The sequence below is a fragment of the Macaca fascicularis genome, chromosome X (genome assembly GCF_037993035.2).
Source record: "Macaca fascicularis isolate 582-1 chromosome X, T2T-MFA8v1.1".
NCBI lineage: Eukaryota > Metazoa > Chordata > Mammalia > Primates > Cercopithecidae > Macaca > Macaca fascicularis.
The window spans coordinates 6,254,129-6,398,307 of record NC_088395.1 but is presented as its reverse complement, the minus strand read 5'-3'; positions in this window follow the sequence as shown (position 1 = coordinate 6,398,307).

The following is a 144,179-nucleotide window of genomic DNA, read 5'->3' as shown; positions in this document are numbered from 1 at the left end:
GTTCCTATGTTACTTCACTTAGGATAATGGCCTCCAGCTCCATCCATGTTGGTGCAATGGACATGATCTCATTCTTTTTTATGGTCGCATAGTATTCCAGGGTGCATATGAACCATGCTTTCTTTATCTGGTCTACCAGTGATGGATATTTAGGTTGATTCCATGTCTTTGCTATTGTGAACTGTGCTGCAATGAACATATGTGTGCATATGTCTTTACGGCAGAGTGATTTATTTTATTTGGATATATGTGCAATAATATCTACTTTTTTCTTATAAGGATACACATAATTATATTTATGGCCCACCTGGATAATCCCATTACCTCAAAATCCTTAATTGCATTTTCAAAGAGCCTGTTTTCATATAAAGTAACCTTTCCTGGTTCCAGGTATTAGGACCTGATATCTTTGGGGATAGGAGGGCATTATTCAGTCTACTAGACCACTTATTTATTTTTCATATTGATTGTTCATTGTATCTTCCCTCACTATAATATAAAATTCACTGAGGATACAGGTTTAAATTTTTTCTTCTTCTTTTGCTGTATTTCTTATCTAGAATATACCAAAAGCTCAATAGAGTTTTCAATGTTTTTTTCTTGAATGAAGGAATAAACATTTACAAATGAAATGTGTCATTATTGGTTTAGAAATACCTTAATGGAGTAGATTTTTTTTCTTTTTCTTGCTTTTTTTTTTTTTTTTCCTTTTTTTGAGACAAAGTCTTGATCAGTTGCCCAAGCTTCAGTACAGTGGCATGATCATGGCTTACTGCAGCCTCAATCTCCCAGGCTCAAGTCATCCTCCCACCTCAACCCCCTGAGTATCTGCAAATACAGGTGCATGACACCCTGCCCAACTAATTTTTTTTTTTATTATTTTTAATAGAGATGAGGTCCTATTATGTTGCCAAGGCTGGTCTCAAATTCCTAAGCTCAAGCAATCCTCCCGATTTGGCCTCCCCAAGTGCTGAGATTACAAGTGCGTGCCACTGTGCCATGCCTGGAGTAGATATTAATTAAATAAAAACCTCAATGGATTTGACTGAGGTCAAAGATTGGTGGTACTTCTGAAAAGATTACTCAGAAGGTAGCACCAGGAGAAAAACAGTTGCCAAAGAAGAAAGAGAGATGAAGACATATCACATAGATGCCTACTGTGAGCTCACTGGATTTACAGAAGCAAAAATTCAAGAGAATAGGAGAGAGGAATAATTAATCTTTGATAATTTAATAGAATTTAGAAAAGACTGAGATACACATCCCACCTGGATCACTACAAAGAAATTTTCTTATTTTTATGTAATTTTTTGAGACACGGTCTCACTCACTCTGTTGCTCAGGCTAGAGTGCAGTGGTGCGATCTCGGCTCACTACAGCCTCAACCTTCTGTGTTCAAGCGATTGTTCCATCTCAGCCTTCTGAGTAGCTGGGACTATAGGTGTACATCACCACACCCAGCTGGTTCTTTGTTTGGTTGTTTTAAGAGATGGGGTTTTGCCATGTTGTCCAGGCTGGTCTCAAACTCCTGACCTCAGGCAATCTTCCCCCCTCAGCCTCCCAAAGTACTGGGATTACAGGTGTGAACAGTCACACCCAGCCACAGAGAAATTTTCATCAGATTTACACATTCAAGCCGTAACACAATAAAGACAAGAGACCCAGACAGAAAGAAGGGAAACAGAATGAATTATTTCTCACCAGTTAAGGAAAACACAGTAAAGAAATTTCAATCAATCTAAAAAGCAAACCAGAAAGTTGGAAAAATAGTCATTTATTATTTTTTAAAAAATCAAGTGCTGGGTAGAACGTGAAGCAAGAGAAACTCAGAGGCAGTAAGAGTTTTCATGGCTGTAGAGATTTTGAAGAGCAGTGGGAGCTATCTGGTAAAGTCGAGGGCGTGAACACTCTTCCACTCTGAAATTCTGTTTTTTGCATATTTTCAAATGCATACATGCAAAAGAATGTTTATTGCAGAATTGAATGCAAAAGCAAATTATATTAAATATTCAACCTAAAATGGGTGAATGAAAGAGTCATGCATGAATTATAATCCAGCAGTGAAAAGTGAATGAATGAGAGCTCAATAATCAACTTGGGTGAGCTTCAAAAACATGGTGTGGATCAAGGCATTCTGGAGCACATAGAAGAGAATACAGTGTAAAGTTTAAGGCATGCAAAAGATGCTAAATACATGTGCAGATGCAAGCTGTATAAATCAAGTGTATAAGTGGAGTGTGAACACCACTATTATTATAAAAGTATAAAGCAGTGCATGGAGCAGATTAAAAGATTAATTCAAGAGAGGGATGAATTACTACAAGGTGGAGGGGAGTGAAGGTTGATTGCAAAAGTATACACAGGAGACTGCAGTTGTTAGTAATATTTTATTTCTTCACTTAAGTGGGTAGATCATTATGTGAAACATTGTAGCTTCTATGTCTGAGTTTATTTTTATGTGATACTTAGGTAAAATAAGTAAATACACAAAGGGAGAAAGGTATGCAAAAATAAGTATATTTTGCTTCTATGGAGGTTTTATCTTTTCTGCTTTCCTCAGCATTTTTAATGACCTCATAACATTTTTTTTTATGTTGAGGTAAAACGTTTTCCTTCACTTTGCAGTGTCCGGGGTGGTGGGTCACTGAAAACACCTGGAGAAGAGGGTAGTGTGGACAGATCTGTGTCCCATGTGTGGATGGTCTCAGCCCAACACTACCTGAACCATGAAAACATATTTTTATCTCTTTAACAGGGTGCAATCTTAACTTGGCTAAAAAGAAACCAGCCTGCCCTGAGTAAAACTGGCCCTCTGAAAACCATCAAGTGATGTGAGGAGTACAGGAAAAGTTCATGATATGCACCCCCTTCCTGAATATCACTGGCTCACATAGCAAAGTCATTGATAAGCAAGAGGTTAAATGAATTATTTTGATGTAGAACAGATTGCGGTTGGGAGCACTTGAATACTATGTAACCAATTGGATCCAGCAGGCATTCTGTATTAATATGATTCATTCATTTGTAAATTGTTTGCAATGCATATTCCAGCTTTGTATTGATAAACTGCAAGCATCAGGCCTCCTATATGTAATTCCTCTGTGCACCTGATTCTCATAAATCCAAGAGAAGCCCCCACGACATGGCCTTTGCTAGCACTCCACTGCTGCAAAATCTAAGGCAACATTCTTTAATGTTTGTTTAATTATCATTATTATTAATATTATTATTATTAGAGACAGGGTCTCACTGTGTAGCCCAGGATGGTCTCACTGTGTAGCAGGGTGTGATCATGGCTCACTGCAGCTTCGAAATCCTGGGCTCAAGCAGTCCTCCCAACTCACCCTCCTGAGTAGCTGGGACTGCAGGTGTACACCACTAAATTTTTTTATTTTGCAGAAATAGTGTCTCGCTACATTGCCCAGACTCGTCGTCAACTCCTGGGCTCAAGTGATCCTTCTTCCTCGGCCTCCCAAAGCACTGGGATTGCAGACATGAGCCAGCCCACCAGGCCTAATAATATATTTAATAGACAAATCATAATTGTGTACATTTATGAGGCACAATGTGATGTTTTGCTATATGTATGCGTTGTAGAATGATTAAACTATTAACATATCCATCATCTCATTTACTTATCATTTTTTGTGATAAGAGGTTTGAAATTTAATCTCTTACCTATTTTGAAATATGCAATAAATTTTTATTAACTATTGCCACCTTGCTGCATAAGAGATCTTATGTCAAGGCAGAAACAGCTATCACAGAAATGATCTTTGCTTGGCCAGGCGTAGTGGCTCATGCCTGTAATCCCAACATTTTGGGAGGCCAAGGTGGGCAGATCATTTGAGGTCAGGAGTTCGAGACCAGACTGGCCAATATGGTGAAACCCTGTCTCTAGCAAAAATATGAAAATTAGCTGGGCATGGTGGCAGATGCCTGTAATCCCAGCCACTCCAGAGGTTGAGGCAGGAGAATCACTTGAATCCAGGAGGTGGAGGCTACAGTGAGCAGAGATCCTGTCACTGCACTCCAGCCTGGGCAACAAAGTGAGATTCCATCTCAAAAAAAAAAAAAAAAAAAAAAAGGCTTTGCTTTAGGACAGATCCGAGTTTAAACTGTGGATCCCACTTCTCATCATGAGTTTGGCCCAATCTCTCACCTTTCTAAATCTCAGTGTGTTCAAATTAGATCCGCAGCCCAACCTCTCCTTCACCCTTCTGGTCTGAGCCGCAATCGACCATCTTTCTCCAGATTCCTGCAGAAGCCTCCCCCAAACCAAATACCCTCAGCACAGCAGCTGAAGGGAGGCTTTGACTGGGAAACCCAGTTCATCTGATGATGTCAGCCCTCGACTCAAAACACTGCAGTGGCTACCATTTCTCTAGAGTCAAGGCCAGAGTCCCCATGAGGTTCTGAGGCGCTGCCCCCATCAGGCCTCCTCCACCTCTACTTCACCTCTGTGACTTTATTTTCTCCTGCCGATGCCCCTAGCTCCTCCTCCCCATTCCTGGAAGGACTGGCTGCTCTGGTCTGGTCTTCACTGGGACAGAAGCGCGCCTCTCCCAAGCAGCCTGGCTGGCTCCCTCCTCTGCCTCAAGTCTTGCTCCTTTACCCCATGCCATCTCCCTTAAAAACCCTGCTTAATCCTGTCACCTGGTGTCCATCCCCCTATACCCAGCATTCCTGTTCCTTCTCCCTGTGGAAGACAAGGCTTCAAGCGTAAGTGGATGAGCTCCATGCAAAGGCTGGAGTCAGCACAGGCCCAATGGCTCAATCCATGCTCCTTCTCATCACCCTGCAGTCTTTTACCTGGTGTTGGCTCCACATGTCACCTTTGGGCATGCAATTTGAGAGACAGTTACTGAATGCACCATTGCTCCTTTGAAATGTTTATTTATGGTCCATGCAGGCCGCTGACACTAGCATCCTTTCCTGGCTGTGAACCACTAATGTTTCTTTAAAATCAACCTACAGTGCAGGAAAGAAAAATGGTACTCAGTGGTTACACTGGTTTCATAAAAAATATATGAAAATAAAATGGAAGAAATTTATCAGAGACCTCAAAGCACATACAACTTTATTAATTCATTTATCCAGTTATAGTCTCAACCATCTTATTTACAGTTACTCCCTCACTGATTTCTCTCCTCTCCTTTTCTTTTCCTTCCTTTCTCCCTTCCTTTTACCTTCCTTCCTCCCCTCCTTCCTTCCTTCCTTCCTTCCTTCCTTCCTTCCTTCCTTCCTTCCTTCCTTCCTTCCTCCTTCCTTCCTCCCTCTCTCCCTCCCTCCCTCCTTCCCTTCCCTTCTCCTTCCTTCCTTCCTTCCTTCCTTCCTTCCTTCCTTCCTTCCTTCCTTCCTTCCTCCTTCCTTCCTCCCTCTCTCCCTCCCTCCCTCCTTCCCTTCCCTTCTCCTTCCTTCCTTCCTTCCTTCCTTCCTTCCTTCCTTCCTTCCTTCCTTCCTTCCTCCTTCCTTCCTCCCTCTCTCCCTCCCTCCCTCCTTCCCTTCCCTTCTCCTTCCTTCCTTCCTTCTTTCCTTCCTTCCTTCCTTCCTTCCTTCCTTCCTTCCTTCCTTCCTTTCTTCCTTCCTTCCTGTGTCCCTCGCACCTTCTTTTCATTTTCCCCCTTTCCTTTCTTTCTTCCTTCTGTCCTTCCTCCCCCCTCCCTCTCTCCCTCCCTACCTCCATCCCTCTTTCTCTCTCTTTCTTTCACTTACCTCATGTGTGCCTCTAATTTAAGCTAAAAAGAAAATATAAATTAATGAGTTTTTATTTTGTTCAAAAGCTTTTGGTGAGATTTTACATTTTAATAAAGAATGTGTGTGTGTGTGTGTGTGTGTGTGTGTGTGTCTGTGTGTGTGTGTATGAGATTATGCATATATAAGACCACACAAGTTTGTCAGGGAAAACAGTGGTTTTCCTGTGGTTGATAAAGGAAAACAGTCCTAAATCTACAGACACATGAGGCCTCCTCAGTAAACCGACCAACTCCAGGACACGAAAATGCAAAGCAGAGAGGGCAAATCTATCTTTGGGAGCCCAGAATACTAATTTTCAAGCTGACAGTCTACTGAAAGGTGCCTTTGATCTAATGATACAAAATACTGGGGAGGAGAGATGCCTGGAACAGCCTGCTACAATTTCCCACAAAAATTACTGTCATAAACTGAACTGTTGAGAAAGAGATTTTTAAATAAAATAATATAAAAGGATCAAACTATTCCCATCCTGCTTTCCAGAAATAACTTTTAACAATTAGTTGTGTGTCTCTTCAAAAGTGTTCTGGGTTTTGCATATATGTATTTATATATGAAATATGATGGAGTACAAACGGGACCTGTCTACAGTTGTTATTTTGTAACTTCTCCTTTATTTAACATTATCTGTTGACATTTTAAATTATCATCACACTGAAATGTACAGGAACTCAGTATGAAGTACTGGAGGCTTTAACATCCTTCCTTCCTTCCTTTTTCCCTTCCTCCCTCCCTTCCTTCCTTCCCTCCTTCTTTTCTTCTTTCCTTTGGTAGACATTAACTTTGTTTCCAGCTTCTGCTACTAGAAACAAAAACGCTGTGAAATATAATTGTATGAACCTGTTTGTACATTTTGGTTGAGTGCAGCTGTAGCTTATTTTACAGGTTATACTATGAAAATGACATGGTTATTTCAAAGGGCATATACATTTTGAATGTTGAACAGGAACAGCCAAGAACGATATTTTCAAGGGTATTTGAAGTGTGTTAATCTTTGCTAATGTGATGAGTGACAATGGGTATCCCATTATTTTATTTGGTTTTTCACCAGTTTTTAGTCCACTGAGATTTTGTTAAGACTCAGACAACTCGTAGCTTAAGACTGTATCCCCTGGGCTGGATGCAGTGGCTCATGCCTATAATCCCAGTGCTTTGGGAGGCTGGGGTGAGAGGATTGTTCGAGGCAATTAGGTCAAGACCAACCTGGGCAACATAGCGAGACCTCTACAAAAAGTTAAAAGAAATTAGCTGGGTATGGTGGCACACACCTGCATCCTTAGCTACTCAGGAGGCTGAGGCAGGAGGATAGTTTGAGCCCAGGAAGTTCAAGACTGCAGTGAAATATGATAGCATCACTGCACTCCAGCTTGGGCAACAGTGTGAGACTCTGTGTCTAAAAAAAAAAAGAAAATAAAAATAAAAAGACTACATCTCTTGGCAAGGGTCTGGACTATAGATGTTTTACAGTTGAGTAAGCCATGGCTTTAGAAACCAAGTGAGTTGGTACTCTGATATATTGATGTTCTCTATTAGAAATTAAAGATCCAATGTCAGCTCTCAAACCCCACTAGTTGCCACACATTTCTGTTCAAGTCTTGAGTCTTGAACTTCAAAGTTCTTTGAGATGTGCTTTGTGAGTTTCTTTTCAGGTGTGTCACTTGGTGCCTCACTTCTAGCACTCTGGGCTCCAAGAATAGTGAACTTAGGTCTCTACTCAAGTCTCCAGCTCTTAGCATGGATGGTTTCTTAGTTGGCAATAATTTACCTTTATGTTGGATAACTGTTACTTATTCAACAAGATTCAGCAGAAAAGACACCCCCTCAGCCAGACCTTCTCTGAACACCCAGCAGCGATATCCATTGCTATTTCTATTCATAACCTCATACGATAACCTTTGTTCTATTGACTTGTGAGTCTTGCTCCTAGACCAAAGGTTTCCCATGAGGGAGTGTGTTTCTTAGAAGCACACAAAACCAACTAAAGGAGGACGGGAAGACAGGATTGGAACTCAATTTGTTTTTCCCATCATTTAGTGATTCCCAGTTTTGTGATTATGTAATGGCTAAGAACACACATCTTGTGTGAAAATCCATGCTTCACTCCACCCTTGAGTGTAGGCTGTGCTTCGAGACTTATTTCCAAAGAGTACAATGTGCAAAGGAGAGGAAGAAGTCATTTTACAGTGAAAACCTGACAGTCATGACCTTGGCCAGGTGATCACGTCCACATCATCAGTGGGAGATCAGGGATTCTCTGGAGTGGGTGCTTCCAGGCCTCACCAAATTGTCCTATTGGTTTCAGCCATAAAGTTACCTCATACTGTTACCAAGCACCGATAGGAGATTTGTCAAAGGTCAGGGGCACCTCCACTCATATTGGTAATAACACTCAAAATTCTAAAGAAACTGAACGCTGAAAAAAAGGATTCTTAGCAAAGCAATTTTACTTCTGCGCAGAGGGGTGCTTCTCCTTGGCCAGTCACCATGAGAGCACACCTGAACAAAGGGGCATGAAAGCCTTTATTCCTGATGCAAGTCTTGCCCCGGTGTCCTTTTCCCATTGGCTGGGGTCAGGTTGCACATTCTGAACTAATCCTGGTTAGCTAAACATTTGAACCTTCTTTAGATAAGGTGGGCACATAAGGGAGAGAGGGGAAAAGGGGAAGGGCTCTCTGCAATGAGCTAGAGAGCTAGTCTTGCTTCCAAATAAGGAAAGGAATGTGAGCTGGTACTGATATGCCTGGTACTGTGGCATGTCCGGGCGTGTAACAAAGGCAGAAAAGAAAAAAGAGAAAAAGGAAAAAGGGGTGTGTGGGGGGGTGGGAGGGTACTACAAATTAAAGAATACAGGATTCATCAGGCTATTGGAAGAGAAACCTCATCATATCCCACAACTCAGAATCCTTCCACGGTTACGAAAATGTGAACCCCGGATATTTGAGATAGGTCTGAGTTAATTTAGAAAGTTTATTTTGCCAATGTTGAGGATGGGTGCCGGTGACACAGCCTCAGGAGGTCCTAACAGCATGTGCCCAAGGTGGTCAGAGCACAGCTTGGTTTTATACATTTTAGGGAGACATGAGACATCAATCAATGTATGTAAGATGAACATTGGTTTGGTTCAGAAAGACGGGACAACTCGAAGTGGGGAGAGGGCTCCCATGTCATAGGTAGATAAAAGACAAATGGTTACATTCTTTTGAGTTTCTGATTAGCCTCTCCAAAGGAGGCAATCAGATATGCATTATCTCAGTGAGCAGAGGGATGACTTTGAATAGAACGGGTGGCAGCTTTGGTCTAAGCGGTTCCCAGCTGGACTTTTCTCTTTAGCTTAGTCATTTTAAGGGCCCAAGACATTTTCTTTTCACATAAGTCGTGTTGAGAGTCGTACCCTTAATGTGATGTGAGGAACACGGCACTTTGCCTCTGTGGTCTTCCTCCCCCAAACATCTAACCTTAGTCTAATCATGAGAAAGGCACCAGACAAGCCCAAATTGCAGGGCATTCTAAAAAATACCTAAGCAGTGCTCCTCAGAACCATCAAGGTCATAAAAAGCAAGGAAAGTCTGAGAAACTGTCACAGCCAGAGGAGTCCAAGGAGACTTGATGACTCACTGCAATGTGGTGTCTGCGGTGAGATCCTGGAATACAAAAGGGACATCAGGGAAAATCTAAAGACATTGGAATAATGTCTGGAGTTTACTAAAAGTAATGGGTGACTTCGTTGCAACAAATGTGCTGTGGAAGTCCAAGATGCTAACGGAGGGAACGGGATGTGGGCTAAACAAGAGCTCTCTTTAATAGCATTTTCAATATTTTGTAAACATAAAAGTATTCCAGAATTAAAAGTTTAAGCCTGTATCTCACTGCCTACGTGACTTTGGGCAAGTCACATAATCCCTTTGTGCCCTGGTTTTCTCACCTGCGAAATGGGGATAGTATTAACATCATAAAGGGCTTAGAACAGTTTCTGGAAAATTGTCCAGTAAGATAAAGTAAATAAGCATAAACATGTTGCTGTAAATAAGCATAAACATGATGTGATTTCTTCCTATATTAGGATTGTGCAATTCTAATGTCTAAGAGTGTGTGTATATGTGTGTGTGTGTGTGTGTGTGTTGTATGTGTGTGTGATGTTTCACTATGTTGCCGAGGCTGGTCTCAAACACCTGGCCTCAAGTGATCCTCCTGCCTCGGCCTCCCAAAGTGCTGGAACTACAGACATGAGCCACCTGGTGGGAGATAATTGAATCATGGGGGCGGCTTCCCCCATGTTGTTCTTGTGGTAGTGAATAAGTGTCATGAGATCTGATGGTTTCATAAGGGGAAACCCCTTTTCCTTGGTTCTCATTCTCTCTTGTCTGCCACCATGTAAGATGTGCCTTTTGCCTTCTGCCATGATTGTGAGGCCTCCTCAGCCACGTGGAACTGTGCATCCATTAAGCCTCTTTTTCTTTATAAATTCCAGTCTTAAGTATGTCTTTATTAGCAGCATGAAAATGGACTAACACAGCAAATAAACCTCCTAATAAATAAACCTCCTAATAAGCCTCAACCTCCTGATTGAGACTTGGCTCAGTCATTTTCTTTGATTTACAGGCATTCAGTCTCAGGTTTCACAGTGGCATCGATAGCTTGAATCTGTTTGTTCAGCTGAAGAACACCTGTGTCATCCTGTGCCACCTGTACTGTCGCACCACCTCTCTGCGGTCGCCTAGCTCTGGGAAGCCTGATTCTGTAGCTAGTGTGCATGCTGGCATGACAGCCACACCCACTGGCCACAGGGATATAAAAATAGGTTGGCCATCTGACTAAGAGAGCTCGTTTTAAAATTATTTCTTCTCCATCTACGACCATGTTCCTCCTTCTCAAATATGATTGGTCAACTCATTAAGCCACGTGGATCCAACAAGACAAGGGTGCACACCCAGTGGGAAAAAGTGCTGAGAAATAAATTCTCCAAAATTCTTCGAAGGGGAAATTTGCCTTCTGTCAAGTCAAGATCCTTAACAACATGTTAGATTTCTTCCATGGTAAATGATCTTTTTAGTTAGTCTAAATTTTTTTAATTTATAAATTTATATTTTAAGCATGGATTTCATACAGATTTTAAAACTTAATAGGATAGTGTTCTATTAAGTACTTTTAAGATTCTGTTATGTCATCCTTATCTATAATTATAGCCCATTTATCAATTCTATGGTTTTCTACTTTAGCAATCTCTCTCTCTCCATCTCTATTTTTATCTTTTTTTCCTCTTGAACATTTTTAAGTGAGAGTCAGAGATTTATACTTGAATCTGTTGATCAGTTTTATGATTTTTTCATTTTGTCATCCATTAAATTTTACCTGTGTGTTAGCATTATTTCTTCAGCTTTCCCAAGAAAAAAATTTCAAATATATATACCTTTAAAAAATTACATAATCATAATTTATCCCACTGGTATAAGTTCTTTCAAGAATATAGTATTTACATTCCATTTTACAATGGTGTTTCTCAGAATTATTTAGACTTAATAACATAGTTTAAGAGATCCTTTATTTATCACTTCTCCTCTCAAGTCTTACTGCCTTTCATAGTGAATTGTAAAAAAATTGAAATTGATTTTAATTGATTGGTCTCTTATTTAATATAATTTAATTGATTAAATGAATCGACTTCAATTGATTGGGCTCTCATTTTATTGGAGCACATCTCCAAGTGTTTATATATTTCCAGGAAGACTTCCTGAGTAATATGTTTTCAGCGTCCTTACACATTAAAAAAATCTCACTTGGCTGGTTTCAGATGTGTGTGACATTTCTGTAACTGTGTGGTTTATGACCATCTCAACTTGAGAAGAAGAAAATGTTAAATCATATCAGGATTTGCTTTAGAATATGTATGTTTTCCTTTTATTTTTACTTGACAGATAATAATTGTACATATTTATAGGGTACGGAGGAATATTTTGATACATGTATACAATGTGTCATGATCAAATCAGGTTAATTAGCACATCTATCACCTCAAGCGTTTATCATTTCTTCGTGTTGGGAACATTAAAAATCCTCTCTCCTAGCTTTCTGAAAATACACCCTAAATTATTGATAATCACAGTTCCCCCTACAATGCTACAGCACACAGAAACTTATTCCTCCCATTTAGTAGTAAGTTCATATCCATTAACCAACCTCTCCTTAGTCTCCCCTGCTCTCTATGCTTCCCAGCCTTTAGTAACCACAGTAGAATGTATATTGTTAACGTATGTACCAGAGGCCATCTTGGGACACATGGCCATACCTATTTTAATTCCTAAGTGTTGTTATAATGTGTCATCGTCAACATGATCAAGAAGAAGGGCCATTGGTGTTCAAACCTGCTACTTCTCTAAAGTAGGAGAAGTAAGTCAATGAGAGATAAACCATCCTCTGAAAGGTGAGAGATTTGAGAAGGGAGGAAAAGGGGACATGTTCCTGCTTGCTTTGTGTGTTCACGAGCTACAGGGAGGATTATAAAATACCTTCAAACAAGTGCAGGAGTCTTTTTGATACCATGATTTCCTTTCCTTTGGGTGGATGCCCAGTAGTGGGATTGCTGGATCGAATGGTAGTTCTATTTTTAGTTCTTTGGGAGATCTCCATACTGTTTTCCATAGAAGTTGTATTAATTTACATTCCCACTAACAGTGTTTAAGAGTTCCCTTTTCTCTACATCATCACCAACATTTGTAATATTTTCGGCTTTTTAATAATGGCCGTTCTTGCAGGAGTAAGATGCTATCTCATCATTGTTTTAATTTGCCGGTCTCTGATGATTAGTGATGTTGAGCATTTTTTCATATGCTTGTTTGGCCATTTTTATGTCTTCTTTTGAACAATGCACTATTCACAATAACAAAGATATGGAATCAACCTAAGTGTCCATCAGTGGATGATTGATTGGAGAAAGAAAATGTGGTATATATACACCATGGAATACTACTCAGTCAGAAAAAAATGAATAAAATCATGTCTTTTGCAGCAACAAAGCTGGAACTGGAGGACATTATCTTAAGAGAAAGAACTCAGAAACAGGAAGTCAAATACCACATATTCTCATTTACAAGAGGGAGCTAAATAATGTGTACAGCTGGACATAGAGTGTGAAATAATATATTTTAGAGACTGGGAAGGTGAGAAGGGGGTGAAGGATGAGAAATAATGTAATGGGTATAATGTACATTTTTCAGGTGATGGATACACTAAAAACCCAGACTTCACCACTATACAATGTGCCCATGCAACATAACTGCACTTGTATCCACTAAATATATACAAGACAAGACAAGACAAGACAAGACAAGACAAGACAAGACAAGACAAGACAAGACAATATATGCCTCCACTTTATCATAACCTTGGGAATTCCCCATCCATCCTGTAGGGATGATATTCTGAGAATCAGTTCCATTCTCTCAGCCCTCCCCCGGTGGCATCCTTGGGGAGGAAACACACCTGTGCCAGTTCTATCACCATCCATGGTCATGTCATTGGGGACCAACCAAGATCAACCCAAGAGGAAGCGTTTACAGACCATGGGCATGCGATGAAAATTAGGGAGAAGGGCGGTTAGCAGTTGCCTCTTTTTCCATTGCCAGTTTGTTTATTTAAAAAGAACTCCTTCTTTTTCTTTCAAGTACCTGGTATTAAGAGTGCTCCATGCTGCCAGACTACAGAATTGGGTTGATTAGAATAGACTTGTGAAAAGATCCTCTAACTCCTTCAGCCCATATTGATAAGCTGCAGTTTTTCTGCAACTCATGGTGGATGGGGGGTGGGAACCCTCACTCTTACAAATGCTTCTCCAAGATTCAACCGAGTGAGATCCAAAAACCATCTGGTTAAACGATCCTGCATACCAGAGCAGTTCTTACTTTAATTTAGAACACTGCTTAATGCACAAATTATTAAAATATAAAAAGTGGGAGATCAAATGGAGCTCATTTAAGGTAAGTCCTGACATCACAAATTTCACCTGACCTTGCAACGAACATATTCTAGCAGGATTTTCCTACTTCCGTTGTTCCCTCCACCCTTTCCTCGTTCCTTTTTTTTTTTTTTTTTAAGAGAATGAGTGGTTTCTAATTCACGTTTTCATATTTTTCTTTTCAAATATCATGAAAATGTCATGAAGAATAGAAAAGAGAACTGAAAACTGTACAGCATACATTTGCAAACAGCAGCAATTCATAAGTTTTATGAAGTATAAGTTTGCTCATTTTAGTAAATGCATAATGAGATGGTTTTATTATTCCTTGACCTTTCAAGGTTTGAATTTATTCACTTTATTGTTTGAGATATTGTAACTCAAGCAATGTCTTTTTGTAAGAAATTCTGAAATTGTGCTTTTTTCCGTCTCTGCCATGGGGTATGACTTTTGACATTATTGCACATTAAATTACATTATACATGAGGTTGCTTTTATTTGGAATTGTTATATTTTAGGCAGTGTAGTTTAACAGAAATAAAATGTAAGGGAAAAAGATTAAAATGCAAGACAAAATAAGGCTAATCTTGGAATAAAACAGTAACAGATTTCTTTCCAATTTTGAATTAAATCTGCCATCGACATATTTTGCTGAACCCAATCAACTGAGCTTCTTAAATTAAAAAAAAAACTTTTTGAATAATATAGGGAACATTCATAAATCCAACACTCGTGTTTAACAAATACTAGCATTTTTGCCATATTTACCGAAGTTCCAATTTTCCCCAGAAATAAAATATAACATGTACAGTTGAAGCCATACTTACATTTTACTTTTTCATCCTCCCTAGAAATACCTACTGTCCTCAAGTAGTGGAGAATCTATCTTTCCAAATCAATCAGGCTTTTTTTTTTTTTAGTGGGGTTTTATTATGTTGCCCAAGATGGACTCAAACTCCTGGGCTCAAGTGATCCTCTCTCCTCTCGCATTAGTCTCCTGAGCCAATCACATTTTTATGTAATATGCATACATCTCTAAAAACAATCTGTAATATAGCTTTCTAACAAAAATGCATAAATAATATCAAACTATATATTTATGCCACTTGTTTTTTTTCTTCTCAATTTTTTTTTTTTTTTTTTTTTTGACAGAGTCTCTCTCTGTCACCCAGGATGGAGTGCAGTGACATGGTCATAGTTTATTGCAATCTCAACCTCCTGGGCTCAAACAATCCTCCAACCTCTGCCTCCTGAGTAACTGGGAATACAGGCATGTGCCACCATGCCGGGCTATTTTTTTTTAAATTGTTTTTTGTTTGGTTTTAGAGAGACGGAGGTCTCACTGTGTTGCCCAGGCTGTCATGTATGCTTTTTGAGGTGGATCCAGGTTCACATATGTACATCTGTTCATTTATTTTTCACTGTTGTACATATGCCCTGACATTAAGGTTATTGTGGTTTCGTTTTAACTGCAAACAATACTTTGTGTATCCTTGGTTGTTTATGAGCTTTTTTCCTAGGAATGTATGTGTTTGTGTGTATGAAATTACTAGTTTGTCATATCACAATGAGGTACATTTGCAACTTGACTACGTATTTCCAAAATAGTTAAACAGATTTACAGAATTATCAAAAGAGTGTGAAAAATTTCATTTTCCACCGTCTTGAAAATACTTGGTACTACCCTGTCTTGTAATTCTTTTAACTATTCTAATGGTATCAAATGTTGTTTAAAGGCATACCTTCTTAATTTTTAGGGTTTGAACAAATTTTCATATTTTTAGTTGTTCAATCTCCTTTACTCTGAATCACCTTCTTATATTACTTGATCACTTTGTTCTAAGTCTTCTATTTCCTTATTGATTTGTAGGACTTCTTTGCTGGAGAAAGAAATAATCCATTTAGGGTTTGATTCCTTTTAAACATCTGTTCGTCTATGGCTTATCTTTTAGTGTGGTTTTCATCTTCTCTTATACAGAAACTTTTGACTTTCATCCAATTTGGTACTCCAATATTTTCCTTTAAAATTTATGCATTTACTGTCTTCAGGAAACTTTCCCCAGTCCAAGATCATAAAAATATTTTAATATACTTTCTTATAGTTGTGTGGGCATTTTCTTTTTACATTTAGTTTTTTTTTTTTTTTTTTTTTTTGTTTGTTTGTTTTTGAGACAGTCTCACTCTGTGGCCCAGGCTGGAGTTCAGTGGTGTAATCTTGGCTCACTGTAACCTCTGCCTCCCGGGTTCAAGTGATTCTCGTGCCTCAGCCTCCTTAGTAGGTGGGATTACAGGTGCGCCACCACCTCTGGCTATTTTTTGTATTTCTAGTAGAAATGGGGTTTCATCATGTTGCCAGGCTAGTTTTGAACTGCTGACCTCAAGTAGTCTGCCCGCCTTGGCCTCCCAAAGTGCTGGGATCACAGGCGTGAGCCACCACACCCAGCCCAAATATAGATTTGTAATTCACCAGATTTTTAATTTTTTTTTTTTTTTGGTAGTGCGATGAAGGGATCTGCCACCCTCTCCACCCTGTTTCTACACACAATTACTTGTTGACTAGCCTGTTCCTTTCCCACCGCTGTACAACAAATTTCTGCCATATTGTCAATGTCTTTTTATATATTCCTCTGTTTCCTGTCTCCTTATTCTGCTAAGTGTAGTCAATTTGTCTATCCAGTGTTCCACCAATCTTTCTAACGTCTTGCTATTTACTAGGACATTTCCCCATCTTTATTAGTATTCTTCAATATATTATCAGCAATTCTTGGCCACTTACATTCCATATGAAATAAGAATCAACTTGTCCAGTTTAAGGATATGCTGTATTGTGATTTGATAGGTGATTTCCATGGAATATAGAGTTTAATTTAAGGATGACAAACATCGTAAAGATATTGAATCTTCCCTTTAGTGAACACGATGCATCTGTCCATTTGTTACATCTTCTGTTATGTCTTATAACACATAAAATTATTTCTTCTCATAATGGGCTCTTATGTCTTATAGTAAGTATATTTTAGATACTTTATATCTGAAATGTTTTGTAGTTTTCCACTGCCCTCTGTTCTTTTAGAACCACAACATTTGGGGATTACCAGCATGGTTTTCAGCCCTTAGCTTTGGTGAGACTTCTTCCTTTTCATTCTTTTCTGGGCAAATCTAAACCTTTGGAGAAGTAGATGAGTGAAGTCAATTGCAAAGGTAAGAGGGATGTTCTGGGCTCTCCTTTAACCTCTTTTAGGACAGAAATGGTTGGCAGGGACGTCTATCAATCATAACACCTTCACCTCACTTGGGGTGGGTTCCATGAGCAGATTGCTTTCTGCTGTGTTGCAATTGCTTTCCATGAAAAGCTGGCATAATTTCTAAAGGAGGATTTCTCACGGAAACTTTGCAAGCCTAACTTGTGTTTTTCTTCATTTTTTTTCATTAAATCATGTTAAATTTATCAGCCTGAAGAAAATCTCTCAGTTGTTGCTGTCACTTACCTGAGGACTGTAGTTAAAGGTTATATGGATTATTTGCGTCTTTTCTTTCAAAAATAAAATTAAATAAAGATTGTAAATTTAAACTAATGAAAAGGAATTTGACCCAGGGTATCATGAAATAATAATGTACCTCAAAGTGTGACACAAAGCTATACCTAAACAGTTCATTCTTGTGCCATTTTCCGTAGCATGTTTTTCTTCTGATGGGCAAGGGAAGGTCTCTTAGGTTGGATTCCGGAAGCAGACACTGAGGGAATCAGATAATACAGGGTCATAGAATAGAAATATGAGTTTTTATTCCCCCACCTTTATTGAGATACAATTGGCAAGTAAAAATAGAATATACTTACTGTGTACCATGTGAGGTTTTGATAAATGAGCACGTTATGAAATTTTTCCTATGCACTAGGTAAATAACTTATCTATCACTGTACATAGTTATTATTATTATTACTATTTGGGGATAGTGTGAATATTTGAGATCTACTCTCTTAAAAAATTTCGAGTAAACAATACTGTATTGGTAACTATAGTCACCATACTGTAGATTACATCCCCAGAACTTATTTATAACTGAAACTTTGTACCCTTTGACCAATGTCTCTCCAGTGTCTCCCACTCCCCAGCCCCTCATAACCACCTTTCTACTTTCTGCTTCTGTGAATTCAACTTCTTTAGATTCCACATCTAAGTGAGATCATATGGTATTTGTCTTTCTCTGTCTGGCTTAATTTGCTTAACATAATGCCCTCCAGGTTCATTCATGTTGTCCCAAATGGCAGGAATTACTTCTGATTTATGGCCAAATACTGTTTCTGTATACACACACACACACACACATATATATGAATAAATGTATATATGTATATATAAACATTTTCTTTATCTATTCATCCATTGGTGGACGCTTAGGTTGGTTCCATATTTTGGCTATTGTGAGTAGTGCGGCAATAAACATGGGGGTGCAGATATCTCTTTGAGAAGCTGATCTTGTTTCCCTGTGATATATATGCAAAGGTGGGATTGCTGGATCATCAGCTAGTTCTATTTTTAACTTTTTGAGGAACTTCTGTACTGTCATCCACAGTGGCTGTGCCAGTTTATTAATGTGACTTATTTGAAGCTTACTATGTTGTGAAACATCCACTTCAAAATTCATCTTAAAGAATATTAATTGAGAAAATTATTGACCGTGGATTGGGCATGCACTTAATACACTAGCCAACTCATGCACCAGTGATTTGCTAAGCATATTTCTTTCTCCCAGAAAATCTGGACTTTTGGATAGGTGGACATAGAGATCAATGGGACAGGGGAGTGAGATGTTCTAGGTTCTTTTGTAACCTCCTCTGTAGCAGAAATGATTGACAGGGATATCCACCAATCTTAACGCCTTCACCTCATTTGAAGCAGATTTGATTGATTTTCAATTACTGCATAACAAGTTACTACAAATTAGCAACTTAAAACAACATACATTTGCTATCTCACAGTTTCTGTGGATCACAAATCCCCAGGCATAGCTTACCTGTTGCTATGGACTGAACTGTGTTTCCCCAAAATTCATATGTTGAAGCCCTACCCCACAATGTGGCTGTATTTGGAGATGGGGCTTTGGACCTTAAAGAGGCAATTAGGTTCAAATGAGTTTGTAAGGTGGGACCTAATCCAATCTGGTGTCCACATAAGAAGAGGATTTTGGGACACAGACTTGCACAGAGGAACGACCATGTGAAGACACAGGGAGAAGACGGCGTCTACAAGCCAAGGAGAGAGGACTCAGGAGGAACCAGCCCTGCCCACACCTTGGTCTTGGACTTCCAGCCTCCAGAGCATGAGAGAATAAATTTCTGTTGTTTAAGTCACCTAGTCTGTGGTAGTTTGTCATGGCAGCCTCAGCAAACAAGAGAGCTGGTTTCCCCGCTTCAAGGTCTCACATGCTCCAATCCGGGTGTCAGCCAGGGTCGAGGTCTCCACATAGGCCTCTCTGGGGGAAGATCTCCTCTCGTGCTTCTGCAAGTTGTTGGCAGAATTCATCTCCTTGCAGCTGTAGCACAGAAACCGCCCTTTTGGCTGTCAGCTAGCGGTTGCTCTCAGCTCCAAGAAACCACCTACGGTTTGTTCTTTGCCCTGTAGCTGTCTTCATAAGCCCCCTCACAGCATGGGAGTTTGTCTCTTCTAGTCCAGAAATAGGGAGAAAGTCTTTGTTTTTTAAGGCATTTTTTTGATTTTTAAAGTTTTTATGGGTTTACAGGGTCCAAGTGCAGTTTTTTTACATGGATAAATTCCATGGAGAAGTCTGGGCTTTTAGTGTAGCCATTGCTTGAATAGTGTACATTGTACCCTTTAAGTAATTTCTCATCCCTCACTCTCCTCCCACCCTTCCACCTTCCTAGTCTCCAGTGTCTGTTATTCCACTGTCTATGTCCAAGTGCACATATTATTTAGCTCCCACTTATAAGTGACTTAGTGCAATATTTGACTTTCTGTTTCTGAATTGTTTCACTAAAGATAATGGCCCCCAGTTCCATCTATCTTGCTGCAAAATACATAATTTCATTCTTCTTGATGCCTAAGTAGTAAATATTCCATGGAATATGTATACCAGATTTTCTTTATTCAGTCCTCTGTTGATGGACACTTAAGGTGATTCCATATCTTTGCTATTGTGAATAGTGCGCAATGAAGATACGAGTGCAAGCATCTTTTTGATGCAATTATTTTTATTCCTTTGGGTATATACCCTGTAGCAGGATTGTTGGATGAAAGGTAGTTTTAATTTTAGTTCTTTGAGAAATCTCCATATTGTTTTCCATACAATCAACAGAGTAACCACACGGCCTACAAGGCGGGAGAAAGTATTTGCAAAACTATATATCTGACCCAGTGCTAATATCCAGAATCTACAAGAAACTCAAATAACTCAACAAAAAAAAATTAAAAAGTAGGCAAAAGAAATGAAAAGACATTTATCAAAAGAAGGCATACAAATGGACAATAAACATGTAAAAAAAAATACTCAACATCACTAATCATATCAGAGAAATGCAAATTAAAACCACAATGAGATACCATCTCACATCAGTCAGAATGGCTATTACTAAAAAGTCAAAAAACAATAGATGTTGGTGAGGAAGCTGAGAAAAGGGAATGACTTTATGCTGTTGGTGAGAATGTAAATTAATTAGAAAGAAAATCTTTGACCTCAGGGAAGACCATATCTGCATTTTACTGCTCGTCACCTAATCAAGTCAAGCCCACCGAAGATGATCCCCCTTTTAGAGAACTCGCAGTAAAAAAATTTGGAACCTTACTGACATCTGCAAAAGTTCTTTGCCGTGGCCATGTTCTGTTGGCCAGAAACAAGTCACAGGTCTTGTCCTTGCTCAAGGGGAGGGGATTATGTAGGCTGTGAGCACAAGGATGCAGGGACCACAGGTGTTCACCACAAAATGCTTCCAGGGGGAGTCTGGTAGGAAGTGCAGGAAGGAGGACAGAAGGAAAAGAAACCAAGAATATATGTGAGGCCAGGTATTGGGTACTGACAGCAGTGAGGAGCCTCATCCTTTCAATACACTCAGTATTGTTCCAACCCAGGGCAGCAAGCTTTGATGCCCCATAGCTGTCAGCCACTGGTGAAGGGAAGGGAGATGCAAAATCCCAGACACTTACAGCTCACTGTGCATAAAGGGGCAATCGCTCCAGCAACCTAAGGGTATCATTCTGGAAAAGTGCCCCAGATGCTAGCCATCAAAGGTGGAAACATATTAAAGCCAGGATGGGAGTCCTAAAAATGGTTAAAAATGAGCCGATAACACAATACTAACATTCTCTCCTACCGAAGATGAGGATGAATCAGTCACTCCTCTTCTGGAAGTAACATAAACTTCCTCTGATTGTAAGACTTAGTACATTCTGGTCAGGCACATTGGCTCATGCCCATGGTCCCAGTACTTTGGGAGGCCAAGATAGAAGGATTACTTGAGTCCAGGGTTCAAGACACACTTGGGCAACATGACAAGATGCTGTCTCTACAAAAAATTTAAAAATTAGCTGGGCATGGTGGTTTGCGCCTGTGGTCCCAGCTACTCGGGAGGCTGAAGTGGGAGGATCACTTGAGACCAGAAATTCAAGACCAGCCTGGGCAACATAGCAACACTCCAGCTCTGCAAATATTTTTTAAAAATAGCTAGGCATGGTAGTGTCTTCTTCTAGTCTCAGTTATTCAGAAGACTGAGGCACAGTGGTCACTTGAACCCAGGAGTCTGAGGTTGCAGTGAGCTGTGATTACACCACTGCACTCCAGCCTGGGCAACAGAGCAAGACCTTGTCTCAAAAAAAGAAAAAAAATATATATATATATATATAGAAATATATTTAAAGGAAAAGTAAATTTCAGAAATTCAGAGACTTGGTAAAGAAGGGAGCAAAGATCATGTGTAATCCCATCAGCACATGGTTCACATCTCAGTTTATCTACTTCTGGACTTTCCTCTCGACAGGCATATTTATTATTTTCAGAGTGTCTAATTAGAGAGTTGGATAGTAATTGCATTTACTATCAGGGTCCACCAAGCCATTCATTGTAGCAGTCAGTTCCAGCCTCTGCACGCTGCTGTCTACCATGAATATTTTTTCTTCAAGCAGTTCATTTCACTTTTTATCAGCTTATTTAAGTAAATAATAAGCACAAATATGAATTCTGCTGACACAGTATCTTCACAAGTATGATGATAATTTACCATTCTGGGTAAGTTCAGCCATGAACCATTCCACCAGCTTATATATAATGCTTCCCCTGAAATAATCGGCATCTTCTCAAAAACGGTGAAGACGGCTATGGAAGCGAATTGGAGACTGTTTTTTTTTTTGTTGTTGTTGTTGTTGTTTTTTAAGCTAACATATTTGTTTAGGCTCACAAGTATGTATTTATTGTTTTGGAAGAACCTCTAAGCCTGTCCTTTATTTTGGTGATTAATAGATATTAGATAGAATCAAGAATATGATCTAGTCTCGTGGGAGCCCTTCTCAGACATGCCTTGGGTTTCTGTTGGAAGAAGATATTTCCCTGGTCCCTGCCCCCTGACCTCTCACCTGGGTTCCCTGCCTTGGGCAGCTCAGCCTGTCTTGTCCCACACCACACTTGAGATCTGCTGTTAGCCATGAAAGATAGGGCAGTGGGTGGCTCTGTGCTTCTTGCAGTTCTGAGGGTAAGCCTGCCCACCTCTGGATCTCTATCCAGGGAACCCCAGGGCTGCTACATACCTAATCATGGCCTCCAGTATTCAACTTGCCAGCGATAATACCAACATTTTGAACTCCTTCGTCATGAGTCCTCTGTCTACCTCAACTGATGCATAACTCATGTTGTGTAAGAGAGCTATTTATTCAGCCTCTTACAAATGTTTGCTTGTTTAGCCTTTTTAAAAAAGTCTAGTTATCTGCAATTACATAGTTTCACTGATTAAGGCATTAATTGAATACATTCGATGAGTAAGGCAATATACAGGCATGTATCGTTAGCCATGACTTTACAGTGTCTGAGCTTAGTCTAACTACTGAATGTTACATTTCTTCTACGCATCTCTTTCTCTATCAGGGAGAAAATCTTTACCTGTTACTTGACAGCATTTTGGGAGTGAGATCAGGTGCACAGTTTTATTAGATTAAGGCCATTTAGCAAAACTAAGAAGTATCCAGAGAATGGATGATTAAATAATAAAAGTATAGCCACACAATGGAATGCCACAGGGTCCACAAAATGATGCACAAATATTTATTGGGATGGAAAAATGATCATGATCTGTCATTAAATGAAAAAATAATATGGGTCAAGGATGTCACTTTATAAAATGAAAATAAAACATGATCAATATGAACTACTTTTTGGTAAAAAACATTTTTATAAAAATATGTGTGTGTATATATTCATGTTCTTATGTATTTTATGTGTATATATACATTTTTATTTATAAGGATATATGTCCTTATAAAAGATACACACACACACACACATATATATACACACACACACGCATATGTCTATATCTACATATTTCCTGCTGAATATATATGCATATTCTATTGGGTCTAGATTAACTGGAACAGGCAGCCAATTTAGGACACATAAGTTCTGAGTGGTGACAATGATGTGTTAAAGGAGGAATAAATGAAGGTTGGTTTGAAGAATCACTTGCAATACATTAGTCAACAAAATATATCCAATAGACAAGACACATCTTTATCTATATATCTACATATATATCTCTACGTCTATCTATCTATCTATCTATCATCTATTAATCATCTATCTCCATTTATCTGTTATATCTATCTATTTATCTATCATATCTATCAATCATCTCCATCTCTCTATCATGCTATCATCTCCATTTATCTATGTATCTTTGTATCCATGTATCTATCATATCTGTCATCTCCATCTATCATATCTATCTATCATACCTATCTATCATCTGTCATCTCCATTTATCTATCATCATCATATCTGTCTGTAGATCAAAAGACATATAGACTGATCTATCTATGCATCTATCCATTAATTTACACACATGTATATCCTGTATCATTTGTGTGTATCTATCATACCTTTTTAGCTATCTACCTTTCTAGCTGTCTGTCTATCCACCCATCACCTATTCATCCATGTAGCTATCTATCATCTAGCTACTGATTTATATCCCTACCTAAATTTTCCCATGATTATTTCCTGATGGTTGAATCTAGATGAATGACCTAAACTTTTGCATTTTCTATAATAAATACATACTACGGTTCATGTAAAATGGATAAACCAGTTGAGGCTGGGCATGATGGCTCACACCTGTAATCCCAGCGCTTTGGGAGGATGAGGCGAGATGATCACTTGAAGCAAGAAGTTGGAGACTAGCCTGGGAAACATAGTAAAACCCTGTTTCTACAAAAAACACAAAAATTAGCCGCCTATGGTGGTGTGTGCCTGGAGTCCCAGCTACTTGAGAAGCTGAGGTGAGAGGATTGCTTGAGCACAGGAGGTTGAGGCTGCAGTGAGTTAAAATCATTGCATTCCACCCTGGGTGACAGAGCAAGACCCTTTCTCAGTAATAATAATAACAATAATGATAATTCTAAACCATTGGAGACTCTGTTGTTAACATTATTACTTTGAAATGAGACCTGCTCCCTCTTGAGCTGTGCTCTTCACTTTTCCATCTGGAGATGGCTTCAATCCATGGATCCATAGTGCCCGACAGTCCCTTCCCGGGCTCCCAGACTACACCCTATGCCTTGGCCTGGTTGTGTCAGCTGAGAAAGAAAGGTATGTCCCAACAGAAAAATGTTCACTGTGTCTCTCCTGGGAGAGACACAGATGTTCCTCCACTTACGACGGGATTACATCCTGATAAGCCCATAATAAATACAGTCAGTTGGAAATGTAATTAATACATGTCGCCTATCAAATATCACACCTTTGCCCAGCCTACCTTAAACATGTTCAGAACACGTACATTAGCCTATGCTTGAGCTAAATCATCTAACACAAAGCCTATTTTACAATAAAGTGTTGAATATCTCATGAAATTCATTTTAATGTTATACTGAAAGTGAAAAACAAAATTGTTGTATGATTACTCAAAGTATGAGTTCTACTCAATGCATATCACTGTTGCACCATCATAACGTCCAAAAATTGTAACTCAAACTCTCATAAGACAGGGACTATCTGTAAATAAATGTAAAGTTTTTGAAATGACATCTTGTTTCTAGACACTGTGCTTCAAATGGAAAAAAGCAAAGTTAATCAATTAGTAATCCTTTCCATCAAGTTGTGAATCTCCGTGGACTCGCCATTGTGCAAATTGTGGGGGATGTGAAGATGAAAAGACAGGATTCCTGGCTCAGAGGAGGAGGAGCCAGGAATTGTTTTCTGAGCCCCAACATTAAGCCTTTTGGTGTTTCTTTTTGTTTGTTTGTTTGTTTTTAGAGACAGAGTCTGACTTTGTCTCCCAAGCTAGAGTGCAGTGGCACGATCTTGGCTCACAGAAACTTCCACTTCCTGGGTTCAAGCAATTCTCCTGCCTCAGCCTCCCGAGTGACTGGGGCCACAGGGTGTGCCATCATGCCCAGGTAATTTTTGTGTATTTAATAGAGACGGGGTCACACCATATTGGCCAGGCTCGTCTGGAACTCCTGGCCTCAAATGATCCACCCACCTCAGCCTCCTAAAGTGCTGGGATTACAGGTATGAGCCACTGCGCCCGCCCCTTTTGGTGTTTTTTACACAGAATTGCAAGGACCCAGGGAAGACTTAGTAGCGTGGGGCTTTTGCCTTTCTTGAGTCTTGGAGTCCTGATCCTGTGAAGGCTGCTTCCACAGTATATGGCTCCCCAGAATCTCCAAAAAGCTCTCATGCTTTATATATTCCAAAGCACTGTTTCCAAAATTCCCACTAAAATTTGACTCATAGGCCGGGTGCAGTGGTTCATGCCTGTAATCCCAGCATTTTGGGAGACCGAGGTAGGCAGATCACTTGAGGTCCAGAGTTGGAGACCATTCTGGCCAACATGGTAAAAACCCATCTCTACTACAAATACAAAAATTAGCCAGGCATGGTGGCATGTGCCTGTAATTCCAGCTGCTCCAGAGGCTGAGGCTAGAGAATCGCTTGAACTTGGCAGGCAGAGGTTGCAGTGAGCTGACATTACGCCACTGCATTACAGCCTGGGCAACAGAGTGAGATTCTGTCACACACACACACACAAAATAAATAAATAGATAAATATTAAAATAAAATTAAATTTGGTTCCTTGAGGGCATTGCATCCTTTGGTTCCCTAGCCCTGCACCAATAGGTGGCATGCAGTTATTTTGTGGATGTGGAGAGCAGTTTAGAGATGAGTCAACTCCAGCCAGAGAGCCCGAGTGTGCTGACTCCAGGAAAGAAACATTGAATGCTGCACACGCTGTAGATTGACAGTCTGAGGATGCGACAATAGGTGATCAGATGTAAAAGCAGAATATTGGCTGTGCCTGAGGCACCCAGGCCCCGTGAGCCGGACACAGTGGAGAAGCAGTGCTTCCCGGTTTTGACAGCACAGCAGGGAAGGCCCCATAAGCTGCGGCGAATTGGACACAATGAAGGCTTTGTGCAGCCCCATATGGACCAGCATTTACTGCGGAGACAAAGCGTAAGTGTCTTCCTTAGTTAATGTTGCGCTCAGAGAACACCACCCAGAAATGAAGGCCTCAGAAGAAGCCTAAGAAGCAAAAGTTTCTTTCTCACCTTCTCCTGCCCTCCTGTCTCTCAGTCCCATTCTCCCTCCAGGCCTCATAAAAACTAGAATTTCTCCTCTCCAAGGTGATTCATAGAAACCAGAGCCCCTTTCCTCCCAAATCCAGACATAAAACCCAAAATAGGACTCTAGCTTACCCTCCATCACCTTTCAGTGGCAAAACTGGCCGTAAAGAAATCCACTGACCTACCTGGTTTGACTGTGGATCCTAAGACCCACATTCCAGAGAGGGTCCCGCCGCACACCCAGAAGGAGGGAACGCTGCTCAGAGAGGCCAGAAGAATCTACACAGACAGGCCTGGCTGGATTTCCACACTCAGTCCATTTGCTTTAGATCAGTCCCTTTTCCTCTAATGCTATTTCTACACGGATTTTGTTCATACTTGTTTGAACCTAAGCATAACAATGGACTGTTTCCCCTGTATCTTTGGGTCTTCAGCCTAAAGGCTCCCGTGTCACCTAAAAATATTATGAAATAAATGTTTGTGCCTTTTCTCCTATGAATCTGCCTCTTGTCAGTGATTTTCAGTGAACCTTCAGAGGGCGAAGGGAATGTTTTCCCTTGGCCCCGACATTCTCCAAGCGATATTTCCTCGCAGTTGGGACATTTCCAAAAGAAGGGAATTTACTTATCTGATCAGTGCAACTTCAAACATTTTTTTTCTCTTTCTCCATGGGACCCAGTCTTCAATTGATGAGCTGTGTACTTTGAAGAGATTTACAACAATGAGGCTTTGGGTGTGTCACAACCTCCAGCTATGGAGGAAAACTGGGATGTATACAGTGTTTCTTATTGGCTTCGGAGGAAATCGAATAATCAGAAATAATTATAAATGAAACAAACACACAGAAAAACCCCAGACCTTTGGCACACAGTTATGTGCTCCTACTGTTTGGTTGAGTGAGCAGAAGGTGATTTTATTCTGTGAAATCCAGCGTCAGCAGCTCCTGCACTATTTGGAACGGCACGTCTGACATCCACCACAATGAACAGATGGTGTTAATAGTTCATTTTGTTGTACTTAATAATAATGACACTGCCAAAGTGTTGCTCCTTGAACATTTGACGCCAACCATTTCTGCTGGGTCTAGACTGATGGGAACAGGTGGCTGACTTAGGGGATGTGAGTCCTGAGAGGTCACAGCAATGAAGTCCATGAAGAATGAGTGAGGCTTGCTTTCAAGACTCACCTCTATTTAACTCTGGGAATGGTGGAGTGGAAGGGTGGCAAGGTCTTCCACTTAGCTACAGTTTTATAGTTTACATTGCATTTCCAAGCAGTGGTTTAATGCGTGGGTCAAAGTCAACTGCCCTGTTTCGAGGTGTTACCTGCTTCCAGCTGCAGCTGAGTCTGTGTTGAATTGGTCAGATGATATGAACGATTATATCATTAATGTGGACGGAAGATTGAGAATGATTAGAAAATTTTGTGCTTAGTATGTGCTAGGCTCCCAAATTCAGCTTTCGTTTGTTTGTTTTGGTTTGTTTGTTTTTGTTGTTGTTGTTTTTGGACAGGGTCTTGCTCTATCGCCCAGGTTAGAGCACAGTGGCACTATCTCGGCTCACTGCAGCCTCCACCTCCCAGGTTCAAGTGATTATCCTGCTTCAGCCTCACAAGTAGCTGAGATTACAGGTGCCCACCACCACGCCCGGCTAATTTTTGTGTTTTTAGTAAAGATGGGGTTTCACTATGCTGGCCAGGCTGGTCTTGAACTCCTGACCTCAAGTGATCCACTTGCCTTGGCCTTCCACAGTGCTGGGATCACAGGTGTGAGCCACCACACCTGGCCCAAATTTAGCTTTTAAAATGTCCGGTTTCTCTGGTTGTGCCTTAGGTTTGAGAAAATAAGGAAACTTTACAAATAAAATGTATCTAAGTCCCTGATTTAAAAGCGAATTGTCCAACAGATGATGGAAATACGTCACCCTATAGTCTGAGCATAAAATTACATCATTTTAAGAACATCAGTCAGAAATACTCAATTCCACTCAAGCAACTGTTGTCGAATGCCCAATGAAGGAGGGGGCTGAGACTTCTCACCAATGTCACTTTGAATTCAGAGAATGTCAATGACTCTCGTGCTAAACCCGTAATAAACCCTTCAGGTGATGGAAGCACCATTATTGAGTGAGGGATTCCTTTTGTCTGGGAGATCAAGAAAGATTTTCCAAAGCAGATGGACTAAAAGCTGGACTTTAACGGATAAGTGGACTTGAGGATAGAAGGGGAGTGGAGTGGGAGGACATTTGGGACTGGAGGATGGGTATAAGGGCCTGAGAATGTGTGATTTATCAAGAGAATCATTAATTAAACAGAAGTGTGATCAGGGCACAGGGCAGACTAACACCAAGTGCTGGGAGGTAAGATTAAACAGCAAGTGAGAGACTAGACCCTGGAAGATCCTGTGTGCTATGCTAAATACCTTGGGTTTTATTTCACAGGCAATGCAATCTCAATGGGGATTTGAAGGGGGGGAGTGACATTTCCTAATCTAAATCTTCTAAGAGGATGATTCTAGCAGCTTTACCATAAAGCCTTGGAGTAAAGTGCTCTTTTTCAGATCTTCCAATTCCCTGAGCCATGCTCATCTGTCAGTGTTCTGAGAGAACAAACTCTACGTGCACTGTCTTGCTTACAAGTGTGTTCAATATCTATACTTGTGAACACAGGTGGCTTCATCTAGGGCAGCTCTTGCCTTGAGGTCTCTGCTGTATTTTAAACTGAGTAAACTAGTCACTACCACTAGTTTCTGCACAGTTTAGAGGGTGTGGCAGGAAGACAGCAGTAGGCTGGTCATACCTTCAGACATTTAAGGGACATTTCTTCCTGAAGAAATGAGGATTTCTGGGACCTCGGCCAGAGCTTGTTCCTTGATGCTATTCATCCTCAGAGGGTTGTCCTGGGACCTTGGTCATGGAGATCCTGGTAATAAATGGACCACAATGAAAACAATGGCAGCCAAAGAAACTGATACATTATTTATTTGCAAAAGTCATTTTCATTTGATGAAATGGTAAAGAACCAAGAGAAGGAGTTACATTTTCTGTCATTGCTAAATAATCTAGTTGATGTGAGCAGTATTAGCATACAGGCTAATGTCAAAATGCATCTAATTTTTTATGCAATACATTTTCCCAGAGCCCCCAAGGATTCCACAGATACAATCTCATTAATCTCCTCAGCATTTTTTTGGAGCTACCGGACAGCCATGGGTCATGGTTTATAGATTAAGGAAGCAAAAGGGAGACACCAAGTGTCCTACCTCAGACTGCAGAGGCTTTTTCTACCCTGGCAGAGAGACAAGTCTTATTTTGGAAAATTCTCTCAACACAGCCCTTCTCACACTGCTTGGGGGATCCTTGCTTCCCAAATGCTACCAGAGGTTGTTGGCATTTCAGAAGAATTCTTTCTATGAGGGTGACAAAAAGATGACTCCCCCATTCAGGAATGTGGAAACAGACAGGCCATTCTTTCTTTAGGGCGTCTCTCCTTGGTTGGTCCTTGTTTTGAGTTACTAAAAGTATTTTAAGAATTCAACTTGTTTTTTTGAGGGGGGTAGGGTGGGAAGTGCATTTTCTGGGTAATCCAGCCAGGATTGCAGGAAATCCCACCCAAGTTTCCTGCTTTAAAGGAGCTTCGCCAAAAATTAACAGTGACATGGTGAAACAGGGCTCAACTGTGGAAAATAATATGGATTATCATGATAGGTGCTTCTCCAGAGTTGCTACAAGGTTATAAAAGAAAGTACCAACTTCATAGGCTGCCATTAAATTGTGTTTCCAACCATGTTTCTTGTTACTCTGTTGCAATCCATCTTGTGCTCTAGAACAGGGATCCCCAAGCCCCAGCCACTGACCAGTCTGTGGCCTGTTAGGAACCGGGCCGCACAGCAGGAGATGAGTGGCGGGCTAGTGAGGGAAGTTTGCTGTGCACTTACAGCTGCTCCCCATCACTCACATTACCACCTGACCTCTGTCTCCTGTCAGATCAGCGATGGCATTAGAGTCTCATAGGAGTGCGAACCCTATTGTGAACTGCACATCCGAGGGATCTAGTTTGTGTGCTCCTTATGAGAATCTAATGCCTGATGATCTGTCACTTTCTGCCATCACCCCCAGACGGGATTGTCTAGTTGCAGGAAAGCAAGCTTAGGGCTCCCACTGACTCTACATGATGAGAAGTTGTATTTCATTTTATATTACAATGTAATAATAATATAAAGAAAGTATACAATAAATACAATGCACTTGAATCATCCTGAAATCATCCCCTTGTATCCCCACTGCAGTCCATGGAAAAATTGTCTTCCACAAAACCAGTCTCTGGTGGCATAAAGGTTGGGAACCGCTGCTGTAAAATGATGCACCCAGCCATGGGTCTGAGTGTGGTACACTGCTTGGAATCCTCTAGTAGAATTTTTTACTAGTAAAGAACCCTCTAGTAAGATTTCTTCCTCTTTGTATGGGAGAAAAAAATTCCTCTACTTTCTTAGGTTGTATGAATGAGCTTGCAACACAAACTGGCAAAAGAGAAATTAGCAGGAGAAAAGCATACACATTTTACTTGATGCTAAGCTTTATGTGACATTGGTGGGTGGTGGTGGTGGGGGGTGCTTCACAAAGAAAAGATCTCTCCTCATCCCCCAAGAAGCACCGAGACTTGGAGGCTTTTATACCATTCGAAGAATGGTACACTTGTAGACAAGTGACACAACAAAGGACAAGGGTTTTTGGACTTTCTAGGGGCTGTAAATGGTGGGAAGGTGAATATAAAGGCTATGCTGATGGTTGATGAGGGTTATTTGATAAGGTGTGTTTATTAGATTCTTTTTGGTGCCATCTTGCCCCTGGTCAGGAAGAGGGGGAAGCAAGGCAAAATTTGTTTTGCTTTTAGGCAGCTGGGAAAGGGCAGAGAGCCTCATTGTGTGTCTGCCTTTTCTCAAAATAATCCTGACACCACAGTGACATATTTTGTGTGGCATATTCTGATCTCCTGCACCTTCACGGCACCTCACTTTTCTTTTGTGTATTGAATTCCACCCATCCTTTAAAAAATTATCATATATGATGACTGATGTTTACTGTGGTAATCTTTTAGAAGTTGTGGTAAAATATGCATAACATAAACTTTATCATTTTAACCTATTTATTTACTTATTTTAGAGACTGGGTATCTCTCTATCACCCAGACTATAGTGCAGTGGCACAATCGTGGCTCACTGCAGCCTCGAACTCCTGGCCTCAAGAGATCCTCCTGCCTCAACCTCCTGAGTGGTTGTGACTACAGGTGTGAGCCTGGCTCATTTTAACCTTTTTAAAGTGCATGGTTCAGTGGCATTAAGTACATTCCCCTTGTGCAATTGATAGTCCCATTCACTTCCAGAACTTCTTTCTCTTCCCCAAAGTGAAGCTCCATAACTATTCAGCAATAACTCCTCATCACTCCTTTCCCACTTCCCCAGTCCTTGGTAACCACGAATCTACTTTTTGTTTCTATGAACTTGACTATTCTGGGTAACACATGCAAGTGGAATCATACAATATTTGTCCTTTTGTGTCCAGCTTGTTTCACTTGGCATGATGCTTATTTCACATGGCGTGATGTCCTCTAGGTTCATCCATGTTGTAGCATGTGTCAGAATTTCATTCCCCTTTTAAGACTGTATTATATTACATTGTGTACATATACCACATTTTGTTTATTATTTAAGTAATCTTGAATTCGTTTGTTTGTTTTGTTTTAAACGTTCTATGCTGATATTGTATTCCTCTGACAATTAAAATAATGGAATTGCAGAAGGTACTCATCCTGTTTTGCCAATATTTCATGTGTGAATATACAGTTAACCTTGGAATAGTAATTGGTGCTTTCTAACTGAATGTTTCTTAATTTCTTTCATAGGGGCACAATTCTATTTAAGTGAATTTAAGGGAATAACAGAACAAACCAAAGTCCTTTGTGATGGTTAATTTTAGGTGTCGACTGAATTAAGAGACACCTACATGACTGGTTAAGCATTGTTTTTGGGTGTGTCTGTGAGGGTGTTTCCCTCACAGAGGAGATTGGCATAGGAGTTGGTGGACTGAGTGGGGGAAATTCTCCCTCAGTGTGCATGGCCACTGTCCAATTGGCTGGGGCCCTGAGTGGAAAACAGTGAGAAGACGGGTGAATTCTTCTCTCTTTCAGAGCTGGGACACCTTTCTGATTCTGACTTCGGACCTCAGAACTCCAGGTTCTCCAGCTTTTTAACTCCGGGATGTGTATTAATGCTCCACCGGTCTCTCAGGCCCTCAGCCTGGGACTGAGAATTACACCATTAGCTTGCTTTGCTCTGAGGCTTTCAGACTTAGACTGAGCCACACTGTAGGTTCCTATGGGTCTACAGGTTGGAAAAGACCTGTCATGAGACTTGTCAGCCTCCTTCATCATGTGAACCCATTCCCATAATAAATCCCCTTCTACATTTCTGCCTCTGTTTGTCTATCTATCTATCTATCTATCTATCTATCTATCTATCTATCTACCTACCTACCTATCTCATGTATCTATCTTATCTATTTCATCTATGTATCTCATCTCTCTCTCATGTATCTAATCTATTTTATCTATTTCATCTATCATTTATCTGTCCCATCTACCTTATCAATCTACCTATCTCATCTCTCTCTATATATCTCTCTTTATCTCCTCTATCTATCGTATCTATCTACCATCTATCTAACCACATAGGTACCTACCTATCTAATCTATCTATGTATCTATCTATCAATCTAATCTATCTATCTGTCTATCTAATCTATCTTATCTATCTCATCTCCTTCTATTTCATCTATCATCTATTTATCTAATTTATCTAACCAATCTTATCAATCTACCTATCTCATCTATCTATCTATCCTATCTATCTTGTCTATTTCATCTATGTACCTCATCTCTCATATAGCTATCTCTCTTTCATCTATTTCATGTATCTCATCTCTCTATCTTTATCTGTCTCATCTCTCTAGTTAATGTATCTAATCTATCTATTTATGTATTGATCTAATCTGTCTACTTGTCTCATCTATCTCATTTATCTATCTCTCTAATCTATTTCATCTGTGTGCCTCATCTCTCATATATCTTTCTCTCATTTACTTCGTCTATCTATCTCATCTATCTCTAGCCATCTCATCTATTTAATGTATCGAATCTATCTATCTATCTATCTATCTATCTATCTATCTATCTATCTATCTATCATTCTCTCTCTCTCTCTCCACCTCCATCCATCCATCCTAGTGGTTCTACCTCTCTGGAAACCCCTGACTAATCCACCCTTCCCTTTATACCTTCATCATCCTGTAACCCAGTTGTCACACATGCTTCTAGTTTGGAAAATAGTCAAGGGCACACTTGCTAATATAGGCAGAGCATGGTTTAGATTAAACCTCTCTCTGCAGGTTCAAACTGCCTCCCACATGAAAGGTTCAGTGAGAGCCTCTGGGGCTCCCTATGTTGTATTTGTCAATAATTTTCCAATAACTGAGCATACATTGCTTAATGAAGTAACTTTCAGAAAAATGAAGCAGAAAACTAAATTACTGAATGGCTAGTTAAGTAAGAAAGCAAGCAGATACAAGCCATGTAGTGATGTTTTAAGGGTGAATGCCCATATTATTGAGAGAGGAAAACAATCTTGTCAACCAACAAGTCAAACTGAAACATCAGTGATAGCATTCCAAAATGTGGGAATGACCCTGGCCATATTTTTAAAAGCTCCTCAAGTAATTCTGATGTGCTCTAGGTCGAGAATCACTGGTTAGACAAGCAATGTGTTCTGAATTCTAATTGTAGAATAAATGAAAACCATTTGATTAGTCTTCATATCCACCAAGAAATAAACTAATGCTATTTAAAACAAAGGGGCCAGGCACAGTGGCTCACGTCTATAATCCCGACTCTCTGGGAGGCCGAAGTAGGAGGACTGCTTGAGCCCAGGAGTACGAGACCAGCCTGGGCAACATGGTGGGACCCCATCTCCACGAAAAAATACAAAAGTTGGCCAGACATAGTGTCATGCACCTGTGGTCCCAGCTACTCAGGGAACTGAGGCAGAAGGATCACTTGAGCCCCGAAGACTGAGAGTGTGGTAAGTCGTGATGGCCTGGGTGACAGAGTGTGACCCTGTCTCAAAAAATAAATAAATTAAAGAGAAATCTGTAAATCCAAACGAAATCCAAATGTGACCAATTGCTAAATATTAATGGAAACTTTTTTTTCAGTGATTTATAGAGGATTGACTTTATAAAGCATTTGTTAAGGGAGGAGGAATGATGGGCATGAGAGTTTCCACTTCTTGATCTAAATCAATTAAGTATGGAATATATTTTATTTTAGTAGGCTTACTGCAGAAATGTTCTCAAATTAGATTAGTCACAAAAATTATATTTATTTACAAAAATGGCAGGCCCCTTCTGACTAATGCATAATATCTACTCTATGGAATTTGGAACATCTGTAGAGTTGAATGCATCATGATCAGAGCTAAGCAGTCAATATATTTCTAATGAGCACTCATTTCTCTGTTGAAGGTTTTTGGTATGTGGGTGATTTTAGAGAACATCTCAGAGACTGGCAAAGTAAAAAACAGATAAAAAGAACAAGAGACAATTATGTAACTGTTGTTCATTTCTAGTTATAATGTAGAGGCACAGAAGCAATGATTCTCTGAAGAAGCAGGTGAATAAAAAATTATTGGAATTCATTAATTTGGCATTATATTTTTCTCGTTAATTATGTTCTGTTTGTGCAGAAGAAAAAGTAATTGTATACTCTGAGTACTTTTCAAATGTTTTTTTTTTTTTTTTTTTTTTGGATACAGCATAAGAATTTGGTGGAAGCTATTCCAAATGTTAGACTCGCTTCTATGGAAAAAAAGAATCAAGTGATTTGTTTAAAGTTCCCAATTTCATTGCTAGATAATCTTGCAACATAGTGGTTTCTATGCAATTAAGAGCAAAGTTATATAACTGCATAGTTATATACTTGCACATAACAAGTTTATACCTCTATACATGATACATATTTTTAAAGAATGGGATTATCCTATACTTGTAATTTATTTCATTAAGAATATAGCACAGGTATTTACACAGATTCACACTTTGAAATCTTATTCTTTGTGGGTCCATCTTGAGATGAAAGAAAAAGTAAGCACACAAATCAAGACAATTTCAGAAAAGATACTTGGAAAATCACCTTAGGTTTTTGACAGTTAACTATATTGGACACAAAATAACATGTACAATTTCAGTTGAATAAAGAAGAAAAATAATTCACCTCTTTGGAGAGATGTTTGTATTACAAAGGAGTGACTTTTCTGATCATCAATTTGCAGTTTCAACAAACAAACTTAGAAAGAAAATATTGTAAGATCTCACAGGAGAGACTGTGCTTTATGCATGGTTTTTACTCTTCAGTTCCAGTCCTGCAGCAGACGACTAATAAGTGAAGATACTTTCTTTTTATTTTTTCGAGATGGAGTCTCTCTCTGTCACCCAGGCTGGAGTGCAGTGGCAGGATCTTGGCTCACTGCAACCTCCGCCTCCTGGGTTCAGGCAATTCTCCTGCTTCAGCCTCCTGAGTAGCTGGAACTACAGGCATGCACCATCACGCCTGCCTAATTTTTGTATTTTTAGTAGAGATGAGTTTCACCATGTTGGCCAAGTTGGTCTGAAACTCCTGACCTTAAGTGATATGCCTACCTGGGCCTCCCAAAGTACTGGAATTACAGGTGTGAGCCACCGTGCCTGGCCAATAATTGAAGATACTTTAATAATAAACATGAATGGAGAGGTGATAGGCTGCAAAGCAGACAGCTCTACTTAAACCACTAAATTCAGGTGTAGGGCAGATCTCAGAAAAGTTTGCTTCAATAACTCAGCCGTCCCCTCACATTGCCTTTTATAGCATCAGCGTCATCATAGCCATAGGCAGTTGCTGACAGCAACCAGGCCTTCCTCATCTGCATTTTGACAGAAGGAGAGTTGACTGGCCTGTTTCCCAGGAGCCCCATCCCGTAAATGTCTTTTTGCCACTCACTGGCCCAATTTAGCATGGGTGAACCCATTCTTGCAGTGAGCCATGCATGGCAGAAGAGATGGGATTACCAGAGTTGGTGCATAATGGTATCCTGGGATAGAACATAGTCAGGCAGCCAGGAATAGGGAGCCACTATATATCTCTAGGCCAATGTTCATCTCTCTTGCTTTTAGAAAACATAAGATGCTGTAATTTAATCTCACGACGTTTATTCTGTCTCCATTAGCAGTAGAGGCAAGGTAACAAGATTTGGTATAGAGAAGACTGAGATATAAACAATGTAAAGAGATTTTCCCAAAGTAATTGCTAGTCGATGGTGGGCCCAAAACAGAACTACAGCCTAGAGCCCAGATATTTTAACATCTGGTCCAAGGACTCATTTCCCTCCTGACTCCACCCCCAATTTTTTTTTTTTTTCTGACAGGGTCTCACTCTGTCACCCAGGCTGGAGCACAGTGGTGTGATCATAACTTGCTGCAACTTTGACCTCCTGAGCTCATGTGATCCTCCCACCTCAGCCTCCCTAGTAACTGGGACTACAGGTCCATCCATCCATCCATCCATCCATCCATCCATCCATCCTTACATCTATCCATCCTTCTTTGTTTCTACCTTGTCTGCTTGTCCATTTATCTGTCTATCTGTCTAATTATCTATCTATCTATCAATCAATCATCTATCTGTCTATCTACATATTAATGGTAAGGAAGGCAAAAAACTTTTCTTCTATCTCTTTGGTTCTGTGACTGGGGCCTGTGAAATAAATAGACAAAATATAAATTTTTAAAAGGCATCTGTTTATTAATGTTATTTTTTATGTGTGTGAGGACCCCACAGAAAAGAGGTTACAAACTGAAAGAGGCAGTTAGACCCCAGGGCTTATCTACCACTTTCACAAGAGGTGATGAATTGTGAAGAAATGACTAGACAAAAACAAAAGGTGGGCGGGTGGGGAGGGGATTTGGGCTTCTTGGGACAATAAATTGTGGGAAGGTGATTAGGAAATATATGGTAGTTAAAAATTGTTTAGTAAGGTTTGTTACACCTTACTAAACCACTTATGGGAAAGGGGAACCCCTTTACAAATAGAAATTTACATCAACTTTAAAAAGTGAGATTTTTAGAGGGAGAGCAGAGAGTTCTTTCCGTATCTATTGCTTATCAGGTACATTTAGCTAAAAAATAATCCTTATGCCAAAATGGCACATTTGGGGTAGCATATTCTAATCCCCTTCACTATCTATGTATCTATCTATCATCTATTATTACTTATCATTTATGTCAGTCATCTATATCTATCATATATTATCTGTGTATCATCTATTATGTATCAACTATATCTCTATCAATATCTATATCTACTTATCATCTGTTTCCATCAATCATCGATCTCTATCATCTATTGTGTATCTCTATCATCTATCTATCATCTATCTCTATCATCTATCTATCAATCATGTCTCTCTATCTCTCTATCTCTATCACCTATCTCTACCATTCATCTATCATCTATTATCTAACATCTCTATCAATCATGTATCTATCTCTGCATCCTATCAATCATCTATCTCTCTAATTCCAAAACTTCAGCTCTCCACAATATACTTTCATATCTATATATGTAAAAATATTTTCAGGCCGGGTGTGGTGGCTCACACTTGTAATCCCAGCACTTTGGGAGGCCGAGGTGAGTGGATCACCAGGTCAGGAGATCAAGACCATCCTGGCTAACACATTGAAACCCAGTCTCTACTAAAAATACAAAAAATTAGCCAGGAGTGGTGGCTGACACCTGTAATCCCAGCTACTCGGAGGCTGATGCAGGAGAATGGCATGAACCTGGGAGGTGGAGCTTTCAGTGAGCGGAGATCGCGCCACTGCAATCCAACCCAGGCAAAAGAGCGAGACTCCATCTCAAAAAAAAAAAAAAAAAAAAAAAAAAAAAATATATATATATATATATATATATTTTCAGAATGCTTGCAACATGACTCTCAATAAATGCGGTGAGACTTATTATCATGAGTGTCTGCAGAGTTAAGAACTTACCCAATAGCAAATAGAGTTTAAAAACATAAAAGCAAGCAAAACCCCAAATTTTTATTCTCTAATTTCCAGTGCAATGTGTTTTTATTATACCTGTATCTTGAATTTTTAGAGTTGTAAAAAATGCTTTCTCAGGTTTAATTGAACTTTATAGAAACAATCCATTTAGACTTTGTATCTTTAATTTGTTTCCAGGCCAAAATCTCCCCTCTCCGAAGGAGAAAAGAACAGAGAGATATAGAGAAAAAGAAAGTGATGCACACTTTTTACATACAGAAAACATCATTTGTTCTGTAACTGTGTAGACCAAGGAAATGACAGAATTTGCAAACACTTTCTAACAAGGTTAGAAGTAGCATAGAACTCAAAGAAGATCTGAGTGCTGATATGTTAAACCTCCTGAATCCTGGAAGCCTCCTTATTCAAGGTTGCCTCCACTTGCTCGCTGTACCTCCTGCCGAGTTTGCTTTTGGTGGATTATGTAAGTCAAGAGGGTGCAGGGGCTCATTGTTATTGCTTTTTCTTCTTAGCATCACTCGACCCTTTTCTCCTAACTGAAGTTGAAAAAGCTATTCTTTTTGGTGCAGAAGAAATAAGTTGTAGATAGTCCTGAACAGGGGAACATGTTTATGCTGATTCCATAAAGGGAATCTTTGCAGTCTTTCTCCATCAGTCCCTCTATGCAGTCCAAGGGAACACTGGTTAAATGATAACTCCATATTTTACATCTACAACCTACAACTACTCTGATAATACTTCTTTTATAGCGTGCATGACTCACTGATACCCTTAAACAAAAATAATCATCGCTCTTCAATGGGAAAACTGCATTTTTTTTTTGTCTGGAGGGAAATTTCTAGATAAATTCATATTCCTGGTTTTGAATAAACAAGTTGGTCAGCTTCATCATTGTCAATCATGTTTTTTCAATCATAATATATTTATAGATGGGGGATTTTTTTTTCTTTTTGTAGAGATAGAGTCTCAGGCTGGTTTTAAACTCCTGGGCTCAGGTGATCCTCCTGCCTCAGCCTCTCAAAATGCTGGGATTACAGGCTTGAGCCACCAGGCCTGGCCTAGTTGGAGAAAAATTTTGTTTTGGGATAAAATGGCAAAATGATGTCAAATAATAATGATGATAATGAATATCTTGTTTTGCTCTTGACTTTTTAGCCCTTTAATTACTTGAGGAATTTTGAAACAAAACATAAGTACATTTTGTTCTTTATTCTTAAAATAGTTAATAATCTTAATGAGATAATTAGCTTTCATGCATTTGAGAAATTTGTTTATTTTATATAAGAAATAAGTTTATTTTATATGTTTTCCTCACATTTCACATTTCTTTTGTGTCTAAATATATTAAAATTTACATTCTATGAAATGCACAAATCTTAAGTGTACAATTTGATGCGTTTTGATAAATGCTTACTTTCATTTAACCAGCATTTTAATTAAAATGTAGAACATTTCCATGACCATAAGAAAGTTCCCTTATGGTTACTTACAGTGTATCTCTACCACCCAATATAGGTATCAAGTTTTCTCATTTTCATCACCATAGATTAGATTCTTTTCCTTGAAGTTCATATGCACCCAATAGGACCATATTTCACCTTCTATATTGTTCCACACATCAGTGGTTTCCTCTTTTTCAGTGCTGAGTAATATTCCATTGTATGAGTATACCACCATTCTTCTGTTGATGGCATTTGCATTATTTACAGTCTTTGGTTATTAGAAATAACGTTTTTATGAATAATCGTGTTGACGTATTTTTGTGGACATAAAAATATCATTTCTCTTGGGTCAATACTAAGCATGGAAGTATAGATTATGGGGTCAATATGTGTGGTTTTATAAGAAAATGCTGGTTTCCATCAGCAATACGGGAAAGTACCAATCTATGCAACTGCCATTTTTTAAAATTTCAATTCTTGCAGTTGGTGGGAAGTGATGTTTTCATGGTTTTAATTTGTACACTCTGATGACTCATCATGTTGAGCATCTTTTTTTGTATTTATTGGCCATTTCTATATTTTCTTTACTAAACATTTTCTCATTTTTCAGTGGATTGCTTTTCTTTTTGTTATCGATGTTTTAGTTTCTTAAATATTCTACATTGAAGTTTTTTATCATAGATACGTATTGCAGCTATTTGCCTCTCAGTCTTTGGCTTACTTTTATAAGTTTTTATAATACATTGTTTATAACTGTTTACTAACTATGCTTTGATAAGTAAAGAATTTACCTTTGACAAAGTCTAATATGTCTTTTTTTCTTTTATGTTTAATTCTGCTTTGGGGTAGCAATTTTATTGCCTGACTATATAGAATTTAGATGAACAATTTATAATTAAGGGTTCAAGGACGATGCTATATTCTAGATAAGACAATCATAGAATAAGAAAGTTTGCCCATTATGAAAACATGTGAAACCAAACAATATAGCATCAAACCATATCAAGTATGACTGACAAAGCTTCAGGAAAAGTTTTGTCTATAAGGAATTTAAGTTTGGAAATTGAAGAGACAAAACTGGCAAATAATAATAAATAAAGAAGTTCAACCACACAATGGGTTCACCTTGCCCGCTGCCTAGACAGAGCCGATTTATCAAGACAGTGGAAATGCAATGGAGAAAGAGTAATTCACGCAGAGCTGGCTGTGTGGGAGACCAGAGTTCTATTATTACTCAAATCAGTCTCCCTGAGCATTCGGGGAGCAGAGCACCGATCTTAAGTTTTACAAGAGTGATGTTATTCCCAGGAGCAATTTGGGGAGGTTCAGACTCTTAGAGCCACAGGCTGCATGATCCCTAAACTGTAATTTCTAATCTCGTAGCTAATTTGTTAGTTCTGCAAAGGCAGACTGGTCCCCAGACAAGAAGGGGGTCTTTTTGGGAAAGGGCTATTGTCAATTTTGTTTCAGAATCAAACCATGAACTGAATTCCTTCCCAAAGTTAAATCGGCCTATGCCCAGGAATAAACGAGGACAACTTAAAGGTTAGAAGCAAGATGGAGTCTGTTAGGTGTGATTTCTTTTAGTGTCATAATTTCCTCAGTTATAATTTTGCAAAGGCGGTTTCAGAAGTAGAGATGTTACATTTTGAACAATACGATTAATAAGGATGAAATATACACTGAATTTTCCATCCACAATCTTTTTAAGATATACATTTTAGAAGAATTAACGATATCCTAGGCATAAAAGAAGTGTCAACATTTTCCAAAGAATCAGAATTGTACAACCTATGCTCTCTAGTCTTAAAGAAAAATGTAAAGTAACATTAAAAATGAGTTTCAATGTAATAAATTCAGCCAAACAACTGCTTTGTTCTTGCCATCTCAGGCTCAAATTACCAAGGCGATTTTTTTGCATGCTAAATTGAGCACTTGGGTTAGTTTCTTCTAAAACTTATCCAAACAGGAAACGCTGGGTAAGCATGAAATGAGTTGGTTGAACACTTCAGGGCAAATCTGACAGGAGAACATGTTCAGGAAAAACTGCAAAGCATCTTTCAATGCACCAAGAGAAAAAAACAAAACAAAACAATGTAGCGTTTTCACTGAAGGCCTTTGGGTTTTGTGATGCAGTAAAATGTCTGGCCTATGTTAACCAAGGTTTAGAGTAAACGACAGTTACTTTCAGTATTTATATATGTGTTCAGAGCAAAAATTTTAACTTTCCTTTTAAAAAGATAGTGTTTTTTATTCTCTAAAAATATAGCATTATTATATACTACTTAGACATTGTGAATTTGATTAAGTATATTTTTCCCCACTTCAGTCTGTTTGAATTTTAAAAATCTTTGTTTTCAGCACTTCTGAGCCATTGCGCTAATAATACTTTACCCACCAAGAATCCATTTGCAATCATTTATTGCCACTTCTAAGTCCATCCACAGCCCTGAAAACTGAAGAGAGAACTTATGCTTTCCATATAGACAAACAAAAGTCCCTCCAAAGATTAAATAAAAGAGAAATTACATTTAAATCACAGAACGAGCATGGACAAGGTTCTTCATTTAACCAGCAGAGAAAAAGACAATCATTTCCATTCCTGGTCTCTACTGGCTTTTCCTTTTATTTTAAATGTTAACGGTGTCATTCACATTTATCTCCTTCTGCATCTCCTCAAAGCAGTTTCCTGTTCTTTTACAGACAAACATGGCAGGTCGGAGTGTAGTTAACAATGCCAGGATTTCTGGAAAAAATTCCTAGGTCTTTTGATCTGTCAACTCAGTGAAGAGATTGAGCTCCCACAATGTGGTCAAAGTCAGGACTCTACTTTAAAGGGGCAAAAGGTACTCAAAAAGAAAAGAAAAAAAAGAAAAGTTTCATACAAATTAAAATGTTCTTTTTAGATATAAACTATACTGGAAAATACAGCAAATGTGAATTCAGCACTTCAGTTTTCTTCCGGATAATAATCTTAGCGTTAAAGTGTTCATAGACAGGATTTTCTCTTTTTGTTTCTAATCCAAATAACAGTTGTTTCGGGTTAAAAGGCTTTTCTGCAGGTTTTGGTGCGTTCGCTGCACACAATAGCTGCAAAACTGCTGACTATGCCTTAGAGGGGCGACATCATTGTGCATTTACTGAGCATGCAAGGAGCACAGAGTACATTCAAGGGGCTGGGATCAATACTGGAGGGGCAACAATGAACATCCTATGGCCACAACTCTGTGTAACTCTGAATCTTGTGGGAAAACCGCTGAAAGGGTTCCAGAGAAATAGTGCACATGCGCACACAAACACACACGCACACACATACACACATACACTGTGCGATCACAGAATGGAAAAATATAGCTCTTGAAAATTAATTAAATAACTGAACGTAGAGTAACATCCAGGGATCATGGTTCTCATAATCAGTACGAGTTGTGATAAGAATGTCTTACATGTGTGAAATACATATATATATATATATTTATACACACACATATGTATATATATAATATAAAATATCTATTTAGATACCAATACATTTTTATATTATGTATATTTATATATTGTATGCATATTGTAGATTAAAATTGAATACCTGATCTGTGTGATCTGGTATTCTATTGTCTTTCCTACATAGGAGCTGTGTAATTTTAGGCAATTTATTTAACCTTTGTAATTCTCCTTTTGTGCCTAGAAAATGGAGGTAGCAAATATACTAGGGTCTTCATGTGCTACCCTAAATTCACACGTTGAAAACAATTGTGAACAATTGTGGTTTACATCAAAATTAAGCCCCCTCTCCCCAACCATGGCATGAACTTCCTCCTCTGGGCCAGAGCACTCCAAAATTTAACCTGAAAGACTGGTTCCTGTTAAATGACCGGAAGTGGGGGTCAAACATCCTTCATTATGCCTTTCTCCCTTTTGGAATTCAGGAAAAGCCGACCAGCATTTAACATCCAAGAGACCTTAAGTCTGATAAGAAACATTTACAGTCTATTCTCTCTGAAGCCTGCTACCTGGAGGCTTCATCTGCATAATGAAACTTTGTTCTCCACAATCTCTTATCCTAACCCAGACATTCCTTCCTTTCTATTGATAATAAAACTTTTAAATCTACCTATAACCTGGAGGGCGTCCCCCTTCCCCCCCCCACCGCCCCCCCCCCGCAACTTTGAGTTGTCCCACCTTTGTGGACCAAGCGAATGTATATCTTAAATGTATTTGATTGATGTCTCACGTCCCCCTGAAATGTAAAACCAAGATGTGCCCCGACAATTTTGGGCACATCTTCTCATGTCCTCCTGAAGGCTGTGTCACAGGCCACATCATTCATATTTGGCTCAGAATAAATCTCTTCAAATATTTTACAGAGTTTGACTCTCTTCATCAACAGTTTAAATTCATATGTCATAAAAATAGATCTTAAATGTACTCTTTGTTTTATGTATATATACATATAAATATAAATATACAGTCATGCAGCATATAATATTTCAGTCAACAATAGACTGTATAGATGATCATGGCCCCATAAGGTTATAATACCATGTTTTCACTATACCTTTTCTGGGTTTAGATATGTTTAGATACATAAATATCATTGTGTTACAATTGCCTACAATATTCAGTACAGTAATATGCTGTGAAGGTTTGTAGTCTAGGAGCAGTAGGCTATACCGTACAGTCTAGTTGTGTAGTAACTACACCTTCTGGGTTTGTGTAAGGACATTGTGATGGGCACAATGAGGAAATCTAATGACCCATTTCTCAGAATGTAGTCCCATTGTTGATGCATGACTGTATATACATATATAGTTACTGTATACATATATATTTACTTACACAATATATATTTATACCATATATAGTAACTGTATATATGTACTCATTTTTACGTATACTTACATTTATATATATTTATATGTACTACAAAGAGCATGCTTTAGATACACTTTTATAACATTGTATGGATTAAAAAATAAGTTTTAATATATATCACAAGTTTTAATATATATTTTATATATTAATATATAAAATTATAATATAAATATATAAATACAATATTTAATATACAAATTATAGCAGTATTATTTTATATTTCATAAAATATATTAGTTTATATACTTACAAAAACTTCCCCAGCATATATTGCTTTGTCATCTATATATATTGCAATGTAGTGCATGCTATGTGTACTTTTATAACATCACGTAGATTAAAACAACTGTTAATCATGCTGATTTTTCCATAAATATATAATATTGCTGAAGTTTATAAATTTCTGAAGTGGTTTTGACATATAACCTTTGAACCAGTCCCCCATGGCAATTCCAAATAGCATAGCCAGTCTTTAACAACAACATCAATTCTGATTCTCCTACTCAAGACGTAGCTTGTTTTTTGAAGACCCAAATCAGAAATATTTTAAATAAATATTGTGTGCTGAAGAATAAAAAATAAAACTGATTGGTATGCAATTATGTGTTGGGGAATAAAATATTATGCAAGGTTTGCAATGGAAAGCATTTTTTAAGAAAAGCTACTGCTGCATTTTAAAAAAGCCATGAAACTATAAGTGATACAAAATTTATAAAATTTGATATTCATTTCTGGTAAGCAACCTGCTGCCACATATTTTATTGCACATCTACAAAGCAAACTTTTCATGTTTTGATTTAGCAGTTGCTGTAGGAGATATTTCTTTTGCTCTGTGCTTGAGAGGTGAGAGGCTTAATATGTAGAGAAGAGGCCATGCAATGTAGAGTAACACAGATCTGGCATTCAGTTGTCTTTCTTACATGTGAACTGTGTAATCTTAGGCAATTTATTTAACATTGTAATTCTCTTTTTGTACCTAGAAAGTGGAAGTAGCAAATGTACGAGGGTCTTCATGTGTTCCTCCAAATTCACATGTTGAAACATAATTGGTCATGTGATAGTATTAAGGGGTGGAGCCTTAGGTCATGAGGGTGGAGCATCACTGATTGGACCATGACCCTTATAAAATGGCTTGAGGGAGTGAGTTTGTTCTGTCTTGCTATGAGAGGACACAGCAAGAAGGCTGTTAGTAGACACCACATCCAGGTGCCTCGACCTTGGACTGCACAGCTTCCAGAACTATATGTAATAAGTTACTGTTCTTTATACATTACCCAACCTAAGGTATTTTGTTATAGTGGCAGGAACAGACTAAGACACTATGCCTACACAGCTGGCCAATGTGTAAATGAATACAATTATATACAACTGACCCATGAACAATGCAAGTGTTAGGGGTGCTGACCTTCTGCACAGTTGAAAATCTGCATATAACTTCTGACTTCCCCCAAAAACTTAACTACTTACAGCCTCCTGTTGCCCAGAAGTCTCACTGATAACATACCCATATGTGTTAACCGACTGTTTATCATATGTATGTTTATAACTAAACTGTTGGTTAATACATACATATGTGTTAACTGTTTATATTATACACACATGTATGTGTTAGCCAACTGTTCATCATATGTACGTGTTATGCATATGTGTTAACAAATGTTTGTGTTTTATGCATTCATGACATGAATATATTTTATGCATTAATGACAGGTCTTTTTCCTATTTTTTTCAATATTTCTAGCCATGCAATTTATCTGTGAGTTTTTAAAAATTGTCACAAATCTCCAAAAAAAATTCCAACATATTTATTGAAAAAAATCTGTGTATAAGTGGACCCATGTAGCTCAAACCTACATTGTTCTAGGGTCATCTGTATATATCTGTATGATATATGACTCCATGCCTGGCACAAATGATGTGTTATTTAATAAGTTCTCTGATGTACGGTAGAGTGTTCCTTCTCTATTAGTGTACTTTAGGAATGGTGAAGGAAAACCACAGAGGTCAGATAAATAAAGGACGAGAATGACTGATATGGTTTGGCTCTGTGTCCCCAACCAAATCTCATGTTGAATTGTAATCCCTAGTATTGGGGGAGGGACCTGCTGGGAGGTGATTGGATCACGAGGCTGGATTTCCCCCTTGCTGTTCTCATAATAGTGAGTTCTCACAAGGTCTGGTTGTTTAAAATTGTGTCACACTGACTCGCTTCGCTCTCTCCCCTCCTGTGCCATGGTGAGATGTGCTTGCTTTTCCTTTGCCTCTGCCATTACTGTAAGTTTCCTGAGGCCTACCGGCTATGCTTCCTGCTCAACCTGCAGAACTGTGAGTCAATCAAACCTCTTTTCTTCAAAATTACCCTGTCTCAGGTAAGTTCTTTTTAGCAGTATAAGAATGAAGTAATACAATGACCAACTAGGAAAAGACCATGGCTCTTCATATGGGGCATCAGCTCTTCCTGAGTGGAGCAAGGATTACCAGGCAGGAATGCAGCTTTTATATTGCTTGTTCTCTGTATTTTTCAAGAAAAATCCAAAAACTTCAGATTTTATGTAAATATCTAAATTTTCAAATGTTGACAACTGATTTGATTAAAGAAGAAAGTATGTGTAGCACAAGCACATTTGAAAATAATATGAAAATAATAGAAATATCAGCACTTTATTGAAGAAGACCTGGCCCATAAGCTACTGATTTTTGACCTGTTTTCTTCATCAACCATGTAGATGAATGGTTCTCACATGGGGACCAAACCTGAACTGTTGCAGTAAAGAAGGCCGCCAAAACCCACCAAAACCAAGATGGTGACAAAAGTGATCTCTCGTCTTCCTCACTGCTCATTATATGCTAATTATAATGCATTAGTATGCTAAAATACACTACCACAAGTGCCACGACAGTTCACAGATGCCATGGAAACATCAGGAAGTTACCCTATATGGTCTAAATAGGGGAGGAACCCTCAGTTCCAGGAATTGCCCACCCCTTTCCTGGAAAACTCATGAATAATCCAAACCTTGTTTAGCATACAATCAAGAAATAACTATAAGTATACTCAGTCCAGCAGCTCAAGCCACTGCTCTGCCTATGGATTATCCATTCTTTATTCCTTTACTTTCTTAAAAACTTGTTTTCACTTTACTCTATGGACTCACCTCAAATTCTTTCTTATATGAGGTCCAAAAGCCCTGTCTTGGGGTCTGGATCCGGACCCCTTTCTGGTAGCAGAACCACCACTTGCTTTTTCATGCCTCTGAACTAAGAATAATTTTCACAGTTTTAAATGATTGGGGAAAATTACAAAGAAGAAGAATAATTCATAACACATGGAAATTATACGAAATTCAAATTTCATGTCCATGAATAAAGGTTTGTTGGAATACAATCACTCATTCACTTTGTATTAGCTGTGACTGCTCTAGTGCTACAAGAGCACAGTTGAATAATTGTGATAGAGACTACATGAACTGCAAAATGAGAAACACTTATTGTCTGGCTTTTTACAGAAAAAGCTTGTGGACTCCCATTCTCACTGTTTCTGATGCATGTTCAAATTTGAGAACCATTGTTTTAAATCATGCCTTCTCTCCTATCATTGCAATATAATGTCATGACTGTGTTGAAAAGGAAAAGGGAAGAAGAAAATTTGTTTTCAGTCTTCCTTGGTGTATTTGTCTGTTCTCACACTGCTGTGAAGAACTTCCAAGGCTGGGTAATTTATAAAGGAAAGAGGTTTCACTGACTCACAGTTCCCCAAGTTGGGAGGCCTGAGGAAACTTACAATCATGTCAGAAAGGGAAGCAAACATGTCCTCTTCACTTGGTGGCAGGAAGAAGTGCGGAGTGAAGTGGAGAAAAGCCCCTTATAAAACCATCAGATCTCATGAGAACTCACTCACTATCACAGGAAGAGCATGGGGAAACTGCCCCCATGATCTAATCACCTCTTGCAAGGTCCCTCTCCCAACAGGTGGGGATTACAATTCAGATTGCAATTCAAGATGAAATTTGAGTGGGAACACAGAGCCAGGTCATATCACTGGGTACCTGATTGTGAATCCATTAGAGGCAGACAAGTTAAAAGAGCTTCAGTTTTGCCTAAGATAGACTGAGTTCAGATTCTTTAGTCCTTTCTTGGAAGTTTAGATACATTAAATTATTTTCCATTCAGATTCCCCTTCTGTAAAGACACAATAAATGATCCATACCATGCAGGATGATTTTAAAGGTTATCTGAATAAAACAGGTTTTACATAAAGTCCATAACACATTTCCTGGCATAGAGTAGGTGTTTTAGAAACAAGGTCATCATTTCAGTTTTAAAAGATTATTTTCATTATTTGGAGACTCTAGGAGAGTGTGAGATACCAGGAACTGACCTACTGGAACGGAGTCTAGACTTGAAAAAAATATTCATGGCAGCATTATATATGTAGAAAAGTACTCAGACATGGAGGGAAATGCTGTATTTCCTTTTCAACTTCTAACATCACAAAAACTCTTTTAACAGGACTCAAGGAAAAGAGTTTGTAGGAATACAGGTCTTAACTGATCATTTTCCAGGTGTCTCCTACCATACAAGGCACCTGTTTCAAGTAAGCATTTAATTATTCTTTACTGAGTAAACAACGTGTCTATGTTTAATTATTTTTGTGTTGTATGGTGCATTGTTTTATTAGTCTATTCTTCCGTTGTCCTATTGCACATCCTTCTCATTTTACCACCAGGAATTATTATCTTTTCCATCTCTCAGGACTAAACATGGTCTCTGAAAGAGACTACTTGATTGGTTGAAGATGAAAATGTCAGACATCTTTCATTTATTTAATCTGCAAAACTCATTTAAAAACTTGGTATTCACCACTCCTCCCTGATGGCCATGGTTCTGTGGCTCCAACAAGATAGCCTTATACAGTTTTTCATAAGAATACTGTAGGGCATTCTGCAGACATCCAGCGATCTTCCTGGCCACAGCTGGAAGTTAACTCTTTAGAAATGGACTTTGCCTCATTCCTGTTAATCTTTTCTAAAGTGTGAACACTTTTCTTCATGTCTGCCAATGCCTCCCTTCCTTGTTCTTTGCCCAAATGTATTTCTGTCTTTCTCTATTTCCAATGAGAGGTCTTAAAAATAGCCATTGGGTTAAAAAATCCTGAAGTAAAAAATAGAATGGCGACTAGAGTTTCCAGACAGGGGACTTTGTAAATCAGAGAGATCACTCCATCACCAACTTGAGCAAGACATAATAGATTTCAAGTATTTCTGTTTTCTCCTTTAGGTGAAATTGGGAAATTCCAACTTATTGCCTGGAAAATTGCCTCAGCATGCCAGCTCCCTTGAAAGCAATTTTGAACTGGGTGGATGCACAAAAGCCCCCTGTCTTCGGAAATTTAAGTCTGCAAGATTATTTTACAACAACATGTATTGATAAGAAAGGAATTTCTCCAGAGTGGGATACAGCAAATAAGATGGTGGTTGTATATTTCCTCACATGACTATTTTCTGTTTATTTAAAGCCCATTCTGTCACTGGAATTAATCTCTGTCACCCCTGCTATTCCTCCTCTGCCAATATCCATTTTTAAAAATTCACTGGTGGAGTTGAGAGTGAAATGCATTTTAGGCTTAATTTAAAAAATAGATAAAAGTCTCCAGGTGCAAATGCAAGCCCTAAATGGGAAATTCTTGGCAATCATATATAATTCATATATAATCTAGCACCTGTAAACATAACACTAATGAACCTCACTCAACTTTCACATAAAGGGTAGATTTGAATATAGATGAAGAAAGAAAAAACATCTCTTATTTCATCTCTACATTCATTGTCTGTAACAGTCACCACAAATCAATCTTTTAGCCTTGCTACAGATTTTATTATTTTCCAGAGCAAAAGCTGATCAATTTTTAATCTGGTCAAAAAATTATTCAAAAAACCAAAGAGTTTATTTTTTAACAGAACAATAAAAATATTTTTTGAAAGACTTTATGTATTAGTGAATGTAGCCCTGAAAACTATGTGTAACCTTGAATTAATAATTTATGCTTTCTTTGCCAATGCTTATTCATTTCATTCATATAAAAATATAATAGTTTACTCAGATTTTCTTCATTAAGGAATCATATTTTATTTAAATGAAGCATTTATGAAAATAATTGGGCTAAGAAAATGTAATGTAATAGAGGTCCAAACTGAATATTGTCAGGAAGTTTACACAAAATCATGATTCATTTTTCATAAGAATCATACAAACTGGTGAAGACATACAGTTTAAAATAAATCCAACTAATTACTCCTATATTACCCCTATACCCCACTTTATAATGCCATTCTTATTTTATATATGACAATCTATGCTAGTGTGAAAAGTTGTGTGAGATTTTTGTTCCTCTGTGGAAGCAAAGTTATGAGCTATAGTCAGATGAGTTCTGAAGGCAATGAATTCTCACCTGTCAGTATTTAACAATGAACAGTGCTTATTGAATTGTTATCTTCATTATTCTAATAGTTCTTACTCATATTATTTGAACTGCTATAGAATGAATGATTTAATCTCTTTTACCCATTATTGAAGTAGGCTGAAATTATCTTTTATTTTCTCCAACTTGCCTTTTGGTCTGCTTTTCTTCCGTTAATAGGTACACAGTAAATTTTTGGTATTCCTAACATCATATAAATGAGATGAATTTTATAGCTTAATCGTACTAAGTTATAAGTGACTGATACTGGTTCTGTTTAAAAAGTATTAGTGTATTTTATTAGAGGGAAAGCCTTAAGAGAAAGGAATTAATTAAGTCAGATGCAGTGGCTCACACCTGTAATGCCAGTATTTTGGGAGGCTGAAGTGGGAGGATCACTTGAGTCCAGGATTTTGAGAGCAGCCTGGACAACATAGAAAGAACTTGCCTCCACAAAAAGAATACAAAATTTAGCTGGATGTGGTGGCACACGCCTGTGGTCCTAGTTACTTACTCTAGAGATGGGGGAATCGCTTAAGCCCAGAACATCAAGGCGGCAGTGACTTTACCCAGTCTCAGGTACTTCTTTACAGCAATGCAAGAATGGTCTAATACAACACGTGAAAATGGTACTGAAACTCATCAAGTATTGGAGAAATTTGCATTAAAACCACAAGGAGGGAGACATCTACACCACCACCAAAATGACTAAAATGAGAAAGATTGACATCATCAAGTATTAGCGAAGATACAGAAAAATCGGACTTCACATACATTGCTGGAGGGATGGGAGTTACCAGAAAGGGAGCACACCCTTTGGAAAATTATTTGGCTGTGTCTTAAAAAGCTGACCATAGAAGAAGCTTGAAGAAGCTGACCATTCTTCAAAGATTCCACTCCTTAGTATATACCAGATAGAAATGTGTGTTTATGTGTGCCAAAAGATTGGTTCAAAATGTTCATAGCATCAGTGCTATGGTTTGGATCTGTGTCCCTGCCCAAATCCCATGTCAAATTGTAATCCTAATGTTGGAGAAGGGGCCAGGAGGGAGGTGATTGGATTATGGGGGCAGATTTCTCATGAATGGTTTAGCACCATCCTCTTGGTGCTGCTCTCATGATAGTGAGTGAGTTCTCAGGAGATTTGACTGTTTAAAAATGTGTAGCACCTCCCCTCTCTCTCTTTATTGTTACTTCAGCCATGCAACATGCCAGCTTCCCCTTCATCTTCTGCCATGATTGTAAGTTTCCTGAGGCCTCCCCAGAAGCCGAGCAGATGCCGGCACCATGCGTCCTGTACAACCTGAAGAACTGTGAGCCAATTAAACCTCTTTCCTTTATAAATTACCAGTCTTTATAAATTACTTCTTAATATTTCATATTTCTTTGTAGATTATCCAGTCTTTATAAATTACTTTTTAATATTTCTTCATAGCAATGCAAGAATGGCCTAATATAATCACTATACATAAAAGCCAAGAACAGGAAAAAAACTTAGAGATTTGTCAACGGTAGAACGAATAAATAAATTGAGGTGTCATCATACAACAGAATAGTATATAGAGATAAAAATGAATAAACTTCCCAGTCTATACAACAATGTGGCTAGGTCTCACTAACATAATGTTAAGTGAAAGAAACTAGACACAATAATAAATACTGTGTTATTCCATTTATATAGAGTTTGAAAACAAACAAACCAGGATGTAATTATTTTGGCATGGGGAGTGGTAATTATTGGAAGGGACTATGGGAGTGTGCTTTGAGATGCACGCAGTGCTTCCTTTTTTTGACTTTGGTGGTGGTTCTGTCGGTGTGTTTACCTTGTGATCACTCACTTACCTGTGTAGGTACGCTGCGTGCACTTTTCTTCAATGTCACACATCAACAAAAACATAACTTTTTAATGCCACTTGATTAAACCAATCACCTGTCACCATATACATTATGGACCTAAGGGCTGATTTTTGTAGGAAATAAAATCTTACTTGCATTTCAGACCTAAGGTAAACCAGAAGTTTTACGAGTTTTTTAGGAAATTTATTTTCTCCCTCTCTTCCCCTTTCTGGCCTGAATGGAATGTTCTTTTCCCTTTTAGCTTTAGGCAATACTGCAAAGGTACAACAATGTACTTTTTAATTTTTTTCCAGAAACTGCAGCTTTACACGTGGCCTGATTTTCAACTCATTCCTATTCATATGGAGAGTTCTGAAACTTGATGTGCTCAGTGATTTGAAACTAGGTGGGGCAAGAGGCTAAGGAGGATATAAATTCGATCTGTTTTCTCTAATCAGATTTCCATAATGGAGATGTTTGTTTGTTTATAATGTGGTACAGTTTTTTGGATGGTTAATTGAATAGAATCACTGACACTCAACTAACTCTTTTCTTAGTCTGACCACTAAAGGGAAAAAGCAAATAAGAAAGGCTAGTATTTGTGTCTATTCACAGTGACTAATGCAATTATTTCCCTCTGAAGAGCCAATATAATGCTGACGTTGACAGTTATCACTAAATCGACTGAGTCAGTTCTCTGTAAGGCCGCATTCTTCATACAAAAGAATAGTATACAGAGGTAAAAAATGAATAAACTACCCAGTTTATACAACAATGTGGCTACATCTCAGAAACATAAGGTTAAGTAAAAGAAGACATTTATAATAATAAATATTGCATCATTCCATTTATATAGAGTTTGAAACAGACAAACCCAATCTATGGTATTAAAATGTAATTATTTTGGCATTGGGTAGTGGTAATTATTGGAAGGAAATATGGAGGTGGGTTGACATGGTTTGGCTGTGTCCCCACCCAAATCTCATTTTCAATTCTAGTCCCCATAACCCCCATATGTTGTGGAAGGGACCCAGTGGGAGGTAATTTAATCATGGGAGCAGTTATCTCCACACTTTTCTCGTGATAGTGAATGAGTTTTCACAAGATCTTATGGTTTTATAAGGGGATTAACCTCCCTTCAAACTGCACTTCTCGTTGCTGCTGCCATGTGAAGAAGGATGTGTTTGCTTCCTTTTCTGCCATGATTGTAAGTTTCCTGAGGCCTTCTCAGCCCTATAGAACTCTGAGTCCATTAAGCCTCTTTGCTTTATAAATTACCTAGTCTCGGATAAGTACTTATAGCATTGTGAGAATGGACAAATACATGGGTGCTTGGAGATGCATGCAGTGCTTAATTTTTGGACTTTGGTGGTGGTTCTTTGGGTGTGTTTGCCTGTGATCACTCACTTATTTGGGCAGGTATGCGGTATTCACTTTTCTGATACACATAGCTGATGTGAACATCACTAAATGGACTGAGCCAGTTCTGTCTATGGCCGCATTCTGATCTCTCTCTTTTAGTTCATCAGACTATTTCTTACTGAAATGGTTGTTCACATACACAGTAAAAACCACGTCTCCCATTCTCGTTATCTCACCAGATAGAGCTTAGAATTAACCTTAATTTTCACAGTGGATTAGAAACCATGCAGGAGAAAAGACTAAAAAATGGTCTTAAAAGATGAATTAGTTATTTTTTTAAAAAAAGACAAAAAACAGGAAATCAAACACTTTCACTTTTCTATAACCTGAATTCTATCTTTACATTTCTGTTGACTTATTCAAACCTCCAAAGTGACATGTATAATGCCATTTTTCAATAAGAAGGTCAATAATGAGCTTTATAACTTTCACCATTATGGGGGAAATATTTTAGACAATTTTGTAAAACATATTGAGAGACCACCTCAGAAAGGCTATTTTGTTAGACATAGCCAGCAAGGATTTAGGAGGCAGAGGTTTTTGTTAAAGCACCATTACAAGGGATGTTAAAAGATACCGTTGCCACTGGAGACAATGGCAGTTCACTGGATGCTATATGACAAGATTTTCTAACAGCTTTGGATAATGCTTTACGAGTTAAGGTATTGTTAAATCAAAGTGCCAAGAATCACTTGATAAGAAAAAAAAAATTGGTCAACACTTTAAACCAGCAGAACTCAGTCATCTGCAGGAAATGACAGCTGTCTTCTCACTTAGGCTAGGAATGAAGGTATGGAACTTAGGCTAGGAACAAAGCTACTGTGTATCTTTTGAAAAAGTTACATGTCCTTTGAGGCTTCATTTCTTTATCTGGAAAGCAGAAGCTATAACATTTACAGGCATGGGAAGTAATTGCTATACATTAACCAAAATAACCCCCATAGATTACCTCTGTCTAGCTGTTAGGGGGAGATGGAGGTTTCTCTTATGCCCATCACAATCCTGTCCACTCTACCATTGCTTCCTATATGTAGTGTCTATTTTTATTTTTATTTTTATTTTTTTTCTGGGTCTTGCTATGTCACCCAGACTAGAGTGCAGTGGTGCAATGACAGCTCATTGCACCTTTAACCTCCTGGGCTCAAGTAATCCTCCCGCTTCAGCTTCAGAAGTAGCTGGAACAGCAGGTATACACCACTACTTCTGGCTAACTTCTCCTTTTTTTTTTTTTTTTTTTTGTAGAGACAGAGTCTCACTATGTTGCCCAGGATGTAAATATAATGTTTATGTTGTTTCTTCTAGCTCTGGCTTTGATCATTCATAGCTTGCCTTGTTGCTAATCGTTACCTAAACTCCCTGGTTCCTAGCACCCCTGGAGAAGATATTCTCCTTCCACATAAGCAACAGAAACATGTGGACTATGAGAGGTCAGTGCCAACCCGATAGTTTGTACTCCTCACTGTCAAGGTCAAACTGGTGTATGCAAATAATTATGATCGTGCATAGCAAGGCTATCTTTGCAAGCAGTTTACTTACCTGCCAGTCGCTAATCATTAACAGTATTTGTTGAATTGTTGCTATATGCATGATTAAATTTGTTCTTACTAATAATTTGAGGTTGTTGCTTATGTTACAGTTAACTACAGGGAACTATAACAATAGGAGAATGTTTTCAAACTTCAAGGTTCCTATTTTTTTTCTTTAATTCAAAAAGCAAACAAACAAACCAAAATCAAGCCAAAACAAAACCCTTACTGCTTCTTCTATCTTTAGATTCAGATCTCTCAGGAGAGCATTTCCTCTTTTACTTGTTCCCACAAAAATCCCAACCTCCTTTTAGGAAAAAACCTCAGAGCTATGGATCTGGCTCTAGGATCATTCTTCCCTCATCCCCTCTCTCCTTCTTCAGGGAGCATGGGAGAAAAGAGAGTTTGGATAGGGGAGTCCAGGCTGGGTTTTCTCATTCTCAGTTACTGTCCCTGGCAAACCTCCCTCTCTGTGCATCATTTTGAGATTCAGCTTTTCTTCTTCTTCCAACTGGACCAGCCAGTGGGTGACCAAGGAAACCCAGAGACAATTCATTCTCAATTCATACTGAAAGAGAGAGAGAGAGAGAGAGAGAGAACAATTTTCTAAGCACCCTCCTTGCAGCTGATAACTTAGAGATGACGGGTCTTTGTCATCTGCCACACACTGTACCCTTTCACTCTGAACAGGTAGTGTGCAAGGAAGATCCCTGTGTGTCCCCCAGTGCAGCTCTGTGAGTAGTTTACCCAACCTAAGCAGACGGCATCCTCACCGCCAGCAGTAAACACCCTTCTCGACTGCACGCCACTTTGGCAAAACACTCAAGTGAGCAGATAGGAGCCGCAATGCAAACAGTGCTTCGAGGCTCAGCGTAATATGTGAGTTTTATCAAGGGATTTGTAAGAGGAGTAGGCAGCCGTTGCTGGCATTGCTATCACAGGGATAAAGGAAGTAAGTGAAGAGTGCCAAAGCAGAGCATTTAGGAAGTTATTATAATAATAATAATAGTAATAACAATGTGTGGAGTTCAAGGAGCTACAATAAAGGAAAAGAACTTCATTCTTAAACCTGGGGCTCCCCGATTCATGAAAATGACAAATGCAAGGTGGAAAACGCACATGGTGCCACAGTTTAGTTGGCTGCCTCTCCCAATATCAGTTCTGTTTACTTTCTTTGCATAAATGGATAGGCGAGTTGATAGAATATGGCCCATTTACCAGACTCACATCCTAATGTAAATATCAGTCCCTTGCAGTTGTTTTCCATGACCTATTTTTTAAATTTCTTTCTTTTTTTGGCGTGGAGAACTGCTTGCACTTTGTACACATTCATTTTGTTGGTGGACGGATTTACAGTCGCTTTTCCATGCAGATAAGCTGTTGATGTTGGCCAGATGTCTTAATAAGATTCTGTTTACCTTGCTAGTAAGGAGGAGGTGTGATTCAAGGGAGAGAATAAAGAGAGTGGGATGGATTTGCGAGGTCGCAGCTGGGGATTTGTCCAGAAGGCTAGGTTAGCTAAAATGTTCAGCCAAGTCCCCATACTAGGCAGACTAGAAAGACACAGAATTCGTTGTTGTCAGTAACCCCTCTGCTTCCTTAATTCTCACCGGTCCTCTGTTGTAACGTTCTTTGCTTGCCTACCCCACAGCTTTAAAATTGCCTGTTGCTCTCATAATTTCTTCTCATCCCACCCCAAGTAAAAACAACACAAAACAGAGCAACACTTTACAATCCTCTTCCTAGTAGCTATGGCTAGTGGACAAATTTGTCCTTAAGTGCAGAGAGTCGTGTAAGTGTGAGGGTAGATTTGATGGATTAATCTTGCAAGACAGCAAGTGAAAAAGAGACGATCTCAGTTCATTCGAGCTGCTATTAGACACGACCCTAGATCAAGTGGCTTATAAACAAGACACTTATTTTTTTTTTTTAAGTTTTAGATGCTGGAAGTTCAAGATCTAGGTGTGACAGATTCAGTGTCTGGTGAGGACCCATTCCTGGTTCATAGACAGCTCCTTCTTGCTGTATCCTCACTTGTGAAAGGGGCAAGGGAGCTCTCTGGGGTCCCTTTTATAAGAGTACTAATCCCATTCATGAGTCTCCACTCTTATAACCTGTATTAGTCAGGGTTCTGTAGGGGAGCAGAATGAATAGGATAGATGTATACATAAAGGGGAGTTTACTAAGGAATATTGACCTACCTGATCACAAGGTGAGGTCCCACAATAGGCCATCTGCAAGTTGAGGAGTAAAGAAGCCAGTCTGAGTCCCAAAGCTGAAGAACTTGGCGTCTGATGTTCTAGGGCAGAAAGCACCCAACACAGGAGAAAGATGAAGGCCAGAAGACTAAACCAGTCTAGTCTTTCCACGTTCGTCCACCTGCTTTTATTCTGGTCATGCTGGCAGCTGATTAGTTGGTGCCCACCCAGACTGAGGGTGGGTCTGCCTCTCCTAGTCCACTGGCTCAAATGTTAATCTCTTTTGGCAACACCCTCACAGACACACCCAGAAACAATACTTTGCATCCTTCAATCAAGTTGACACTCGCTATTAACTATCACATGACCTCATCACCTCCAAAAGGCCCCACCTCCTAACAGCATCGCCCTGGGGGTTAGAGTTCAACATAAGAATTTTGGAGCAACGCAGACTTTCTGATCATAGCAGAAATCATGTTGTGCAGGGTGGTACAAGAGCTACAGAATGCCCATTTCTCATGAAAAACATTACAATTTCTGTCATTGTGGTAAATTTTTCTTTCTATGTGTTCTCCTAAGATCCTATAGTTTTCCTTTGACTAGCCTTAATTGTGTACATAACCCATGCTTTTCATTTCTAGTTTCCTGAAGGCAGGAGCCACATCTATCCTGTTGAGTGCAATCTCTCCAATGACTGATCCATGTGGTGGATACTGCATGGATACTTTTGGTTTCAGAGGAGAAAAAAAAAGCCTCCCTGCTGTGAAAAAGATGCAATTCAGTCACCCTCAGTATGGAAGCCTCTTGTGTTAGGTAGGTTGTGCACACTGGCTTCCCTATGTACTGTTGATGACTCTCTCAATGCCATTTCACCTCCTTTGGTCCATAACCCCTACTGAGAATTGACAAGCTTAAGAGACATCTGTCTTATCTATTCTATCTTTTCAATTTTAACTTTTTTTTTTTGAGACAGGATCTTCCTCTATTGCCCATGCTGGAGTGAAGTGGTGCAATCACGTCTCACTGCTTGAATTCCGGGGCTCAAGCAATTCCACCTGCTAAGCCTCCAGAGTAGCTGGGACTACAGCCACTTGCTACCACACCCAAGAACAATACTTTGCATCCTTCAATCAAGTTGACACTCAGTATTAACCATCACATGACCTCATCACCTCCAAAAGGCCCCACCTCCTAACAGCATCACCCTGGGGGTTAGAGTTCAACATAAGAATTTTGGGGAAACGCAGACTTTGTTTTAAAATTGTTCTGCAGAGATGGGGGCGGGGGCTCTTCACTATATTGCCCAGGCTGGCCTCAAACTCCTGCTCTCAAACAATCCTCTGGCCTTGGCCTCCCAAAGTGCCTGGCTATATTCTGTCTTGGTATTGCTAAAGAGGCGTCAGCACTGGTGAAGTTGGAGCAAAAAGAGATAATTGAACATGTCTTCAGAGATCACTAATAGAGAGACAGAGGGGTTCTTCTATCCCCAGTGGAAAATGGCATGCTCATTCAGCACTCTCTACTTGGGGAGCAGAGGCAAGGTGCCCCTTTGGGGCCAGATGTTGACGTTGCTGGTGAGGCTGGCCCTTTCTTTGCCAGAGCCCTTCTATACTCATAGTTCTGCCTGAATCTCCTTGACTCTACTTTACACCTGAGTTGCCATGTGTTCTCATACAACAGATGGTTGATCTTCTAGGGCCGAAGGCAATGAGAAAGTTGTTCATTCTCTTTACAGATTAACAGCAAAGCAGTGTTCTCAGTGTGAGTAAAGTTCGTGATGACCTGCCTTTCCTTCCTCTTTCCTATGGAGACAGATCATCAGAGACAATGGTCTGAAAGGTACCCGCTCATGCCCTACCTTTAGAGGCCAAGGAGATAGAGAGTAACTATCCACCGACTATCAGCATGCTAGCTAATTTCAAAATGAGCAAGAGAAGAATTTGTGAATGTTTTGCTCCAGGGCCCATTACTCAAACATATGTCTCTGCAAATGGACCATATGTTATGGTCTTTACAGAGGCAAAATTCCTGTGGAATCATGGGAGTTTCCCTAAGTAAAGATTAAAGTTCAGCACATGCTCTCAAAGCTGCTCCACAGGCGTTTGCAGCTGGCCAGCCCTTGAGTATATCATGCAATTAGCTTCAGATAAACTTATTGAGCTCCATTTCTCCTTTTTGTTGCCTACTGGGTTTCCCTGGGAGTTTACATTCATGGGAGAATGGTTAGTCTGTTTCACACATGCAATTTATTATGTACATCCCATGTCAGAAGAGATTAGAATAAAAGGCGTGGCTATCTGATTCTACCACATAGTGGTTCTGTGTCATTTATAGCTACTAAGAAGCGTGCCTCAGCCAGGTGCAGTGACCTGTAATCCCAGCACTTTGGGAAGCCGAGGTGGGAGGATTGCTTGACCCCAGGAGTTTGAGATCAGCCTGGGCAAGATAGTGAGACTTCATCTCTATAAAAAAACAATTAGCTGGGCAAGGTGGTCTATGCCTGTGTTCCTAGCTACTTGGGAGGCTGAGGTGGGAGTCAGGAGGTTGAGGCTGCAGTGAGATGATGGTGCCACCACCCATCATCCTGGGAAACAGCGAGACACTGTTTCAAAAAAAGAAAAAGAAAAAGAAGAAGCACTCCTCTCCTATTTTTGTGGTCATAAAACTTTCCAGGATCCTCAGAATTATAATAACAATGAGATAAAATATATAGAAAGAATATTTGGCTGGCAAAATTGTAGGTGACTTTTGTTTGACACAGGAGGTCCAATATCCAATATGCAATGTGAAATAGGCAATGTCCTTTTTGAAACACCACCAAGAGATAGAACATTTTCAGAAATCTTATATAAAACAAGGTTAGCGAACATATTAGAGATAACACCTCCAGTTTCCACTGTCTCTATTTCCCTTTGACTCTTATGTTTTCCCTTGGCAAGGCACACAACTTGTGCAAGAGAAATTTCTATCTTATCCTCACCAAGAACTGTCTTCTACTTTGATAATTCAATGGTTGTAGCATTTCTGAAAAGTTTAGCATTGAGACTTGAAAAGCAAATTCAAAACAAGTGACTCTTATCATCAGAACTTATTGTTGCCATAGGGATACAGGGAAGAATGTTATTCTAAAGCAGTTATGTAGGGCTACAGAATGGAGGCAATCAAACTAAGGTAAGGCTATTTCTTTCTCTGCTTTGAGTATCTTCGGCGGGTAATGGAGGAGGGCAGTCACATTGCAAATTTTCTGTCTTTTTATTAGATCTTCTAATACTTAATGCTCCTATGAATTCTCTAAATGATTAATAAGATTTCTCAAAGTGTGCCATAAGTTTCCATCTCTAGTGTGTAGAATCTATCTTTCTTCCATACACCCAGATTGGATACACAGGTTAGCAGGGCAGCTCAGACTAAGTGTGGGAATGGAAAGCTCACTAGACTATTTTAGATTCCAATAACCTAGAATAAGCTCTCTTTTGTACAAATGTAGGTAAACTCATTAATCTATGCCTCCAAACCTCAATTTCCTTATCTTGATATTGGGTATATTAATACCTGCTCTACCTCACAAACTCTTTTTCTGGATTTAGGAAGACAAAAAGATGAAAGAGCCTTATGAGACCACAGAGCCCTGTATGACAGTAAGCCAGCATCGGTTCAGAGATTGAACACTTGAGACTTTGTGCCCAGGTCTTCATGAATAAAACAGTTCTTTGCAGTGGGCATTTAAACCATCCTTTGATATTAGTTACTATTAACATTGAATTGCTTTGTCTTAAATATTAAGTTCCACAATGGTGGAAAAAAGCCTACAGATTCCAGTGTGTATTATGGTAGTTCCTATGCATGTGTGGGGGAGAAGGAAAAGTATGCACTCTATCCACCAAACTGAGACATTCTGGGGAGCAAAAGGAAACACTCTTGATAATTCCATTGGGAGAGCAACGTGTACATCAAGACTTTCCTAGGCAAACCAGGACATGCATTAACCTTATCTATCTATAAGGACAGAACTTGGAAACTGATAGTATGATGATGACTGCATCCAGGTTGGGGGACTCTAAGTCCTGACTCCTCTCTCCATTCTATTCTTGTGTTTATCTTCGTATCTCAAGGGTGATGTATTAGTCCATTTTCATGTTGCTGATAAAGACATACCCAACAGTGGGTAATTTGTTAAAAACAAAAAAAAAGAGGTTTAATGGACTCACAGTTCCATATGGCTGGGGAGGCCTCACAGTCATGGTGGAAGGTGAGTGAAAAGTACATCTTCTATGGCAGCAGGCAAGAGAGAGCTTGTGCAGGGGATTTCCCCTTTATAAAACCATCAGATCTCATGAGACTTCACTATCATGAGAACAGCATGGCCAAGGCCTGCTCCCACGACTCAATTACCTCCCACCATGTCCCTCCCATGACATGCGAGAATTATGGGAGCTACAATTCAAGATGAGATTTGGGTGGGAACACAGCCAAACCATATCAGGTGATGCTATGAATCCTTCAAAATGGGTGAAACCCTCCCGCCTCAGTCAAGCTAGACCAATACTTGATCATTTCAGTCTTTTCCTGATCAACCATATCGTATGTATTCTGTCTTAACAATCATTTGCATATACTCTATCACTAAGTAACAACTGTAATGAAGGATCTGAATCTGTTCTTTTCTTATTTAGAGACTGGGTCTTGCTCTGTCACCCAGGCTGGAGTGCAGTAGTGTGATCATACCTCCCTGCAGCCCCGACCTTCTGAGCTTGAGCAGTCCTCTCTCCTCAATCCCCCAAGTAGCTGGGACTACAGGCATGCACCACCATGGTTGGCTAATCAAAAATTTTTTTTAGAGATATGGTCTCACTATGTTGCCCATGCTGGTCTCGATCTCCTGGTCTCAAGTGAACCTTTTGCCTCAGACTTCCAAAGTGCTGGGATTACAGGCATGAGCCATAGCGCCCAGCCTGAATTAATTTTTTTTAATGGCTGACCACTGATAGTTTACAAATTCTATGCCCTAATCTTTCCTTTTTGTCCCACAGCTGGACAAGCCGATGAAAAAGCCTGGGAGCTACCCACTTGGGAGGCAATGGGGGACATTTAAGCCGTGCACATCCTAATGCATGTTCAGGCAGGAGGCTTCACCCTGGCCCTATCTCCCAACAACAAGAAAACTCAGAGCCACTGCCCTCAACCCCTTGCTCTAATTCCACTCTAGAGTGAACCTGAGCCCTTCTCTTTGGGAAATCCTCTTGCCATTTACTGTGTGTGTAATCAACTATTTCCTATCCATTGGTACCTGCTAGTCACCTGTCTGTACATCCATAAATCTCTGGGCAGGGGACTGACCAGAGTCCAGCAGGGGATGCTGGGCACCCACATAAAACATCAACCTTGCCAGCCAACTAGCTAACCATCATTAAATAAATTTATTACGGAGTTTTCCACACATCTGTGCATAAACAAATCAGCTCAATCATTGCCTCTAGCTGTTCTGGGGAATGATTTTAAGGTGTACAGTTCCAACCCCTCAACCAGTAAAAAAGTTGGTGACCTCCCTATACTTTGAAGTCAAGAAATCTGCAAACATAAATTTTAAGTCTGGCTAAACTTTATTTAGCTGATCTCATGTGATGTGAAAGCAAACCAACACACAGAATCCACACTTTACATAGCTGCCTTGGGTTTTTCTCATGGGTCTAAATTAAGGATTTTAAACTCCTTGAATTCATGACCTATTGCTGTGTAACACATAACTGCAACATTCTCAGCTTGAGCAATACATATTTGTTATTTGACAGTTTCTTTGAGTGAGGACTCCAGGGGCAGCTTAGATGGGTCTTGTGCTTCAGGGTCTCCCAAGGCTGTAGTCAAAGTGTTGACCACAAGTGGGTTTCCCTGAAGTCTTGACTGGGGCGGGATATTCTTCCAGGGTCTTGTGAATGTTGGCAGGATTCAGTTCCCTGCAGATTGTTGGAGAGAATGGCTCATTTCCTTGCTGGCTATTGGCAAGAGGTCAGCCTCATTTTCTTGTCTTGTAGATCTCTCCATATGACAGCTTATTTTAGCCAAAGCCAGCAAAAGAAACTCTACTAGAAAGACAGAAGCCATTGTTTTATGTAACTCATTGTGGAAGTGACATCCTGCCATCTTTGATGTATTCTATGTGTTTGAATCAAGTCACTATGGCAGTTCACACACCAGATTGAGGTTATTTGAGTGCCATCTTAGTGTCTGTTCACCATATTTCTTAAGCACCAGAACAAATACCAGAAGTTGTATTCTTCTGTGCATCCATTTATCCATCTCTTCATCTTCTAATGACAGACTGTATGCTATAGCACCTGAGAGTAAATGGTGTTACTCAATGTTCTTCAACCTTTCTTCATCATTGCCCACTAAGAAATATTTTACACATTTTTTTTCTAACCCACCCTCCCCATGCAAATTTAACAGATATACTCCTTATCTGTGTATGTCTGTATCTCTGAGCGTCATACATGAATGGCCTTTTCACCTTCCAAGAACCAACTTTCATCCCCTTTGGGAAGATATTATCCCCATTAAAAAATGCTCAAGGAGCATGCTATAGACTCAGACTGCCTTTGTTTCTTTCTGTCCCACCACTTATCAGCTTTGTGATAGGCAAGTCGCTGAACACCTCTGAACCTCAGCTTTCTTAACTGCAAAATGAGAATCACAATAGAACCTACAACTTATGACTATTATGACGATTAAAGGACACAAGATACCAGAAGTACATATAACAGACACAGTGGATTGTAGGAACACCGTAAATGCAAGCTTCTATTACTGCAGTGTGCAAAACACTATGTCTAGCATCAGGAATTTTAAGATAATACCAAAACAAGGAGTCTTGAAGAGGCCCACTGTTTGTTAAAGGAGATTGAAATATTACAAAAGGTGTGAGATGTGCTATCATACAGTTATATTCAAGATGATTTGGCTATAGATGAAAGGGAGTGTCTAAATTCTGAAAAAGAGAGGAGGGCAAAAGAAAGAAGGGTTTCTCAGAGGAAGGACACTTGAAGGAAGAGAAATAATTTGAGCTGAGGAATGAAGAACCAAACTAAAGCAACAGCAATGTTGATGATGACAGAAAGGAGGAGAAGGCCTGGAAATAAATGATCATGTGGTAGAATGCTATGGTTATTCAAAAGATTCACTTATGTAAGTAGGCATTTCTCCACTTGCTTGTCTATTCATCCATTCATTCATCCATCTCCACAATCATCCACCCACTTTCCATCCATCCGTCATCTAGCCACACCTGTTTCCTCTGTCAATCCATCTACCTATTTATTCACCCATGTCTTCATTGAGTCTTACATTTCACTCTTCTATACATCTGTCCATCCATTCATTCATCAATTCCCTCATTCATCCACTCACTCTCCATCCATCCATCCATCCATCCATCCATCCATCTATCCTTCCATCCATTTATTCACACATTCATCTACTTGCTTCCCTCCATTAATCTATTTATTTGTCCATCTCTTCATCAATTAATCCATCTCACTCTTCTATCTATCCATCCATCCGTTCATCCATCCACACATTAATCTGTTTCCTTCTGTCAATCCAACTACCTATTTATTTGTTGTCTCTTCATCGATTAATCCATCCCACTTTTCCATCCATCCATCCATTAATCCATTCATCCACTAGTCTATTCCTAGATTCATCCACCCACTCTCCATCCATTCATTCATCTGTCTGTCCTTCCTTCCATCCATTTATTCTCACATCCATCTACCTGCTTCCCTCTATAGATCAATCTACCTATTTATTTGTCCATCTCTTCATCAATTCTCCCATCCATCCCAACCTTACATACATTCATCCATTGATTCACACATGTGTCTACCTGTTTACTTCCATCTATCCATCTATACACTCATTACTTCATCCATTGCTTCATCAATTCATCTATCCCACTCTTCTATACACCTATCTTTCCATTCATACATCCATCCACACATCAATCTATCCATTCATCTATCCATTCACCACTCATCCATTAATCCATCCATCTATCCACCCATCCTTTCATCCATCCATCTATCCTCTATCTTTTTCCACAAAGGATTTAACATAAGACACATAAAATAAATATAGAAAATGAATAATAAATGAATAAAATAATGAACAAATGAAACACTAAACTAAAATAAATATAGAAAATGAATAATAAATGAATAAAATAATGAACAAATGAAACACTAAACTCAGGTAAGAATGGAAAGGAGAGAACTAGAATAAGGACATAAAGTAGGAGCAGGGGTTTGATTTAGGCAAGTATGCATTCCATATGCCTGCCCTGTGAGGGCCAGACATTCAGTTTGTTAGGATGTTGAGTTGAGTTGTTTGTGCTCCCAAGGTAGCCTGTATCTATACCAAACTTTCTACTGCTTAAAGTCTAAATGGAGGAATCTTTTAAGTTATTTACTGTACTCCACATCAAATGTTTGATGGCATTTGGATAGACTTTGGCAAATGTAGTCCATCTTCTAATTTCTTCTTTATCTGCATTTAAAGGGCTTTGAGCTACAGAGATGAGATGATACTGATTAAAGGCAAGTCAGGTTTCAAATACTTTCTCCTGAAAATCCATTTTACTCCTTTGCTGTTAGCAGCATTTACTACAGGAAAATGTATACTTAACATTTAACCAAAAATAAAAACCTCTGCAAAATGCCTAAATATAGATTGCTTCATTGCCTTCAAATCAGCCTGGAAAGAACGCAGAGACTGGTGCTCAGAAGAAACCGAGTGGTTGGAGACTGCAATGCAGTCTGCAATCAGAAGAAATTACAATTATGGCACCGAGCACTAATCCCAGAAAATCAAAACACAGTTAGGCAACCACTAAATCCCATTATAAAATATAATAATCATTATTAGAGCTTTTTTTTTTTCTCCCAGAAAATGAAGAGTTTGAGACATTATGCCATTGCTTAACCGTTTTCCATAGCAGGGTCATTATTCTTTATGGTGCTACTAAATATACTCATCATCTTACAAATCCCAAGTTCACCTTCCAAATACATGATCTCGTCCTTCTGTGTAAAGTTAATCAAAGTTGTAAAAGTGCTTTATTCCGTATCTTTATTTTTCCCCACAGGGACAGGGGAATAAAAATGTGATGCATTGGAGGAGAATCACGGGACTCAACAAATAAACCTTGAGATGTCATTGTCACCTGTGGGTACTTTATGAGAATACATGTAGAGATTAACCCTTTCCTGGAAAATGAACGTCTAATGCTTCTTTTGGGGACAGCATGCTTTATAGTTCTTCTTTATATCCAGCCTGACTTCTTCATGCTGTACTAACCTTACAATCCTTAACTAAAAAATTTTTTTAAATGAATAAATACTGGGCAATGTGTTCCATGGGCTCTTTAAAATACTATAAGATTGTAGTAAAAACTTCACAGCACAAGTGGCAAAGTAGTGAAGAATGGTGCTGATATGTTTTGGCTGTGTCTCCACCCAAATCTCATCTTGAATTCCCATAATCCCCACGTATCCTGGGAGGAACCCAGTGGGAGGTAATTGAGTCATGGGGGTGGTTACCCTCATGCTGCTGTTCTCATGATAGTGAGTGAGTTCTCATGAGCTCTCATGGTTTTATAAGGGGATTTTCACCCTGTTGTTCGGCATTTCTCCTTGCTGCAACCACGTGAAAAAGGATGTGCTTGCTTCCCCTTCTGCCATGATTGCAGGTTTCCTGAGGTCTCGGCCATCTGAACCGTGAGTTAATTAAACCTCTTTCCTTTATAAATTACCCAGTCTCAGATAACCTCTTCATTAGCAGTGTGAGAATGGACTAATACAGATGCTGTGCTAAGTTTTCTGATTTTACCACCTCTTCTAGAACATGCTAGAACCAGTCCGCATCAAATTTTTCCTTAAGGCACAAACTGTTTCCTTCTGTTTCGTAGCCACACAATACAGTACATTTGTGGACCCACAATGAATATCCATAAATCCTCATAGAATGAGTGAGTCAGCAAATCAATGAACCATTACTTCCTGAATTCAATACAAAGCACTTCAGACAATGAAACCAAAATCTCCAACTTTCATCTCTTTCAATTGCCATTCTAATAAGGAAAGAAAACATAAACACACAGTGAGTTCTCAGTTAATGAATTATTTCTAGATTGAACTACAAGAAATTGGCACTTCGGTTTATAGGTCAAAAACAGTTGAATATCAGCTGTATGCTAATATTTGCAGTCTTTGACTGATATTTGGGAGTTTTTTTCTTTTCTTTAGCAACATCAGAAAAAAATGCCTTAAGATGAGTTAGAGATATGTAAATAGCATCTCATTTTGGGAAAATAGCTAAGCAAAAATCAGAAAGGATGACAAAATACTCAGTTCGGGTGTGCACTCTTTTGACTACACAACACGTTTTGGTCACTGTTAAATGTTTCTTTTAATGTTCACTCAGCAAGATGAGGCATTTGGGACACCAAAGCAGTGGGTTCCCTCTTCTGATGACTTAACTTGAAGAGCTAATGCATCAGTTAAGAACGAGTGTTGTCTTTGATAGAGGATCCTTGAAGGAGATGGGTCTGTTTTAAGAGTAGAAGCAAGCCTGGGCAACATAGCAAGACCCCATCTCTAAAAAAAAAAATAGCTGAGTATGGTGACAGACGCCTGTAGTCCCAGCTACTTGGGATGCTGAGGGGCGAGAATGGCTTGAGCATGGGAGTTCGAAGATGCAATGAGCCGTGGTTGTGCAACTGTACTCCAGCCTGGGTGACAGAGTGAGACCTTGTCTCAAAAAACAATAACAAAAGAACTCTTGTGAGTACATCAGCACCAGATAATCCAGGATATCTCCATATCCCGAGATTCTTAATCACATCTGCATAGTCCTTTTTGCCAGGTTATGTCACACGTTCACACCACCTAGGATTCGGATGTGGACGTTTTGGGGGGCCACTATTCGACTGACCATAGATTCCCCTGGCCCTTCATTTAACCAAGACTGAGTCCAAATGGTTCAGTGTTTTGCTCATTGCGGAATCCAGCACTCATGTTGCGTGGCAAAGCATCATCTGATCAAGTAAAGTATGCACAACAGAGTTAGACCTTGGTCAGGGTTTGCCTCCACGCTTTTTAAAAAGTTGTTTAAAGAGAGTCTCACTCTGTCACCCAGGCTGAAGTGCAGTGGTGAGATCACAGCTCACTTCAGCCTTAAACTCTTGGAATCAAGTGATCTTCCTGTGTCAGCCTCCCAAGTAGCTAAGACTATAGGTGAGTGCCATCATGCCCAACTAACTTAAAAAAATTGCAGAGACTGGGTCTTACTGTGTTTTCCAGGCTGGTCTTGAACTCCTGGACTCAAGGGATTCTCCAAGTCAGCCTCACAAAGCACTGGGATTACAGGCATGAGCCACTGCATTCAGCCTTAGAGTCCCTGTAAGAAAGTAAGGGGATCTGAGAAAAAGATGTGATGATGGAAGCAAAGAGTAATTTGAAATACTACACTGCTGCCTTTAAACAATTGAAGAAAGGACCACAAACCAAGAAACACAAGTGGCCGCTAGAAGCTGGAAAAGACATGGGGACAAAATCTCCCCTAGAGCCCTGCTGAGATCTCAATTCTAACCCAGTGAGACCCATTCCTGACTTCTGACCTCCAAAACTGTAAAATAATAAGTTAGTGTTGTTCTAAGCCATTGAATTTGTGGGAATTTTTAACAGCATCAGGAGACCCATAGAGAATCTTTCTCAGGGTCTATCACTAGGCATGTACATCTTCAGAGAGGATGTTACATGACAAGTTTAAAATGAAAAGTGACTGGGCGGCAAGGTGACTTCCACCTGTAATCCCAACACTTTGGGAGGCTGAGGCAGAAAGATCAGTTGAGTCCAGGAGTTTGAGACCAGCCTGTGCAATATAGTGAGATCCTGTCTCTATTTTTAAAAAAAAATTTAAAAATTAATTAAAAAAAAACTTAGGAAGATGAAATACCTTAGGGTACCCAATAACTATGGGTCTGTTTAATGCTTTAAAGTAAACTTTATTTGTCAGTGAGGACTGGGGTAGTCTATCTTTTCCTCCCCTTATTCCTTGAATTAACTAACACACAGTTATTTAAAGTAGGCTGTGGAGAAATAGCTTAGACACTGCGCCATTAGTGGTGGCTTTTGTTCAGTTAGAGAAACATATGGCTCATTTCTGGAGCAGGGACAAATTGGAAACATGTAAAGATGAAAGGATGAAGTTACATAGGGAGCAACACACTAGCAAGAATGGACAATAAAGAATGCAAAAAGAAGTGAAAGTATAATCTCTCCAAATAGGGTGACTAACCATTCCTGGTCTGTCTAAAGCTGGGTCTCTCCCAGGATGCCAGACTTTCAGTACCCCCAAATCCCAAAAATCAGTACTTGCAAAACCTGAAAAATCCTCAGTAAACTACTGATTTCCAAATGGAGATAACCTTGTTTATGGAGACAGAGGAAAATATTTCAATTAATAACTCAATAGGGCTATTAAATCATTCATTCATTCAACAAATTCTATTAAATACCTGTGATTTTCAAATAATGTATTAAGGTGCTTAGGATAAAATAACTGTGATCAAGTCTTACTTTCTGAAAAGGAAGAAATAGAATACAAAACTTAAGTGTGATACAAACACTAATCTCAGGAAACATATTCTTTACTGGACGTAAGATACATATATATGCGTGTGTGTGTATACATAGGTATAAATATCACATACATGTGAGAAGTCCACTGTGCTATCAAAGCCTAATAAAAATGTTACCAAAATATCTTGCTTTAAAAAACAACTTCAGACACTTTTTTCTTATTCTTTTCTCTCTACATTATATATATATATATAATATTATCAATTATATTACATTATATCTGTATTATATATAATACATATATTATATATAATATAATTGAGAGAGTGGGTCTTGCTGTGTTGTCCAGGGTGGTCTCGAACTCCTGGACTCAAAGAATTCTCCAAGTCAGCCTTCCAAAGCACTGGGATGACAGGCATGAGCCACTGTGTTCAGCCTCAGAGTCCCTATAAGAAAGTAAGGTAATATATATATTATATTATATATAATACATTATATACATTATATATAATGTAATAATACATTATATATGTATTATATATAATGTAATATAGTATATAATACATTATATATGTGTATATATAGTGTATAATACATTATGTATTATCTATAATGTAATATAGTGTATATAATGTTTAAATATAGTGTGTATATATAGTGTGTATGTATATAATGTATGTCATATTTATGTATAGTGTGTGTTAAATATACTGTGTATATACACACTATATAAAAATATTGCATACAAATATGAATTAAAAATATTTCTACTTTACAAATATAAATATTATATATTATATTACTAGTAGTACAGTAATATATGACTATATATTATATAGTCATATACTATATTATACAAATTACATTTTATAGTAATATAACATATGTTACTGTATATATTACTATATGTATACAGAGAGAGAGAAGCTATGATAAACATTAAACCAAAAAAAAAAAGATTCTGAAGTTTTTAGTTTTTTTAATGCAAGATAGTTGGGTAACATTTTTATTAGGCTTCGATAGCTCAGTTGGCTCTCATGACACAATGAGGATACTGCTAAAATAGATCAAATGTAGGAAATTGAAACAGATGTGCTACCCTACTTAGATAGGACATTTTGCTCGAACAACTTATTGGGTTCATTCAGGGGGAAAAATACCCACAGCAGGGCATTGGAAAATGGCAAAGTGCCGTATTTTGTTGAATGAGATATGTGGTTTGTGTGACCTTTTCCAGCTAGGTCCAGTTTCTAGAAGGATAAAATTAAGTTTAAAAAGACCATTTTCGGTTTCTCTCTCTGGTCATTTTTTCCCCTTATCATTTTAGGAGCACCAACCAGTTTGAAATTCTTTTTTTCTGTTTTGTTTTTTGTATTTTTGAGTGGATGGATGGGGAGTTCGGGTGAGGATTGCTATGTTGGCCTTTGCATTACCTCATTCACAGAGTTCCAGAACAGCCTCCCCGTGAGAAACTCATTATTTCTTTCTATTCTTTTCCTCATTTCAAGTCAGCCTTTGTTTATGCACTTACATGTTTAGAGAGCACTGCTGCTGTGAATTCAAAGTTCTAAACTGTCATTGACCTAATTAACTTGAGATGGTTTGCCTGTTGATTTTCTGTAAATAAATATATTTATCAAAATCTATAATAAGTGTACAGGGTCCATTTTAATGTTTGCAGATAATGAGTTTAAGAGCAACCCAGAAAATGTCAATGATCTCTTCTATAGAGGACAATTGGTGAGCCATCACAGCACAGGGCTGTCAATTACTCACTCCGCCTTGCTAATTTCAATACCGTGGCCAACTTGAGATATTAGGAAAGCTAATTAACCTCTGTGTAACTCAATTTGCCAATCAGGGAAAGCTGCAAAATTGGATCGTTCTCTAAACGGCGCTTCTCCATCTCACAAGGACAGGTGCTCACTGACATCAGAAAACAAACATTAGAGTCGTGACAAGGTGGGGAGAAGAAAATGCGGCCAAAAACAGGCAGCATGTCTTGGCCAGGTGAGGAACAGCTGAACTTTCTGCTTTCCAAATTGTTGACCTTCAGTCCATGTTGTTCTTCCCTCCTCATGGACTGTTTATAAGCCGGTCCTTTCAAAAGCATCAGAAAGAGATGGAAGAAGGAAAGGGAACTAGCATTTGTCAGAATCCAGATTTCGGAAAGAAGATGGTTAACCTTTGGTGCAGCAATATGGTGAGAAATAAAAAGACACAGAAGCCAGGACAGACCGGATTGGCTCTATAAAAGGCTAACTTGGCCTTTTATAATTTCTGTGCAAAGAGCAAGTTACTCTCCAAGTCTAAGCTCAGTTTCCGTGTTGAACAAGGATAGTAATGCCTACCTTACAGCACTTGGGGAAGGCATATAATAGGACTATAGTGGTGACCTGCTGTAGACCACTTGAAGAAGTTTAGCCACATAGGTTGAGTTTGGCAATGGTGGTGCTGGAAGCAGATAGTATAGGAAAAAATAAACAAATAAAGGGAGTGGAAATCAAGAACAGAAATCAGACAGCTTGACTTATAATACCATGTTGCTAATTTAGTCTTCAGACTCAGTGTGGTGCCCAGACCAGCTGCAGCAGTATCTACAGGAGGCTTGTTAGAAGTGTGAATTCTTCAGGCAAGCATAGTAGTCCCAGCTACCCAGGAGGCTGAGGTAGCAGGGTCCTTTGAGCCCAGGAGTTCAAGGCTGCAGTGAGCTGTGAATGTACCACTACACTCCAGCCTGGGTGACAGAGCAAGATCCTATCTCTTAACAAAAATATAATTGCAAATTCATTCTCACTTCAACTCCACCCCTGCATACCAGACCTCCTGAATCAGGAACTCTGAGGTGGGGCCCTGCAATCAGTGTTTTATTCATAACAAGTCATCCAGAGGCTTCTGATGTGCATTCCAGTTTGCTCTAGAAAGACTTTGGTCACGATAAAACTCAACAAGAAGAAAGTAAGGCCCAAATCTTGAAGAAACGGGAGAACTTGATAGGTTGCTAAGAAAAGATTTTAAACATGGAGAGTAAGGCAGGACTTTTGTTATTAACCTGGGATATAAGATGGTGGAAGGCAGGGCAGGAATTTGGGCTTAGTGAGTCACAATTCCCATGACAAGCTGAAACACAGTCATGAAGAGATCATGTTGCAAGTTCACCTGAAGCTGAACTCAGCTGCAGAATCAGATGTACCTAAAGCTGATGTTAGGGCAGGACTGACTTTATATTTTTAATTTTAAAAGTTGTTTTGTGTTGTGTATTTTTTTGACAAAGGATTTCACTCTGTCACCCAGGCTGAAGTGCAATCATGAGATCATGGGGCACTGCAGCCTTGACCTCCTGAGCTCCAGCAATCCTCCTGCCTCAGCCTCCTGAGTAGCTGGGACCACAGGCATACTCCACCATGCCCAGCTAATATTATAGTTATTATTATTATTATTATTATTATTATTACTGTAGAGATGGGACATCCCTATGTTGCCCAGGCTGGCCTGAAACTCCTGGGTTCAAGTTATCCTCCCACCTCGGCCTCCCAAAGTTTTGGGATTACAGGTGTAAGCCACCATGCCCAACCTGGACTGACTTTATAGAAGAGAGTCATCATTCCAACATTCTCCTCCTTTCCCATTTTTTTCTAGAACAGAGAGAACCTAACCTTTTTCAGTTTATTCTCATCATACCTCCCGCTCACCTTCCTTCCGTCTCAACCCTTTGGATGTTAATTGGTTTATCTGAATGTTCTTTTAAGTTTGTGTGTATCTGTTGATATTTTCACTTTGAGTTGTTTTTCAGTTAATTTCCTGTCTGTCCTGAGGCTCAAAGGCCAGCATTGTGCTCTGGGAGTTCCAAGTGAAGATACATTACAGTTGTACGGACAGATAGGATTGTTTTCTCTTTAGTTTCCAACATCATGACATAGCACTTCCTGGCTGCCAAGACATCAACAGTGTGTAGGGGGTTGTCACCCACAAACAACAGTAGACAGAATCAAATTGGAGTATGCAGGGGGCTGGGACTCTGACACCTGTGTTATTCTTCTGTCTGTGAATTCACTGCCTCTGCAACCTGTAGGAAGCCTCTAATGTGTCAGGACTTTCAGCTCTTAGAATAAAGATATTTGAGAAAAAATGTTTATTGTCCTTTCTAGATCTCAAATTCCACAATCTATAATCTATTGGTTTCCATCCAAAGTCATGAGTCTTACTTAGTGCCTGAACTTCACTCAACATTCTATATGCATGGTTGAGAGCCAGCAATAAATCTGAACTGTGCATGATATTCTTTTATTTTGCCATTTTGAACAAGTAGAATTCCCAACCCTGAGAATTATGTGGTAGCTCTCTCCCGAATCTGCATGACTGACCTGACTCTTCAGAGTCTAAATTAAATCAGCTGCTAGCAGAAGTTTTTAAAAAAATGGATAGAGGAACACAGTTCTTGCATAAGCCCCATTTCTCAAACACCAGCAAAATCTCTCATTAGAGGTATATGTAGGTTAATTAAGTCTTTTGAAAAGAAAGACGACCTTTGAAATAAAATAGACAAAACTGACTTACTGTGTCATTTTACAGCATGGCACAGAATTTATAAGAGAATATCTGGTTCTATGCTAAACGTGAGGCACAGAATTATCACACAGCCTCTAAGATTCCCACCCGCTAGACTACATGTCCTGTATAATCCCAGCCTTTGAGTATAGGCAGGGCCTTTCACTGTGATTGATGTCAAGACAGACTAGGTTATAGTGTTTAGCATAGCTACGGGGATTTTTGTAGATGTCATTTTGTACATGTGATTAAGTTTCGTAATCAGTTGAATTTGAGTTAAGGAGATTATATTGGGGAGACCTCACTAATTTAATGAGCCTTTTAAGAGAAAGTCTAGGAGCAAGAGATCTGAAACAGCAGATCTCTTTAGTCATCATGCATTTTGCAACATAAGAAAATAAATTCAACCAACAACCCTGAGTTGGAAAGAAGACCTGGGCTCCACATGAGATGATGACTGCAGTCTTCAAAAGCCAGCCAAAGACCCACCTGTGCCATGTATGGACTCTTGGCCTAAGGGAACTCCAAGGAAGCAAACATATATCATTTGAAGCCTCCAAGTTTGTAGCGATTTGTTATGAAGCATTAGAAAATGAATACAGTTAGCTTGTAGTTCCCTACCGGGAAAATGGATCATTTATAGTACTTAGAAGAAGTGTACAGAAGACAGCATTCATTCAGTCTGAAGAAAGGAAAGATGATCTCACTGAATGTCATTATTAAAAACGAATGTGTTACATATTCTGTTGTTAATCTGGTATTTACCATCAAATTAATGGATGATATGGTTTTGCTGTGTCCCCACCCAAATCTCATCTTGAATTGTGCCTCCCATAGTACCCACGTGTCATGGGAGGGATCTGGTGGGAAGTACTTGAATCATGGGGGCAGGTCTTTCCCATGAGGTTCTCATGCTAGTGAATAAGTCTCACAAGATCTGATGGTTTTATAAAGGGGAGTTCCCCTGCACATGCTCTCTTGCCTGTCACCATGTAAGATGTGACTTTCCCTTCCTTTGCCTTTCACCATGATTGTGAGGTCTCCCCAGCCATGTGGAACTGTGAGTCCATTAAACCTCTTTTTCTTTATAAATTACCCAGTCTTGGGTATGTCTCTATTATTAGCATGAGAGCTGATTAATACAATGGACAAATGTGCAAATGATTGCATACAAAAGACAGCTTCACCAACAATACAAGAATCATCTTGAGTAATTGTTGCAGAGTAGGAAGGAATAAAGAAGAAAATGAAGACCTCCATTGAATTTTAGCTTGTCCTTCAATAAAAGTTAGGAGTGTAAGGCCACGGCTCCCAAACGTCATTAAATAGGTTAGTGCTCATTGTTGAGATGTTCTCTTCATGTTTTGACACTTCCTTCAGATCAGTTCCTAACTGGTGTCCTTCATACAGGCAAGATTTGCCTCTATCCACAAACCCCTTTCCCTATTGCATCCGGCGAGCCATTGCCAAATTTCTTACTGGGTTAGTCTTAGTCTGTTTAGTGTGGCTATAAAAGAATAGCTGAGGCTGGGAAATTTATAAAGCAAAGAAATTAATTTGTTCGTGGTTTTGCAGGCTGTACAGGAAGCATGGCACCAGCGTCTGCATCTGATGAAGGCTTCAGGCTGCTTCCACTCATGGTGGAAGGGGAAGGGGAGCTGGCATGTACAGAGACCACATGGAGAGAAGGAAGCAAGAGAGAAAGGAGGAGGTATCAGGCTCTTTTTAACAACCTCTCAGGAACTAATAAAGTGAGAACTCACTTATTATTGTGAGGATGACACCCAGCCATTCATGGAAGATCTGCCCCCATGACCCAAACACCTCCCACTAGGGGGTCAAATTTCAACATGAGATTTGGAGGGGTCAAACATCCAAATTATAGCAAGATTCTTCAAAGGAAAGAGAGAAGAAAGCCAGAGGCCTCATTCCTCAGAATATTCTTATTACAGCAAGGAAGGACTGAGAGTCAAGAACAAAACAAAAACTGTTTGGCTGACAGGCATTATCCATTTTTTAAAAGATTTATAACAAGCTTGACATTCAAGCTCTAGGTCCAGTTTGCATTGGAAGAAAGCATAGAGGTCAGGAAAGCGACAAACTTCTACCAAGAGAAGAGTGCAATATCACAGAATAGAGTTTTATCTGGTAATTTTCATGAAGACTTCAGATACATCTCTAGGGGAAAATAGATAGGTGTAAGTTTGCCAATATTTCTTCCTTGGGAAGTTTTCCCTTTCCTAAAACTAAGTCCACTCCATGAAAAATATCTTTTAAAGGATAATTTTCAGAGAACGAAAAATTATGACTCTCAGATAGCTAAAAATAAACAAGTGTTAAAGATGTTATTTAACTCATTATTGGTGTTTGAACCACCAGGAAGGTCTTACAACATATTTAAAAAACATTCCAAAGAACAATCCTATTTATAGGTTTAAAAATATCAATATGTATGTGCAAATAGAGACAAAACAGACTTTCATTTTTGTGGGTGGAGGGAGTCTTTTGAACTTCCACAGGACTAAATTTGCATGTCTAGAGACAAAAATTATTTTGCATTACCCTTGGTTGTTTACAATGTACAGAGTTGTAAAATAACTCAAAGACGACGGGTAGCACAGAGCTTTATAGAATCAGAATCCGATACCAGTAGGGGTGTGATAGAAAGAATGAGCAGTTTTCTCCAGAAGCACACAGTTTTGCCGTCCACATCCTTTATGCTATGAATTACAGTAATTACTTGGTACTCTTTAATTTTTTGTTTTACTAGTAACCCTATGCAGGCCTCCAATTTTGGAGGGAAATATTACTTATGAATATGGTTCAAAAATATATAATTAGGCCAGGTGTGGTGACTCACAACTGAAATCTCAGAACTGTGGGAGGCTGAAGTGGGAGGATCTCTTGAACCCAAGAGTTTGAGACTAGCCTGGGCAACATGATGGGACCCTGTCTTTACAAATAATAAAAAGGAATTGGTTGCATGTGGTGGTACATGCCTGTAGTCCCAGCTATCCTGGAGTCTGAGGTGAGAGGGTCACTTGAACCCAGGAGTTTGAGACTGCAGTGAGCTATGATCGTGCCACTGCACTCCAGCATGGGTGACTGAGTGAGACTCCATATCTGAAGAAAAATAAAAAAAATCTCTGGAGGCATAGGGAATAGGAGATAGAGGAATTACTTTTATATTAATAGGGTCAATAAAAAAACAAATCTGGACTAAGTAAGAAAAGACTTCTTTGAAATAATTATTGCAAGGGTTGAGGAGGACTGTTCACCTATTATTTTAATTGGGAAAGGTGAATTATTGCAATAGCAAGAATGCTCTGACTATAGGTCTGCAAGTATTTGAGGAGTTAGGCAGAGAGGGTTTTTCTTTTATGGGCAAGTGAAAACGAGGCTAGAGAAAAGCAGGAGAGGGGAAGTTGCATAAAGGGTGATATTATAGGACAATAGTGCAGAGAATGGCTTACCCTAAGACCAGTCCGTTTTCAGAAGAGGCCCTTAAGGAGGGGTGTTCTGTTGGCATATGCTGAGGGTGAGCTAAAGTCCAAGGTCCTGGGGAGAAGAAGAACTGACCCAGTGTTCGGTTCACAAGCATTTTGTTCCCATTGATTAGTGGGGACAAACAGTCTACCTCATCAATTATCAATTATGAGGCAAAGAATGGAAACTTGGAAGGTCTAGGTCCTATGTAAACTGGGGAAACATGTATGAGTATTATCTAAGTCATATGGGTAAGGATAGTTCTTTGCAGTAATCCATTTTCCAGAACTCAAAGTTTGGGAGAAATTCTTTAACTGTGGCTGTTTCCAGGATCACAAGGCTTGGGTAGAGTTCAACATCATCAACACAAGCTCAAATACACTGTAGGCTAAAATGCAAAGGCTAAGGGCTGCCCATCTTCACCTGCCCTCTCCTGAGAGCAGAGTCTGGGCCACTGGCTTAGAGGACAGTGCTTCCCTTGGTCATGCCATCCCAGGCAGCAAGAGGGCTGGGGCAGTGAGTTAGAGAAGACCTAGCTATGGCAAGAATGCATTGGCCACCTGCAAGAGCAGCTGGTGGCCACCTGAAAAGTCAAGTGACAGCCATCTCAGGATAGTCTATCCAAGGGAAGAGGTGGAAGGAAATATGAGACACATAGATAAATCAATTTCTTTCCCCCAAGAGTGAGAAGTTCCCTCCATGATTACTTCCTGACAATGATGGAGCTCTGGGACATTTACTAAGGTATTCACGGAGAAGCCACAGTGTGGGAGACAAAAGGAATGTGTCATATATCTGGCAAAACACAACTGGCCAGGTGCACCTGTGTGTAGCTATATAGTGTTGAAGCAAACTAAATACGGCCTGAGAAGGACTCCGTACATTTATATTTGAGTCCTTGTGGATCAACTGTAACCTAGCTTAATAGGCAGATAAAATTGAAAACCTAACTTAGTAGTATGCACCTGTAACAATAGCTAAGTCTTGGCCAATCCCAGTGGCCATACTTCAACCATTCATACACTGTTGAGTGTTCAAACTGTGTTCAAATAAGGCATACTCTGAGCTGTAACCAATCCAGCCATTCTGTACCTCATTTCCAATTAATTTCTGTATGTCATTTCCTTTTTTTGTTTGTTTGTTTCTAAATCTTCTTCCACTACGTAGTCTCTCTGAATCTGCTGTGATTCTGGGGGCTACCTGATTCACAAATTGTTCATTGCTCAGTTAAACTCCTTTAAATTTAATTCTGCTGAAGTTTTTCTTTTATCAGTAGGAACTGGTTGCTGAAGCTATGGATAGAATGGGAAGCTGTCATAAGAGAGAAGTTCTGGGAGGACACCTCATATCTTATCTTATGAAAAGATAATACATCCTTATAACTGGGCAACAGCCCCAGGTTCCTGCTGGAGCTATTCCCTCACCTCTTCCGTGAAGAGCCATTGCTCATAGTGCAGAAAAGTTTGAGACTCACTTGGGAGTTTTCAGCTTTCTTAATTGTGGGCAAGAACATTTAGGAGGCAACTGTACTAGTTCCTTTTGATACTGTAACATATGACCACAAACATTGAGGCTTAAAACAATACACATTGATTATTTAGAGTTACTACACATCAGAAATCTTGTGGAGTCCTCTGAGCTCTCTTCTAGAGCTTACAAGGCTGAAATCAAGGTGTCTGTCAGGTTGCCTGCCTTACAGAAAATGCTGGGGATAAATGTCTTTTCAAGCTTGTATTTGTCAGCTTGGGCTGCTGTGACAAAATACCATAGACTGAGTTTCTTACACAACAGACATTTATTTCTGATAGTTCCGGAGGCTGGAAAGTCCAAGGTCAAGTCAGTGGCAGATTCTGTTCTTGGTGAGGGTTCTTTTCCTGGTTTGTGGATGGTGCCTTCTCTTCCTTTTTTTTTTTTTTTTTTTTTTTTGAGATGGAGTCTCCCTCTTTCACCCAGGCTGGAGTGCACTGGTGTGATCTCAGTTCACTGCAACCTCCACCTCCCGGGTTTTAAGCAATTATCTCTGCCTCAGCCTCCAGAGTAGCTGGGATAACAGGTGCTCGCCATCATGCCCAGCTAATTTTTGTATTTTTAGTAGAGACAGGGTTTCACCATGTTGGCCAGGCTGGTCTTGAACCCCTGACCTCAGCTGATTCACCCGCCTCAGCCTTCCAAAGTGTTGGGATTACAGGCGTGAGCCACCGTGCCAGGCCAGTAGTGCTTTCTTGGTGTGTTCTCACATGGTAGAAAGAGAGAGGGAGAGAGAGAGAGAAAACACATGAGAGAGAGTACTCTAGTGTTTCTTCTTCCTCCTATAAGGCACCTACCTTATTGAAATGGGATCCCACCCTTATGACCTAATTTAACTGTAATTAAAAGACCTTTCAAAGACCCTATCTCCAAATACAGTCTCATTGGGGAATTAGGTTTTCAACATATATTAATTTGTGGAAGGCATAATTGATCCACAGCAAAGCTCATTCAGATTGTTAGTCAAACTTAGTCCCTTGCAGTTGTATGGCTGAAGTGCCCATTTCCTTGTCTGGCTGTCAACCAGAGGCTGGTCTTTGCTCATAGAGGCTGCTTGCATTCCCACTCAGTGTTTCCATGGGAAGCCCCCTTCAACAGTGACATTTTGAGTCCTTCTCTCACATCAAATCTCATTGACTCCCTGTCTTAGTCCATTGGGTTGCTGCCACAAAATTGCAATTTAGAAAGAACAGATATGTTCTTTTTCCTCACAGGTGTGGAGGCTGGGAAGTCCAAGATCAAGGCAGCAGTGGATTTGATGTCTGGCGAGATCTGCTCTCTGCTTCCAAGATGGTGCCTTCTCACTGCATCTTCACATGGTGGGGAAGAGGGCAGTAAGAGATGAACGCTGTGTCCTCACATGGCAGAAGAGATGGACAGACAAAAAACAGGGACTGAAGTGTGGCGTTCAACCTCTTTTATAAGAGCACTAATTCATTCATAAGAGTGGAGCATTCATGACTTAATCACTTCCCAAAAGGTCCTACCTCTTAATGTCATCACTTTGGGTTTTAAGTTCCAACACATAAATTTATTTTTTATTTTTATGGATTTAGGGAGTACATGTGCAGTTTTCTTATGTGAATGTATTGCATGGGGTGAACTGTGTGCCTTTAGTGTAACCATCACCTGAATACTGAACATTGTACCCAGTAAGTAATTTCTCATCCCTCACCTTCCTCCCACCCCTCTGAGTCTCCAGTGTCTGTTATTCCACTCTCTATGTCCATGGGTACTCATTGTTTCGCTACCACTTACAAGTGAAAACAAACAGTATTTGACTTTCTGTTTCTGAGTTATTTCCCAACATGTGAATTTTGAAGGGGAGCATGCATTCAAATCATAACATCCTTCCTTCTCATATATCTTTTTGACTTCCTTTCTCACTTTTAAGGGCTCTTGTTATTGGTCTGGTTTTATCTGGATATTCCAAGATGATCTCCCTTTCTTAAGGTCATTAATTTTAATCACGTCTGCACAGTCCCTTTCTCATATAAAGTGACATTTTTAGAGGTCTCAGGGGTTAAGACATGGACATTCTTGGAACAGGGCCATTCTCTCTACCACAGTTTGCCGAGACACATTCAAGACTTTAGGAAACATTTTAAGAATGAGTTTTAAAAGGCCTCTAGAAACATGGAAGAAAACCTGTAAAGTAATAAGATCTGTTTTCTGCCCCCCAACACCTGATGCCTTAAATCATGAAATGAAAGGAATTTCACTTTTCAGACTAGTCCCTTTAGGTGAAAATTTCTCAGCCTTTACACTACTGAAATTTCAAGCTGGATAACTTTTGTTCTGATCAGTGTCCTGTATGCTGTAGGATTTTTAGCAGCACCTGGTCTCTATATTACAAATACCCAATCCCACCACACTCAATTTTAACAATTGAGAATTTCTAGATACTGCCAAACAGCCCCCAAGAGGCAAAATTTTCCCTTCACTGTCCCCATTAAAAATCAATGCAGAAGGAAATTTGAGTAATTCTGGTTCATCCAATTATATTGCCACTGATTGATTCATTTGTAGAAATCTCCCTGTGGATATTAATGCATAAATCACAGAAAAAATATCACTCATGATGCTATCTAAGTTGTTCTTGCATTTAAATTCAGAATAGTATTCATCTTGGGCTTTCTTTTACTTCTCAAATTTGTGCATAAATGGCTTTTGCTTGCTCCAAGAAATAATGTAGAATATGAAGAAAATAAATTTGCAGCCAGTGAGGTAATTTGTACTTTGTGGCAGGCTTTAAAAATAATCTGAAGCATAGACTTGAAAACCTACCTTTACCGTTTACAGGGTGCTTAAGAGCTTCAAACAATGATTTTTTTCTTGATGGAGATAATGTACATCTGTGTTTACATTCTGTGTCATTGACTACAAATAAATTAACTTTAGAGTCACATGGTATTTAGAATGGAAATAGAATAGTTTTGGATTTATCACAAGTCAAACACAAACAGTGAGGTGTCCAGTTAGCTGGGGATACAGTGGCCAAATAAGTGCTTAAGAATATGCATTTTCAACACAGAGCACACTCTCCTGAGTTATATGATTTTAACCTTTGATTTTTTTCTGAATTATTTTATAACTCTGTAGATTGTATTTAACAGAGAGTAATGCCAAAATAATTCTTAGAGATTTGCAAATTCTTTTCTGTCCCATATTGGCTGAATTACATGGCATGATTGACTGTTTCCCCATTGCACCTAGAGAAACCAGTTAAGACTCCATTTGTATATCCATTTCAGTCTTCCTGACCTATATATTTGTGATTTTTCAAAAAGCTTTTTCCTTGGAACTGATCAATCTGCTTACCTCTCTCAATCAATGAGTTATGTAAAGTTGCTTTAAAAAATAAATTTATTAAAATATGTCCATTTTGATATCTTATTATGGCTGTGATGACTTTACTCTCCTGTGAGTTTAACAATTCCAAGCACAATGCATTATTAGTCATGGAAAAAGACATAGCATAAGTACTTATTAAAGAAAAATTTAGTGTTTTCCAAGAGCTGGCCTTAGAGCAGTGAGCTGCACATAATAATCTAGAGGGAACTTTCCTTTTTTCTAGGCACTGTCCCTCTGGTGCTCAAGTACATCCTCATAAAGTTGCCCAACGTCAAGGAAGAATCTTCTAGAGGGTGGAGTAAAGGGTTAAATTTTTTTTCTCCCCTTTCTCTTTATTTTGAACTGTATTTTCTTCTTTGAACTACTTTTCTCTTGGATTGCTTTGAATTAATTTTCCCCCTTCAAGCTTATCTCCATCATGGCTGATGTTTTGAGATAAGCTTCCTATCTTCTTTGGGAGGAAATACAAGTCTCCTCTCAGTTTATCAGATGGCAATATGGATGGATTCTATCCAGGCTTGTGACTGGCAAGACATTTTGGACCATGTACCAGGCCATGTTGGAGTGACCAGAGCATTCTGTGGATCCCAAAAGAGAGAAGATGAGTTGGTAATACATTTAGTTTGGATGTGAGTGCCCACAGTCACTTCCTTGTAATGTTAAATTTTCCTAGCTTTCCTGGCCTATAATGATTGACTTCTAGAAATACACCTATTGCCTTTGGTCAGAAATACACCTGCTGCCTCATTCACCTGACATTGTGAGAAGGCACAAGGATATAATGTACCCTCAGTGCCCAGCAGTGGAAGCAGGTGGGTAAAGGAGGAGAAATATCCTTTCAAATATGTAAAGACAGAACTATTCAGTAGGCCACCCCCTTCCAATTTCAGACTTATAATAGTATAGGGGAGTATTCAATTCTCACCAATGTCTGATAAAATAGAAGTTTTATTCTGTCAGAAATATACTACATCATATAATACATTAAAGGATAAATACATAATTCACTTTGGTGAATTACTGTGTTTGTTGGGCAAAAACCCGCTGGATTAGGACTACAAATGGCCAATGCATCTGTAACAGCTCATGTATATGAGAACTACTTGATCGCAGTTTCCATTTGGTCCCATCTTGAAAATCTACATGATTTTATCTATAATGAACTATGATAGTGAAAGACATTTTTCAAATTATAATTAATGAAAATATGCAATCAAACCCTCTCACCCTAAAATAAAAAGTGCATATAGCTATGTGAACACCAAAGATCTCCCTAGTACAGGTGCTGTTTCTCTCTGTATTAGAAGTAGAGATCAAGCCCATCACCATGGCACCTGGGTAGCAGGGTGACAATGTTGAACATTACCTGAGCCCTAAGCTCCCAGAACACAGCAAGAGTTAACAATTTCCCCTCGCAGTTTTTTTTTTTCTTTTCTTTTTTTCTTTTTCAACCTTTATTTAAGATTCAGAGGGTATATGTGCAGGTTTGCTATCTGGGTATACTGTGTGATGCTGAGGTTTGGAGTACAAATGATCCCATCACCCAGGTACTGAGCATAGTACCCAACAGTTAATGTTTCAACCCTTGCTCATCTCCTTGTCTTCCTCTCTTAGTAGTCCCCATTGTCTATTGATGCCATCTTTATATCTATGAGTACCCAATGTTTAGCTCCCACTTGTAAGTGAGAACATGCGGTGTTTAGTTTTCTGTTCTTATATTAGTTTTTGTTCTTATATTAATTTGATTAGGATAATGGCCTCCAGCTGCATCCATGTTGCTGCAAAAGACATTTCAATTCTATTTTTGTGGCTGCATAGTATTCCATGGTGTGTATGTACTACATTTTCTTTATCCAATTCACTATTGATGGGCATCTAGATTGATTCCATGACTTTGCTATTGCCCCCACATTTTTGAATTCCAGCAAAGGGTTAACTGAGTATCCCCAGATAAGGCCCACCTCCTTCCATCCTGAAGCCTAGCAGATGATAAGGATGATTCTCTGTTGACTTCTCTCTACAAAACCCCAGGCTCCAATCCTGCCCTTTGAGATGTTCCTCATTAATGAACATTCTCCCTATTGCAATGACCTGAATGAAATCGGCTTTTTAATTGTACACTGCATATTTCTTTTCTTCTGCAAAGGCAATTAGAAATTCTAATGTTGGCTGTACACTGACAAAAGGTACAGAGAGTTTGTATGTGGGAAAACTTGGAGGCAGCATAGGAGAAGGGAAATAAGTTTACAAACTTGGGGACCTTAGGAGAGAAATTAGGCCATAGGAGAGTGCCATTAACATGCCATTTCTTACATTCAAATATATTCATATCACCACCGCTGTGCTCATACTTCTTATGAGCTCTTTATTGCCCTGAGGAGGAAATTCAGATTCCATAAATTACTACCAATCCAGAGAAATTTCTACACAAATCCTAGGGCTCTGTCAGATACTGACAGTTGGTAAGAGATCTCTGCCTGTTTTGGCTTTTCTGCTCTTGTACAAAGCTTCCCTTTGCTTAAAATCCCTTTCCCGATCCTCTGTTGGGCTGCAGTTTGCTAGCCCTTCAAGACTTAGTCCAAAGCTGCTTTCTCTGGGCCTGGTCCTTTAACTCTCTCTCCAATACTGTATCTGAGTCTTTCCTTGTTCATTTCCCCACTGGGTGCATGTGGATAAAAGGACACTATTTGCATGTAGTGGCTATGATAAGGTTAGACTATGACAGAGGTCACCAATAAATGCAAAGTCTTGATTGCTAAGTAAAGGTGATTCGAATCTGACTAAATTTTAAAAGTTTTGGAGTAGGCAGAAGTGGGGAGCCAGAATAAGTGAAGGAGTCAGAATATGCATAAATATGATTTTCAGATGAGGGAGTCAATTCTCATAAATCTCCTTTCTTGGAGCAACCAGGGAAGATGAACTCTTATCACTAGAGACAAGAAGTTGGCATAACACCAGGCACTGTCACAAAACTGTTGTATCTATAAGGGCCCACTTATCTTTCCTAAAAGTCATTGTTTTTAAAAAGTGTTACTCTATCTCTACCAAACAAATTTTAAAAATTAAAAATCAGCTCTGTATGGTGGTGCCCACCTCTAGTCCCAGCTACTCGGGAGGCTAAGGCAGGAAGGTTGCTGGAGCCCAGGAGGTCAAGCCTGCAGTGAGCCATAATTGTGCCACTGCACTCCAGCCTGGGCAACAGAGCAAGACCCTGTCTCAACACCTTATCCCCTTCCCCTTCCATTACTAAGATAGTATATAGGCCCCAAATTCTCTTTCCTTGAGTCACATTTTTCTGTTAATTCCCATATATAAGTAAACAACAATCTGCTTTTTCTCTTGCAAATCTTTATTTTGTCAGTTTAGTTTGCATATTCTCAATTTTAGGACTTAAGCGGGTACAGGAAAAGCTCTTCCTCCTCAACATGAGCCACAGAGAAGACAATGACTTGTTTTATTTCTGCATGGCTACATGAAAATGAAGATTTTAATGCTGATGTGTATTGAAAACAACTGATAAATGTCTTCTAAAAGAAATAATGAGGCTAGATGCAGTGGCACACATCTGTAATCCCAGCAGTCTGGGAGGCCGAGGTGAGTCTTGGCCCAGGAGTTCGAGATCAGACTGGGCAACATGGCAAAACCTCATCTCTACAAAAACTAAAGAAATCAGCCAGGTGTAGTGGCTACTCGAGATGCTGAGGTGGGAGGGTCACTTGAATCCTGGAGGCCAAGGCTGCAATGAGCTGAGATTGCACCACTGCACTCCAACCTGGGTGACAGAGAGACACCATCTTCCCCCCCCAAAAAAAACACAGAAGAAAAGAAAAGAAAAGGAATGATAATTGCCAAAATCTATATATATGTACATAATTATACACATACATGCAAAGGCAAAACATGGCATTATCTTAAGTAGACCATAACACTTTCTGGAATTCACAATATTTATTTTTCTTTTAATTTTTAACACTTTATTGAGATACAATTTACATGCCATAATGCTCACCCATTTAAAGTGTTCAATTTAATGTATTCCTATTTATTTTTTATTGTAGTAAAAACATATAACATAAAATTTACCATCTTAACCACTTTTTATATTTAATGCAGTGGCATTAAATATATTAAATATATTCATATGCTGTACAACAGATCTCTGAAACTTTTTCACATTGTGCACAACTAAAACTCCACACTCATGGAGCATCTTCCCATTTACGCCTCCCCCAGCCCCTGATAACTACCATTCTCTTTCCTTCCTCCCCTCCTCCCTCCTTCCCTCCCTCCCTCCCTTCCTCCCTCCCTTTCTCCCTCCTTCCTTCCTTCCTTCCTTCCTTCCTTCCTTCCTTCCTTCCTTCCTTCCTTCCTTCCTTCCTTCCTTCCTTCCTTTCTTTCTTTCTTTCTTTCTTTCTTTCTTTCTTTCTTTCTTTCTTTCTTTCTTTCTTTCTTTCTTTCTTTCTTTCTTTCTCTTTCTTTCTCTCTTTCTTTCAAGGGGGAGTCTTCCTCTGTCACCCAGGCTGGAGTGCAGGGGCGTGATCTTGGCTCACTGCAACCTCCGCCTCCCGGGTTCAATCAATTCTCGTACCTCAGCCTCCTGAGTAGCTATGATTACAGGTGGGCACCGCCATGCCTGGCTAATTTTTGTATTTTTAATAGAGATGGGGTTTCACCATGTTGGCCAGGCTGATCTTGAACTCCTGACCTCAAGTGATCCACCCACCTCGGCCTCCCAAAATGTTGGGATTACAGGCGTGAGCCACAGCACCCAGCCTAATGGCTGGTTTTAAATGACTATCACAGGACCAGAATTCCTCCTCAGGTATTGTATGATAAACACCACCACATAGGGCCCAAAATACCATTTTTCAAGTAAAATAATAGAATTATAAATAGCCCCCAAAAATCTGATTAGGTGAAAACATTGTAGAGATGAAAAATATATGGAAATGAAGACATGGAAACTACTGTAAATACAGAATTTGCACGGCTTCCAGGGACTCCAGCTCCTCAAATTGTAATTGTCTCTCAGATTTCTGTTTACAAAGCTCTGGGGAAATAAATGTGAAGAAAGTACTCCGCTCCCTGCATTGTTTTCTTATCTTTATCTAAATGTATCTAAGTGTCAGCAATTTCATTCCCCGAAGCTGACTTCAACTATGTTGTCCGTTTTCTTTGGAAAAAAAAAATTAAAAAGTTCAGCAATGTTTGTGGGGGGATATATATCCAAAAGAATTGAAAGCAGGATCTCAAAGAGATATTTGCACAACCGTGTTCATTGCAGAACTATTCACAATAGCCAAGAAGTAGAAGCAACCCTAATGTTCATTGGCAGATGAATGGATAAATAAAACATAGCTTATCTATACAACGGAATAATATTCAGCCTTAAAGAGAAAGGAAATTCTATCACAATTCTATCACTTGAACGCCCATGGGAGGGGATGGCCATTTCTAGGTGTTAGGAATGTCAGTTGTGCAAAATCTTGCTGCTTTCAGCTCAGCAAAACACACAGAGTGTCTCCCCTTTCGGTGGTTTCCTCCTAGCCAGGCCCTGATATTGTAGCCGGATTGGGTCAGTGCTCCTGTCTGTCACTATGCTATAATAAAAAATATATCTGATCTCTGTGGCCTGGCAGAAAGCTTCTAAAACCCTCGGCATTTCCTGAGTGATAGAGGAGTGTCTTTTGTTATTCATAAGGACCTCCTTTCCAGCACACCTGAGTTTATGACAATGAGTGGTGAGGGGATCCCTAGATAGCTTCAGAGTGAGGACCAGTCACCAGCAAGGGCAATCCTGTGATTAGAAAATGGGAACTTTCAGCTCCATCCCCTGACCATAGGGAAGTGAAGCTGGGCACTCGATTCTATGAAAACCCTTAAGCAATGAGATGGGGAGTTTCCAGGTGTGTGCACACACTGATGTGCTAGGAGGGTGGAGTGTCCGCAGAGGGTATGGAAGTTCTTGGCCCTGTCCCCCTCCTTGCCCCCATGCCTTGCTCTGTATGTCTCCTCCATCTGACTATTCTTGATTGGTATCTTGTAAATAAACCAGTAATAGTGACGTAAAATATTTTCCTAAGTTCTGTAAGTCATTCTAGAGAATTTTTATTGAGCCTGAAAAAAGCGTTGTGGGAACACCCAAACTTCTAGCCAGTGGGTCGGAAATATAGGTGGTCTCTGGGACTTGAAGTATGGCAGTCCTGTGGGACTGAACCCTTAACCTGTGTGGTCTGTGCTAACTCCAGGTTGTTAGTGTCAGAATCTAATGGAACTGTTGGAAACCCAGTTGATATCAGAGAATTGCAGAATTGGGATAAGAAAGTGACACATAGATGGTATCAGAAGTACTGTTCAAAAACACTATATGACCGCACATCTTGTTAAATGTGTAAACTAAAAATAAAATCCTAAGCTCTCCACCAACTGATCAGATCCCCTCTTGACTGAGGGAACCCCAGAGAATCCGAAAAACTGAGTTCTGGCCATGACGGGAAGGGAAGTTGTATTAGTCCATTCTCACGCTGCTGATAAAGACATACCTGAAACAGAGTAATTTACAAAGAAAAAGAGGTTTAATGGACTCACAGTTCCATGTGGCTGGGGAGGCCTCACAATCATGGCAGAAGGTGGAAGGCACATCTTACATGGCAGCAGAGAAGAGAGAAGGAGAGCCAAGCAAAATGGTTTCCCTTTATAAAACCATCAGATCTCATGAGACTTATTCACTACCACGAGAACAATATGGCGGAAACTTCCCCCATGATTCAATTATCTTCCATGGGGTCCCTTCCACAACAAGTGGGAATTATGGGAGCTACAGTTCAAGATGAGATTTGGGTAGGGATACAACCAAACCATATCAGAAGTGAGATATACCTCATTATACCTCTTCTCTTTTGGAATTTAGACACAACTGACCAGCATTAATGTTAAAAACTTCCCCACCGCAAGACTGACAAGACTCTGTGGCAATCAGATACCAAATTATAAATAGAACCTCAGGCCATGCCAGGCAATGGTTAAGTCATGCCTGCAGGCCATCAGTCCTCCCATACAGTATCCTTATGTTAATCTAACCATTCTTTTCTGCTTACTCCAAGTTCCAGAAAGAGCCTTAGTTCATTAGCCTGTTGCAAATTAAAGAATCTCTGAATCCACCTATCACCTGGAAGCCCCTGCTTCAAGTTATTCCACCTTTCAGGTCAAATCAATATCTACCTTCCATGTATTGATTTATGTCTTTGCCTGTAACTCCTGTCTCCGTAAAACTCAACTGTAATCTGACCGCCCTGGGATCACTTACTCAAGGCTTCTTGGGTTTGTGTTTTCCCTGGGCTGTGATCACTTATGGGCTCAGAATAAACATCTTTAAAATGTTTTATGGAGTTTTATTTTTTTTCCATTGATCAATTTCAATTTCATTAAATTCAGTCCAATGGTAACATTGGAGCAGAAAAACTTCTGGAATCTTTAACATGGCTGTATACCGAATAGAACATGTGTTCATTCTTTGCAGAACTTTGTGAAACAGAGGCAGCCAGTTATCTGCGAGACAGTAAACACTTAGGATTTTTCTATCCAAAAGGATAAATCTAACATTCATGGCCACCTGGATTTCTCAAAACCTTGAAATGAGAAGAATAAATCTTATTTAGTAAAATGATTTGGAAATGCAAAGTGGAATTTTTTTTTAAAGCATACAATAGAAAACGGGTTTTATGTTAGAAGGGAGAATTTTGTTATAGCTATGCAGATAATAATAATTGTTGCATATTCTTTGGGTAAGTACCTCTTATCATCATAGGGTTCTCAAGCAATGCCAATTTTGTCCACCGGGGGACAATGTCCAAAGACATTTTAATTGTTAGAGGTAGGTGAGTGCTCTACTAGTGGCTAGTGGGTGGAGGCCAGAAATGCTGCTAACCATTGTGCAATGTACAGGACAGCCCTATCACAGAGAATTATCACCTTATGTGTTCTTCTTGCCCACTGCACAGACAAAATTAATCTACTGAGACCATAGCATTGCAATAGTAGAGAAAGAGTTTAATTGACATGAGACTGGTCCATGTAGGAGAACTGGAGTTATCACTGAAACCAGTCTCCCTGAAGGCTCAGAGGTTAGTGGGTTTTATAGACAATTTGGCAGGCAGGGGCATAGGGAATGGGTACTGCTGCTTGGCTGGGGATGAAATAATAGAAGTGTAGAAAACAGTCTCCATGCACCGAGTCCACCTCTGGGTAGGGCTGCAGGAACAGTGTAGTCAGGAGTCCTGGGTCTGGGTGGGGTCAGCCTGAAAAACAACTCAGAAAAAAAAACAACAGTAGTGATGTTTTCTTTTTTTTTTTTGGAGATGGAGTCTTGCTCTGTCGCCCAGGTTGGAGTGCAGTGGCGTGATCTCAGCTCACTGCAAGCTCCGCCTCCCAGGTTCATGCCATTCTCCTGCCTCAGCCTCCCAAGTAGCTGGGACTACAGGCACTCTCCACCACACCTGGCTAATTTTCTGTGTTTTTAGCAGAGATGAGGTTTCACCATGTTAGCCAGGATGGTCTCAATCTCCTGACCTCGTGATCCACCCGCCTCAGCCTCCCAAAGTGCTGAGATTACAGGTGTGAGCCACCGTGCCTGGCCCCAGTAGTGATGTTTTCTATAGGAGCAATTGGGTAGCTCACAAATCTTGTGAGTTGGCCACATGACTCCCGAGCAGTAAGAGATGAGAGAAACTATGTCTATCTTCTGACTCCTCCTTAGTCTTACAAAGGTGGTTTCAGCCCCTAAAAGGGAGGGAAGTATTTTTAGGGAGTGACTGTAATCATTCTTATTTCAAAGTTAAACCATAAACTTAATTCCTCCCAAAGTTAGCTTGGCCTATGCCCAGGAATGACCAAGGACAGCTTAAAGGTCAAAAGTAAGATGGAGTCAATGACGTCAGATTTCTCTTACTGTCATAATTTTGCAAAGGCAATTTCATTATCAGCCCTCAAATATCAGTAGCGCCAAGGTAGAGGATTCCATCCTGTTAGAGACTCCAGAAAAGTTGCCAGTCCCAAGATTCTAGCTTCTCCATTGTCTTCTTCTTCTCACGATTTTACTATATTTGAATGAGGAAGTGGGTGTCACGAAAAAAGGATGTTTTTGAAGGAGGAAGGAATATTTTCAATGCAGTGTTCTGAATTCTTCAGTCTGAAACATCAATCCCTGATATCTAGGCTTCTCTGAAAAGAGAGAGAAAGAAAGATTATTTTTATTGTTTTTAAATTAAAAAAATTAAAGGAAATCAGAGACAAGGTTTCACATGGAAGCTTTGATGGATATACTCCCTCAAAAGAGGGCTCCTGGGTTGATCTAGGAATTACGTCCTACAAAGAGAAGGCAAGACACTGACCTAACTATCTGTCTGCCCTAAATATTTAAACAAAAATAGAAATCAGCAGGTGTAGGAAAGCCAATACATCAGCTATGTCCCTGTTACTTTTGCAGTGTGGCCAACCCCCAGCCTGTCCAAGAAGGAAGCTGAAATCCTGTGGTCCTTGAGTAGTCTTTATGGGTCAGGGTCAGCATTTTGAGGGCAATCAACTAGATTGTGCTTGAAATTACAATTTGGAATTGCACCTTTCAACTTGGGCCATAGAATTTCAGAAAACTGATAACCCACAAGCCCAGTTTAGACACTCAGTAAAACTCTTTGGGGAGAAATCTTTAAAATGACAGCATAACTTAATTCTCCACCTTTATTTGTACAAATGGTTGGTTTCCTTTCTGCTTAACTGCGCAAACAAGAAGAGCTAAAGAGAAACCACATGACCAGGTATGAAGCTGAAATATTCACTTTAAAGCAAGTTACGATGAGTTACAGAATACTCCCAATAAAGGCCCTTCCATCACTGATAATAACAGAATGAAAAAAATCTCTTTGAAATGAGCATTCTGGACTCCAAAAAGTATTTTAAAAGTGCACAGAAAAATGTCAAGTGGGGGGAATATTCTTTGTGGTTCAGTGGGTGTGGGTTTCATTTTCCTTTGAAAATGTGGATTTATGAAGGCAGGTGGAGTTGAATTTTATAAATGTCCTTCATTTTCACCAGGAGGATCATTACTCTCCATGATGCAGTGTGGTTGAGAGCAATCTTGTCAATTCTAACTAAGTATGAAATCAAAGATTTTTGAATCAAGATACATAGAAAAACTTACAAAACCAGATTTCTTCAGAAAATAATTTGTAAAGAGAGAGAAAAGTAGCTGGAGAACGGAGTTCATTCAAAATGCTAATTCTAATATATCAATTGTGGTTACTTTCAGACTATATCCTTGTCTACCAAGTCAACCAGTTCAGCCTCAGCTAATCCAGCTTTTTTTAAGCCATCAAATAACATTAGAACCTTCTTCCATGAATTAGTTACCTATGTGAACCCTGAATATCTGAGACAGGTCTTAGTTAATTTGGAAGATTTATTTTGTCAAGGTTGAGGACATGCACCCATGACACAGCCTTAGGAGGTCCTGACGCCATGTGCCCAAGGTGATCAGAGCACAACTTGGTTTTATACATTTCAGGGAGACATAAGACATCAATCAATATATGTAAGATGTATATTGGTTCCGTCCGGAAAGGCGGGACAACTCAAGCAGGGAGGGGGCTTCCAGGTGACAGGTATGTGAGAGACAAGTGGTTGCATTCTTCTAAGTCTTAAGTTTCTGATTAGGCTTTCCAAGGGAGAAAATCAGATATGCATTTATCTCAGTGAGCAGAAGGGTGACTTTGAATAGAATGGGAGGCAGGTTTGTCCTAAGCATCTCCCAGCTTGACTTTTCCCTTTAGCTCAGTGATTTTGGGGTCCCAAAGATTTATTTCCCTTTCACATCTCTTAGAAGAGTTATTTCAGTGGTTCAAAAAAGCAGCCTAACTAGCTTTCTGTACTGACATGACTTGGCTGTGTCCCCACCCAAATCTTATCATTAGTTGTAGCTCCCATAATCCCCACATGTCATGGGAGGGACACGGTGGGAGGCAATTCAATCATGAGGGTAGGTTTTCCAATGCTGTTCTCATGATAGTGAATAAGTCTCAGGAGATCTGATGATTTTATAAAAGGCAGTTCCCCTGCACATGCCCTCTTGCCTGCCACCCTGTAAGATGTGACTTTACTCCTCCTTTGCCTTCCACCATAATTGTGAGGCCTTCCCAGCCATGTGGAACTGTGAATCAATTAAACCTCTTTTTGTTTATAAATTACACAGTCTTGGATATTCCTTCATAGCAGTATGAAAATGGACTAATACATGTACATTTTGGGGGGATTCATGGCATTGAGAAAAGTGGATTCTTTTTGGGCAAACTTGAGACTCAGATGTGGTGGGTGAAGCACCTTCTCTTGTGTGATTATGCATCTGTGGGCTTGCAGCGGAGAATGAACTTCCAGAGTGCTGTTGAATCCAGTGCATAAAAGAAATTCTAATCAGAGAGGAAGGCTGGGATTAAAACCAAATGTCCATCAGTGACAGATTGGATTAAGAAAATGTGGCACATATACACCATGGAATACTATGCAGCCATAAAAAAGGATGAGTTTGTGTCCTTTGTAGGGACATGGATGCAGCTGGAAACCATCATTCTTAGCAAACTATCACAAGAACAGAAAACCAAACACCGCATGTTCTCACTCATAGGTGGGAACTGAACAATGAGATCACTTGGACTCAGGAAGGGGAACATCACACACCGGGGCCTATCATGGGGAGGCGGGGGGGGGGGAGGGATTGCATTGGGAGTTATACCTGATGTAAATGACGAGTTGATGGGTGCAGCACACCAACATGGCACAAGTATACATATGTAACAAACCTGCACGTTATGCACATGTACCCTACAACTTAAAGTATAATAATAATAAATAAATTAAAAAAAAGTGCATTTTCATTTGAAAGATGGAATAATAATGCACTTAACAGCTTTCCCAAGGAAGTTATTCCCTTTTTATTCATATTATTCAAATCAAGATTATAATTGTAGAACTATTTATAGGCTGTTTGCAGTAAAGTAACTAAATGATAATTCCACTTGGATATACAAGGTCATACCGTATGTTAGCGATTTACCACAGAAAGCATGTGGATAGCAGAGTGACACATGGCGTAGAGGTGGGGTATCATTGCATGAGATTCACATGCCAGCCTTTTATGTCTACCCAATTCTGTCATAATTTCCTTTCTGAACTAGAAAACAATTTTGCATAGTTTGTGATTTTGTAAGTGCCTTGTGCAGCTTAACTGTGGTACCTTCTTGGTGCCATCTAAACTGCTGGATTTCCATGCCTGGATACAGTAGAATTCATTGAAGGACTGATGAAACTAAACATTATTATTAACACAGCAGATGCTCAATATTGTCTGAAGATGCCGCCTCTTGTCTTGATTCTATTCAGACCGTCCCATTCAAAGTGCATGAGTAGGTATTTTTGCATCCTTGATAGTTTGTTATTTTAATATGTGCCTTCTCAGTTGATGGAAAAGGTTTAATGAGAAAAATGAAATGCCATTCATGTATTATGCTTAGTAGAAGAGATATATGGATATATATACACACACACACATATACACATATATACACACACACATGTATATATACACGTGTATATATATATTTATTATTTATTATTCCTGTCTTATTCTGCCGTCTTCTGACTTTTTGTAACAACTGAAGCATGAAATCTGGATTTGAGAATTGGAACCATAGACTCTACAGTTATAAAACATCCATCTGACCTAGCAATCCATTACTGAGTATACACCTAAGGGAATAGAAATAATTCTATTATAAAGATACATGCACTCATATGTTCACTGCAGCAGGGGGAGGGTGGGATGAAGGAAACAGGTAGTGACTGACAATGAGCACGAGCTTTCTTTTTACAGTGATGGACATGTTCTTTTTTAAATTTTAATATTATTTTTTAGACATAACATTTCACTCTGTTGTCAAGGCTGAAGTACAGTGGTGCCATCACAGCTCACTAAAGTGTTAACCTCCTGAGCTCAAGCCATCCTCCCACTTCAGCCTCCTGAGTAGCTGGGACTAAAGATTCATGCCACACAACTGGGTACTTTTTTCATTATTTGTAGAGATGCCAGGCCAGGGGGAGTCTTGCTGTGTTGCCCAGGCTGGACTTGAACTTCTGGCCTCAAGTCATCCTCCTGCATTGGCCACTAAAAGTGCTGGGATTGCAGGCAAGCCATTGTGCCTGGCTGGAAATGTTGTAAGTTACAATATGGTGATGAGTACACAGCTCTGTGAATATCCTAAACGTCACTGAAATGTACATTTAATACATGTGAATAAGATATGGAGGTTATACCTCAAAAAAGTTGTTACAAAACCAAACCACAATGGCATCTATATTTATTAAGCCATAATTATGGGTAATTGTCACCTTGGCTTAGTTATTTGTAACCAGTTGCCATTTCGTTGAAGAGATACTTAGGCACCCCAAATAAGAGGGTAAAAGGAGAAAATTGTTCACGGTATATGAAAACCATAAGGGTGAGGGCCAGACTCTGAAATGCCTAAGGTGAATGTCAAAATGAGTTTATGTAGGACCAGGAATAAGGAGACACCTAAAACAAGAAAAGAGATAAAAGAGAATGGAAGACAAAGAGCCTGTTTCATTTATCTGAGGCAAAACAAGCTCATTTCCAAATTATATGTCCATGTATTAAAAACAAAAAACCTCATGCCATGCACAAACTTGGAGCAAAATGAATCATAGGCCTAAGTGTAAGAGCTACATTGTACAAATCTTAGCAGAAAACCTATGAATATTTCTTCCTGACCTCGGGTTAGGCAATGATTTCTTAGATTTGACACTAGAGGCACAAATGACAAAGAGAAAAATCGAAAAATTGTACTTTATCAACATTAGAAGTGTTTTCTCCTGAAAAGACACAATCAAGAAAGTGAAAAGACAACACACAGACTAAGATAAAATATTGGAAAAACCACATATTCTATAAGGGACATTATCCAGAATATATAAAGAACTATTGTAACTCAATAATGAAAGAATAAATAACGAAATTGAAAATGTAAAGGAACTGAACAGACATTTCTCCAAAAAATATACATGAATAGCCAATAGGCACCTGAAAGGATGCTCAATATCATCGTCGTCATCATCATCATCATCATCATCATCATCACTATCTGAACAGGGTCTCACTTTGTCATCCAGGTGAAAGTGCAGTGTTATGATCTAGGCTCATTGAAACCTCCTCATGAAATCGAAGTGCCTCTCTAACTTTCCACAAGTCAAGGGAACCCACCACCAGCTGACTGATTTTCCTTGTTTCCAGGAACCATGGGGTGGAGGTACTTGGTTCTGTTTGTGACTCTAATCGCAACACAGGAAGAACAGATCTCTGGAATGCCGAGTAACGGCTTTCCTAAAAGGGCTCCTTTCCATACAGGCACAGGCGATCAGTCATGAGAGGCCAACGTTGACCAGAGATGTCATAGGCTGGTGGAGTAGACATCCTGCCATCCTGACCATGTGGGCTAAGGCTTCTGCTCCCTAAACAGAACAGATGTGGGAGGGAACACAGTGAGGGCTTCCAGCCAGCACTACAGACACATCCTGTTAATTCTTGCCTTGGATGGTATCCTTATTACTGACTGGCGGCTGGGCTAATCCAGTACTGACACACAGGATACAATTCCTAAGATGGTGATAGAGCTTGGATCTGTGTCCCTGCCCAAATTTAATGTGGAATTGTAATTCCCAGTATTGGAGGTGGGGCCTGATGGGAGGAGATTGGATCATGGGGGTGGATTTCTCGTGATAGTTTAGCACCATTCCTTTGGTGCTGTCCTCGAGATAGTGAGTGGCTTCCAGTGAGACCTGGTGGTTTAAAAAGTGTGTGGCACCCCCACCCTCTTCTCTCTTACTCCTGCTCTGGCCATATAATGTCCCTGCTTCCTCTCCTCCTTCCTTTCACCATGATTGTAAGTTTCCTGAGGTCTCCCCAGAAGCCAAGCAGACACCAGCATTATGTTTCCTATACAGCCTGCAGAATTGTGAGCCAACTAAGCCTCTTTTCTTTATAAATAACCAGTCTCAGGTATTTCATTATAGCCATGTGAGAATGGACTAATAGAGAGGGATATGCCATCATGGTAGATTTGGGTGACACTTCACTGTAATTTTCACGACCTCCAGAAGTAGTCATCAATAGCTTAAGAAAGGTAATGTTATCAGGGTGTGGTTACTCAGGAGGCTGAGGCAGGAGGATAGCTTAAGCCCAGGAGGTGAAGGCTGCAGTGAGCTATGACTGCTTCACTGCACTCCAGCCTGGGCAACAGAGCAACACTCTGTCTCTAAATAAATAAATAAAAGTAAATTTTGTTTTTGTAGTAGATATATGAACCCTCAGACACTCCCCCACCTCCCTCAACTTTCCTGAATGGGTCTTGCAAAGAAACATGAATAGCTTTTTATGCTTGTCTGTTCTCTCTCTAATAGATTTCTCCACCTATTTCAACTCACAAATCCTTGTATCTTTAAGTATTAACAACAATGGAAATCACCATGGGGTTATGACAGAAGCCACTTCATTCTATGTTTTAAAAGAATGAACACATAATACCTATTGTATAGCTTATTTTTCATGAGTTTATCTTCTAATAGAAGAAGGGCTCAAGAACGCCTCATCAAGGTATTCACTATCAGAAAATCTTTAAGAGACCTACCCCCTGTGTAAAATCTACCCACCCCAGTCCCTTTGAGTTAAACTCCAAGATTCAAAGAGGCATAAAAACATTTCTCGTCATAGAATTTTACAGTTGGGGAAACTTTACAGAAAATTTCCCTAAGCTATATGTCCTGTAGATATTTTGTCTACCAGCCACATGATCAATTTGGTCGTGCATCCCCAGTAGAGGCCAACGTTTCTTGCTCCCACCTTCTCTTATTTTAGGAGCTCGAGTCTCTCCTCAGACAATGACTAGACAGCTGGACAGTTAAATCTACATAGAGCCAAGATAATAATTACTAGTAATTACGACTCTATATAATTGTGTTTTATCAAGAGATTTGAGCCCTAAGGGGTAGTGTTGAGTGTTTAGCTTTAAATACTGACTCTAAAACTTATTAGCAATAGACACAACTCAATCCTTATTCTCTTTAAGCCTTCAAATCACATAAAAATGAGAATAACAAAATGGTGTGTGTGTGTGTGTTCCACATTTATTCAGATGTATTTCTGGTCAGAGGAGACTTTCATGGAGTACTAGATATCATTTTTTCTATCATCTATCTATCTATCTATCTATCTATCTATCTATCTATCTATCTATCATCCATCTCCTTATCACCTATCAATCATATATAATCTATCAACCTATTCCTATTATCTATATGTATACCTATCACTTATCAATTCATCTATTATCTATCTGTCTGTCTATCTTTGGTCAGGATTTAGGCACTACATTGAGAGTGATCAGCAACTCCTATAATCTCAGAAGCCAAGTTAAGCATATTCCATATCTATTACAAGTTCCATAATTTTAAACCCATAATTTGGTGATTATTCAGTCTGATTGCTGTTACTTTTCTGGTTTGGGAAAGTTTGTCTGGTTAAATTTGGACAAATCATTACATTTTATAAAATGATCTTTGCAGCATGTTGATGATGTTTAATTGTTACATACGAGGGTGTTTCAACCTAAAATATATCTTTGAAGTTCCATGACATTTTCGTTAGAATTGAGTCTAGAGGATGATGATGCATTTTCTACGCCAAAGGAAGAAAAAAAATCCCACAAAAGAAAATTTTGCATTTTGGGTCACACTTGATTATTTGAAGGCTATTTGCATAATGGTAGAATTTCATTTGTTAAGAGTTCAGAGTGTCTGCTGTTTATTCCCCACTTGAAGTCATAATCTTGTTTGTGACATCGCGATCATCGCCACAGCAACCAATTGTGATTCAACAAATTGAGGATTATGACAGGAATCAAGTGAGAATAGAAAGTAGGATGGGGGGAGGGGAATGAATAAAATTTCCCAAAAAAGATCTTTAAAAAATCTCAGTGTTTACTTTAAAGTAAGAAGAAGTCGTGCTGAAAATATTGTCCAGTGAATCATGGTTTTCACCAACCATACACTTATTTCTGAATCGTACTCACTAGCCTACAGGATGCGCAACAGAACTGCCATTTTGATTTGTTAAGATGTTGCTTCTAACAATTTACAGGTTGTGGTAGCGAGCCTTTTTCTTTCCTGAAACTGGCCTTTCTCTGTTAAGCTGTTGTAAATTTGTAAAGGCATCCCCTCTAGACTTTTCCAAAGGATAGGGGTGAGTTCATTCTATGTTTAATTAATTTTCTAACCTCTGTGATTTGGTCAGTGCCTTCCCCAAAGTCACATGGTAGGAAATAAAATGGGCTCGATTTAAATTCTGATTTTGTGACTCTGTTAATAATAGTCTTTCAAGTAACCCACCAGCAGCAAGGGTCCAACTATCAAATGATGAAAATACATATTATATATCTTTTCCTGACCTTCCTTAAAAATAAAGTTTGCTTCTGAAATATGGCTAATTTTTTTTTCAGGTTTAATGTAATGTGTTTTCCAGAGACTGGGGTGTGAAAAATGAATATTTCCATGTCTAAAGTTTTAAGATCTTTCCTCAGTCAGTGTTTTAGAAGAGTGAACATAGAGAGGAAATGTTGATCAAGGCTCACTGACATTCGTTGACATTCTAGGCAACACTCACAGACACATGCATCCAATCCCACTTAATACTTTTAGAATACTCTGATGTCAAGATTGGTTGTTTCCGCATATTCATTGGAGTTCAGGCCAATCAGTTATTTCTGCAGGTAATAATGCAGAGGGATAGGCTGTGGAAGAGGGCATTGGGAAGAGCACTCATATTTAAAGTGCTTATGACAGGCTGAATTTCATCCCCAAAAATTCATGTGTGGAAGACCTAACCCCCAGAATTTCAGGATGTGACTGTATTTGCAAATGGAGTCTTTAAACATGTGATTAAGATACAATGAGGTCAGTACGGAGGGCTCTAATCCAATAGGACTGGTGTCCTTATAAGAAGAGAAGATGAGGACAGAGACACACACAGAGGAATGACCACATGAGGACACAGGGAGAGGACATCATCTACAAGTCAAGGAGAGAGGCCTCAGAAGGAACCAGCCATGCTCACACCTTGATCTCAGACCTCCAGCCTCCAGGACTGTAGGAGAATCAATGTCTGCTGTTTATAAGCTCCCCCAGTCTATGATATTCTGTTATAAGCCTGAAATGGACTAAGACACCTCATAAGAAGAGGAGATGAGGACACAGACACATACAGAGGGACGACCCTGTGAGGACACAAGGAGAAGGTGGCATTTATAAGCCAAGAAGAGAAGCCTCAGGAGGAATGAACCCTGGGGCACCTTGATCTTGGACTTCCACCCTCCAGAATGTGAGAGAATAAATTTCTGTTGGTTAAGCCACCCAGTCTGTGGTATCTTGTTATGACGGCTCTAGCAAATAAAGACAACAGCCAATACATTTTTAAGTTTTATTTTAATGAGATTCCATTCCTTATTTGGACAGTATGAAGAGTGAAAAGTGATTATGTCCCTGGTTGTGAGAATAGGGTTTATGAAACAGAACAATTAGATGGACAAGAAGGTAGGAGAGAGGAAGTCTTTCTAATTCTATCATGAGTCTTCAGGGTCTGTACAGAATTGATGCTAAGGCATTCAAATTGTCTTCTGTAAAAGTCTCAAAATGTGAACTTATAATGTCATTGCCGTGGATCAGGAAACTGGGAGTAGGTTATCCCACATTTTTTTTTTTTTTAATGAGCAAACAGTACCATGAGGTTCAAATTTCAGCTATCAGCCTGGGTACAATGACTCACACCTGTAATCCCAACACTTTGGGAAGCTGAGGTGGGAGGATCACTTTAGCCCAGGAACTCAACCCAGGTGAAAGAATTGCTGGAGCCCTGGGCAACATACTGAGACCTTGTCTCTGCAAATTTTTTTTTTTTTAATTAGCTGTGCATGGTGACTTGTGCCTGTAATCCCAGCTACCCGGAATGCTGAGGTGGGAGGATTACTTGAGCCCAGAAGTTGGAGGCTGCAGTAAGCTATGATTGCACTACTGCACCCCAGCCTGGGCAACAACACAGTGAGGCTCTGTCTCAAAAAAAATTCAGCTATCAAAAAAAAAAAATACAGTAGAAATTGCTTTAAATCCTACAAAAATATTTTAAGTGACTCAATTTATAAGCTTTGTTGTCTCTTCAGGAACATTTTATCATTATAATGTAATGTTCTGTGGGACAGAAGCAGGGGCCAGATTAATGAAGTAGAGACTATGGAGGCCATTTTAAACATTTTAGACTATCCAAACGTTAAATAAATAAACAAATAAAATAATTGCAAGATTTTAAGCAGAGAAGTGGCCCAATCTCCCAATCTAAATTTTGTTTTAGAAAGGTCACTCAGGCTGCCTTGAAGAGAATGGTTTGGAGGTGCACATGAGGGGGTCTGAGATACCTTGCTGGGAGTCTGCTGTAACAGTCTAGGCAGAAGAAGACAGTGGCATGAAGTTGAGTGGTTGCAGTAAAATTAAGAAAATGCACAAATTTGGAAAAAGAACAAAACAAAGTACAGGTACACAAACATGTGTAATCACACATGTACACTTATGTAGATAGTAGATTCAAGAGAACTTACTGATGGTGCATGAGAAGGGATGAAAAGGTATAGGAAAGTCGGCAAGGTCAGTCAGGGTCCCTTCTGGAACTTGATACACCTGCATGCTAGGTGGTCTTTCATGAGGGTTCTTTTAACGCTGAAACGAGTCAGAATTGAGGGCCAATGTATGAAACCTGGCAGTCTATAGATTATAACTATGGGTGTTAGTTAGAGAAAAGAAGGTGGCTGAAATGAATGAAAGGGTCAGGAGACAGGACACAACTATTTAAAGCCAAGCACTGGAAACAATGATGTGAACCTATCATGTCCGAGGTAAAGACTCAAGAAAGACCTGGGAGGCTGGGTATCCCTCAGGCTGGCATTGGTCAGTGACCAAGTAAGGATGCTAATTTTTCTGGATAGATTCTGTTGTAATAATGATTCTTAAAAGTGGGTTCTGTGAACTACTAATAGAACTAGGACGTGTGACAGACAAAATTATAAGTCCAAATGTCCTGTGCTCAGTCCTCCTTTGCATTGCACAACTCTGAAACTTCATAATGTCATTACATGAACTGGTTACATACTATTTTTTGGAATACAAAATAGAAAGCCATACACTTCCATAAAAATCTGATAGACAATCCAAAGTGAATGGTGCAAAATCCTTGCAAATCTCTAGGAAAAGTACAGGTTTGTGTGAATTTAGCACAGTGGAAGTGCAATTCGGCCTAAAGTTATGAGGGCGGGTTGGAAAATCCTGTACAGTTTCTCCAAGGCCCATGACTTTGGGAATTTAGGTCGTTAGGACTCCTACACAAAAGTAGGTCAGAGAGAGCAATCAAAGCACTATTTTTGTTTCTGGCTGAACAAAGGTGAATGGTACGAGGAGATTTCTTTCTGTAGCTGCTGTTGTCCTGGGTAACTTAGCGAGTACACTAGAGAGATTTTCCAGGCTGTCACTAAAATATGTTACGTCCCAAAGACTTAGGTGAAATAATCAGGAAAATCAATTTCCATCAATGTGCTTTGAAGAGGTGCAAAGTCGTTAAGGATAGGATAAATTATCAAATCCTTAGGAAATGATATGAGAAACAATATCAATTTGTGTTAAAAGTTTTTTACAATCTATTTGCTCCAGCCTATATCCAAATTAGAAATTAAGGTTCACGGACATTAAATTAAATATTTAATTGTATTCTGAATTGCTTCAGAGGACAGTTCTAGGATAATCATTGAAAAGATAATATTTTATTTTATGTCATGTTTTATATGCAAACTAGCAGAGCATCTCAATTCTAGGAAACATTGGTACAGAAACTCCATAAAGACGAGGAACTTACTGAAAAATATTTATTTAAAAATGTTTACCTTTTTTGTAGAAAGTTTGGAAAATACAGAAATCTTTAAAAGGAAGCAAAATTGCCCTCCTTGGGAAGGACGCAAGGGGGATTTCAAGGTTGCTCATTTTGATCCAGCTCTTGATGTGCATAGTGATTATACAGGTGTGTCCAATTTCTAAACATTTACCAAGATGTGCACTTATTCCTCCATTGGCTTTTGTTGATGAATAGTATTTGATATGGTTTGGCTGTGTCACCACCCAATCTCATCTTGAATTGTAGCTCTCCAAATTCCCATGTGTTGTGGGAGAGACTTGATGGGAGATAATTGAATCATAGGAGCCGTTTCCCTCATACTGTTCTCATGGTAGTGAATAAGTCTCACGAGATCTCATGGTTTTATAAGGGGAAACCCCTTTTGCTTGGCTTTCATTTTCTCTCTTGTCTGCCACCATGTAAGACATGCCATTCACCTTCACCATGATTGTGAGGCTTCCCCAGCCATGTGGAACTGTGAGTCCATTAAACCTCTTTGTCTTTATAAATTACCCAGTCATGGGTATGTCTTTGTCAGCAGCGTGAAAAGGGACTACCATAGTATTCATTGTGTGACTCTACTGCAATTTGTTTATTCATTCCCCTCTTCATAGACATGTGGGTTGTCTCCTGTTTTTCTTTATTACAAAGAATCCTGCTGTAGACACTCTTGAAGAGTCTCTGTGAGGACTTGTATTTTCGTTTCTCTTGAATAAATATCTAGGAGAGGGAGTGCTCGGTCGTGGCATCATCGTATGTCTGACCTTATAAAAATACTTCAGATGATTTTACAAAGTAGTCTTGCCATTTACTATCCCACCAAAATGTATGTGTGAATTTCAGTTAGGTATAATTCTACCTGTTTCTTATTATTCCATTACTCATTTCATACCTTCCTTTGGATTAACTCTTTCTTAGTGACATGACTGTGTCCCAACCCAGCTCTCACATTGAATTGTAATGATCCACATGTGTCAAGGGCAGGGCCAGTGGGGATAATTGAATCATGGGGGCAGTTTCCCCCATACTTTTCTTGTGGTAGTGAATAAGTCTCACGAGATTTGATTTATAAATGAGAGTTCTCCTGTACAAACTTTCTTGCCTGCAGCCAGGTAAGATGCAACTTGGCTCCTCATTTGCCTTCCACCATGATTGTAAGGCCTTCCCAGCCATGTGGAGCTGTGAATCCATTAAACCTATTTCCTTTATAAATTACCCATTTTGGTTATGTCTTTATTAGCAGCATGAGAACAGACTAATACACTTAGTATGTAGTTTTATCTACTCTACTAAAAAAACCCACATATATGTATATATGTATATGCATGTATATATACATACACATGCATATATACCTATACATGTATATGCACATGTACATGCACACACACACATACACATATTAGTGATTATTCTATAGCAAATCTCTAGCCCACCACCTGGTTTTGTACGGTCTACTAGCTAAGAAGGGTTTCTACATTTTTAAATAGGTTACATTTTAAATAGTTATATATGTACCAACATGATATCCTTGACATTGTCTGTCAGTCTATAAACCCCAAACTATAGAATAGCAGTCCCCAACCTTTTTGGCACCATGGACCAGTTTCGTGGAAGACAATTTTTTGATGGACCAAGCTGGGGTGATTGATTTAGGGAAGATTCAAGTACATGATATTTATTGTGCACTTTATTTCTATAATTATTCCATTGTAATATATAATGAAATAATTATACAACTCATTGTAATGTTGAATCAGTGGGAGCCCTGAGCTTGTTTTCCTGTGACTAGACAGTCCCGTCCGGGGTTGATGGGAGACAGTGACAGATCATCAGGCATTAGATTCTCATAAGGAGTGCACAACCTACATCCCTCACATGCGCAGTTCACAATAGGATTTGTGTTCCTTTGAGAATCTAATGCTGCTGCTGATCTGACAGGAGACAACTCAGGTGATAATGTGAGCAATGGGGAGTGACCGTAAACACAGATGAAGCTACACTCACTCACCCACTGCTCACCTCCTGCAGTGTGGCTACGGTACTGGTCCATGGCCCAGGGGTTGGGGATCCCTCCTATGACTATATACTGACTGGTCTTTAATAGAAAAATGTTGCCCACCTCTACCCTGGAGTTGTACTCTCCAGTATGGTACTTGTTAGTCATATATGGATGTTGACTAACATCATAAGATGTTACTTGTTAAGTAAGATTTTAAGAAAGTAGAGTTAAATACAATTTTAAAAATTAGCCAGCCTCAATCACACCAGCCACATTTCAAGTGCTCACTAGCCAAGGTGGCTGATGGTTACCATATTGAATGATGCAGAATACTTCTGCTATAGACTAAATATTTATGTTCCCTCACCAAATTCCTGTGTTGAAACCTAACCCCCAAAATGATGGTAGTAGAAAGTGGGTACTTTGGGAGGTGATAAGGTAATGAGAGTGGGGCCTTGTGAATGGGATTCGTGTTCCCTTACGCCTTCTACTATGTGAGAACACAGTGAGAAGGTGTCATTTATGAAGCAGGAAGCAGGTTCTCATCAGGCACTGAATCAACTGGTGCCTCAATTTTGAACTTCCAGCCTCCCAGACTATGAGAAATATGTTAGTGTTGTTTATAAGCTACCCAGTCTCTGGTATTTTATTATACCATTTCCAACAGACTAATGCAACTTTCATCATCTCAGAAAGTTCTGTTAAAAGCATGACCATAGTCAATATTTATCTTTAACATATCATAGTCAACTTTAGAAAAATTATACTCCATTTGTTCCACTTTACCAAAGGGGATATGTTCCAAGGTCCCTAGTGGATGTCTGAAACTGTAGATAACGGTGAACCCTATAGATATTAATACTATATTTTTCCTATACCTGCATACCTATGACAAAGTTTAATTTATAAATTAAGCGCAATGAGAGATTAACAAGAACTGATAATAAAGTAGAACAATTATAACAATATGCTGGCATGTCCACTCTTGTGCTTATTAAGGAAAATAAGGGTTATTTGATCACAAGCACTACCATACCAGGAGAGTGAATCTGATAACTGAGATGGCTCCTAAAAGTCTATAGCATAGATATACTGAAAAGAAAGATGATTCATGTTCCAGGCAGGACAGAGAGGGATGGTGGTAGATTTCATCATGCTATGATATGGTTAGGCTTTGTGTCCCCGTTCAAATCTCATCTTGAATTGTAACCTGCAGGTATTTAGGGAGAGACCTGATGGGAATTGATTGGATAATGGGGATGGTTTTCCCATGCTGTTCTTGTGATAGTGAGTGAGTTCTCATGAGATATGATGGTTTTATAAGCATCTGGCATTTCCCCTCCTATGATGCTCTCTCTCCTGCCACCATGTAAGACGTGCCTGCTTTGCCTTCTGCCATGATTGTAAGTTTCCTGATGCCTCCCCAGCCATGTGGAACTGTGAGTCAATTAAACTTCTTTTCTTTATAAATTACCCAGTCTTGGGTAGTATCTTTATAGTACTGTGAGAACAGACTAATACATATTACTTAGAACAACATGCAATTTAAAATTTGGGAATTGTTTATTTCTGGAATTTTTCATGGAATGTTTCGATGCTATTTTTAGGGTATTGCTGGCATGTCTATTTGCTCTGTCTCTCATGCCCAGCTTTCTGTACCTCAAGAGAATTTTCTCCACCTTGTGACACTGACTTCAGTCTTTGGAGGGCTATTGTTTTATACTCTGTAAAGGTCAGAGATGTCCATGCAGGGTTTCATTCAGGCCTCCTTCTCTGATCCCTATCTTCTGAGAGAGGCTGCCTTGAACTTGGGGTAGATTCCATGTGCCTGCAGAGCTATGTCTCCCAGCTCTTTCCTCCTGTGTCCACCACATTTGATGTACTATCACTCTACCCTCTGTAGAGATCTTTGGGAAGCAGTTGGCAGGTGGACGAAGATATGTTCAGAGACTAGGACTCCTATGTTGTCTAACCTGATATGCCCACCTGCCTGTGGCCACTACATTTTATAAAAAGTTTAGCTAGTGTCTCCTTTCCCACATTAGCAGCTTCCTCTGCCTCTCCAACTCCAACAGAGATGAAAATAGTCAGGGGTATTTTATTTCTTATATATAGAGCTGTTACTTTCTGGAATTGAGTTTATAGGTGTTTCATTGTTCCTGAGCTTTAAGTAAATTTTTTAGCTAGGTGCAGTGGTTCACACCTATAATCCCAGCACTTTGGGAGGCCAAGGCAGGAGGATTGCTTGAGGCCAGTACTTCAAGACAGGTCTGGGCAACATAGCGAAACCCTGTCTCTATAAAATTATTTTTTAAAATTAGCTGGGCATGGTGGCATGTGCCTGTAGTCCCAGCTACTCTGGAGGTTGAGGTGGGAGGATCCCTTAAGCATGGGAGTTTAAGTCTGTAGTGAGCTAGGATGGTACCACTGTGCTCTAGCATGGACAATAGAGCAAGACCATCTCAAAACAAAACAAAACAAAAAACAAACCTAAAAAACCACAAATGTTTAAAAAACTAGGATTTTTTAACTTAAAACATCTTTTTAACAAATATCTATTGTTTTGTTTATTAAGATGAGAATGATATTCCTTCTTGAACTGGAAGAGGGAATCCTGACAACTATATTTAATCCTGGGGTTCAGTTAGGTAAGAAATGAATTTTTTTTCCTAAAGAATTAATCCAAATGCTTATGACCTTGCATTACAAGGTAATCCAATACATTTTTGCTTTTTTGCTTTTTCATTTGTTTTTTATTTGGCTACTTCATTTTTGCATAATCAGTCACCACACAGCTATAATCATATTATAATATAACATGATTTTAATAATTTGAAATTTATACCAAGATAATTCAAATCTTCCTCTCTCTTCCTCTATTGATCTTTTTACTCAAATTGCCATGACTGTGCTTGTATGTTTGTTCTTTCAGATGATCAGAAAAATCACTTTTTAATCTAGAGAACAGAGCAAAATTCCATTGTGGTTTACATTAGTGATGTGTCAAACCTGATATGCTAACTCTGAAATATCTAACATATGAACAATATTGAAAAGTCTCATCCAAAGTCATGCCATATGACTTCAGTTATATTTGTCGTCTTCTACGTCTTTCAGTAATGCTTGTATTTTTCTTCATTAAAAAAATTAATTTTGTAACAAGAACAATGGAGAACAGGGAAGTTTGTAGACATCAGGGACCTTGTGGACAGTTCTCTGTGCCTAAGGCAGCCTTGATGAAAAATGACATGTAGTCCCTGATCTAAGTTAACCATAGTCTGTTCACTCTAACCTTGTATTACACTGTACATTGTTGCCTTCTTTTCAACCCATAGTCCAGCCTCAGACCCAATGTATGTTTGTCTATGATCACTTACTTATTTTCATAGAGTAAGTGAGTTTTTTCCTTATATCAGCATTGAATAACTGGTTCCTATTGTACATTTTCCAGAAATCGAAAAAAATTACTCCATTATACTTTGAATATTAAATTTTCTAATATGCATTTTAATAGGACAGATTTTGATGGTCTGGCAATATACAACAGTTAGGATGTTCATGACAAATGAAGAAAAATGGATATAAGTATTAACTCTATGACCTTGTAAAATGTTGAAAGTGTAATTCTTCCTGAATTTGGTGCTAAAGATTATAGTTGTTAAGGTCTGGCAGAATCACTGCTGAAGAACAACTATTGTACCATTTTGCATTATTGAAGGGTATTATCATGCGCAGAGCAGAAGGTGAAAGAATGAAAAAGAAAAAAAGAAAGATATCTAGCAAAGTTCTCTGAACTGATATTCACCTCTCAGCATTGACATAGCCTACACTGAAACTTGGATAGCAACTGGAAACCACTGTGGAAAGGTAGTCACTGCATCTTAACTTATTAGAGGCAATATTAAATCGCCAAAATTTATAGGTCAGACCTAGCATAAATACACAAGTGGTTTCATGCTGTGTATGTCCCAGAAATATAGGTATGAAGGCCAGCAGGTCATTCTCAGAGAAGGGCTGAAGTGGGTTGTGTTAACATATCTTATGTTATCAAATTTCAAAAGGAAGTCAAAGCATGTCAAAATTCATGCTGTACGTATTAGTCTGTTCTCACACTGCTATGAAAAAATACCTGAGACTGGGTAATTTATAAGGAAAAGAGGCTTAATTATGTTCATGGTTCTTCAGGTTGCACAGACTTCTGCTTCCAGGGAGGCCTCAGGAAACTTCCAATTATGGGAGAAGGCAAAGGGGAGGCAGGTGAATTTTCACATGGCCTGGAAGAAAGAGACAGAGTGAAGGAGGAGGTGCTACACACTTTTAAACAAACAGATCTTGTGAGAACTCTATCATGAGAATAGCAAGGGAGAAATCCACTACCGTGATTTAATCACCTCCCAACAGGCCCCCTCCCCCAACGCTGGGGATTAAAACCCAGCATGAGATTTGGATGGGGACACAGAGCCAAACTATATCACTGTACATACAGAGAACTAACATCCAAATTCTATCTGAATGTATGAGTCCATTTTCATACTGCTATAAAGAACTGTCTGAGACTGTGTAATATTTAAAGGAAAGAGGTTTAATTGACTCACAGTTTAACATGAGGCCTCTGGAGGCTTCCAGAAACTTACAATCTTGGCAGAAGGTAAAGGGGAAGCAAGGCACCCTCTTTACAAGGTGACAGGAAGGAGAAGTTCTGAGCAAAGGGGAAGAACCCCTTATAAAACCATCAGATCTCATGAGAACTCACTCGGGAATAGCATGTTCATGAGAACAGCATGGGGGAATCTGACCCCCATGATACAATTACCGCCACCTGGTCTCTCCTTTGACACGTGGGGATTATGGGGATTACAATTCAAGATGAGATTTGGTTGGGGACACAAATCCTAACCATACTAATATATGTCAGCATATTCAAACTGAAATACAGTTCTTCTTCAATTCTGAAGACCCATAAGATGTAATTAGATATGTTTGAAACAATCATCTTTTCTGAGAACTGCAGATGTTAGACTTAAATAGTTTCATATCACAGAGGAAAAATGTTGGAGAATGAAATTGAAGTCAGAATAGTGAAAGAAACTCTGTATGTGAACACAAGTAGAAGACTTTTTTTTTTTTTTTTTTTTTTCATCTAGTGGTCCAGACAGACATTTTATATGTAGAAAAGGGAATTATGTTATGGAAGTAAACACTTTTTCTTGCATATTTTATTGCTTATCTTTAGGGTAGAACTTATTCCTTCCATATGGTCTCACTGCTCTTGGTATGGCATCTTCCTTCCTTCCTCCCTCCCTTCCTCCATTCCTTCCTTTTTTCCTTCCTACTTTCCTTCCTTCCTTCCTTCTCTCCCTCCTTCCTTCTGTCCCTCCATTCTTTCTTTATTCCTTCCCTCTCTCCATCCTTCCCTCCCTCTCTCCATCCTTCCCTCCCTCCCTCCTTCCTTCCCTTTCTCCCTCCTCCTTCCCTTTCTCCTTCTTTTTCTTCCTTCCTTCCTTCCTTTTGTCCTTCCTTCCTTCCTTCCCTCCATTCTTCCTTCCTTTCTTCCCTCCTTCCTTCTTTTCTTCACTTCCTCCAATCCTCCCTTCCTCCTTCTTTCCCTTCCTCCTTTTTTCCTTCCTTTCCTCCCTCCCTCACTTCTTCTTCCCTTCCTTCCTTTCTTCCTTCCTATTCCTTTCTTTCTCCTCCTTCCTTCCTTCCTTTCTCCCTTTTAAATCTTTTCTTTAGTACTCATGAATGGCTTGTGATTTTCTCTCAATTATTTCCTTACTTAGCTGATATCATGTTAGTCATAAAAATATTAAACAGCAATATTTAAAGCATAGCACAGACGAGGAATCCGTTTTGCTACACACTTTGCTCCACAAGATTATTGATCCTCTATAGCAGGAACTAACAAATGTTTTTGGTGAAAGGCCAGAGGATGTGTATTTTAGGCTCTTGGGGCCATGGGGTCTCCACAATTTCTCAAATCTACTTCTACAGCACGAAAAGAGCCACAGGCAATGTGTAAACAAATGGTCATGACTTCATGTCCATAAAATTTCATTTACAAAAACAGAAGCAGGCTGGGTTGGACTAGCACCATCATTTGCCAATGTCTGCCTTAGAAAGAAGGAAAACTCAATATTGCTCAGGTTACAGCAATAATAGAAGCAATCTGTTAGTGGACTTTTGTGTTCAAATTACTTCATGAAACCTTAGTACTCAAGGAATAGAATAAGAATTTAGTCTTAGCTATACACATCCTAAAACAATAAGATAGTCCAGTGACAGCATGAACTCAAAGAAGTAGAACATTATTCAACATGCCAAATAGGTTGCAGGCTGGAACTGAACTTTCTTAGCCACAGAGGCTAAGTGTTATGACCAAGCCTCCACCTCCTCCTCCTCCTTTTCTTCTACCTCCTCCTCTTCCTATTTTGCCACTTTTCTCTTTTTCTTAGGATGAGGAAATGTAGACAACCTTACAACCTACAGGATATCTTTTATTTCAAGATCTATAAACTCATGGATGTACAAAGTTGAGGTAAGTAACGTTAACGATCAGATTGAGTTTGACATTATACAACAGAGCTTTCTGGCAACTGGTGCTAACTGTAGTGTCATCTGCATAAAAGGTGTTAGAAATAAATAAACATGCCCACTTTCCAGTACCTGCCCCACCCTACCAAATCCCTGCACTAGATTTTGCTTGGACATGAATACGTGCATCACCAGACTTGGGTTCATTGTTCAACAAACCTCAAATCAGCAACTCATAGGAAAACAAAATCAAAGAAAACATCCCTCTTGGTGATTTTGCTGCATCTCCATAGACCGGTGCCCAGGAATGCACTTTTCCTCCTCTACACTCTCCTTATCATAGCTCTGGCTTATTTTCTCCTACACCAAATGCTGTTTGAATTCTGTCCTTCCCTGTCACCTCTGCAATGACTCTCACTAATGTGACTGATGGAAGCCATACTATCAAAATGCATCCTTTAAGATGCAAAGGACTTGGCAATGGTTATAGAAAACTAGGAAACATGTTGAGAAGGAGAAAGAAAGACAAATAGATTAAAATATTTGAAGGAACCAGAGGAAAATGCCATGAGATCTGAAGTAAAGAAATAGTGTGTGGTTCATAGTCGGTGCACTAACATTGATGTTCTGCAAGGTGTTCTCAATGGCTATGTGTTCATCTGCACCATCTGTAAGGATGGTGTGCATGTTGGCTGTTGTGTGAGGGACTTGCACACCCAGTTGATCAATAGCCTGCACGGATATGGCTATTTTGTTTTTCTAAGGCCAGAAGGCAGTCACAGATTCATTCAGACCCATTGTCAAACAGCTTGAACACCAGCTCTTCTCTGTCCTCAGCGCAGACTTGGCCTCAGAACTCTGAATTTGTAGCCAATTGTCTACCACCCATTTCCATCTCAAATGTGTTACTGAGCAATCAATGAGCTCTTGTCTGATGCAAAAAGAAGCCAATTCCATGACACTGGCTTTTGAGAAAAGAAAAGCTTTATTGCAAGTCAACTGGCAAGGAAAGGAGACAGGAGGAAATGCTCAAGTCTGTCTCCCTGACTGGGAGATAGGTTGGGTTTTATAAACATGGAATAATGAGGCATGATCTGATTGGATCTTGCAATGAGGTGATGCTGGGAGGCGTCAGCTGACTGGATTCTGCCATGGGGTGACACCAGGGCTCAATCTGATTGGGTCCTGGATCCTGCCATGCAGTGTCTGCTTCTTAATTCAGTCCCCATTTCTTGTTCCAAGGACTTAGGTTTCACGTCGATTCATCTTGGAATGCCCAGGTTAGGTGACCTTAAACTGGGGATCCATGATAACTGAAAAACAGCTCATAACTTTGTTACATAAAAGTTGAAACAGATTGCTCTGGCATGGTTACAAATGCAATGTGTGCAAAAGAAAATGTGTATTTATTCCCAGAACTGCTCCTCTGTGGAAGGACCAGGTGAGAGATCCACCATCCATGTAGTTGTCTTCTACAACCTGAGAGTCAACCTGCTATCTCTCTCCTCATCTGTCCTGTATTTTCTTCCTGTGGCTGCAGTAACTGACTACCATAAACTAAGGGGCTTTAAATAACACCCATGTGCTATTTTACTGCTTTGGAGATGAAAAGTCCTACTTGGGTTAACATCAAGGTGTAGGCAGGGCGGTTGATATGATTTGGCTGTGTCCCCACCCAAATTTCATCTTGAACTATAGCTCCCACAATTCTCATGTGCTGTGGGACGACTCAGTGGGAGGTAATTGAATCATGCGAGCAGGTCTTTCCCATGCTGTTCTCATGATAGTGAATAAGTCTCATGAGATCTGATGGTTTTATAAAGGGGAGTTCCCCTGCACAAACTGTCACTTTCCTGCCACCATGTAAGATGTTCCTTTTGCCTTCTGCCATGATTGTGAGGCCTCCCCAGCCATGTTGAACTCATTTGATGGTGTTGTTTTTCCTCTGTTCGTTGCCCTAGTCGTTCAGGTTGGCTTTCAGTCTTCCAATGTAGCTAGCCTCTTCCTGGTTTGTGCTAGAAATAGTGTAGCTCTGACAGATTACCAGATATCATGTGCTTTCCTATATTTCTCAGACTGTCCTACAATTACATAGCACCAAGTACTAGTTCTGCCTGATGAGATATCAGCAGAAGGCACATGTGGCATTTCTACATGCAGGCAGTGAGTAGTCAATACTCCATTTTCTTCTCTCTCTTTCCCTCTGAGGTGTCCCCTGTGAGGTGATGAGTTCCAGACAGCAAAGCTATAAGGCCCAGGGAGGTGGCCCAGCCCCCATCAGGCAGTGATGTGAGAAATTAATAACATTTGAAGCTGTGGCTATTTATGTCTCACGGATTTTATTTCAGCAGCAAAACCTAGCTTATCCTAACATATCTCATTGTATATGTTCATTCTTGCATTGCTATAGAGAACTACCTGAGACTAGGTAATTTATGAAGAAAAGAGGTTTAATTGACTCATAGTTCCACAGGCTGTACAGGAAGCATGGCTGTGGAGGCCTCAGGAAACTTTCTGTGATGGCAGAAGGTGAAGGGGTAGCAAGCACTTCTTACGTGGTGGAAGCAGGAGGAAGAGAGAGTGAAGGGGAAGTGCTACACACTTTTAAATAACCAGATCTCATGAAAACTCTACCATGAGGCAGCACTAGGAGGATGGTGCTAAACTATTAGAAACCCCCCCGCCCCGATTCAGTCACCTCCCACCAGGCCCCACCTCCCACACTGGGGATTAAAATTCAACATGAGATTTGGATGGGGATACAAATCCAAACCATTTCACTTGTGGTCTTGGATTTGCTACCAACTCCACCAACAATGCCAGTGCCTTCTCCTCCTGTCTCTTGCTCCTGGATATTGTTTAGGTTTATGCTAAAAGTCACACTCTCTAGTCCTGCTCTCTGCCTCCCAGACAGACCAAAGCCACATTGCTTTATTTCCCCATAGCCTTGTCCTCTCTACCTAGGAGGAAGTCATCACTCATAACCATCTGCCTTGCTCAACAATGTCTTTCTAGCCTCTAGAACATCTACACTTAGTAAACCCCTGATACACATGGTTGCTTTATGAGTAGCACATGCTAGACAAATATTGAATGAATGGATGCAGGAAAGAATGAGTAATTGAAGGTGGTGATTGTGGGATCTAATCATCTGGATCTAACCACATTGTGTTCCTGGATTCAAACAAGATCAGAGACTTAACCTTAAGATCAAAGTAATGCTTCAAGGTCAAAACATGTTCAACCTGATGACAGACAAAGCTTTTGAGCAACAGTATTCTGAATAAGGAAGCCAGGATGATGAAAAATCAAAGTATGCATACTTTCCAACCCCAGGGGAGGAGAGAAGGCGGAGTTTCCATTTTCAATCCTAGAAAGAAAAATCACCATCTATGCACACAGATTTACCGTAATCACTATGATTACTACATTTTATTTGGTATCCACTTTCAGAGAGGCAGGCAAATGTCACTGGTTTTTTCACACCTTCATCCATCCCGGTGATACATTTGTGCCTACACTTGTGTTATCCTGGTTGACTTGAATCAATACCCGTTAGAGATTAAAGGAGCTATTAAGTCACTTCCCCTCTGCTTCGCACACAGATCAAGCTCAATCCCTCTTCCTCAACCAAAACACTGATTGGATTTCTCTTTGCTTTTCTGCAGTGACTGGAGTATAGCTGCCGCCACTACCACCACCACCACCACCACCATCTTCTCACCGCCAGCAGTGAGATCTCAAGATGTTCTGTAAACATTTATTTGGCATGTATCAGTGTCCCTGAGAGCGTTGATAATCTGCTTGAATGTGAGCTCAATGCTGGGACGGCCTCCCGGGATTTGGCAGGCAGCCCTTGAGCAAACCTTTTGTGTCTGCATCCCTCTGATGGACAGGCACTGAGGATGCTGGTGACCTAGCTTCTAGAAAGAATCACAGCAGGGAAGGGGCATTGCTAAATCGTCTTCCAACCTGGGGATACAAACTAAAAATGAGAGAAAACTCAGATCAACGGTGCTGCTGAGCTTATTACGTTTAAAACAAAAAACAATACCCAATTAAAGCAACAAAATACCTGGATATTTTGCAGTTAGCCCCGTTAATCAGAGGAGGACGAGACTTGGGGCAGTGGCTCAGGTTCCTAATTCTGTTGCTAGAGTTTTTCACTTTTGTTCCCATTTCTGCGGCTGACGTGGGATCCCACAGATTGTTTATCCCAAGGCTGTCTGGGCATGGGCTCTGTGAACAGTGTCACTCTAAAAATAACAGGCTGTGCTGAGAATAGCAGACTTTCTCCTTTTTCCTGCAGGAGACGACTTCTCAGCTCCTTGGAGGGGTCAGTACAAGGTGAGAGCCATAGAAAGATGGCAACGAAAAAGGAAGACACATTCTGCAATGGGTTGAATGGGGTCTCCCTGACATTTATATCACCCAGAACCTCAAAATATGACCTTATCTGGAAATAGGGTCTTTTGAGATGTCATGGATGCTGCCCCCATCAGCAGAGCGACAGAAAGGTAAGCTCGGACAAGAGAATCAGGATGATTGAACTGGGTCTTATTTGTTTCCTTTTCGTGAGAAAGAAATAAGATGATATCGTGCAGGACCCCAGGGTGAGAGCAGATGATTCACAGCCAAACCCAAAAATAAGCTCACGTTTCACACAACCATTTTATGCATCGAATCATGCTGCAACGAAAACAAGTTTAATGACTTTATGACTTGCACCTCGAGGTATCCAAATACTTACAAAAAATCTAGATTCTGCCATGCAGTGTCCTTTTTACAAAAGTGCCATCAGCGTTGTTAGGATCTGAAGTTATCACAGCTCTTTTTATAAGTGTGGCCAAGCGGAGAGGGAAGTGAGCTGGGGCAGAAGGGAAATTTTGGAGGAAGCAGAGAGATCCATCTTAGTTCTTCTGCATTTTCATCTACTTTCTGTTGGTCCACAGGTCTGCCTTCTGGAAGTCAGCTGAAGCCCAGTGCAAAGTGCAGCTGTTCAAGACATTGTGGCTCTCAGTCAGGAACCCTTTACAATGTCAGCCTCCCCTAGGATGAGTGAGGAAGCTTGGCAGGCAGATGGGAGTGGTGATTATGGTCTCTCCTCTGGGACATTCAGAATCAATCTGTGCATCGCAAGATCAAAATAAAGTGGTGACATAGATGAGTCTGAGAACTTACCTACAACTCACAGCAGCAACTCTCTGTGTAAATGTTAATTGTACAACCAGGGTAAAAAAAATAACTCTAATACCATATGTGCATGTTAGGAAATTATCTAAGTGCATATGGAATTGGGAGCTCAGAGGCTGAAGGAACTGAGAGGACTTTCCATATAAAATTATTTACTGCATGTTACAGGCTGAATTGTGTTTCCTCAAAATTTATATGTTAAATCCTAAACATTGAGACCTCAGAATGTCACTGTATTTGGAGATAGGGTCTTTAAAGAGGTGATTAAGGTAAAATGAGGTCACTAAGATGGGCACCAATCCAATAGGACTGGTATCTTTATAAGAAGAGGATATTAGGACACAGACACACATACAGGGACAGCCCTGTGAGGACACAGGGAGAAGACGGCATCTACAAGCTCAGGAGAGAAGCTTTAGGAGGAACCAACCCTTCCCACACCTTGAGCTTAAACTTCCAGCCTCCAGGACTGTGGGAGAATAAATGTCTGCTGTTTGTAAGCCACCCAGTCTATGGTGTGCTGTTATAGCAGCCTGAAATGAACTAAGCCATCTCATAAGAAGAGGAGACGAGGACACAGATACATACAGAGGGACGACCATGTGAGGACACAGGGAGAAGACAGTGTCTACAAGCTCAGGAGAGAGGCCTCGAGTGGAACCAGCCCTGCCCACGCCTTGATATTGGAATTCCAGCCTCCAGGACTGTGGAGAATAAGCGTCTGTTGCTTGTAAGCCATTAAGTCTATGGTATTCTGTTACAGCAGCCTGAAATTGATGAAGGCATCTCATAAGAAGAAGAGATGAGGACACAGACACACACAGAGGGACAACCACATGAGGACATAGGGAGAAGACGGCATCTACAAGCCCACGAGAGAGGCTTCAGGAGGAACCAGCCCTGCTCACACCTTGATCTCGGATTTCCAGCCTCCAGAACTATGAGAAAATAAATCTTTGTTGTTTAAGTCACCTGGTCTGTGGAACTTTGTTATGGAAGTCCTAGAAAACTAATATACTGCATGAAAAGAAACTTTCTTATAACATCATTCATGAGGATAAATTTAGCTTGTATTGTGTTTCTTCAGCATCAGTAACTGAGAATAAGATGTGAGAAGAACAGTAATGTAAACATACTGATATTTAACCCAAATGGGAAAATTGTAGCTAGTATTTTCCCCCAAGAAGATCTGTTCCCTTCATTATAGAATTGCTATTCCAACAACTTCAATATTATAATTCCTACTATCTTCCTTAACATCTCTATAAAATAAACCTTAAACCTTTTCTATTAACATCTTGCAAATCAATTTGCAGTCCTAAAATTATTTCTAACATCTTCCTGAATTTTTTCATATGATAATTTAAATGTATACTCTCTTTGTTTCCTTTGTGAAAAAACAATTCCTAGTTAGAATGAGAAGAAAGCCCCAATTATGTTGGGATTAAATGCTGGGAACAATTAAATGTTGGGAACATTTTAGTTCAAAAGAAGACCATGTATAATTTCATTTACCCTTCAAGAAATGTAAGGTGAATATTATCATATATTTTTCCTCAATTCCTTGCTATTTACCCATCAAGATTTTACACTTTTTGAGAATCATACGTAAGTTTAGGTTCCCCAAATGCAGATTCTGAGAGAAGAATTTTGGTAAAAGTAGTTTATTGAGAGGTGATCCTTGTAGGTATGGCCAGAAAAAGACTGGGAGGTGAAGAAAGTCAATTGTATCAGTGTGCTATTGCTGTCTAACAAATTAGCACAAATGAAGTGACTTGCAACAACACACTTTTATTATTATTACCTCAGAGTTTCCAAATGATGCCAGAGAGGTGAACCTCAAAGCAGGACTTAGCCTGCAAGGGTTCTTGGCTTTGCCCAGGAAGGAATTCAAGGGCAAGCTGGAGGTAGAAGAAAATGTACAGAAGTAGCAGTATTACAGCTCCGTGGCTGCTCCTGCAGAACAGGGCTACCCCCTAGGCAGAGAGTGGCAGCTCAGGGCAGTTTCACAGTCACTTTTACACCCATTTTTATTTGCATACAGATTGAGAGGCGGTTCATGCCGAAATTTCTAGGGAAGGGGTAGTAACTTTTGGGTCATTGGGTCATTGCTGTGGAAATGGTTGGTAACCCCCGGGAGTTGCCATGGTAATGGCAAACTGACTTGGCACACTGGTGGGCGTGTCTGATGAAAAGATTCTTCTGTCTGGGACCTGTTTTAGCTAGTCTTCGATTTGGTCCTGTGTCCCAGCCCCTCCTCTGGAGTTGAGTCCTGCCTCCTCTCTCACAAGGATCAGGTATCCAGGTAAAGGTTAGCTGCATCCTCTGCACAGGTCTCACAAGATTGCAGTGAAGATATACTCATTTAAAGCTCAGTGTTCTCTTTGTTGATTGATTTTTTGTTTTTTTGTTTTTTTGTGACAAGGTGTCACTCTGTTACCCAGGCTGGACTACAGTGGCATGATCATGGCTCACTGCAGCCTCTAACTCCCAGGCTCAATCAATCCCCCCACCTCAGCCTCCTGAGTAGCTGGGACTACAGGCATGCATCAGGGTTCTCCTTCAAGCTCAGGTAGCTGTGGCAAAATTCAGTTCCTTTCAGTTGTAGAACTAGAGTCCTCATTTTTCTGTAAAAGCTATGTTAGAGGGACCACTCTCTACTTCTCGAGTTCTGCCTGTATTTCCTTGCCACATTGTCCCAAAAGCAGTTATCATCATGGTTGTTTGCTGACTCTTCCCCCTCTTAAAGTCTCCTCTGATTAGGTCAAACCCACCCAGGACAGCTGATGGACTCAAAGTCAACCATTTGGTAACCTGTTCAAGTGAGTGATGTTCATCATATTTAAGGTCCCTGTCCACTCTCAAAAGAAAGGGATTATACATGTTGGGAACCCAGGAGGCTGGAATCTTGGGTTGCATCTTAGATTTCTACCTCCTACAGCAATACAAGATGTGTTGACAAAGGGTTACTTCTGTGGACAATGGGATCTTCATTCCACTGGAGATTCCCCGAGGGACTATGGTGGCAGCAATCTCAGAATTGTCCAGCCCAGGGGAAAGGAAGCTGGAGCATTTATCTAGAAACTCCCATCCCTTAGTGAGTGAAGGTAGCTCCTGGGGAGTCCACTTACTCCCCTGAGTTTCTAGACCTATGGGCCTACCATGCCCCTCTATGTTATACTGCCTGAGACGTTCCCAAGCAGAGCCACACAGGGCAGACCTTGTCAAGTACTCACTATACAGATGGGGCCGATTTACCACTGAATTGCCAAAGCTTTATCATTATCCCTGAAGTTATCTGCAAGTGTGATTTCTGACTCTGTCAAGTTAAGGGCTGTGGGATTTAGGATGTGCTGCTTAAAGTCTGAAGTGGCCCTGGAGACCCTCATGATTAATTTCTCCATTGATGGTTTGCAAAATTGGCCTAACCAGTTAGACAGAGCTGGTTTGATGACATAGCCAGAGGACCTTTAAACGCTTGCCACTAACTTGTGCTTTGCATTTTCTTGAAGAAGTCAAACTTTTTGTGCATACCTTGATGGTTCAATTCTAAGGCAGAACAGGGTTTATGTACAAATAATGCCCAAATACTTTGTGTCTGGCCCTTGGAATATCTTTTGGATTCCTTATGTGTGCCTCCTCTCTCTGTCAATCTGTCTGTCTGTGTGTCTCTCTCTCTTTGTCTCTCTCCCTCTCTTTCTGGATTCACCATACCTTTGCCTTTAACTGGAATCTCCCTTGATGTAGCTCTGTGCCATCTTGGGGAGTTCTCTCGTATATCCCCAATTGAAAAATCTTTGCAGTCTGTCCACCGGAGCTGTGGCTGACTCCTCCAGCAGACTGAAGGTTATGATCCAAATGCCAACAGCATCTGCTTCAAAGTCTTACTGCTTTCAGTGACTGCATCGGCTTCTAGAACCCTTCTTGATATTAAATAAGTGTTTGAATATTCATTGAATTCACTGCCTTTCTTCATCTATTGGATTTTAGAAACAAAAATCGGTGATTATTGATTCCGCTCCTGCCATGTTTTCCTGGGTACCATTTGGCCAGTCATTTTGGTTGCTATCACTAGAAATCAGCCTTTTCCCTTGGCCTTTTTGCTCAATGGATGTGACACTCCTGTTTCCGTGGAGCCTCCTCAACTTTTCTGTCCTGCTCACCATGGTTATTCCCTGACTATCAATACACAGCATGCCTCAGACTAGGGAACCTTGAAGTTGGCTTCAGTCAAATACACAAGAGTGTCTCTTTCTTCTGTTCCCCATACAGAGGTTGTTTTGGCAGTCAGCTGTCATGTGCCCTTAACATCATCAGCTCATCAGAGCATTCTGTTGAGTTGCAATGCCTGCGGATTACCTGAGCTCCGCGACATTTTGATGTCTTCATACTTTCAAAAAGAAATGACAATGCCTTTGAAAATTCAGCAGAAAAAAGGTTTCTTTCCATCCTGTGATCACACATAAGATGTTACCTCCAGGGAGATGTCCCCGTATGTGGCTTGTAAGTGTTACATAGGTAGGAATAATTGTTTCAGGGAAGAACGGGGAATTTGAGCCCAAGTTAAAAAAATTAGTCTTGGAGAGAGTGTCTGAATGGATATAGCTTAGGCCAAACACTTGCCTCTTTTCTTGGGAGAATCTCTCTTTGCACTCTTCAAGAGGGAGGAAGGCATATGGAGCTAACTTCTCAACAAGTTTATACAGGTTGGGAGAAAGTATTTCCCCACAAAGAAAATCAGGGGCAGAGAAATGGATTGCTAGAGAGTTTTCTCCATGAGCTGGGAACAAAGACAAGAAACAGTGTAAGCGGAGTCAGGCAGGGAGAGAAATAACAATGGATACTGATGTAAATTGATTCAACTCAACTTCACAGCTCAAAGTCTTCACCATCACACCATAGTGCCCCTCATATATTGAAAAACGATTTGGAAAGTTTTCTTTTAAACAATACGTGACAGGAAAGGAGGCCCTTAATTTATGAACCCAATGCATAGGGTACATAGTATATCAGTTATCTGGGGGAGATACAAGGATAAATAACTCACCACTCCTGGCTTTAAAAGCTTGCATCTTGTGAAGATGGAAAGAAGCTGAATTCAAACCACTGGGTTGCATAGTGCCTCCCATGGCAGAGCTATGAATCTGCTAAGTGTTTTGTAGAATGTGAGTGACATTTACTTTGTACAATTGTGGTGAGAATTAAATAGGATCATAGTTTTAAAGGTTATGATACATACCCCTCTTAGTGTCGGGTCCTTCCCTCCTTCCTACCCAGCTGAGTCTGAGCTCCCAAAACTCATTGCAAAAGAGACACTGATGAAGCCAGGAGTTAAATCTGTCATACACTTTCTGTTGATGGTATTGATGGCGTCTGTGACTATCAATTTAGACCAGAGACAAAGTCAAATGCAGGAAGGATTTAAGATATGACCTTCCTCTTATTTTATTATTGATTGCTTTACTATTGCCATGTAGCAATTTATTATCAAGCTGACATATTAATGCATTTAAAATTTACATACATGTCTGGATGTGTTTACACACATATACTTATTCATGCATGCACATTCATACATACATACATACACATTGATACATACATGTGATTATTTGTAGGGTGAATGGGATTATCAAAACCTTTTCTGCATCTTCATCAACAAAAGGAAATCTGGGTTAAAAGTCTAGTACTAATCTGTCATGTTGTAGTTGAAATTGTACTAGTTGCAAGTGAAAAGTGTAGGTTCTACAGGTTGAATATCTTCTTATCTAAAATGCTTGGGATAAGAAGTGTTTTGGATTTCAGATTTTTTTTTTTTGATTTTGGCATAAATGCATTATACCTACTGGTTTGACACCCCAAATCAAAAAAACCCAAAATTTAAAATGCTCTAATTAACATATCCTTTGGGCATGATGTTGGTGCTCAACAAGTTTTGGATTTGGGAGCATTTTCGATTCTGGAATATCAGATGTGAGATGCTCAATCTGCATTTGAATCTCTGCAACAAACTTGTTGTGAGACATCAACCAAGTCACCCAACCAGTCTGTGCTCCAGTTTCCTTTTCTGCATAATTAGGGAGTTAGGAAACTGATCATGCCCATCCCTTCCCATCTGTACGTTTGCAGATAGATTAAGAGAATTAACCTGAGCACTGAGGAACTCAGGTACACACTCTGTCTCATGGGGGACACTGATTCGCATGGATTTCAGGGTGGAAGTTGTTCTATAAAGGTGAAGGCACTAAAGGGTGGATGTGTTCAATTCATTCTGTGCTTATATTTGCATCAGTGAGCTTGGGCTGCCGTAATAACAGTAACAACAATAACAAGAGCAAACCATAGGATGGGTGATTTAAGAACAGAAATTTGTGTTCTCAGCTCTGGAGGCTGGAAGTCCATGATTGAGGTCCCAGAAGATTGGTTCCCGGTGAGAACTCTCTCTTCCTGTCTTGTAGATGGCCACCTGGTCTCTTAGTCCTCATATAGCAGAGGGAAAGAGAGGGGGGCTCTGGTGACTCTTCCTCTGCTTATAAGGACACTAATCCCATCATGAGGACCCCACCAACTCGACATCATCTAAACCCAACTCTTCCCGAGGATTCACCTCCTATTACTATCGCATTGCGGGGGTCAGGGCTCCAACGTATGAGGTTTGGAGGGAGCATAATTCAGTCCATGGCAATATTGATGCTACCACTCCTGAAAAATGTAGCATTATGAAACAAGTGCTTTGTAAATACAAATGCTTCCTCATCTGAACATTGGTGTTGTAATTTTGGGTCATGACTTTTACTGATGTGCAGTGGGCTTTTCACGTGGCTTGAACAGTCTCTGACATGAAGTGTTTGTTCAGCAAGCTGCTTTTCCCCTAGGGAAGAAGATAATGGTGTGTGTTTCACGAACCAGTCCACATATTTTGCTTCTGTGAATTGGAAACCAATGGATATTTGCATTCTGGTGGAAGAGTATTTTTTTCTTTTCCTTTTCTCAACTGTTGGATCATCTTGGGAAGCTCATTCCTAATTAGCTCACAAAGTAAACACTTGGAGTGTTTATGAGAAAAGCCAAACCCTAAGTACTACCATTACGTGAGATAGTTCCTTTTTTCTTTTTCTTTAATCTGTGGTTATAGGCTGAATTCCAATCAGTAACTTCCATATTGGCCCAAACCAGTAATCATCCCCATAACTTGGAAGAATAGAACACAACAAAAATGAAATCACGTGGTTTGTGATCAACTCAGTATTGGTATTTTTATATTAAAAGAATATAACATAGTACCAACAATATAATAATAGTAATAATAAGAAGAAGAAGCAGCATGAGAATACTTGTAAGCTGTCTGAAGAGTTTCACAGGAAATAACAGAGTGCACAAATGATAATTAGTTAACCAAACAAATAGCCTTAGTTCCACGAGACATGTGATGGGGAATGTTATCTGTAAGAATGAGATATGCAGAAATGTTTCCTTTTTTCTCTTAGAAGAGTAAAACAACTCTGCCTCACCAGCCTCCATTTCTTCTCCCACTCTATGTATTCGCAAAACAAACAAAAAAGCAATATATATATATAGATTTCATTTTTACCTGAAAAAATTACTGGGAGGAGATCAAAAGAAACTTTCAGTGCTTGGAATCTTACACAAAAAAAGAGAAAACCAAGGAGCGTTAAAACCCATTTAAAAAAATTTAAATAAAATATGCAAAAAGCAGGGGAATATTTAAACTCATGTGCTTCATATGTAAAATCTTAAAAAGGGAAAGCAACATAGTGATGTTTTTCTGTAATTTGACATATGCTTTATTGGGAGAGAATCACGCTATTTGGTAATTACCAAAATTGCTACTTCTTAAATTCTCCTAATGATTTTACGTTAAACATGTCAATCTGGTCCCATTTTTAAGCAGACATTTTAAATGCTATGGGGTTTTTTTGGTAGCAAAATTGTGCAGATAGAATAGTACTCCACAGAATATGACTACATAACACACAGGTTAATAGCATTATTTTAGGATATTTGTTCATCTCTTAGTTATTGAGAAAGCTCACAATGAGTGCCCACAGCCTTGGTCATGCTGTCATGTTACAGTTATTTGTGTGTGCATCTTCATGATCCTATACGATAGTGTCTTACATTTGTGCAGTATTTCACCATTTTCAAAAATCTGTGGCAGGATTTGTGCATTGTGTGGTGGGAGTGTGTACCCAATCAATGTCATTTTGGTGTAATCTAATTCTAATATCTTATTTTATTTTATATTTTACAGATAGGCTGTCTTGCCTGAGTAACTATCCCCCAATACATAAATAGACAGACTTTCTCAATGTCTGGGTTAGCATTTTCAAAGGAGCATTGAGGGATGAAGGTCACAGAAGAAATAGATACTGGTGGTCCCATTGTATCTCATCAGTAGACTGAATTTGGTATTTAGTCAAATATATGCTGACTTTTTAAATACCTGCTAGGAGCCAGGAATTACACTAGGTCCTAGAAATACAAAGGTGAATGAGAGACCCTCTTTACTCCCCACCATAAGAATGCAGTCAAGTGGGATATACCATTCAGAAGGGAACTCAGCAAAGTAAAACAATAGGATGTCTGTTGACAGGGAAAGGATGAGAAAGAAACATGGGAGAAGACAGGAAATGCTTACTGCAGGAAGAGTGAGTAGACACTTTGCAAAATATACATGTTGGTGGTAGATGTGATGTTTCAAAATAGGAGGAGAAGGCGGAGAGTCTTTGGGGCAACATGGACTTCACGAGAGAAAGCCCAGAGATCTAAGAGAGTAAGCGTCATGTAGGAAACAGAAATAAATGCAATGTGTCTGGGGTGAAATGTGAAGAGGCCATGGGAGTGGAGGCTTGGGTGTCAATAGGAAAGGACAAGGTAAGGGAATAGACCTTACCCTAAGAGATACGGAAAGCCTTCCAAGTTATGCATGGTTTCCAAGAGTGTCATGATCAGATTTATATTTTTAAAGGTAACTTTAGCTATAGTTTGAAAAACAGAGCAGAATAAAGGAGAAACTAGAAGCAAGGATATCAATTAGGAGTCTCTCACAATAATTAGAGTAAGAGATAACGATGACCTGAATTGGGATGATCTGGGAAACAGCAGGTGTAGGACGCTAGTATTATAGAAATGATACCTACAGTCTATATGTTTTTTGCCACATACCTATTCTTGGTGTTTTTTGCCACATACCTATTCTCACCTTGGAAAGAGAACCACGAGACTCTAGTTCCATTCCTTACCTGCAATTTCTATTATGGTTTTAACACAAAGGTGAAATTCACTGGATGATAAAAATAGCACCCCTGTTGACCAACCCAACCAGAGTTGACTCCACAGTTTCACATTTTAATACAAAGTGTCTCAAGAGAATAAAACAAACTCACACACAACTCACAGTGTTTTTCCTCTGCTCTCACACTGCAATGATAATCCACATAGAAGCTGTCTACAACTAAATGTGTGGGGGCTTCTCCCTGCACACCAAGCAATCAACAGTTCTGCAGGGAACACCACCTCAGTCACACAAGACTGTCTACTACTCCATCTCCCCAGTTACAAGTCTGGGCCTCCAGAAATTCTGACCAATCAGCTTCAACTTGGGGTAATTCCCACAACCTGCTCTTTGGGTTGGATTAATTCGCTGGAGTGGCCCACAGAACTCAGAAAAACACTTACTTACACTTCCAGGTTTATTATAAAGGATATTTTAAAGGACAAAAAGAGTCACATAAAGAGATACATAGGGTGAGGTCTGGGCAGAACCAGGGCACAACCGTGTCTGTCCCCATAGTGTTGGAGGGCACCACACTCCAGGCACATGGGTGAATTCCAGGCACATGTTCCACGTGTTCAGCTCTCTAGAAGGTCTCCAAACCCAGTCTTCTTGGCCTTTTTGTGCAGATTTCATTGGATAGGCATGATTGACAACTATGTAGAAATGTGATTGGACAAAAAGGCTATGATCTGACACTAGTAGGCTGAGTAAGAGGACACAGCAAGGCCTAACTGTTCAGATCCCTCTTGGCCTCTCTGTGCAGCAGTCCTTCTTCCGGGGTATGGAGCAGGCTCTCTTCTAAAATAAGGGTCTTATGTCCCACAGTCAGACAGCTGGGGGAGGGAGGGTGTCTTAGTCCGTTCTCATGCTGCTATGAAGAAATACACAAGACTGGGTAATTTATAAAGGAAAGAGCTTTAACTGAATTATAGTTCCACATGGCTAGGGAGGCTTCAGGAAACTTACAATCATGACAGAAGGGGAAGCAAACACATCCCTCTTCACAGGGCGGCAGGAGAGAGAAGTGCTGAGCAAAAGGGGGAAAGACTCTTATAAAACCATCAGATCTTGTGAGAACTCACTCACTATCATGAGACCAGCATGAGGGTAACTGCCTCCATGATTCAATTATCTCCCCCAGGTCCCTCCCATGACATGTGGGGATTATGGGAACTACAATTCAAGATGAGATTTGGGTGGGAACACAGCCAAATCATATCAGTGGGTCAGTGGTGCAAAAGATAACACATCTGACTATGGATAAGAAAGTCAGGGAAAGGGCCAGGTGATGTGGCTTACATCTGTAACCCCAGCAATTTGGGAGGCCAAAGTGGGGGGATCACTTGAGGTCAGGAGTTTGAGATCAGCCTGGCCAACATGGTAAAACTCTGTCTCTATTAAAAATACAAAAATTAACTGGGTGTGGTTGCAGGTGCCTGTAATCCCAGCTACTAGGGCGGCTGAGGCAGGATAATTGCTTGAACCCAGGAGGTGGAGGTTGCAGTGAGCCAAGATCGCACCACCGCACTTCAACCTGGGTGACAAAGCAAAACTCCATCTCAAAAAAAAAAAAAAAAAAAAAAAAAGTCAGGGAAAAGTTACAGTCCTACTTTGGGCAGGTGGAAGGAAGGCATGAGAAGGTCAGTGAGAGAGAGATTCTGTTTTCTGAAGTCTACTTCTGAGGCCAAAAGCACCCTAACATTAGAGCAAGAGTTATGGGAGTTATGACCCGGGAACTGTGGATAAAAAACTATATCATATATACAATATATCATATTTTTTATATATATATATATATGGTTTAAAAAGGGATGCTGTTTTTATCATTCAATGAATTTCAGTTTTTTGTTTTAAAAGGAACAAAGGACTAAACACTTGATAGAAAATGGTAGATGAAGAGTAGAATGTTTCTCTTTCCCAGGTGAGAATAGGTATGTGTCAAAGACAACCAGAGTTCCCCAAGACTCTTTACCTAGAGCTGTTGTTTCTACCAAAGTCTTACATCTGATATTTCCTGAACCACCTCAGTTGATAGATAGATAGATAGATAGATAGATAGATAGATAGATAGATAGATGACAGATTAGATTGATGGATATAGATATAGATATAGATAGATAAAGATAGATATGGTTTGGCTATGTCCCCACCCAAATCTCATCTTGAATTCCCACACCTTGTGGGAGGGATCTGGTAAGAGGTAATTGAATCATGGGGGCAGGTCTTTCCTGTGCTGTTCTCATGATAGCAAATAAGTCTCACAAGATCTGATGGTTTTAAAAAGGGGAATTTCCCTGCACAAGCACTCTCTTTGCCTGCCACCATCCATGTAAGATGTGACTTGCTCCTCCTTGCCTTCCACCATGATTGTGAGGCCTCCCCAGCCATGTGGAACTGTAAGTGCATTAAACCTCTTTTTCTTCCCAGTCTCAGGTATGTCTTTATCAGTAGTGTGAAAACAGACTAATGCATATATATAATAATATCACACCACTAAACAGCAGTCTTCATGTCAAAATTTACTTTGGTGCAACTCTGTCTCTACCACAAAAGAAAAAAAAAACATTAGCTGGACGTGGAGGTGTTCACCTGTAATCCCAATTACTTGGGAGGCTAAGGCCTGGGGATCCTTCGAGCTGAGGAGGTTGAAGCTGCAGTGAACTCTGATTGTGCCACTGGACTCCAGCCTGGGCAGCAGGGCGAGACCCTGCCTCTAAAAAAATGAATTCAGAAACAAATACGTTAAATCAAGATTAAACTTTACTTTTAAAAAAACAGACACAGTTTAGCATTTAGTCCAGTGGTTTTTCTGGATATAGTCACTGTCTTAAAAGACAAAATGAGAATGACATATTTAATTCCTTGTAAAGTTTGCCTTTGTAGTAATTTTTTTGTGGATGAAATTGATACTCATAAGATATATAATATGAAACTTGATTTCAAATGTTTATTCCTACCTCCTGCCATACACCTTCCCAGTGGGGAAACATATGTATCAGTGTGGGTTTTAGTCCAAAGCAATTGAAGCTCATTTTGGAATATGGGAGAAATACATTGGAAAGAGATACAAAATCCACTGGAGTGTGGAGATAAATACTTGGATATCAAGTGCATATCTTTGTATGCACTTGATCTCTGATCTTGATTCTAAGGCTCCTGAAAGCCATTTGTCATCACACCAGTCTGCAGCGATGAGGCATGGGCCATCCATTCCATGCTCGTCCCTTGCACAAGAGGCAATGCCCTGACTAGGGAGGCTTAAGTCAAATGCCTGCTTCTTGGCCAGAGACCACATTTGTCCCATTGGGCTTTCTAAAATGGAGAAAGTTGACTTGGTCTACCTTAGCACTCAATTTCACACAATGAAAAGGAGACAAATCTCCCAAAAGGAAATGTAGATGCTCCTATAGACTGAGTGTTTGTGTTCTTCCAGCATGCATATGTCAAAACCCTAATCCCCAGTGTGATGAGATTAGGAGATTGGGGACCTTTGGAGGTGATCAGATCATGAGAGTGTAGCCCTTGACGGAATTCGTGTACTTTTAAGAAGAGAAGAGGGGGCGTTCTCTCTCTCTCTCTCTCTCTTTCTCTTTCTCCTTCTTTCTTTCTCTTTTTCCCTTTCTCTTTCTCTTTCCCTCTTTCTCCTTCTCTTTCCCTCTTTCTCTTTCTCTGTCCACCTTGGCCATGTGAGGATACAGCGAGAAAGAAGGTGGCTGTCTACAAACTGTACGGAAGGTCCTTGCCAGAACCTGAGCATGGCAGCACCCTGATCTCAGATGTCTCAGCCTCCAGAACTGTAAGAAATAACGTTGGTTTTTACAATTCACCCAGGCTAGGGTATTCTGTATCAGTAGCCCAGACAGACGAAGAAAGATGCAATGATGACATATTCAGTAAACCTTAAGAAGCCAAAATACGGCATTAAGCATTAAGGACCATCAGTCAATCAAACATTCAGACCTTTTGGTTTAGATATTTTCCTAGCCAGAACATCTGCCTCAATAAGGAACAACTTTTTTGACACAAGACCACATGCATATGAGTAAATAATTCTATGATATGTATGGTCATATACATTTTTCTATGTAAAGCAAACAGCCTGAATAGGCTGGTTTCATGATGATTTGTGGTAGGAGACTGATGTTCCTTCCAATACCTGCTGAAATATAACTGCCTATTCATTGTGTAGTCCCAGAGAGCACTTACAAGGTTTGAAAGATAAAATACAGTTTGCAGATAGGTTAAGTTAGTTATTTTACACACATTGCTAAAAATCTAAGTGAATTTCACCTAATCCGTTACATGCAATGAATCAGATTACATGTGACACCGCTCCCGTGTGACAAATGCATTTATAAAGTGTTACTCACACAGCATTATGTTAATCTGTCTGCCCAGTGGCTAGAACCCAGGTACTATATTTTCCTCTAACCATTCTAAATCATCATTTCAAAGCATCATAATACATGTAAATACTTCTTTCCCAAGAGGAGATAAATAGGATATCCACAGTCAAGTCACAACATTTTCCCCCAACGTTGTGATGAGACAGAGGAATCAACCCACACTTCCAAAGCCCAGTAGCTCTCGGGGAAGTGATAGTATTTACAGGAGATTAGGAAATAGGGCACATTTACGTTTGTGCTTTGAATGTTCTCATTTTGAATGGTCTAGAGAGATTGACTCAATGACTGTGTATCGGAGATATACTCCAAATGAAGCTGGATTTTAAAAAATCCTCTCCTTTTTCAAAAGTCTTGCACCTATATTGCAATAAAAACATGCTTTTTGTAACCCATCTTATTCTATTACTTTAGTACAAGTGATATTTTGGTGCTGATTATAGACGTGGTAAAACTACTTTCCACCTCAATATTTTTATATTTATCATCATCCCTTTTCCCAAGGCTGCATGCTCTGCAATTCCATTTTTAGATCCACATTTTTAATCATGTTTTGGTATATTATGGGCAATTTCATAGACAAGGTGCTTTCAGCTCCATATAAATCTTGGAAGATTATGATATTCTCCCAGAGGCAGTCTTTTCTATAAATTGATGAGATATTGTTAGGCATGAATTTTCAAACCTTCTATGCTAAAAGGTTATCTTAGTTTGAATTTAAAAATCCCTCAGCATTGGGCAACTAAACCATTATAGTCATTTAAACATGAGGGTTTTCCTGAAAATACAAAGGATTTCTTTGCAGAGTAGGGGGAGAGGGAGGAAGATTTTATTTCATGTGTTAAAATTTCTCTTTTTTCTTGTCTATGTAATCTCAGATGTGAGTGGGAAAAGAAAAGAGGAAGGTTGCACCTCTGCCCTGTAATTTCTTTATGGATCAAGTAAAAACACTCACCAAAAACTCTGCTGGAAGGTAAATACTTCTTCATACCACACAATGTTATGAACATAAAATGAACTTTCCTCTACATTTTTGGAACAGCATGTACTATAAAAGTACATCTTTTTTTGGTAGAGATGGGGTCTTGCTGTGTTGTTTAGGCTGGTCTTAAACTCTTTGGGTCAAGGGATCTTCCTGCCTCAGCCTCCCAAAGTGCTGGGATTACAGATGTGAGCCACCATGCCCAACCTAAAAGTGTTTTTTCAAGAGCACTTTCTACTGTCCCTGATGATAATGACTCTTCCGAGTATCTTTAGCAACCATCCTTGCCTGCAAGAACATAACACAAGGGAAGACCATGTAAAGAAATAGAAAACTGAACTATACCATGCAGCCTCGTCCTGAGAACTGTTTGGAAATAGTTCCTCTTGGCAAAATTTGTCCAGACCAAATTTTGGTATGAGCGAGTTCTTGACCAATGGGCCATCCATTGTATGCAATTGAAGACTATGGGAGATTTTCACATCTCACTTTACTTTCTCTCTACATTTATTTTACCAGGAAATTTTAAATAATGGATTTGAAAGGAGACATGTGGGATGTCTTTGAAACTACCATTGTCTTGAGGATTCCTAAGCTTTATCATAGGATGTTGAATGATTTACATCAAAGCCTAAGGTGATCAATTTGAACTATGAAGATACAACTGATAAAGAATGAAAAATGTCCATTAATCCCTTGAAGAATGTCATCTAATACAGAAGTACCCTGATGGAACTAGAAGCACTACAGCATATGTTATTGGCAAGTATACATTGAGACAAAAATAATCAACCTGCAAATATCTTCTGTGAGAAATGACTGGTCACGCCTAAGCACATCAGTAATACAAGCAAGAGTTATAGGTAATAGAAACGGGGTGTGAATCAGAGCACATTCAAGTTAAAACAAATGCACTATAAGAACATGTCAATAAAGGAGTGTGGTATAATCAAATAAGAGAAAATCGTCTTGTGATTTGTAGCATTTGTCTTCTACTCCAAAATAAGTTGGATTTGTGTTGGACAGATATGGCAGATTTAAAGGATATTCATAGAAGAAGCTGAAAATATTCAGTGATAAAATAACATTGGTAAAGAGTATACCATAAGGGAGAATTGAGCTCAGAGACAGTTGTGGGCCAACAACTTATTGAGGAGAGATGATCCTCAAGGAGATAATACAAATACAGAAATTAAAGTCAAGAGTTAGGGGACAGGGATCAAGGGCATAGGGGGAGTGGGTGTTCCCAGTCTTTGAGAAGCTCGAGTTTAAGTAACACTTGACATAGTAACAAGCAAAGCAGGGCCATGATAAGGGTGGCCTTGTCATGCCACCATGGTGAGATGCTGATAGGCTAAGGGCTGCATCCAAACTGCTCTAGACAGCCTCATCCCTCACCCACTGCAAATGGTCAACATAGCATCACATTTGCCAAATCTTTCTTTTCCCCATCCTCCCTGTTAGTTTCCATTCACTATCTGAACTTCTTGCACTTCTGCCATGTTGTAGAGACCTTGTTCATGTCTGCAGCTTGACTCCATATCATTTAAAGAATCGGTGTTCGTAATTGTTGAGAATCCAATATTTTTTTGCCTTCTGTTTCTGCTCATTCCCGTGCCAAACATTTCTCAGATGAGTATCTTTATTTCTAAATACTAAATTTCTTCTTCTGAGATCTTTAGATCTTTTAAAACTGTCCCACAGACAAGATACAAAATAACTGATGATGGCTCTTCAAAAGCATCAAGGTCATAAAATGCAAGGAAAAAATGAGAAAATGTCACTGATTGGAGGAGAATATGGAGCTATGACAACCAAATACAATGTGCAATCCTGGATTGGCTCCTGGTCCATAAAGAGTACATGATGTGTTTTGGCTCTGTGTCCCCATCCAAATCTCATCTCGAATTATAATCCTCACATGTTGAGGGAGGGACTTGGCAGGTGGTGTTTGGACCATGGGGGTGACTGGACGATACTATTCTCATGATAGTGAGGGAGTTTTCACAAAATCTGATGGCTTTAAAAATGGCAGTTTTCTCCGCTCTGTCTCCTTCTGCCATGTAAGACAGGACTTGCTTCCCCTTCTTCCATAATTGCAAGTTTCCTGAGGCCTCCCCAGCCATGCAGAATTATAAGTCAATTAAACCTCCTTTATTTATAGATTACCCAGTCTCAGGTAGTATCTTCACAGCAGTGTGAACACGGACTAATACAGAACACTAGGGGTAAAACTGTCAGAATTTTACTTAGATCTGTAGTTCAGTTAACAGCATTCTATCAATGATAATTACCTGGTTTTATAATTGTACTATGATGACAAAAGATGTTAACATTAGAAAAAGCATTCAGAAGGGTGAGCGGAACTCTCTGTACTATTTTGGAAACCTTTTGGAAAGTCTATAGTTATCTTCAAACAAAGTGCTAAAAAATAAATAAGGCTTAAATTATTGAGAAAAAAACAAAACAAAACAAAGCATCCTGCAACTCTCCGGCATTTTAAAAGTGGGGCATACATTCTTTTTCCTTTGTTTGTCTCAGAGTTTTTTTAAAAATGTTCTACAAACGTTTACCTATATTCCTTATCTGCTACCCAGCTTACCAGGTTCTGTTTCAGGCTATCTTTATTGCACCGAAGAGCTTCATTCTTTTTTTTTTTTCTTTTTTTTTTTTTTGACGGAGATAAAATTCATATGACATAAGATTAACCATTTTATAGTGTAAAATTCTGCTACTTTCAATGTGTTCACAATGTCAGGCAACCATCACCTCTATCTGGTTCCTAAATATTTTCATCACGTTAAAAATAAACCCCAGGAAAGGCTTAGTGGCACACATCTGTAATCCCAGCGCTCTGGGAGGCCAAGGCAGGTGGATGACCTGAGAACAGGAGTTCCAGACCAGCCTGGCCAACACGGTGAAACCCCATCTCTACTAAAATTACAGAAATTAGCCAGGCGTGGTGGCATGCACCTATAATCCCAGATACTTGGGAGGCTGAAGCATGAGAATCACTTGAACCTGGGAGGTGGAGGTTGCAGTGAGCCAAGAGTGTGCCACTGCACTCCAGCCTGGGTCACAGAGTAAGACTCTGTCTCAAAAAGAAGAAGGAACCCCTTATCCATGTAGCAGTCACTCCTCCCACCCCATCCTCACACCCACCTCCTGACAACCACTAATCTACTTTGTCTCCATGGGTCTCTCCATGTGATTAATAGAAATGGAATCACCTAATATGTGGCCTTTTCTATCTGGCTTCTTTCACTGAGCTTGGTGTTTTCAGGGCTCATTCACGTTGCTGCATGCATCAGTACTGCATTCCTTTTTAAGGCTGAATAATATTCTACTGTATGAATAAACCACAATTTGTTTATCCATTCATCTGTTGATAGAGATTTGGGTTGTTTTCACTTTTTGGTCATTGTGAATAATGCTGCTAATCCCTGTTTCAGTTCCTGCTTTTATGTCTCTTGGGTATACATGTAGGATTGGAATTTCTGGGTAACATATGGTAATTCTATGTTTAACTTGTTGGGCCTCATTGTTTCCATGCCCCAGTTCCATTTTTTTTTTTTTGACAGAAATTTTGCTGGATTACTTACTTTTTCTGTGACTACACTCCTCAACCATTTTGTAATGTTATAATTTTGTTCTAAAAATCTAAAACCATAAAATATAATCTTCCAGAGGTGTAAAGGATGCACATCAGGATTATATTTTATAATTTTAGTCTCTTAGAACAATTATCAGGTATGGCTTTTTTACAGCATGCTGGATTTTCTTTTTTTTACAGTTACCATCTGATATGGTGAGGCTTTGTGTCCCCACCCGAATCTCATCTTGAATTATAATCTCCATAATCCCCATTATCCTCATGTGTCAAGGGAGAGACCAGGGGGAAGTGGTTGGATCATAGGGCAGTTTCCCCCATGCTGTTCACGTGATACTGGGTGAGTTCTCACAACATCTGATAGTTTTATAACTGTTTAGTAATTCTTCCTGCATTCATTCTCCTTCCTGCCACTTTGAGAAGAAGATGACGACTTCTCCTTCACTTTCCATCATGATTGTAAGTTTCCCAAGCTCTCCCCCAGACATGCTGAACTGTGAGTCAATTAAACCTCTTTCCTTTATAAATTATCCAGTCTTGGGTATGTCTTTATTAGCAGCCTGAAAATGGACTAATACATCATCTTTACATACTATTGACAATTATAACATGATCACATATCCGAGGTGTTTTAATCCACTCTTTTTATTGATGAGTACATACATTTCTACCAACAATCTTTTTTTTTATAGAACACTAAACAAAATAACCCAGGCCTACGTTTTGCTTATGTCAGTTTGAGCTCCATAGCAACCTACAACGTTGTTACCCTCACTGAAGAATATCTTTTCTGTCTTCCTTCTTGATTCTTGTCTGCTATGACTTCCACTCATCTCACTGCATTCAATTGCTCTACAAGAAATCTGCCTTTTTATGTTCTCCCATTTCTTGCCTTAGGGACGGTTTTTGTTACCTTCCCTTCTTCTGTCTTGAATTAATTTAGGTAGATATTACCACTTCTATTCGTGTCCCCTGGAAGTAGCACGTTCTGGTCAGAGAACTGCTTCTGATTAAGTAATTTGCTTTTCATGTTTTTTTGTTTTGGTGGAGGAGGTGACAGGGTCTTTCTCAGTCACCCTGGCTAGAGAGCAGTGGTGCAATCATGGCCCACTGCAGCCTCCAACCTCTGAGCTCAAGTGATCCTCCCACCTGAGCCACTCAAGTAGCTGAGACTGCAGGTGTGTACCACTGCACCCAGCTAATTGTTTTTATTTTTATTTTTGTAGACATGGAGTCTGACTATGTTGCCTAGCTTGGTCTCGATCTCCTGGCCTCAAGTATCCTCCCTCTTCAGCCTCCAAAAGCACTGGGATTATAGGCATGAGCCACCACCCCTGGCCTTTTTTACATTTATTTATATTTTGGTTGCATACATATTTATCTATATTCAATATTGTTTTAAATATATTTGCATATTTGCATATAGATACTTACATGTAAATATATTGGTGATATAAATGTATCATTCTACTTTTCATGTTTTGATATTAATATAAATATGATCAGACTGGATAAATTTTTCTTTGACTTTGTAAAAAAAATTTAATGTTATGCTTCTAAATCGATTCAGGTTGTAATATTTAGCTGTAATTTATTATTTATCACTACTCCCATTGTGTAGATCTATTCTATCAATAGACCATTTGACAAAAAGCTGATAGTTTTCTGACGTAAGCATCAGTGGGTCATTATTGATTTGCTCTTAAATATTTTGATGTGCACCCAATTAAAGGATACTTTTGCCAGGTTAAACTTCCCATAATGCATACTTTATGAATTTGAATTGTTGGGTTTTACTGTGAACTTCTTTTCCTACACTTAATTCTCTTTAATGTGAGGTATGAGTGGATGGAAAGCTGTCTGTTAGTAATGGAGCATCCATTATGGTTGTCAAAATTGCATTCCTACATTCTGATTTCCAAATATACCCACTTGTGCTTAAATGAGTCATTTTCCTTTAAGGGTATATTCACAATATTAATGCCATGTCAGCAGCCATATTTTTCTCATTCTATTATTCTACAGAATTTAAATGAAATCCATGAGTTCTTTGAGTGATTTCAGTATTACACTAAAAATTATTCCCCAAAATAGGTCCATCTTACACTACTCATATCCGTCCACAGACAATTATGCTTTTATTCCCCACATTCAGTTAATCATTACCCACTCTACTCTCGAGTTTAAAAATAACAATAATCAACAGTGCAACCAGACTGACAAAATAAATAGAAATATAGGGATTTCCCATTAGAATGTGCTGAGGCAAAGAAAAGCATTTAATGCATATTTCTAACATGTCCATTGTTCAGGGAATCATGACTTTGAATCTCGGACTTTAATCTAATTAAAAATTGGTTTTTGTATGCCACTAAGAGGGTGATTTGCATTAAAGAGCTTTATATATTCTTTTTAGTTCCCATATACCTTCTGGTATTCTTCAAAATACAGTTCATAGGTGCAGTGTTGCCTTTGAATATTTACAGCTACCCAAGATATCCCTAATGGCTAATTATGATAGAAACTGCAAGGCAGTAACATATTTTATCAAGGAATGCTAAAGGGGCTTAATGAGCCCGTTGAGAAGAATGAGGTGTTTGACTCTCTGAGAATACAAGATTGTGAAACTGCTCTCTGGGAAGAGGAAAATTTAAGATCCTTGACAAAAACTCTTAATAGAACCAAATAGATGAATATGTTCATACATCAAGTAAGCAGCATGGATAGATTTAAGGTTTCTCATTTTTTCCTTATACATCACTAATTAATTTTAGAGTTTCAAAATGCATGACTCTGTACACCTGGGTGCTATGGAAACTCTATCATTCATAAGCACATTTGGACTTCTGCAATCTGACTGTCTCTTTCTAATATAACCTTAGCATTGGACCACACCTGGTATTCACTGCCATCTAAACTTCGTTGATCTCAACTGAATCTCAGCTTATGCTGTGAATTGAATGTCTGCACATTGAACCTAAAAAAAAAAAAAAAGAAGAAGCTGTTTTTGGATTGTGCTAACACGTTGACTTGTCTTGTCCCAAACAGTTGTTGCTTTAGGATAGAGCATTGGCCTTGAGCATCACTGAGATGATAAATCAATAAATACATTTGAACATTCCCATGAACGTTTGTTTTACCCACTTCTTGGAGTTCATAAGAGAATGTGAAGCCAGACAGTAATTCAAAAGGGTACAGTTCAGAAGAAAAAACAGACACGTTTTCCTACACTATCAAGACTGAACAGGGAGCATGGGAAATTTTATACATCAAAGAGATATATGAATGGATACTCTAATGGTTCTATCATTCTTCAAACATGGCCAGAATCACGATTTTTGCTGGGATAGGTAAGAATGTACCCTAGGCAAACTACAAAACCCAGTTTGTCATCATATGACATCTTAGTATCTACAGTCTTATCCAGTGATGGCCTCATTTCCTAAAAAATTATTATACAGTTAAAGAAAAAACTTCTCATCACCATTTTGTAGTGGGAAAAAACCAGCATCAGGCGAACTTTTTAGGATTCGCTCCAAATCCCCATGTGTGGTCAGTATCAAGGACATGATCAGAACCCAGAACTTCTGAATCTTTGTGGAGTAAAGTCCTCTCCATCCTAGTTTTTTCTCCATCCTATAGAGAAGGAAATCTCTAAAAATTGTACTAGTTAGAAAGAAGGAATAAGTTCTACTGTTTGATAGTATGGTAGAAGGATTGCAGTTAATAATAATTTATTGTATATTTCAAAATAACTAGAATTAGAATGCTCCCAACACAAAGAAAAGATAAATGTTTGAGGTGATGGATACCCCAATCACCCTAACTTGATCATTATACATTGTATACAGGTACCAAAATATCACTTGTACCCCTAAAATATGTACAACTATTATATGTCAATAAAAATAAATCAATTGATTTAAAATAAAATAAAAATTAATTTATTTTTATTAGAATCCACATTCTAGTTAATTGGAAAGATTCATATACTCAATTATCAAATATGCAAGGCTTTCCAATATGAAAAATAAAACGGCATTATTGCACCTGAAGTCTGAATAAAAATGAGAAAAGCTGATATTAGCAAAAATTTAAAAATTGGGACATACTACAAAGGCATCAACAATTCCAAGTTAAGAAGACAAAATAGAGCTTTATGTTGGGTTACTAATGAACATTTCCAAAGATACCTCTTAATAAAGACATCTTCTGGTGGAATAGCCATTAGTTTTGACTCTATATTATTAGACCTAATACACTTGGAAAAATAAAATACTGTGGTGGTAAAGGAGATAAAAAGAATTAGCTTTAATGAGTTTCATGTTTAAAAGAAAAGTCGACTGTGAATCAAGTCTAGATTTCTTGGCATTGTCCTAAGATAAAAATATTTAATAGTACTTAAAAAATATGAAGAACTGTGTTCATGAAAGCATTGGTAGTATTATATTAATGTTTGCAGAGAATTGTCAGGAGAAAACCTTGTGTTTTAGTGGCCTTTTGGAGGGAAAATGAATAAGCTGAGTAGTTCGGGCTCTTAAGTGTTTCAGAGGGAGAACGTGAAGAGAGAGTCAATTAAGAAGGATGGTGAATATGTAAAAAAGAGGACTCTTCAAGAAGGAATTTTCCTAGAAACCAGTCAATAAGGAGCCATTCGAAGAACCTGGGAAGAAATAAAAAAAGACTTGGAAAGATAAGACCTCTTCTCTTCGTGGTTTCTTAAGGGTAGTTTTAAAATCTCAGCAAAGCTATCTGTAAAATAAAAGATTGATGTATTTCTTGTAAAGTCTTGAAAAAAGATTCATTGCTGTTCATGCAATTTTCTGGCTCTAAAGGAAGAGCCAATTTTCTGGCTCTTCCCTATACATTATAGGGAAGCAATACAAAGAAAGTCAAGAAGAAATGTAAACCTCCCATTAGAATTTTTGTAGGAAAAAATTTACAAAATATCACTATTCTGAGAAGAGAGAACGGCTAATAAGCAGGAAGGTGAGCCCATCATTATGGAACTCATGAAGCTGAAAATGAAAATGATTTGTGGATCACGTTTTTAAATGGGATGCAGACAGCGTGACAGTTTGTTATAAAAGTGCAGAAAACACCAGGAAGGAAAATGTCCATGGAGAAGAGGGTTCCAGCCACTCTTGTGAATTTCCCGTGTTGTGCAACAGCAAAAGTAACCTTGCAAGTGTGAATGACAAAAGGTGCCTCAAACACGGAGACTCTATAAAAGCACCATAGAATATTCCTCCTGTAAGATAAAATGTCAGCATTATGAAAGCAACGATTAAGACCACTAGGTTATTGAAGGGGGCAATAACCAAACATTCATGTGCAAAAGAACTACAGGCACATTAAGATACATAATTCTGTAGGTCTATGGGAGATTTCTGCCCCACTCAAATCATGACTTGAAAACTTCAGAGAGGAAAGAAATTTAGCACATCAGGGGTAGATCCTACCTCTTTGAGGAGCCGTAAGAATTCACTGCTTTGGGGGTTCTCAAAATGTGGTCAGCGGCATCAGCCTCAGCTGCAAACTTGTTAGAAATACAGATTCTAGGATCCTGCCCTTGACCTAAAGGAATCAGGACCTTGGGAAGTGGGGCCGTTCAGGTAATTACAAATGCCTGCTAAATTTGGAGAACGCTGCTCTAGTTGACCTTTGCATCCAACCATGCTCCAAAGCACAATCTGATTTAAAAGAGCTTCTTTGTTGCTTTTCTAAAATGGTAATCTCTCAGTATTAGGGCATAATGAGTTTTCTGTTAACACTCAACTCTTCCTGTAGGTTTTTGCTGAATAGTTTAGGTTCCTCTGCACCACTCTCTAGGCACACCTGCTGGTGCCTGTTGCAAGAATCCTATGCATAATGGAATTGAGGCTGTGATAAGATCGTCTTTCTAATGACATGCTGGAAATGAAATTGCTGAGAAAATTGCCTTAAGGTTAAAAAACATAAGTAATAAATAGCACCTGGGTGAGTTAAAGACTTCTGCCTTACTTTTCTCATTAAACTTTTCCTTTTGAAGGATGAAAGTATTAAAAACTATCACGGGTGGTGTCCGATTACAAGTTGATTTTCAGGTGCGAAGAAATGCCATTCTTGCAGAAGGAAAAATATACCCTTCTCATGAAACTCATTCTCTTCCATCAGGAACTTGTAGGATTATTGATGAAATTATTCATTGTTAAGATGTGCAAGCCTTATGGTAATATAAAGCAATGCAACCTGAACACAGTGAAAAATGAGAACTTTTTATATTGCAACAAAAGCTACTGCAATATATATATTTTAATACATCTTGCTTTTCTTGGGGGGTAGACATTTAATATATCTTGATTTTTTTCTTAGTGAAGCATGAGGGAAAGTTTGAGCATATTGGGTGACTACAGTACAGAAAAGCATTTCTCCAAATGTTGTATGGATGCTGATGATCTCTCATGAGTTTAGTAGGTGTTTTACATGCACACATTCACATACACATGATGCATACAGCATACAAGAGCTTCACATGCAAATAAAATAGGCTCCTTCACCAACAGGTGCCAAGGACTTTGATATGCTAATGATCAGCGCAAACGTCTACATGGGAAGACTTCCAGAATGAGGGATTGTCTTAGTTCATTCAGAACTGCTATAATAAAATACTACAAACTGAGCGGCTGAAATAACGTTTATTTCTCACAGTTCTGGAGGCTATAAGTCTGAGGTCAGAGTGCCAGCATGGGTGAGTTCTTGGTGAGAGCGCTCTTCTTGGTTATAGGCAGCTATCTTCTCGCTGTGTCCTCACGTGGTGCAAAGAGTGAACTAGCTCTTGAATCTCTTCTTATAAGGGCACTAATTCCAATGATAAGTGTACCACCCTCATGACCTAATCACCTCCCAAGGGCCCTACCTCTTAATACTAGTCTTAGGATTTCAAGATACGAATTTTGGGGGGACTCAAATTTCCAAACTATTTTACTGTTTCTCAAATTTATTTGATCTCAAGAATTTTAGTCCTGGAAACCTACATTGGGAAGTACTCTTTTATACTCTAGCTGATTTGAACTTTGTGTGTTACCTAAACTCTTCTAATCAATCCTAAATAGAACAGAAAATATGTAGCACATCAAAAACCACTTAACTC